The following is a 111550-nucleotide window of genomic DNA, read 5'->3' as shown; positions in this document are numbered from 1 at the left end:
CTGCCTTCAAGACATGGCAGACTAAATCCAGCTTGAAGAAGGAGATTTGCCCGCGTACCTGCCTGACAAATCTGCTCAATAGATGCTAAAGCCCAGTCTGCACAGGGGGAGGCTGTGGTCTTTGTGGGTCCATTCACACGTCCGTTGTTTCTTTCCTGATCTGTTCCGTTTTTTGCGGAACAGATCTGGACCAGATCTGTACCCATTCATTTTCAATGGGTCCTGAAATAAAATCTGACATTGTGCTGTCCGATTTTTTTTCAGGACCCATTGAAAATGAATGGGTACAGATCTGGTCCAGATCTGTTCCGCAAAAAATGGAACAGATCAGGAAAGAAACAACGGACGTGTGAATGGACCCTTAGAATGAGCTTTCAAGCCCTTCGTAGACTTGTCTCAAGCAAGAGGGGAAGGAGTAGGTATTCCCCTGGCCAGAGGAAATCCTGGTCTACAAAAGCTAAGTGGGGACAGGTGGGTAAGCCCAAGCTTGCCTTTCTCTAAAAGGCATATGGCAATAGGGCTGTTTCATCACGCTCCGTGTGAGCATGATCCTCCGTTCTGGACACGGCTTGTCTTGCAGGAGCGCACAGCATTACGCTGATTTATAATGCTATGTGTCTCTGCCTGACCTTCCTTCTACAGAATCGTAGTTACAGCTTTATGTCAGTATGAGTCTTTAGAAGGAAGGTCAGGCAGAGGCACATAGCATAGCAAGACGAGCAGTGTCCAGAACGGAGGATCACGCTCACACACGGGAAGTGATTACCGCACTGCACACGCTCGTGTGAAGGAGCCCTAGCAGTGAGAGTAATGATGCTGCAGCCCAGAGCCCCTGTTCTCTTCACTAGCCCTCTCAGTGGCAGCCAGGGAAGAGGAAAGGCTGGGTGGTGAAAAACTGCTTCCTTCTCCTCACTGGCAGGCATGGCTACCACACGTGCAGAAGGACATAAAAGGACTGTATCAGGTAAAGGTCACCAATATCAGATCGGTGGAAGCCGGACACCCAGCTCCCCACCTCCAGCGATCTTCTGTTCCTTGGCAGCTGACAACACAGCAGAAGGAGCTGGAAGCAAATGTTCTATCCACTGTGTAGTAGCCCCGCTTTCTGCTTCCACCTACGTCCATTGGGTTGTTTCAGGCGTTAGCAGCTGTAAAAAATAAAATCTGATCATTGGGGATGGTGTCTGACTGCCACTGATCTGATATTGAGGACCTAGGATAGGTCAATATCTAAAAAGTAAAAAGCCCCCCTGCAAGGAAGATAATTCCAATGAGGTTTGCTGTCCCCATCTCCAGATGATGAGTGACAGGTTTGTTTCCTATGCATAACAGGAAAGACACCTGCCAGTCATTGTGTGGAGGGTGGGACAGCGAGCCATGACGGAAGTGACAAAATGCTGAAATCAGCCGCCCGTCATTATGTTGCCGTCAGTGAGGGCAGTATCATACCCTTGAAAGGGCATCTGTCAGCAGATTTGTACCTATGACACTGGCTGACCTGTTACATGTGCGCTTGGCAGCTGAAGACATCTGTGTTGGTCCCATGTTCATATGTCCCCGCATTGCTGAGAAAAATCAAGTTTTAATATATGCAAGTGAGCCTCTAGGAGCAACGGGGGCGTTTCTGTTACTCCTAGAGGCTCTGCTCTCTCTGCAACTGCCACGCGATCTGCATTGTGCCAAGTTTGAGGAGTTGGATTTCGCCATAAACTCTGCAGCAAAATGTGGATTGTCTTGCAGATTTGCTGGGGATTTCATTCTATGTAAAATCTGCTGAGGAAATCCACAGAATTGACATACAGCAGGTTTAAAATATGCAGCACATAACAAGTTTTCCACAGTGTAAGGAAATGTCAGGGCGTCCAAACGTCATCCACTTTGATAGCAAATCCAGATGGAAATTGCAACATTTCCACCACTTTTTCGACATAGCCCAAAATGGGAATGAAGCATTGGACTGGGGGAAGCAGGCTATATAACGTGCAGGTCTCTAAAACCATTGTAAGTCAATGGGGATGGATCCGTTTTCTTTTGTGCCAGAGAAAACGGATTCGTCACCAATGACTTACGTTGTGAGTCATGATGGATCCGTCTTGCTCCGCATCCCAGGATGCAGTCAGAAATGCTGCTTGCTGAGCTTTTGTGTGCCTCATGGGAACGCATTGGAACGGAACGCATTCTGGTGACTCAGTTCCCTTCAGTTCTATTTTGTCCCCATTGACAATGAATAGGGATAAAATGGAAGCGTTAACTCCGCTATTGAGATCCTATGACGGATCTCAATAGTGGAAAGGGAAAGCGCAAGTGTGAAAGTAGCCTTACTTGTTTTCACTGTGTAAAAAAATTCCTCTGGTTTATTACATCCTGGAGGTAGCACATTTTGTTGCTGTATCCAACTAAACACATGATGCACTTCTCCTCTTTAACAGCTCCAGCACCTCCCCTAACAATACATAGTTCCTGGACTTCCGGTTCTGGCGCGCACATGGAAAGCTGTGAGTGAGGAGCGCTCCATGCCACACTGCCCAAACAACTAGGAGCCACCACACTACAAGTAGCGGTTCATCCCGCAAACATTCCTACAGTATCCCCAGGGACTTTATGGAGAGATTTCTCCTAAGTGGTGGCTCCAGTATACTTTTAGCACCGCTTCCACAGCAGAAAGAAAGGCAGCGGCAGCGAGGCAAGATGGCGGACGTCTAATAGACTGACTAGGTCAGCTTCCCAACCTCCCAAGCGCAACATAGAGCCTGATAAGGCTGCAGTAGGAGGTAGGGAGACACTTTCAAGCCGGGGCAGGACTTACCTTCCTCCTGTAAAGAGATGGCGATTGCGGTGGCACAATTACTAGCCCCAGACATAAAGGCCACGTTGGAAGTCACAGTCTCCACAGCGCTGCTGCAATTACACCGAGAGGTGTCACAACACGCCACCCAGATTGCGGATCTAGAGCAAAGAATCCTTCTGGTAGAGGAAGAGCAAGAAAAAGGCTGAAATACAAAACAGAGAAACGCTCCGCAACAATCAGACCTTAAAGGAGAAGATAGATGATCTAGAAAACCGCTGCAGAAGAAGTAATCTGCGGATAGTGGGGCTACCGGAATCAATCCCACCAAATCACCTGCCAAAGATATGTGCCATAGAGATACCTCAAGCCCTGGGTCTCCAAGGTTCGTTTACAGTTGAAAGAGCGCACAGACTGGGCCCTCAGAGAACCCAAGGTCAAGAGCTGGGTAATCCTAGACCGAGAAATACTATTGTAAAATACTTAAATTACGCAGCGAAAAAAGCGATCCTTAACAAATATGGTCGCAATACGCAGCAGCTAATTGTAAGGGGAAACAAGTTATTGCTGTTTGGTGATTATCCAGCGGAAGTAGCGAGACGCAGAAGAGCTTTCTCTGATGTTTGTTCCACATTAGTGAAGAAAAAGATCAAGTTTACACTACAGTAACCTGCAACGCTGAGGGTGTTTCAAGCAAATGGTTCAGTATCATCCTTCCTTACCCCCGAAAGAAGCTCAAGAAGGATTGGAAGAGACAGACGGCATCCTCACCTCTCAAACAACAGAGGAACCTTTTCTCTGGTAGAGGAAGAAGAGAAAGCAAGCAGTCAGGTCGCGGATCTCCAGGGTTGCCGGCCACACCAGAAAACCGGATGGCTCAACTACCTCAAAGCCAAAACTCAGCGTGGGGACGAAAAACACGGCATCCACTGAAGGGACATGTGAGATTCATGTTGGTTTTTCCCAGGAATCTCGTCAGGATGTTTATATTCATATAGTTGGAGCGAGGGAAGGAAGGGATGCTGTTCTTGTTGTATGGGGAGCAGTTATATATCTGGAATAAGTCCAGTTTGCAAAGTGTTATATTTTAGAAGGGCTAGTGGACGGGAAGGTTGAGAGAGACGAGAATGTGTCAGTATGAGTTAACTAGCAGCGGCGGCTATGCGTTAATATGTGCGAAAAAAAGAGAAGTCAAAATGTGGGTTGTTAACGCTGCCATTTGGGGATGGGTTTTGTTGTTTACGGGAAGGGCTGGGGGGGGGGGGGGAAGTGATTCTGACATTAAGGAGAGCTATAATTTCTGGGATTCGGGCTGGGATGTGTTCTTTATGTGGTACATTTCTAGATCCGGGCTGTGTTGTCTGGGTGTGCCCCCTGCAGACACCTTATTGTTCATAACATCACACGCTTAGTGACCTGGAATGTGAAGGGACTGAGATCCCAATCTAAACGCGCCACTATTCTACGGCATCTCAAAAAACTGGATGCTTGCTGCAGGAGACACACCTAGAGGAGCAAGACTTTTGGAGACTTCGTAAAGTATGGGTGGGTCAGGTGGTAGGTTCCTCCTCATTGGGGAGAAATCCGGGGTTATCATCCAATTGCATAAACGTTTACAATATACAGTAACAACAGTCACATCAGTCGAGGAGGGTAGAATACTGAAAGTGGTATTAGAATCACCAGCAGGGCCTTTCACTATTTATAATGTGTATGTTCCGAACTTATCCCAACAAAACTTCTACAAAGCATTGGAGGTTAATATCCTACAAGAGGGCAGAGGCCAGCTGGTGGTAGCAGGTGATTTCAATAGAGTCCATGACAAAACAGAAGACAGACCTCAGAGGAATCCACAAAAGGAACCCACGTCTAAGGGCGTGCATACTCTTTCTCCATTACTTCACTCCAAAGGATTGGTGGATGTATGGAGAAATCATCACCCAATGGAGAGTTTACACATTTTTCCCATTCTCATATGTCCTGGCCGAGATTAGATTATTTTCTAGCCTCTCCAAACATTCTGCTTAAAGCTCAAAATGTAAGGATATCTGATATGATCATATCGGATCATGTCCCGGTAGTAATGCGGATATTAGATGATGTGCCACATGGGTCAGATTTTATATGGAGACTCCCCCAGCACTTTATAGCTGATGAAGATTTTGCTGACAGACTTAAGGGATGGTGGTGGGAATTTTCTCAGGACAACAAAGAACATACTCCAAACTACGCCCTTTTCTGGGACACGGCAAAAGCTGTTTTAAGGGGCCGTATCATGGCTTACACTGTAGGGAAGAAAAAATACACAAGAAAGAAATTTAATGAAGCCACTAAGCGGCTCAGGGATACATACACTACCTTTCTAAACAATCCAACGGAGTCCAATAAAACAGGCAACCAAATGGTATGGGGACTGCAAGAGGGCAGACTTATTCCAGCATGGTAACAAGGCAGGAAAGCTATTGTCTAATCTTACCAAACCATATATTAAACAATCCCATTATCACCCCCTGAAAGACAAGCGGGGAACCCTTAACACCCACCCGGAGGAAATCGTGGGTCTATTTGGAGAATATTTTCAATCCCTTAACACCAAGGACCCCTTTGTGGTGGAAAGGTCAATAGACCTTTTGAATACAATAAACGTACCCAAATTGTCGGAAGAGTTGCAAGACACTATAAACAGAGAGAGATTACGGAAGACAATATAAAAACGACTATAAAATCTCTCTCGAACGGTAAGGCTCCGGGGCCAGATGGCTTCCTGTCCAAATTGTATAAAATATTGTTGGGGGAAATAGCCCCTACTCTCACTCCATTATACAATTCTGTCATAAAAGGCAGTAGATTGCCACCATCAGGCCAGATGGCATATACAAAAATGCTTCCTAAACCTGATAAAGACCTGACTCAGCCAGGATCTTACAGGCCCATATCACTCATTAATCAGGACGTCAAGCTTCTTTGAAAAATACTAGCCTCTCTGCTGCCGTCCATAATCGGAGATCATCAGGTAGGCTTCATGCCAGGTAGATCGGCAGTAACTAATATAAGGAAGATCCTTACGGTACAGGATGGGCTAAGAGGGAAACAGCACAGGGGCAATAAGGCTTTACTGGCTGTTGACGCCGAAAAAGCCTTTGACAACGTAAGTTGGAAATGGCTGGACCTGGTTCTAGACACCATAGGCTTTTTGGGGGAATTCTGCAACTGTTTAAAAGCTCTATATTCAAAACCCCAAGCAAAAAATATACATACCGTGTTCAATAACAGTAGAGAAAGGAACCAGACAGGGGTGTCCTTTATCCCCATTATTATTTAACATAGCTTTAGAACCACTTGTTCTATACCTACTGCAATCTGATCTGTTCACAGGAATTAAAGTAGGGCGTAGAGAGATCAAATTAGCCTGTTTTGCTGATAATATTTTACTTTATATAGATTCTCCGGACTCACATCTCAAACCGGTACTAGATGCCTTACTTTACTATGGCTCGGTAACGGGATATAAAATAAATGTTTCAAAAAGCCAGGTCCTTTTTCTCACTCATAATAAAAATGACACATGCAATATAGAAATGTAAAAGTTAGGAAAGATTACATGAAATATTTAGGGATAAAGATTGGGCGTTCCGCGGCATCGATATACTCCCTGACCTATCCTCCCTTGATCCAAAAGATAGGACATGATTTGATTAAATGGAAAGATTTGCCACTCTCATCAAGTGGAAGATCTCACCTTGTTAAAATGTCATGTTTCTCTAAACTTCTATATCCCTTGCAGACAATCCCTCTACTACTGAAACACAACGATGTCAGAAAACTCCAATCGGCATTTACTGCCTTTCTGTGGAAACAAAAAAGACCACGAATAGCTTATGAGAAACTTACAATGTTAAAATAAGAAGGTGGCCTTCAGTTGCCAAGTGTGAGGCACTATAACTTGGCTGCCTTGTTTCGGCATGTTAGAGATTGGGTATGGGGCACCTCCCTTTTCTCAGCTACTCCCATGGAGCAAGAATTAACCGATCCGTGACATCTGACGGCGATATTGCACACAAAATTACGGGACATTCCATCTCAGATCAAAAAAAACTATAGTCCTGAGAGATACAATTATGTCATGGAAAGACATCAGGAAGATTTACCGGCTCCCATTCTATGTGTCACCTCAGATGCCATTGTGGTCTTTGCCATCTTTTCCCCAGGGAAGGAAAAACTCCAGGTTTGGAGAGATAGGTGTATACATAAACTACATCATATCTTGGACTCTAGCGGCCAGGCCCTAATTCCCTGGGAAGAATTCAAAGTCAAACACCAATTGCCAGCTCCGCATTTCCTCCCTTACCAACAGATAAAATCTTACTGTAGATTACAGTCAGAAAAGTTGGGAGAGGTAGATAGACTGCTATGGTTCGACACGCTTTTAGGCAAGGATGCATCTATAGTCTCTCTGTCAGAAATATACCGCAAAATACACAGTACACAAATGTTGGGCCTGGTTGATAGGGCCTTCTATACCTGGGAAAGGGTGCTTGAAGATAGTGACATATCCCCAAAAATGAGGGATGGGCTTGAATATATCAGGAAAGCAATCCTAAATGAACAATGGAGGGAAACACAATTGCGAAGAATGCATAGGGCTACTTATGCGTTCGATTTGTCTTACAGAGATGCCCCAGCCCATTATCTGAGACACTGTCCTAAATGTGCATTGCCGAAGGCGGGTCTTTTACATAGTTTATTGTCTTGCCCGAAGCTGCAACCATTATGGTCCCGGACCGTTGATTATATTCAGAGTGTGGGGGGTGGAGGTGAAATTTAACCCTCAACAATGTATTTTCCAGTATATCTCGAGGGATCAATCAGATGAGCAAGGCCCAGGGGTAGCAGAGGGATGCATACATATTTTACTTATGTCGGTCAAAAAGACCATCTTGAGACGATGGTTACAACCGGAATGGGAAGAGGTCTTGGGTATGATGAAGCAAGTGCTATATATGGAAAGGTTGGAAATAGGAAGACACAAAGAAATGACAGTAGGAAGGTTCATGAAAGAATGTTAGAAATGTATTACTGACGCACAATCTTACACAGAGATACAGGAATTAATGTCCCCTTTTAGACAAACGAAATGGCACCTTGTTTCCCTATTAAGAGGTAATCTGGGAAGGTTAGCAACTTGAAATAACAAATTAATATAGTAATAGGGATTCATTTTGGGACCCTATTAGCCTGTCTCCACAGTGCAATCCTTGTGAAAAGGAAAAAAAAAGAGGTTGTCAGAATCAACTTTGGGATAAGGGGTTTTGGGGTAATAGGTGGTGGTGGGGGTTAATAAAAAAAAAGATGTTTTGGTTGGGTTTGAAGATATTTGAACTGACATATCTTTTATGTGATAAAATGGCAATGGTTCTTTCTTTTGTACAATCTATCTTGATTAATAAACTGAATAAAAAATAAATAAATACATAGCGCCTCCCACCAACGAGGCTCTCCTATCACTGCCCCTAACACCCAGCTAGTTTATAGCTCCTCCCACCCAGCTACTTACATAGACACTCCCCTATCTTTGACACGCCCATGGACATAACATCACAGGAAATAAGAAAGAGCTGCATGGACATGGTCATGTGACTACAGCCCAGAACAGAAAATAGAAGCAATAAAGATAAAATGATAAATTACAGCTACCTCCATAAATGATTATTTTAATGCAAATCAGCGGTCCCCAACCGCCGTGCCGCAGCTCAGGATCGTGCCCTGGAAGATTGTTTGCTGGGCTGCGGCGATCAGGGCTGTCTTTAATGCGGTACTAATGAAGCTATCGGCTGTGCAGGGCTGCGCACAGCGTGAGGTAGCTCTGTGACATCAGACTGTGCGCCGCGATACACAGCCGACAGCAGAATGAAGAGGATCGCGATGGTGACCAGGAGAGTTAAGTGTTTTTATTTTATTTTATTTGCACTGGGAGCTGACATAAGGACTGGGGGCTGACATGGGGGGCTTATGGCTGACATGGAGGGATGATGGCTGACATAAGGGGTTGATGGCTGACATAAGGGGCTGATGGATGACATGGGGGGCTGATATAAGGGCTGATGGCTGACATGGGGGGGCTGATGGCTGACATGGGGGCTGATAGATGGCTAAAGGTTGGAGGGTTGATCTGAGATCTGATTAACATTGGGGGTCCGATTGCTGGTCTGACCTGAGGTGTAATGAAAAATAGTTTTTTCTTATTGTTCTACTCTAAAACCTAGGTGCATCTTATATAGGGCGAAAATACGGTGCAGTGCAGCAGAGACCCTAGTCCAGTGATGGCTAACCTTGGCACTCCAGCAGTGGTAAAACTACAACTCCCAAGATGCCCCCCTTGCTTGGCTGCTCTCAGAACTATATAGAAATAAATGGAGCATGCTGGGAGTCGTAGTTTCACCACACCTGGAGTGCCAAGGTTAGCCATCACTGCCCTAGTCAGTTTATATAGTCGTTATATAGTGTTATATTTTAATATGCACCTTGTGTTTTGTTATGCGCGTGAATCAGTCAGCGCCGACTAGCACCCCCTAAGCCCTGCCCCAGAACACCCGATCCCTGGAAAAATTGTCTTGCATGAAACTGGTCCTTGGTGCAAAAAAGGTTGGGGACCACTGTTTTAAAGGATATCGATTCAAAAACGGAAAAGCCCTTTAGGGTCCATTCACAGGTCCGCAAAATGGGTCCGCATCCATTCTGCAATTTCGCGGAACAGGTGTGGACCAATTCATTTTCGATGGGGCCGGAATGTGCTGTCCACATCCGCATTTGCGGATCTGCACTTCCGGATCCGTGCTTCCGTTCCGCAAAAAAATCGAACATGTCCTATTTTTGTCCACAATTGCGGACAAGAACAGGCCTTTTCTATGAGAGTGCTGGTGATGTGCAAGTCTGTAAAATGTGGAACGCACATAGCCGGTCATACAGACGTGTGAATGGACCCTTACAGAGGGACTGCCTGTCATGTAGAGTTTAGAGCTGAACATCCTGAAAGTTAATTTTTTTTTAATAATAATTAGCATATTGATTCTGTGCTGTTCCCGCGACGCTTATCCTTCCGGTTTACAAGCCGATTGTAAAGACGTTACGTTAGTGCAACACCCAATTACTGCCATGTGACGTCAGGGTGGACCTTTGATTGGTGGCCAAGATCATGTGTCGTCACAACGTTCTTTGCGAAAAAGGGCCAGGATCCTTTTTTTTTCTTATATACATTTTATTTACTTCTCAAGTTGTAGTATTTTTAGCCCTAGTGGCGTAGCGAATGTATCTATTGGTGATTTAGGCTATGTTCACATGGAGTGGATACAGCAGGGGTCGAGTGGAGGGGGAACGCATGGGAACGGCGTTCCTGCACTTTTTTCATGGCAGGAACGCCGTTCCCTTTCAGCCTCAAGCCAGGAGAACACAGCTGAATCAGATTCACAGGGGGAGACGGAGCGCACTGTGCAGGGCAGGTTAAGGGAGGAGGGGCGGCTTCAGTTGAGAGGAAGCTGTCTGTGCGGTGCCGCTGCCTGCGACTCCTCTCATGGCGCCCCGCCCCCTAATGACATCATCTCCTTCACTACGAGATCATTTAGAATGTCTTTTAGAAAAGTTTGTCCTGGGATTCGAACTCACGACCTCTACACATCAGAGGAAGGCATTTACCCTCACAGCCATGAAAGCCGTCTAGGTAAATGCTTAAAAAAAAAAAAATATAAGACTTCTAATTATACCTAGTGTACTGATATCTAGTGTACAACCATACACATGACAGCTGCCCACTGTGTATGGATGTAGCAGAGCTGGGTGTGTTGGGGCAGCTGTCATGTGTATGGTTGTACACTAGGTATCAGTACACTAGGTATAAGTAGAAGTCTTAGTTTTTTTTTTTTAAGCAACTACCTCAACAGCTTTTATGGCTGTGAGGGTAAATGCCTTGCCTGTAATGTGTAGAGGTCATGAGTTCGAATCCCAGGACAAACTAAAAGTGTTTTTTTTTCTTTTTCTGATACTTCTACTGATACCTTGTGTACTGATACCTAGTGTACAACCATACACATGACAGCTGCCCCAACACACCCAGCTCTGCTACATCCATACACAGTGGGCAAAGTTACCTACAGTAGAAGTCTTATATATATTTTTTTTTAAGTAGCAAGCTAGACAGCTTTCATAGCTGTGAGGGCATATGCCTTGCTTCTGCTGTGTAGAGGTCATGAGATCGAATCCCAGGACAAACTTTTCTAAAAGTGCTATTTTTTTAATTTATTTTTTAGTCCGCAGCGACACAAATTACAGCATGCTAGATTTTCTGTGCTTTTTTATTTTTTGGAGGGGGGGGGGGGTTGCAGTGGATCTTGGGTGAGTTCCCACACTTTTTTTCCCAGGACTTGACCCCTGGGATACAGCATATGAAATTCACACACACAAACACCACACCAATTTGGGTTTTCTTCTACTGTGGATTTTTGAAATGCTGCAGGATTTCAATCAAGTGTGAACATACCCTTGACATTTCTGGAATCTCCATAAATACGTGCAGCCCGCTGCACACTGCAATATCCAAGATGAAGAAGCCTCTGGATTTACCTCCCTCATGTCTGAAGGCACCAGCACTGGCTATAGATGCAGAACGTCGCCGATGACCCAGGACCAGTGCATTTCAGCACCAGACAGCGCTTTGGACGTCCCTGTTGGTACTCCTCTACAGCGTGATAGTAAGAGTACCAACATGGCTACCGCTCCACTTCCTGTACGTCACTTCCGGAGTGTGGCAGCGGTAGTAAGGGACGACCGGAAGTAGTGGTATTTGTAGCTTGTTTTCCTGAGTGTTAGGTTTGTTGGTGTCGGTGGTTGAGACAACAGGAAAGATGGGGAAGAGACAGCATCAGAAGGATAAGATGTGAGTGAGGCGCGTCACAGAGCTGCCATTATTCTTCTGTAATGGGAATGCTGGGGCACCAATGGGCTGTGTGTGGTTGATGATGAACAGTCCTTATTTTTCAGCCTGCACTTATCTATTGTCTTTTATGTATAGCAGTTTATTATATACACACACGTGTCTGGATTGACTTGCAATTCTAGGAAAATTAGCACACACATTTGGCTAGTAGTAGTGCTGTGGGGATACACATTTGTTAAAGGGGTTATATGGTTTCATGATCCTGATAGACTATCCTCAGTGTAGGTCATCAGTATCAGATCGCAGCAGGCCCCTGCCAATTTGATAGTGATGACCTATCCTGAGGATAGACTATCAGTATCATGAAACCATATAACCCCTTTAACTCTTAGGATATCTGAGTTTTTTGCGATTTTCATTTTTCTTCCATCTTCCTGCAGCCATACCTTTTTTATTTTTTCGTTCACATATCCATACGAGGGCTGGTGTTTTTGTGGGACAAGTTGTACTTTCTAATGCCACCACAAAAACACAAGTCCTCCACAGTTTTAAGAGTTTGTTCCCTTTATGGCGAAACTGATCTGTGCTAGGATATGCCCCGACTGTCTGATAGGGACCTCTGGGACCCGCACCTACCTCTTAAACGCAGCCGAAAACAAGACTGGCAGAGTGGTGACTGGTAGTGCTGGGTCCAGCCACCGCCAAGTGTTCCTATTGGCCTGCTGAAAATAGCCGACCACCGCTTCTATTCACTTTTATGGGGCCAACAGAAATAACCGAGCAACTGCTCGGCTGTTTTCGGCGGCCCCGTAGTAATGAACGAAGGGCATGTGCAGTGCGCCCTCCTTCACTTTGCCGGCTGCGTTTGCGAGATAGGTGCAGGACTCTCATCTATCAGACAATGGGGGCATGTCCTAGTGATATGCTCCCATTGTCTGAGATGGGAAAACCCCTTTAAAGGGAACCTGTCACCTGGATTTTGGGCATAGAGCTGAGGACATGGGTTGCTAGATGGCCGCTAGCACATCTGCAATAATCAGTCCCCGTAGCTCTGTGTGCTTTTATTGTGTAAAAAAAAAACAGATTTTATAGATATGTAAATGAACCTTAGATGAGACGTGTCAGAGATGAGTCCAGCATTCTGACTCTGAGCCCAGCCACGCCCACTGTGAAGGAGCACAGCACCGCTCCGAATCTCCTCCTTGCTCCCCGACGTCACAAAGCTAGAGCGCTGTAATCTCGCAATGCGTGAGCTAGTGCATGCGCAGTTTGTTCCCTGAGGCTGATGCCAGCACAGGGAAGGAGCACTATGCTGACACTGCGCATACGCTAGCTCGCGTATCGCGAGATTGCGGCGCTCTAGCTTTGTGAAGTCTGGGAGCAAGGAGGAGATTTGGAGTATGCTGGGCAGTGCTGGGCTCCTTCACGGTGGGCGTGGTTGGGCTCCAGAAACGTTAGTACCCTCATTTACATATGTATCAAATTGTTTTTTTGACATAAGAAAAGCACACAGAGCTATGGGGACTGGATATTGCGGATGTGCTAGCTGTGACCTAGCAGCCCATGTCTTCAGCTCTATACCCCAAATCCAGGTGACAGGTTCCCTTTAAGGAGCTAGCACAGGAAGTAGATTACATGGAGTGACTTTATATAATATAAAAAAAAATTAAATACTTAGAATGTTCAAATATAAGCTGTTAATGTGAATAAAATAATTTTAATGGCAGTATCCCTTTAAGAGGTGCACGCCTCTTAAAGGGAGCCTGTCACCGGGATTTTGGGTATAGAGCTGAGGGCATGGATTGCTAGATGGCCACTAGCACATCCGCAATACCGTCCCCATAGCTCTGTGTGCTTTTATTGTGTAAAAAAAAAAAAAAAAAGATTTGATACATATGCAAATTAACCTGAGATGAGTCAGAGCTTGAAAATATGACTATTCTCTGTCACACAAGTAAGATATGACTCTTGTGTTAATTTGCATATGTATCAAATCTGTTTTTTTTACACAATAAAAGCACACAGAGCTATGGGGACTGGGTATTGCAGATGTGCTAGCGGCCATCTAGCAACCCATGTCCTCAGCTCTATACCCCAAATCCCGGTGACAGGTCCTTTAACCACCTCAGCTCCCCTAGCTAAAACCCCCTTCATGATCAGGCCACTTTTTACACTTCTGCACTACACTATTTCACCGTTTATTGCTCGGTCATGCAACTTACCACCCAAATGAATTTTACCTCCTTTTCTTCTCACTAATAGAGCTTTCATTTGGTGGTATTTCATTGCTGCTGACATTTTTACTTTTTTGTTATTAATCGAAATTTACTGAATTATTTGCAAAAAAATGACACTTTTCACTTTCAGTTGTAAAATTTTTCTAATAAAACTACATTTCTATATACATTTTTCTCTAAATTTATTGTTCTACATGTCTTTGATAAAAAAAATCCAATAAGTGTATATTTATTGGTTTGCGCAAAAGTTATAGCGTTTACAAACTATGGTACAAAAATGTGAATTTCCGCATTTTGAAGCAGCTCTGACTTTCTGAGCACCTGTCATGTTTCCTGAGGTTCTACAATGCCCAGACAGTAGAAACACCTCACAAATGACCCCATTTCGGAAAGTAGACACCCTAAGGTATTCGCTGATGCTGATGGGCATAGTGAGTTCATAGAACTTTTTATTTTTTGTCACAAGTTAGCGAAAAAGGAATTTTTTATTTTTTTTCTCACAAAGTCTCCCTTTCCGCTAACTTGGGACAAGAAGTTCAATCTTTCATGGACTCGATATGCCCCTCAGCGAATACCTTGGGGTGTCTTCTTTCCAAAATGGGGTCATTTGTGGGGTGTTTGTACTGCCCTGGCATTTGAGGGTCTCCGCAATCATTACATGTATGGCGAGCATTAGGAGTTTCTGCTATTCTCCTTATATTGAGCATACGGGTAATGAGATTTTTTTTTTTCCGTTCCGCCTCTGGGCTGAAAGAAAAAATGAACGGCACAGATTTCTTAATTCGCATCGATCAATGTGGATGAAAAAATCTCTGCCAAAAAAAAAAGAGGGGAAAGGCGTCTGCCAGGACATAGGAGCTCCGCCCAACATCCAAACCCACTCAGCTCGTATGCCCTGGCAAAGCCGATTTTCTCCATTCACATCAATTGATTCGGATGAATAAATCATTGCCGGGATTTTTTTTTTTTATATACAAAGTGTTTGCCAAAGCATATGAACACCGCCGCCTCCTCAGCTCATAAGCCTTGGAAAACGTATCTTTTTTACTGCAGGTAAGGAGAAATCTAGTCTTGCAGCGCCGCATACACCGACTTTTGTGTAATCTGACAATAGCGCAATGCTTCTGTCAGAATGCACATCAGTGCTGCAGCTGGTTCATCGGTTGGTCCACCTAGAAGGTTAAAAAAAAAAAACAGGCCGCAACGCAATAAATTTATTAACATTAACTTTATATAACATTTGAACAGAACATTAACTTTTATAAACTTTATTGAACTTTTGGAACAGAACATAAATTTTTTTGCTTACCGACTATTTTTTTGTTGTTGCTTTTTTTTACCTTTTTATAGGACAAACCTCTCCTTCCCCATGGGACAATGTGGAAAGCGCAAATCGCCCAGAGATGCGGCGAAGTACATTATGCACATTGTCCCAGGTGAAAGGAGAGGTTTGCAGCAGCTCTGTGTGAATGGGCCCTAATAGCCCTGTGTGCCTGTCCTGTGAGATGCAATCCCTATGCTAAGTGTACCTGTGTGTGGTACTTCCGGAAACACTCCCCTAAGCATAGGGCAGGGCAGTCAGGACAGAAATAAGCGGCTGTCACGCCTTATTCCACTCCTGCTACAGACACAACATCTTTTTCGGGGTGGCGCTTGGGTTGAGGTACCAGCAACGACATTGGGGAAATGTCGCACGTGTAGACAGCTCACTACACTGGTGGATAGGGCCACGGAACCTCCTGGATACAGGAGGTTCTCGATGATCTCTTCCTGAAATTTGAGGAAGGATCCTGTTCTCCCAGCCTTACTGTAGAGAACAAAACTATTGTACATAGCCAATTGAATTAAATATACAGGCACCTTCTTATACCAGCGTCTGGTTCTGCGGGACACTAAATAAGGAGCCAACATCTGGTCACTGAAGTCCACCCCTCCCATGAGCAAATTATAGTTGTGGACCGAGAGGGGCTTTTCATTGACACTGGTTGCTCGTTCAATTTGTATTGCCGTGTCTGCATGAATGGAGGAGAGCATGTAAACGTCACGCTTGTCTCTCCATTTCACCGCGAGCAGTTCTAGGTTACACGTGGCAGCCCTCTCTCCCCTTGCAAGACGGGTGGTAACGAGCCGTTGGGGGAAGCCCCGGGGACTAGGTCGCGCGGTGCCACAGCAGTCAATCTGTTCTATAAACAAATGCCTGAAGAGGGGCACACTTGTGTAGAAATTGTCCACATAAAGATGGTACCCCTTGCCAAATAAGGGTGACACCAAGTCCCAGACTGTCTTCCCACTGCTCCCCAGGTAGTCGGGGCAACCAACCGGCTCCAGGGTCTGATCTTTACCCTCATAGACTCTAAATATGTGCGTATAGCCTGTGGCCCTTTCGCAGAGCTTATACAAGCGCTTGCTTGGGATGTATTGTTTGAAGCCAAGGCGCCCTGTAAAATGGATCAGGGACTCGTCTATGCAGATGTTTTGCTCATGGGTATGCAAATCTGCAAATTTGGTGTTAAGTTGGTCTATGAGGGGCCAAATTTTGTGGAGCCGGTCAAAAGCTGGGTGGCCTCTGGGACGAGAGGTGCTGTTGTCACTAAAGTGCAGGAAATGCAGGATGGTCTCAAATCGTGTCCTGGACATGGCAGCAGAGAACATGGGCATGTGATGAATTGGGTTCGCGGACCAATATGACCGCAATTCATGCTTTTTTGTCAGGCCCATGTTGAGGAGAAGGCCCAGAAAAGTTTTAAATTCGGAAACTTGGATGGGTTTCCACCGGAAAGACTGGGCATAAAAGCTTCCCGGGTTGGCGGCTATAAATGGTGGTATCAACCTCATCGTCCGAACTTTGGGTCAGACTGCCACTGCTTTCTACAGGTTCGTATTCTGACCCACTGGATTCGTCAGATGAGGGTTCCCATTCCCTATCCGACTGGGTCAGAAGCCTGTAGGCCTCTTCAGAAGAATACCCCTTACTTGCCATTTGGTCAATAAAATTTAGGGTGTATTCCCTGAGACTACCCAAGAAAAAAAGCAAGCCTGTCTTACAAATGGGAGGCTAGCGAAGTACCGGAAGCTGCTGCGATTGATAAAAAAATATCAAAACTGATTTTTTTTTTTATCGCTGCAGCGCTTGTAAAGTGATTGTGCAGTGCTAAAAAAATAAAATACATTTTTGTCACTGCGGCGGGGCGGGCGTGGGTGAACGCACGTGTGGGCGACCGATCAGGCCTGATCGGGCAAACACTGCGTTTTGGGTGGAGGGCGAACTAAGGTGACACTAATACTATTATAGATCTGACTGTGATCAGTTCTGATCACTTACAGATACTATAAAAGTACCAATGCAGATTAGCTATACGCTAATCAGCGAATCAGTGACTGCGGTGGGCTGGGCGCTAACCAATGCTAACTACCTAACAAAGGGGCCTAAACTAACCTAAAACCTAACAGTCAATACTAGTGAAAAAAAAAAGTGACAGTTTACACTGATCACTTTTTTCCCTTCCACTAGTGATTGACAGGGGTGATCAATGGGTTAATTGGGGTGATGGGGGGGGGGGTGTTCTGGAGCTAAACGTCTGATGTTTGTGTACTTACAGTGATCTGTGCTCCTCTGCTGGGACCAACCGACGAAAAGGACCAGCAGAGGAGCACAGAAGCCATTTATCACATCATATTTATAAATATATATAAGTGTCAACTGGCTTGTGATTCGATTTTTTTGAAAATCACCAGCGACAAACTCCTCCTGCGACTTTTGCCGGCCCGCAATGCGCATGCGCGGGCCGGCTAAGCGTGTCGTCTCGCGAGATAACGCGCCCGAGCGTCAAGGAGGAATGAATCGACCGCCTCCGGACCGCAATCCTGCGTTAGGCGTTCTGGAGGCGGTTAAAGGTTATGTACACCGTTGGGGCATTTTTTTGGTCTTTATTACAAATATGAAACCCTTATCTCTGTACAGAGCTGATATGCTCTAATAGAGGGATCTGAATTTTCTCTATGCTCCATCTCCTTATCTCTGATCTCTGACATTATAAACACTCATTTTAGCTTAGTTCTTATCTTACTGATAAGAATGTTGCTTAGGGCTCTTTCACACTTGCGTTCTTGTCTTCCGGCATAGAGTTCCGTCGTCGGGGCTCTATGCCGGAAGAATCCTGATCAGTTTTATCCTAATGCATTCTGAATGGAGTGAAATCCGTTCAGGATGCATCAGGATGTCTTCAGTTCCGGAACGGAACGTTTTTTTGGCCGGAGAAAATACCGCAGCATGCTGCGCTTTTTGCTCCGGTCAAAAATACTGAAAACTTGCCGCAAGGCCGGATCCGGAATTAATGCCCATTGAAAGGCATTGATCCGGATCCGGCCTTAAGCTAAACGTCGTTTCGGCGCATTGCCGGATCCGACGTTTAGCTTTTTCTGAATGGTTACCATGGCTGCCGGGACGCTAAAGTCCTGGCAGCCATGGTAAAGTGTAGTGGGGAGCGGTATACTTACAGTCCATGCGGCTCCCGGGGCGCTCCAGAGTGACGTCAGGGCGCCCCACGCACATGGATGACGTGATCGCATGGCACGTCATCCATGCGCATGGGGCGCTCTGACGTCACTCTGGAGCGCCCTGGGAGCCGTGCGGACTGTAAGTATACCGATCCCCGCTCCTACTATGGCAACCAGGACTTTAATAGCGTCCTGGATGCCATAGTAACGCTGAACGCATTTTGAAGACGGATCCGTCTTCAAATGCTTTCAGTACACTTGCGTTTTTCCGGATCCGGCGTGTAATTCCGGCAAGTGGAGTACACGCCGGATCCTGACAACGCAAGTGTGAAAGAGGCCTTAGTTAACTGTTTATGACCTCTTAGGGAAAAAAAGTAATTTTGCACAAGCAAACGTGCACTAAACTTTGTGGGCCAGATTTATCATTAGCTCAAGTCAGAATAATGAAGTGAAAAAGCCGCAAATTTTTGCGCAATCGCTTAAACTGCGCAAAAATTTGCGACTTTTTTCTGCTCTGCACTATGCTCGCCAGTTTTCTGAAAGTGGGCGTGTTTTCTTATGTAAATAAATCTCTAGACAGATTTACTATTGGGACTATTTAAAAAGTCGCAATTTCACTCCAGTGAGGACCATGCTTATCTTATGAGACTTTTTCATAAAAATGTGCGACTTTTTCGTAAAGATGTGCGACTTCTGTAAAGCTGCTTACTGACGGATAAACTGCTACCGTCAAACCACATTTATTACAGTCTTAAAGGGCCGATCATAAATCTGACTTGGCTAAAACTGACGTTTAGCCATATGTTAAAGTGGAGTGAGCTGTCAGAGTAATGATGAATCTGGCCCAGTGACTTTTCTGATGCCAGTTTTCTGACGTACAGTGATTGATAAATATTCCAAATAGTTTGATTCTGGTGTGTTTGGGGAGAGTGCTTCCCCCTTGAATGGGGCTGAGCAGCAACTAGGTCATGTGACCGATGTATGGTGAGGTCACATGGCCTCTACGTGAGCTCCGCGGCCTCTTCTAACAGATCCCGGGAGTCGGACTCACGCTGATCTGATATTGATGACCTATCCTGAGGATAGGTCATCTATATTATTTCCCAGATGGCCCCCTTTTAAGTGATCCGCCCCACACAGAGTTATGCCTCCCAAACACAGTGATGCCCTCTCATAGATTATGCCCCCTTAGATGGCAAATTTGGGCCATCAAAAAATACAACACATCCCGCAAAAAAACAAGCTCTCATATGGTTATGTCGATGGGCAGATCCCGATTGGCATCACTGCACTTGGTTATGGATTACATTATCGTTCTCTCATTTTGCTAAGGTGTAATTGTGCTTTCTTTTTTTTTTTTTTTTTCCAGGTACATCACCTGTGCAGAGTACACCAACTTCTACGGAGGAAAGAAAGCGGGTATGATCTTTTGGGACGGGACCAATAAGTAGCCATAGTTTGTTATTGTGTTCTATATAGGGCAGAGTTTATTATATCCTGCACTCCAGAATTCTGACTTCAAAAAGTCTCTCAATAGGGTTTTGTCACTTTTTGGGTACACTTGTTCAAAAATTTGTGACCTTTTGCATTTTTTACACCACTCGAGTTTTGAAAAGCGGGTGGAAAATGGATACAGTTAAGGCAGCTCTGTCACTAGAATCAACCCTATTAAACAAGATATACTGCCTGGTAGGGCTCATCATGCTGATTAAAACAATTTTTTTGTCTGTATGCTAAACAGCTACGGAGAAATCGGCAATTTTATTCATATGCAAATTAGAGGTTCGAGCACCAGGAGGCGGGCCTGAATCCTTTGAGCACTGCTTTGTAACAGCCCCTGTGCTCTGCACCCCCCTTGCTAGACATGCTGAGGGCAGACCTGTGATTCAAACCTGGGATCTCTATACACACAACCAAGTACTTACTGCCAAGATGTAGGATTACCACACAGAAGCATTTTTTTTCTATGCTTATAAGCCAACATATATTACTAATGTCTGTATAATCATATATTGTGCCTGTGAATAAAGCAGTCATATGTACATCAGCTTTCTGTGCAGATCTCAGTTTGGTAAAGCTATAGTACATAGTGTATGATATGTAAATATGCTAGGACACAGCTCTTCCCTCAGCATGTCTAGCCCTGTCAATCAAGTGGAGGGGGAGTGTGCAGAGCACAGGGGGTGTTAAAAAGCAGTGCTCAAAGGATTCAGCTCCGTCTCCTAGTGCTCAAACGTCTCATTTGCGTATGAGTAAAAAACTTAGATATCTCTGCAGCTTTTTAGCAGACAGACAAAAGAAAGCATTATTTTAATCAGCATGATGAACCCTACCAGGCAGTATGTCTGGTTTAATAGGGTTGATCCTGGTCACAGACCTGCTTTTAACTGTTGCTGAGATTCACTCCGGATTTATCTTCTGAGACTTATTTTTTAAAAGTCGCAGAAAAGTTGCTACTCTAGTTTTCTACACCACCCAGAGTGACTTTGCATTTCTAGAAAGAAGTGTTAGGTTGATGCATCAAAGCAACTTGAGACGTTTGATAAAAGTACGCCAATGCCGACTCAAGCATAACTGATAGATATTACCATCATATTCTTTAGACTTGGACCTGTAGTGAAAGGTGTACACTTAACAGCATGTGATGGTTTTCGGGCAGTGGGATGCATATTACGTTCATGCAGACATTACAGATTATCTTTTTTGTTGCGCAGATATTCCGAAGTCAAACTTCAGACGCCTACCATTTGATCACTGCAGGTTTGTTATATCTGACTTCTGAAAACAGGAGAACTAGACATTGCACACTGATAAACCATATTACAGAGTTGCTTGTGGTCGCTTGTACTATTGATTTATGCAAAGTTGTGTGAAAAGTTAGTGACCATTTAAAGGGGTTCTGCAGGTTTTTTTTTAAGCTGATGATGTATTCTCTGGATAGATCATCAGCATCTGATACCAGGCCTTGATACTAGTCGTGACATCACTGGGCCTGCGGTAAACAGTGAGAAGGCCACGGCACTACTGCCAGCGCTGCTGCCTTCTCAAACAGCTGATTGGTAGGGGTCCTGGGTGTCGGACCCCTGCCGATCAGATGCTGATGATCTATCCAGAGGATAGATCTTCAGTTTAAAAAAACTGCAGAACCCCTTTAACCTTGGAAAGAAATAAAAATATTGACCAAGCTGTAATTGTATACAAATGCGAATTAATATTTTATTTTTGTATTAAAGGGATATTTTGGTTATATCAAGTTATCCCCTATCCACAGGGTGCGGCCTCCCTGTTTTCATGAAAAGTGGGGTCCAAACAGTTGCATAAGAGGGTAAATTGATGTAACCAGATAACCAGAATACCCCTTAAAGGGAACCTGTCATGTGGATATTTGATTATAATCTAATTATATACAATCATTAACTACTAAAAAGTGCCTTAGATGTGTTCACTTACTGGTGTGACAGATGGTTACCTCATAATATACACACAAAGATGGCGCATGCTAATGAGCTGATTTGAGTCCAGCGTGATGTCATTGAGTCCAGCGTTTTTATAATTCATAGCTATAGCCACTCCCCTGCCCACCTGCTGCTGATTGACAGTTTTTTTTTTTCCATATGAATCAGCAGCAGGTAGGTGGGAAAACTAAGTCAGGAGCTCATGAATATTCAGGTCTCATCATTATGAGCTGGAGCTTTTCAATACAAGATGTTGGCAGATTGACTGGGTAAATTAAAGAAAGTGACCCAGCATTTTGCTAAGAGAATCACGCACTTATTTATGTTGCCCTTAGTTAGGACACCATAAAACTGGTGACAGGTTTCCTTTAAGTAAGGTTTCATGAAACAGTGATTCTGAATTTGTCCAGATTTTTATTTATTTATTTTGTTAATGCATAAAATGAGGCAACTTTGCAAAAGGACTTAATTAAAGATGTTCTACTGTTTGGTTTCTGCAGCTCCTGTGCAGGCTATGTGTTTCCATGGTAACTGACATCAAGCAACCCCCTGTTCTCCAATACCAAATGTACGTTAACAGAATAGCTAGGAAAAAGTGTGAGACTGCAAAAATGTATTAGTTCCCTGTTACCATGGGGACTCTTGGTCTGCAGAGGAGGTGTAGAAGCTAAACAGTAGGACATTTTTAAGTAAGGTCTGTTGCAAAATTATTTCATTTTAATGTAAAATGATTATAAAGTGCCATGGAATATGTGGGTGCTATATGAATAAAGATGATCATTATTATTTTATACTTTTTGGGGCATTAATAAAAATGTTTGTGAACGCAAGGGTTTAATCATTATACAGGGTGGCCCATGATAAAGTAGCCGGCCTCCAGTGATAGTATGACACGATGAATGAGGAAGTGGATTTTTTATTTATTTTAAATTACCCACAAGTCACAAGATGCTGGATGTGGTCCCCGTTCACATCTATAAATCTTTGGGCAGGTGGGATTATGTCGGCAGATACTGCTTGTGATGCTGCGGATGGTGTTAGTGATCCTCTCCGTGAGATCATCCAGGGGATGTGGATTGTTAGTGGACACTTTCTGGTTTACATTTCCCCACAGATAAAAATGGCATGTGGCCAAGTCTGGAGAACGTGGCGGCCATAACCCCTTGCTCACAGTCTATGAACCCGGACCAGTGAGTTCCCTGAAGTGCGGCATGGTGCCCCATCTTGTCGGTAAAAGCAGGACATTTTTTCCAACCTCAAAGATGCCTAGATGTGATTGGGGGCCACTTTCAGTATGTTTTGCGAATTGTGGGCAATTAAAAAAACAATCCACTTGCTCGTTCATCTTGTCATACTATTGCTAGAGGCGGACCCCTTTTTCATGGGCTACCCTGTAGTAGTGATGATATTTTAAGATGTGCCAAAACTTACTGATTAGTGGGGTCAAGGCACATACTCCCCTTTCAATTTTTGTCTTTTATAAAACACTACTTCTTACCTCAGTCGCGTTCTGAGTGAGACTGTGGAGGAGTTCTCTGCTGACTACCAGGTCTGGAGTGTGGCTATGCAGAGCAATGCTGAAGGGGCCATAACGCTTCCGTTTAGGGATCTGCTCATGTCTGTGTTGTGTGAGCCCCTCCCCCATAGTATAGTCCTGCATTATGATGCTTTTATGAACCCCCATGCACCTCAGAAGCAACACCAAAAGGTGCAGATTTTTGAGTAAACGATTTGCGAAAAATTACGTGGTGGGCAGGGCTTAGACAGAGGAGCCCAAAAAGCTTACTTTAACTTGCACCGCAAGTCACACAAGACTTTGCGATGATAGACTACAATGCAAATCACTTGTGTGTGAGTTACCTGGAAATTTTCAGCATTTTGGTTGTGTTTTTACATCCAAATCACAGCTCTTAAAACACTTTCCAGGACGTCCTCCATGACAGCACCACATGGAGGATGTCTCCCCGCCCACTATTGGGACTGGAAACAGAGAGAGGTTAAAAGTTCCCCCCACCCCACATACACCAGTGTTTTTCCTGTCCCAATAACGGACGGGGCAGAGATGAGGTCTCTAGAATTTTTGGACCAGGGCAGAGGCTGGGATCGGGGGGCCTGTTCCTTTCCTTCCTTCTCTTTACACCCAGCTAAAACCTCCTAAACTGGGAGTCCCTTAGCTTCCCCAGCCCTTCCGGTACCTGATGGCAAAGTGTCTGATTTTAAGGTCTGAATATACGGCCGCGGGCGGGGGGATCGGTAGCCGCAACCCCGGTGAGGCTCTGGGCTCCAGGCTTAGTCCTCTTCATCTCGCTGCAATCGCTAAGGGCCGCACGAGTCAGGAGCACAACGCGTCTGACTTCACTTCAGTCAGGGTAAGGGCAGCCGGAAGTAAGATGGCGGTTGCTCCAGAGGCTGGAACGTAAGTGCGCTCCACACAAGGTGCTCGGAAACAAGATGACGGCGCCCTACATCATTTTTCATGGCGTGGGACTCTTGAGGCCTGCCTTACCGGCCTCGTGTTCTATCCGATTGACTTTTAGGATGAGGAGCATCGCGGCAACAGGAGGGCTCTATTAGGAGAGAGCAATCCCCAGAGCCTCCTGTCCATGGTCATGCGAGTAGAAAACCAGACTTGATAAAAAATAAATTGCTCGGCATGTTTCCTAGGGGGACAAAGAGACTACTCATAAGGTGGAGCCTAAAAGGAAGCCTAAAAAGTTTGCTACCTGCAACAAAAGGCTTCAAGATACATGCGCAAAAAAATAATGCGCGGATTGTATCAATAAAATAATGAAAACCTCATTCTCTCCTAACGGACCTTAAACCAATTAAAAGGGAAGAATTAAAAGCATCTGTGATATCCCTTGTGCCCCCTCCAAATATCGGTCATACCTCGAGAATTAAGAGACCTAGAGAGGTCTTAGATTCCGACTTATAGGATATGGATGTACAATATACTCAGTCAGACTAAGGAGATGAAGAAAGATTCTTTACCCTCCACGTCCTATGATGAGCAGCGGAAATACTACTGCTCATCAGATGATATGGACTCTCTTCTCACTGCCATTTGGGAAACTATGGACATAGAAGACGAAGATCCGTTCAGGACAAAGTGCAGGCTTGAAGGGGTTCTGCACTTTTATTTAACTGAAGATCTATCCTCTGGATAGATCATCAGCTTCTGATCGGCGGGGGTCTGACACCCGGGACCCCCGCCGATCAGCTGTTTGAGAAGGCAGCAGCGCCGCAGCCTTCTCACTGTTTACCGCCGGGCCGCCGGCCCACTGACGTCACGACTAGTATTAACTAGCGTGGGTGGGGCTAATCTCCATTCAAGTGAACAGAGCTTAGCCCCGCCCACGCTAGTTGATGCCTTCTCAAAGAGCTGATCGGCGGGGGTCCCGGGTATCAGAAGCTGATGATCTATCCAGAGGATAGATCATCAGTTAAATAAAAGTGCAGAACCCCTTTAAAGGGAATCTGTCACCTGGTTTGACCATATTAAGCTGTCACCATTGCCATGTTTAATCAAATACCTAATTTCCTGCAGTGGTCTTCTTTCTTCTCTTCATTGTTTCATTTTGTTAAAAAAGCAGTGGGACGATAGTTCATAACAAGGAGGTGTGCTTGGGCTCTAAATGAAGGCGGTCTAGGCACTGCAGGGAGGCGTTACTGGGCTCAAAGGGTGATGAATAACGCACCTTTGGGGTTAATTTGCATAATACCAAAATAGCTTTTTTTAACAAAATGAAACCATGAAGAGGAGAAAGACCACTGCAGGAAATAAGGTATTTTATTAAACATGGCAATGGTGACAGCTTAATATGGTCAAACCCGGTGACAGGCCCTTCAATAGCAAAAAAGAGAAACCATTTCCCTATAAATTATAGTCTATAACAGATGATTTTAGAAGAATGGGAAGATGTGAAAAAAACACTCTTTATTCCCAGGGAATTTAAGAATCGTCTAGCCTTTGATAAACAGGAGACACAATTGTGGGAAGAAATCCCGAAAATAGATATTCCTGTGGCTAGAAAAACGGCTGTTCCCTTTTGAAGATTCATCACAGCTAAAAGAACCAATGGATCAAAAGGCGGATGGTCTCCTGAGAAAAATATGGGAGACATCGGCAGTCTTAGTCTCGACTAACCTTGCCGCTACCTCGGTGGCAAGGTTCATGTTTTTGTGGTTGTCCCAGTTGGAAAACCACTTAAAAATGGGGACTCCCAGGGAGAATATACTGGAATCTATTCCTCTCCTAAAAATGGCGACTGTATTCGTAGCGGATTCATCGGCAGAGTCAGTCAGGTTTGCAGCAAAAAAACGGAGACCTTCTAAATACAGCAAAAAGAGCCTTATGGCTAAAAAATTGGTTGGGCGACCTGGCATAAAAAAAAAAAATTATGCACAATTCCCTTCTAAGGGGCTTATGTTTTTGGCCCGGTATTGGACAATATCCTTGAAAAGGCCTCAGACAAAAAGAAAGGCTTTCCGGAAGGAAAGCACAAAAACAGTTTGTTTTTTTTTGTTTTTTTCTTGTAGGAAGTTCCAACAATAAAATCAAACCTATAAAGAGAAGGGAAAATCGAGACGATGGTCCTATCCGAATGGAGGAAAAGGGAGGTTTTTTTTTTTTTTTTTTTTTTACTTAACCCCAACACCTCCCAAAACAAAAAATGACGCTGGGGGGGGAAGACTTAAATTCTTTCTCCCAGCATGGCACCAGATAACTCAAAACCCGTGGGCTCTCCAAATCATACAGAAAGTCTACAAAATAGAACTTTTGTCAATTCCTGAACAAAAATATTTGCTGACCTGGTATGGAGAAAATACAACTCAAAGAAATCTGATGGAAGACGTCACAAAATAAAAAAATCTTGGTGTGGTGATTCCAGTCTAGGGCTGCAGTAAACAAATATTTTTGTAATCGAGTATTCTATCGATTATATTTCTCGATTCATCGAGTAATCTAATAAGAAAAAGCTACTTAAAATAACGTACGTAATTAGGTATGTATAAAGTTATTGGTTTGAAGGGGTTAATAACTTTATACATGCCTAATGCCAAGGTGCTTCCATTAACCCCTCCAAACCAATAACTTTATACATGCCCATTGGGTTTGGAGGGGTTAATGGAAGCACCTTGGCATTAGGCATGTATAAAGTTATTGGTCTGAAGAGGTTAATCTGGCTCCCCCCCCCCTCCCAGCCTCTGATCTGGCTCCCCCCCCCCCCCAGCCTCTGATCTGGCTCCCCCCCCCCCCCCCAGCCTCTGATCTGGCTCCCCCCCCCCCCAGCCTCTGATCTGGCTCCCCCCCCCCCCCCAGCCTCTGATCTGGCTCCCCCCCCCCCCCCCAGCCTCTGATCTGGCTCCCCCCCCCCCCAGCCTCTGATCTGGCTCCCCCCCCCCCAGCCTCTGATCTGGCTCCCTCCCCCCCCCAGCCTCTGATCTGGCTCCCTCCCCCCCCAGCCTCTGATCTGGCTCCCCCCCTCCCCCCCCAGCCTCTGATCTTTCTCCCCCCCCCCCCCCCCCAGCCTCTGATCTGGCTCCCCCCCCCCCCCCCAGCCTCTGATCTGCCTCCCCCCCCCCAGCCTCTGATCTGGCTCCCCCCCCTCCCCCCAGCCTCTGATCTGGCTCCCCCCCTCCCCCCAGCCTCTGATCTGCCTCCCCCCCTCCCCCCAGCCTCTGATCTGCCTCCCCCCCCTCCCCCCAGCCTCTGATCTGCCTCCCCCCCCTCCCCCCAGCCTCTGATCTGCCTCCCCCCAGCCTCTGATCTGCCTCCCCCCCCCTCCCCCCAGCCTCTGATCTGCCTCCCCCCCCTCCCCCCAGCCTCTGATCTGCCTCCCCCCCCTCCCCCCAGCCTCTGATCTGCCTCCCCCCCCTCCCCCCAGCCTCTGATCTGCCCCCCCCCCCTCCCCCCAGCCTCTGATCTGCCTCCCCCCCCTCCCCCCAGCCTCTGATCTGCCTCCCCCCCCTCCCCCCAGCCTCTGATCTGCCTCCCCCCCCTCCCCCAGCCTCTGATCTGCCTCCCCCCCTCCCCCCAGCCTCTGATCTGCCTCCCCCCCCTCCCCCCAGCCTCTGATCTGCCTCCCCCCCCTCCCCCCAGCCTCTGATCTGCCTCCCCCCCCTCCCCCCAGCCTCTGATCTGCCTCTCCCCAGCCTCTGATCTGCCTCCCCCCCCCTCCCCCCAGCCTCTGATCTGCCTCCCCCCCCTCCCCCCAGCCTCTGATCTGCCTCCCCCCCCTCCCCCCAGCCTCTGATCTGCCTCCCCCCCCTCCCCCCAGCCTCTGATCTGCCTCTCCCCAGCCTCTGATCTGCCTCTCCCCAGCCTCTGATCTGCCTCTCCCCAGCCTCTGATCTGCCTCTCCCCAGCCTCTGATCTGCCTCTCCCCAGCCTCTGATCTGCCTCTCCCCAGCCTCTGATCTGCCTCTCCCCAGCCTCTGATCTGCCTCTCCCCAGCCTCTGATCTGCCTCTCCCCAGCCTCTGATCTGCCTCTCCCCAGCCTCTGATCTGCCTCTCCCCAGCCTCTGATCTGCCTCTCCCCAGCCTCTGATCTGCCTCTCCCCAGCCTCTGATCTGCCTCTCCCCAGCCTCTGATCTGCCTCTCCCCAGCCTCTGATCTGCCTCCTCCCCAGCCTCTGATCTGCCTCCTCCCCAGCCTCTGATCTGCCTCCTCCCCAGCCTCTGATCTGCCTCCCCCCCAGCCTCTGATATGCCCCCTCTGGTAACGCAACCCCCCCTCCCCAGTATTAATCATTGGTGGCAGTGGCCACAGGGTCCCCCCCCCCCCCCCCCCCATCATTGGTGGCAGTGTCAGTTCCGATCGGAGCCCCAGCAGTGTAATGCTGGGGCTCCGATCGGTTACCATGGCAGCCAGGAGTCACGCTACTGAAGCCCTGGCTGCCATGGTATGTTAGTGAGCAGAGAGCAGCGCATTATACTCGCGTGCGCTGTGGCCGCCGGTCGCTCCTTCTTCTGTCTGTGCGGCGGATTGCTAATGCTTACAGCATTAGCAATGCGCCGCACAGACCTATGAGAAGGAGCGACCGCCGGCCACAGCGCACGTGAGTATAATGCGCTGCTCTCTGCTCACTAACATACCATGGCAGCCAGGACTTAGGGTCCATTCACACGTCCGTTGTTTGTTTCCTGATCTGTTCCGTTTTTTGCTGAACAGATCTGGACCCATTCATTTTCAATGGGTCCTGAAAAAAAATCTGACATTGTGCTGTCCGTTTTTTTTCAGGACCCATTGAAAATGAATGGGTCCAGATCTGGTCCAGATCTGTTCAGCAAAAAACGGAACAGATCAGGAAAGAAACAACGGACGTGTGAATGGACCCTAAAGCAGCGTCCTGGCTGCCATGGTAACCGATCGGAGCCCCAGCATTACACTGCTGGGGCTCCGATCGGAACTGACACTGCCACCAATGATGGGGGGGAGGAGGGGGGACCCTGTGGGATATGGCCGGCACATTCATTGGTGGTGCAGTGGCCACAGTCCCTCCCCTCCTCTCCTCCCCTCCTCCTCCTACTTGGTCTTCAGCGGCAGCCGCGCACAGTGGGGAGGGAGAGACTCCCTCCTCCTCAGCTGTGCCGGCCGCTCAGTCCTGCCTCTCTGGCTCCGGAGGACACGGAAGCGGTGAGTGAGACGCTTAATTTCACTCCCGCTCCGTGATCATGTGATCTGAACGATTCCTCGATGCAGGGAAACTGCATCGATGAATTTTTTGACTCGATTTAATCGAGTTATTCGAATAATCGTTTCAGCCCTATTCAAGTCCCAAAACATCAGGAAGGCAAAGAGTATTACTCTAGACTGTTTCTTGTAAGAAAACCAGGACAATAATAAATCTGAAACCTCTGAACAAATAAATAAAATGTCGGCGCTTCAAGATGAGTCCATCAGGTATGGTAGATACCTCTAATTTCTCCAGGAGCAGTAATGTGCACCCTAGATGTAAAGGATGCATATTACCATGTGCCAATTCACCCAGATTACCAGAAATACTTAAGATTTGCAGTAAAGAAAAAGGCGAGGTGAGTCATTATCAATTCCAATGCCTTCCATTTGGAATATCATCGGCCCCTCGGGTATTCACAAAATTAATAATAGAGATTGTGGCTTTCCTCAAGGAGAAAGGAATAAAAATCTTACCATATCTAGACGACTTACTTCTAATTGCAGTCTCAGTACAGATGTTAGTCGATCATACTCAGTGGGGATCGACCGATGATAATTTTTTTATATATTATTTTTTTTTTGAGCCGATACCAATAATCTGTGAACTTTCAGGCCGATAATTTATACCGATATTTTATATCTCATAATATATATATATCATATTAGTTGATAGTCATGGAGGTGGTGGAAATTTGCATTTGGCACTAGTATATTATAAATGTAAATTATAAATTAATAAAGCCCTTATTTGGTAGTCAATTTATAATTTACTATTGCCAAATGACTTTATTAACCCCTATCAGACCATTATTACCCCTATCAGACCTCAGATCAGACCATTATTAACCCCTATCATACCTCAGGTGAATAAAATAAAAAACTCCTCCCCTATCCTGCGTCGCGGCTCCTCTTCATCTCCGGGTCTGGCGTCTCGCTCCCCTGTGTTCTCCGGCCCGCGATGCACTGTTACCTGATGCTGGACGGGGTCAGGGCAGTTCAGCGTGGGCCCCATCAATGAAGACCAGGGAGGGTGAGTATTGGAAGCGCTTGCTGTGCTTCTTCCCGACACCCGATGCACTAGTATTCGCTTTATACGCATTATCGGTATATCAGCAAGGTTAGATGCCGATACCAATAATGTACAACATCCTGAATATCATCCGATAATCTGTCTATCCCTAATACTCAGACTGTAATTTCTCTCCTACAAGACCTAGGTTGGATCCTAAATTGGGGAAAATCAGATCTAACACCTGATACCAGGAAAATTTTCTTAGGAACCGTACTAGATTCGACATTGCAAAAGTCCTTTCTTCCAGTGAAAAGACAGGAAAATCAGAAAAAAAATAATTTGAATTTTCAGAAGAAATCCGTTTGTACGATCAGAGAGGCAATGAGTGCCCTAGGCCTGGACAGCTTGTATCATGACAGTGCCATGGAGCCAGTTTCATACAAGATCACTTTAGAAGATGAACCTCTCTGTTTGGGATTGGAACCATCAATCCCTAAATCAAAAAATTCTCATAAAAGACGTTGCTCGGAAATCTTTGGAATGGTGGAAAAATACGGACAACCTGTCAAAAGGATTTCCCTGGAACCCAAGCCCCTATATTGTTGTAACAACGGTTGCCAGTCAGCAGGGATGGGTGCAAATATTGGAAATCATTGCTACCAAGGAATTTGGGATCAAGAGCTAAAAGGGAAATCCTCAAACTACCGAGAACTCGGTAGGTTTGGGAGACTCTGCAGCAGGGTCAGGATCTTCTGCTGGGTCAGCACATAAAATTTTTGTTTGACAACATGACGACTGTGGCGTTTATCAAACACCGGGGGGACAAGATACCCTCTACTTCAGAGTCTCTCCAGCGGGATTTTTTTATTGGGCAGAGGGAAAAATCCTATCAATTTCAGTGGTTCACCTAAATGGGTCAAAAAATCAGTCGGCAGATTTTCTCAGCAGGCATTACCTAGACCCAACCAAGTGGTCCCTAGACAAACGGGTTTTCCTGGATTTGACAACGACGTGGGGACATCCCGAAATAGACCTTTTTGCGCCTTGTCCCAGAGATGGGATATGAAGCTGGCCTATGCCTTTTTCCCCTTCCCTCTAATACAGGCTATTCTGAGGAAAATCAATGTAATTTTAATAACCCCGTTCTGGCTGAAACAAGCGTGGTTTCCTGTCCTAACCTCATTGGCCTTGGAAGATCCGATAACTCTTCCCCTGAGATCAGATTTGCTGACTCGGGGTCCAATTTGGAACCCAGAAATAGGCAGGCTAAAGTCAACAGCGTGGCTTCTGAAAGGGACTTATTACATTGTCCGAAACCCCTTGTAATTTTAATATCAACCCTTCAAAAAGGCCATAAACAAGTAACTGCTGCCATCTATAATAAAATTTGGAAAAATTGTTCATGGATAGCATTGAGAAACAGAAATCCTGAACTTTCTACAAGATGGCTTTGATAGGGGTCTTAGACCAAGCACCCTAAAAGTCCAGATAGCAGCCTTGAGCTGGTTTCTAAATTCTCTGGCAGAAAATAGACGGATAAGCAGGTTTATAAAGGCAACTACGCCAGCTCTGAAATCCTCAGTCCCACCTTGGGACCTAACTATAGTTCTCAATGGCTTAAAAAAAGGAACCCTTTGAACCTATGCAAGATAGCGCTTTGAAACATCTATCCCAAAAAACAGCCTTTCTAGTGGCGATACCATCGGCCCACAGGTTGGGTGAAATTCAAGCTCTAAAGGGAGTCTGTCACCACATTTGGACATTATAGACTGCTTACATAGCGTTACTGGCATAACTTTAGATGAATGGTACTTTTGTTGCATTCTTCTGCGGTTCACCTGCTGCAAAAACTGGCTTTTATTCATATGTAAATGAGGGCTTGCTAGACCCCAGGGGCGGCGTTAACTTCTTTGGAGCAGAGGCTGCTCAACCCGCGCCTAAGCTCTGCCTCGCTTGGCCGAGGCATTCGCACTGCGATGCCCACTGTAGGGACGGCTTGGCTGGAGCATGCGCAGTAGCTACCGCGATGCCATGCAGAGCGTAGGCACGGTATTTCGCTGGGAGAGGAGGAGGACGCAAGGGAAGAGAAGGGTGGGCAGAGGCTGGGCGGGGATATTAACAAAAGAGGATGATCAGCCTGGGCTCTAAAGAAGTTAACGCCGCCCCTGGGCTCTTGCGAGCCCTCATTTACATATGAATAAAAGGTCGTTTTTGCAGGTGACCCGCAGAAGAACAAAGCTACCGTTTGATTCATCTAAAGTTATACCAGAACGCTATGTAAGTAGTCTATAATGTCCAAATGTAGTGACAGACTCCTTTTAACCACCCGAGAACCTTACCTTAAAATTTTAAATGACAGGCTAGATCCAACCTTCTTACCAAAGGTAGTTTCTACGTTCCAGCTAAATCAGGAAATTATATTGCCTACCTTTTTGTGCGGATCCAAAAAATGACAGGGAAAAAAGCTTCCACTTGTTAGATGTCAGGCGTTCTCTTCTGATCTATTTAGAAGCTACCAGTGGATTTAGGCAGGACGCTAATCTGTCCATACAATTTGCCAGCCGAAACCAGATATCAGAGTCCATTTCACCAGAGCAGTTGCAGCTTCGTGGCCAGAACACGCAGAAGCCTTTATTAACCAAATTTGCAAGGCGGCTACGTGGTCAAATTCTCAAACCTTTTGCAAACACTATAGATTAGATATAGCGGGAAACCGTGACCAGAGGTTTGGACAGAAAGTTCTCCAAGCCGTAGTCCCTCCCTAAGTCTGTACAGGTCCTTCTCCATAAATTAGCATATTGTGATAAAGTTCATTATTTTCTGTAATGTACTGATAAACATTAGACTTTCATATATTTTAGATTCATTACACACCAACTGAAGTAGTTCAAGCCTTTTATTGTTTTAATATTGATGATTTTGGCATACAGCTCATGAAAACCCAAATTTCCAATATAAAAAAATTTGCATATTTCATCCGACCAATAAAAGAAAAGTGTTTTTAATACAAAAAAAAGTCAACCTTTAAATAATTATGTTCAGTTATGCACTCAATACTTCGGGAATCCTTTTGCAGAAATGACTGCTTCAATGCGGCGTGGCATGGAGGCAATCAGCCTGTGGCTCTGCTGAGGTGTTATGGAGGCCCAGGATGCTTCGATAGCGGCCTTAAGCTCATCCAGAGTGTTGGGTCTTGAGTCTCTCAACTTTCTATGCCCAATATCCCACAGATTCTCTATGGGGTTCAGGTCAGGAGAGTTGGCAGGCCAATTGAGCACAGTAATACCATGGTCAGTAAACCATTTACCAGTGGTTTTGGCACTGTGAGCAGGTGCCAGGTCGTGCTGAAAAATGAAATCTTCATCTCCATAAAGCTTTACAGCAGATGGAAGCATGAAGTGCTCCAAAATCTCCTGATAGCTAGCTGCATTGACCCTGCCCTTGATAAAACACAGTGGACCAACACCAGCAGCTGACCTGACACCCCAGACCATCACTGACTGTGGGTACTTGACACTGGACTTCAGGCATTTTGGCATTTCCCTCTCCCCAGTCTTCCTCCAGACTCTGGCACCTTGATTTTCGAATGACATGCAACAGTCCAGTGCTGCTTCTCTGTAGCCCAGGTCAGGCGCTTCTGCCGCTGTTTCTGGTTCAAAAGTGACTTGACCTGGGGAATGCGGCACCTGTAGCCCATTTCCTGTACACGGTGGCTCTGGATGTTTCTACTCCAGACTCAGTCCACTGCTTCCGCAGGTCCCCCAAGGTCTGGAATCGGTCCTTCTCCACAATCTTCCTCAGGGTCCGGTCACCTCTTCTCGTTGTGCAGCGTTTTCTGCCACACTTTTTCCTTCCCACAGACTTCCCACTGAGGTGCCTTGATGCAGCATTCTGGGAACATCCTATTCATTCAGAAATTTCTTTCTGTGTCTTACCCTCTTGCTTGAGGGTGTCAATGATGGCCTTCTGGACAGCAGTCAGGTCGGCAGTCTTACCCATGATTGCGGTTTTGAGTAATGAACCAGGCTGGGAGTTTTTAAAAGCCTCAGGAATCTTTTGCAGGTGTTTAGAGTTAATTAGTTGATTCAGATGATTAGGTTAATAGCTCGTTTAGAGAACCTTTTCATGATATGCTAATTTTTTTAGATAGGAATTTTGGGTTTTCATGAGCTGTATGCCAAAATCATCAATATTAAAACAATAAAAGGCTTGAACTACTTCAGCTGTGTGTAATGAATCTAAAATATATGAAAGTCTAATGTTTATCAGTACATTACAGAAAATAATGAACTTTATCACAATATGCAAATTTTTTTTAGAAGGACCTGTATATTAATCTGGTATTACTCTATGTGGTGCTGTCATGGAGGACGTCCTTGAAAGTAAGAATTAGTTTTACCGGTAATTGTATTTCCAAGAGTCCAACATGACAGCACCCAGAGTTCCCTCCCTAATTACCCTTTTTAAGGTTATTATTTCACTATTATTTGTTAAAGGGTTTCAGGAGATATCCAATATTGGGTGCTGATTTAAAAAACACTGGTATATGTGGGGTGAAGGGAACTTTTAACTTCTCTGTTTCCTGTCCCAATAGTGGGCGGGGAGACATCCTCGATGTGGTGCTGCCATGTCGGACTTCTGAAAATACTATTGCCAGTAAGACTAATTCTTACTTTTCTGAGACTTGCTGTTGTGTGACACATGTGACCGTGTAGCGTCGGCCTTAGTCACACTGTGGAAGATCTTGCACATAACTTGCCAAACCAAAGTCATGAAATGATTTTTGTTTCTTTGTGCAGGAGTTAGTAGTACATCTAAAAAGAGCTTTCTCGTTAATGTCATTGGGGGACACCGCACCATGGGTATATGCCTAGCTACCACTAGGAGGCAACACTAGATATCAAAAAGGTTGGCTCCGCCCAGGTGGGCCATACCCTCTCCACAGACACTAAGCTAATCAGTTTTAGTCTAGTGTCCGTAGGAGGCAGACATGACCTGCTTTTTGTTTTGCAGGTCTGTCTGCTGCAGAATGGGGTTCCATCGTGGATAACCACTTTAGTTGGACCCCCTGCTGGCGCGTACTTTGAGTACCTCGCGGTCACCCAGTCCCCCATTACTGCATCTGTCGTGGCATGCCGGTAATCCCACATAAGTGCGAGTTTGCCAAAGGGGTAAACCTGCGGCGCCTGAAGGGCCCGGACGGTAAGTATACCCCCTGCGGCGCCTGTCCCATGGGGTCTCGGGTTCCGTTCCTTTTGGCAAGGGGGTGGGTTTCACTTTATTCCGGGAGCCTGGGAAACCCTTCTCCTCCCTGGCCACCCATGCCCCTCCCCAGCCTTCGGTTCTACCTTAGTCCCTGGCTTCTGCTGGGACTAGGCCGCATCTTCTCTGGCCTGTCCTCGGGTCCCAGTTGCACGCCTTTTGACCCGTTCTTCCCCTCACTGAGCGTCGCTCCTCCGGCCCCTGGCTTCCCGCGGTTCTGTCCCGCTGATGGCTCACTTTTTCCAGCCGCTTCATTAATCAAGGCCCCGGACTTTACCTTGACTAGGCCGCATCCTCTCCCGCCCCCTTCTGGCTTACCAGGCTTTTTTTCTGGCTCCTACCTGATCCTCTTGGCTTTTGGGAGGGGTCTCTTTCCCCCCTCCCTCCTTATCTCATTCAAGCACAGGCTTTAGCCCCGTGGGCGGAGTTTTCACTTAACTCCGGCTTCAGGGCCTCCATCTTGCCACCATCGAGGATCATCCCATACAGCCTTCCTGCACGCTTCTGCGGCTGCTGCAGCATCCCTTCGGGGACACAGCACCTGGGGTCCGATAGGACAGCCTCCGGTTGACTGTATTTCTTTTTTTGCAATGCTGAGAAGTCCCCCATTCCCAGCCCACCTTCTGAGTCGCCACGTATTTTTCGTGTGCCCGTTGCTGTAGAAAGTTGACATGCGGTCAGCCTGACCCTGTTTGTGCGCTGCCCTCTCTTTCTGCATAGGCCCCTCCTGAATGCATCACTTCCCTGTCCCGGGCCATAGGGAATCTGTCCCTACCCTCCCAATCCATGGTGGAGTTATTGGACCGCTTGCCTGCCCAAATGCAGCCGCCACTTCCTCCCCAGGGACTCCCTCTGCTAACTGGGTACGCTCACGCTCAGACACCAGGTCCAGTAATTGACCTTGGGTTGTCTCAACTAGGTCCTGCTCCTCCTCTGTGTCCTCGGGTCACTTCCAGGACAGAAATCCCTGCCCAAAGGACTCTTCCCCCCCCCCCCCCCCCCCCCAGGACGGGTTTCCTCCCAGGACGGGACTAGCACTGAGGGAAACACTGAAGGTTTCTGCTGCCTCATCGGGGGACTCCTCTGAGTCTGACTCGGAACAGACAAATAAACTTAAATATGGATTATTCACATATAATCACTCGCATGAATCTTTAAAGTCGTATTTTAGTGATCTGGATAAATTAAAACTTAGCTTTTATTATAGCCCGTATAAGATAAATGAGATTTGGTTCCTCAAAATGAAAAATAAGGGCTAGGTTCCGGACGGGGGCCCAAATAGTGGGACACCCCGTGGCTAGTTTTGGAGGCTTATTGTAGGGCTGTGAGGGCCAATTAGGGATAGAAAGGAAAACCACCGTTTCTATTCCCTTCAACTATCCTCCAACTGCCGGAAAAGGACCACCCTGCCTGAAAAAGACATAAAGAACACAGGTGCCTGGAGTACATCAAACCTGTACGGTAGGACACCTGGTGGTGTGTCTTTCATACAAGCGGTGCCGCCGTGCACCTATATGCTGTGGATGTAATAGTGTACAATTTGTAACACGGAGATATATATATATATACATGTCATTTTTTGTGTTGTTTGTCGTTGTGCATAGGAATTTTTTGTTGTTTAAACACTTGTCATATGTCCACCTTGATGTGTCAGATATTGGCGCCTATGTGTGCCAAACCCGACCACCAGCAGGCTTGAATACTGATGTGCACCACCCTAACTGTCTAGACCTTGAAACATCACCTTTGGAATACATCAGTCATTTCACCTCTTGCCTCTGTGGACATTCTAGTATTGCCCTCAGTATAAGCCCCGTTGCATTGTGGGACACTGCGAGCAATCTATGAATACCTACCTCTTTATTTTTCATTTTGAGGAACCAAATCTCATTTATCTTATACGGGCTATAATAAAAGCTAAGTTTTAATTTATCCAGATCACTAAAATACGACTTTAATGACTCGGAACAGAGCATCAGGTGTTCTTCCAGCATACAGAATCTCTGGTTGGTCAAAGACAAATGTCCACTGAGGAACCTCTCCTCTCCAGGGTTGGTATCTCCTTTAGTGGATTTTCATATGGCACTCCCCTGGTTCCACAGGTAATTATCCACACAGGTAAGTCAGCTTCTCCGGTAGGTGGTGCTTTACCCGCCACTGCGTTTAGCACGCCGACACACCTATGTGGTGTCCCAGTTATGTACTCCTTCCCATTCACAGGGGGGTACTGCTGTATCCAGCAGACTTTCCTGGTTCCAATGTATCTCCTTTTCAGCTGGAGTAATTTTACTATTACCAGGGGCTATATTCAACAAGCCCTCCTAGTTGAGGAGTGTTCCAGGCCACCGTATTACTTCTTCAGCCGCTGTAGCCAATACACCATCCTGGTGCTAGTGCGTGCCATGCAACCATATTACTCCCTTATCAGGCGGAGTGCCTGTACCATCTTTAGATGCTATAGCCATTTCACCTGTTTGGTTCTAATGCGCTTCATGCACTATATTACTCCATTATTGGGTGGAGTACATGTACCATCTCCAGAGGCTGTAGCCATTGCACCTGTCTGGTTCTAGTGTGCACCATGCAGAGGTGGAGTACCTGTACCATCTCCAGATGCTGTAGCCATTACAGATGTCTGTCCTTAGTCTGCACTACACAGCCTTATTACTCCTTTATCAAGCAGAGTACCTATACCGGTTCCAGATGCTGTAATTCTGCTTTTTCAGAGTTACATGGCCCAGTCCTGGAAGAGTACCTGGATCACCACTGGATACTCTATCCTGCAGGGATACGCAGCATTGTGAGCACCAGCCGCTACTGCAGTTTTTGTGTCATCGCTGGACGTCCTCTCTGATATGACTGTGAAAGGACTAGTGAGCGCCACACACCTACTTGGTGGAATTCTCCGCTGCTCACTCTGGTATCGGACATGGTCCCGTAGTTCTTCCATGGTCCAGGCGTTCTTGGTACTCCCTTATGTTCTCTGATTAATGTGCTACATGACAGAAGTGCCGTTCGCTTGGGCCTTGCCGTTGTCTGCACCTGCTAGTTTCTCCCCCCTTACTTGGGGGTTTCATTGTGCTGTGCTGGTAGCTGGTTTCTACATGTGTTGTAGTAGTCTCACCTGGCTTCCCCTGGCAAATTCTGCATCCTTTTCTGACATATGGATGTCTGGTGATTCTTTTACAAATTCCAGGGTGCTGTACTTGCCCCTTTCCGGGGCAGTGTTATACTGTATGCTAGTCACTGCACTTGGGATGGTTGATTAACCAGGGCTGATGTTTTTTTCCCTACGGTTGCTACATTTCATTTTTCCTTTGATAATCTGGCTATTATTGTCCTCATGTGGTCCAGTTCTGTGGACCCTACTTGAGCCTCGGACTGGGTTATCCTGCTTGGAGTCCCTGCCCCAATGGTTCTTAGACCATCTAGCTACTCTGGCCTTCACTGGCCTGTTCCCTCTGGGGAAGCTACTCATGGCATCTCTGACCGCACATTCTCTGTATGACAGCTGCTTCTTTAGGCCTGGTTTGGTTCTTTTCCCTCCTGGGTCCCCATAGGCTTGTTTCCCTCTTGAGATTCTAACCTCTCTTCCCGTCTCCCCAGGTTCAGGTCCTGGTACCTTGGAGTTGTGGCTCCGGTTTGCAATTTACATTTGTTTTGGCCAGTTCTGGGATGGAGCTTGTCCACCATTTGAGAACATTTCCTCATTAGGCTGTTTGGAGTTCTCACTCTTCTACTTTAATATCTCCCAGACGAGTGTGTCTCCTCTTGTATTACCAGGGCCTGCAACTGGTTCCTTTTTTCCTGAGGCTTCATGTGACCATAGATTCTCTGGTCTTACATTTCACTGTGATGTTTTGTTCTAGTCTTTCTGAGGCTTGATTCTCGCCTCCTTTGTACGGGACGCATGTCTTTTGTTCCCTTCTCCTGGCTATTACCGAGGACCCCCTCCTCCCCAAGAGGTTGGTTGCTTTCTCTGGCAGAATGGGGTTTCAACCTTCTTTTCCTAGGGTGATTCTCTTTTCCCACCTGCCTTGCAGTGGAAGATGGCTTGCTCCCTTCCCATGGTGAGTCTTTGATATTCTTTCTGTTTAGCCTTCAGTGCTTCCCCTGGCCTTCACATGGTGTTTGCCACGGACAGGCCATGTTTTTGGTCTGAGATAATTTAGAGTTTTATTTTTATATATATATATTTTTTTTTTTTCCTTGCCGGATCCCCTTACTGGTTGGGTTCCCTTGCTTCCATGCCTTATGGTATCGCCTTCCTTTTACTGAGGGGTGGTCCACTAGGTCTTCTTTTAGCTTGTCTCCAGGAAGTTTTTTCCAGTTCAGGACTGCTCCTGTGCTTTTCCCAGGCATTTTCTCTCCTGCCTGGTCCCTTCATAGTCTAATTTTTCTTGTTGGCTCTGTCCTCTTATAGGTCCTCCTCCTGGAGCATCTTTCTATATGCAGAGCGCTAGGTCATTACCAACAGACGCCTTCTGGTTGTGCTGCTCTCCTGTTTCTTCAGGGGGAGCCCTGGCTCTTCCAGATCCTTCCTCGGGCTCTCTAGTGCACACTTGTTCAACTCTTGGTTCTTGCGCAGGACATCTAGCCCTGCTCCCTTTTCTCTAGCTTCTTATTTTTCCCACCTTGGGTGGAGCAGGGTGTTTCCCCTTGTTCCCTTCTTGCATATGGACTTTTTTCCCAGGCACTTGTCCTTGGGATCCTGGCGGTCTCCCATAATTTTTTTCTTTGGACTCTTCCTGGTCCTGGAGCCTCTCGGCTCACTTCCTTAGTTTTCTATCTACCATTTCGTGCTATGGCTTCTCCTGTTCCTGTTGGGTCACATGGTTCTCCCGCACCTGTGTGCCTAACTTTTTGCATGAGATTTTCTTCCTACCCTCAGGGACTGTTTTGTGACTTCCCATGGTGCTGTGTCCCCCAATGACATTAATGAGAAAATTTGACTTTTGTACTCACTGTAAAATCTGTTTCTTGTTCAATTCATTGGGGGACACAGATCCCATCCTTTGTTTTCATTTTCTTTCTTTCACCGGGCTGCTGTTCTTCTTTCCTTCCCTGGTCCAGGACACGTTGGTTCTTTGCTTTTGTTTCTCTCTCCTACTGCTAATGGTACAAACTGAATAGCCTAGTGCCTGTGGAGAGGGTATAGCCCACCTTGGTGGAGCCAACCTTTTTGATATCTAGTGTTGCTTCCTAGTGGTAGCTGTGCGTATACCCATGGTGCTGTGTCCCCCAATGAATTGAAGAATTCTGATTTTACGGTTAGTACAAAAATCTAATTTTTTGTTGTTACCTTCTTTACATGCAAAACATGCTTGATATTTGATATATTCCAGTCGTGTATTGATGTTTAGTTTGAACATTTGCCAGTACAGTTCTGCAGATATTTTAGTCGGATCACACCAAAGAGTTATTTGGTCTTCCTGTTACTGACTGAAAACTTGGCTTCAGTTTGTCTTTACAGCCCTTTGAGTATCCTGTGTGCACCCCGGATGGAATTGTGTTTGATTTGCTGTAAGTAAATGCATGTATTTGGAGGGTTTATTACATTCTCAATGCAAACTTAAAGGGTTATTCTGATTATAAACAATGAACTATCTAATGGATAGGGAATAACAATTAGATTAGTGGTGTCCAAATAGTGGGGCGGGCTTTGCGGGGGCTACTCTAAAATGAATGGAACGGCATGTACACAGGTGTTCAATTGATTTCCTGTGGAATGGCCGAGTACAGCGCTCTGCTGTCTCCATTAGTCCCATAGAGACTGAATGGAGATGAAGGGTGCATGCTAAACCAGCCTCTCCATCCATTTTGGGATATGATCCCCCTGCTCTCATCATCGGTGTGGGTCCCAACTGGTTGGACCCCCACTCATCTAATAGTAGAAATGTAAATTTTTTTTTTTTTTTGTAGAAGCATTGTTCCATGGATAAAGAAATTTGGCACTAACCCCAGCACAGGAGAGGTGAGTGTACTAGTCAGATGCTTGTTTTTCTTTTTTGCATTCTGTTATTAAAATCAGTTAAGTAATGAAAAGCAAGGGAACCAGCTATATAGGGGTATTTCAGTTGTAGATGTTTATGGCATATCCATAGGATTTACAATAAATGTTTAATAGACGGGAGTCCCATCTCTGAGACCTGCACCCATCTCCCCTGAACCCAGAGTGAGGTGAGGCTCCATGTGCATATCGCTCTCCATTTACCTCTATGGGAGTTGTGCTTGCTCAGCTGCTTCCGTGACGCCAATAAAAGTGAATAGAGAGAGCGGCACAGCCATTTTAATTCTCCTGGACGCTGGTGCACCCTTAACATGCGAAGGGGGGGGGGGGAGGGTCAAGAGAACCCCTATGCTGGAGATAGTTGTGGGACACCCAGTTATCACACATTTATTTGCAGTTTTTTGTTATATTTCCCTTTTAAACAAATCGTAGTGATGGTGAATTCATTTTTTGTTTCATCACACTACTTGAATCCGCTTTTGTGAACTGATCATACACCAGGTTTTCTCCTGATTTACTTTTGTATGCAGATTGTGTTGGTACAGGCATGGCAGTACTGTAGACCACTTGTCCCTTGGCAGCCAGATTCTCTTGAAGTCTATTGGTGACTAGTATATAAGTAGTTTAGGTCAGGGGCAAAGAAAAGTCTCCAATACAGTTCCCTAAAACAGCGCCTTGTATTGAACACCAGTGCCAAACTCAGCCCATGGACAAGTAAGTGTTTCTGGAAAGTTCCGATGACTAAGCAGAGGCAATAAGTTAGAGGAATCCTGATGAAAAAAATGTAGTGGTGGCATCACCTGTAGGATAGTTTACAGTGTGAGTAATGCAAAGAACTACATTCACAGTGTCACATGGAGGCAATTTATAAATGCTCCAGACTGTGTAAAAAATGTAGGTGGAATTCCTGTTTTGTACAAAAAATTGTGTCCCCCCTTACACTGTGCTTGCGGTTTTTCTTGGGGGAAAAAAGTGGGCAAGGTCTGTGCAGCCCAACAAATTTAACGATACTTGCACCAGGAACTCTTCCCAGTTCCATGCTGGCATAGGTTTCATGGACACCTACTTCATTTAAACCTGGGATCTGTACATACCATGCACTTGCCACAAGCTAGAACATTACCATATAGAGAAGCTTGTTTTTTTCCTATGCTTATAAGTCAACACATATATTACTGGTGTCTGTATAATCATACATTGTGCCTGTGAATAAAGCAGTCATATGTAGATTAGATTTCTGAGCAGATCTCAGTGTGGTGAAGCTATAGTACATAGTGTATGATATGTAGATGCTAGGACTCGGCTCTGCCCTCAGCCTGATGTCTAGCCCTGTCAATCAAGGGTAGGGGAGTGTGCAGAGCACAGGTTACAAAGCAATGCTCAGAATATTCAGCCCCGCCTCCTGGTGCTCAAACTTCTCATTTGCGCGTGAGTAAAAACGCAGATATCTCTAAGATATTGTTTTAAAGGGGTTATCCAGAGTATAAAGTGTCCTCCCCATGTGCCAGGCCCCCCACATGGAATATCCTTACCCAGCTCCCTGCTCCCCTCACCGCCGATGCTGCTTCTCCCCGTGCAGGATTGAAAACATCCGGTGGGGGGGGGACGAGCCTCCCTAGGGTCACCCGCGATGCTAGGGAGGCTCGGCCCCACCTGCCATTGGATGCTCCCCTCGACACCGGCTGTTTACATCAGTGTACGGGGAGAAGCAGCAGTGCGGGGACCAGGAGTGCCACGGAGTAAGTATATTCCATGTGGGGGGTCACTTTATACTCTTGGATAACCCCTTTAATTATCATGATGAGCAGTATGTCTGGTTTAATATTGTTAATCCTGGTGATTTGCCCCCGTAATCTGTAGTCACCAGAACTATAAGTTTTATTCACACATCTGTTTTAGTTCTTTGAGTGTTCATTGCCCTCCGTGTGTCTGTTTGTCCCATGCACTGCTAGACTGATGAGGTTATTTCCAGATCATCTGCTAGCAATGATTGGTCTAAAATAGACTGAACACGGATGCCATGTTTTAGATATCTGTGGATTCCACAGACCTGTACAGTTCAAGGCTACATTCACACAAATGGATTTTGTTTCCGTGTCTGTGCCATTTTTTTTTTTTTTTTTTTTGCGGATAGGATGCAGACCCATTAATTTCAATGGGTCTACAAAAAATGTGGTCGGGACACAGTGTGCTATCCGCATCCGTATATCCGTTCCGTAGCCCCTGGATAAAGGAACAAAGTAATGTAGGCCCCAAAGCTTTTCTGCCGGCCAATAGTCCACAGAAATAATTGATTGAATTCACTGGTTTTGTGTGCGGTCAGTGGAGGGCATGAAGAGCAAGCTGCGTACATGTGAATAAGGCCCTAATTTGAGATCCCTGAAAAACACTTGCTTATACTTGTATAACAAAGCAATGAAGCGGCACCCCAGTACCTGCCAGCCACGTATAGGATTTATACATAGTTTACAATGTGACATTTCAGCTTCTCAATGAAATCCAATTTCAAGGCTCCATTTTCCATTGCAGGTCTGCAAAGTTGCATTTGTAAATTATGGGCGAATAAATACTATGCTTGGCTGGAACTAGAGTGCTGCTCCTTTTAGTTGTGGTTGATTACTGACCTTGTAGTCTAGGGGCGGACTGGCAACTGAAAGAGTTTGGCAATACAATTCAGAAGGGCACCTGCCGCCGATGGTCCTACATTAATTAATTAATGCCGAAAGCATCAGATCTTTATGTACCTGGATGGCGGCCCTCTGGACATCGGCCCACTGGGAAATTTCCCTGTAGGGTCTATGGCTTGTCCGCCCATGTTGGCTCATTTGAAGCTCTGCACCCACTGTATCAAGTGGACAGCCACTTTTTGAAGGGCTAATCCCACGGAAAATAATATTGCAATGCAATTAACACATTACAAATTGTTCGGTGTTTTATGTTCATTTCAGGTTTTTTTTCTGGTAGCGTCCCCTGCTTTCTGGTCCACCTTCTGCATTCGGTGGTAGACTAAAATGCTCAGTAGCTTCCCTGCTCCCTTTCCCTCCCCTCAATGCCAGCATAGTGATCTCATAGAGAAGCAGGTCAAGCGGCCCAGACACCATTCATTCATTCATTCATTCATTCATCCATCCATCCATCCCTGCATTTTTATTTTACTTGCGGTATATAGCACTGACATATTCCACAGTGCTTTACAGACATTATCACTGCTTGCTGTCTCCCATGGGGCTCACAATCTAAGGTCCCTGTCAGTATGTTTTTTGGGGTGTTTGAGGAAGCCAGAGTAACCTGGAGGAAATCCATGCAAACACGGGGAAAACATACAAACTGCATTCTGATGTTATCCTTTGGCAGATTTGAACCTACTTCAAAATTCATAGAAATATCTATAGTCTAGACAGTGGAGAAGTAAATTGCATTGCATCTTTAGAGCCCTATTTGAGGGGCTATTTTGTATGCAGTGGAAGAAGGGGTTAACGAGCAGTCTATACTACTTGATTGTCTTAAGTGAGTCTTCCAAATAATTTGAGTAAAAAGGTCAAAATTTTACTGGAAAGCAGCATTTTTTATTTTTTTTTGCTTGATCTTCGTTTAAAAATAATGTTAATTACTCTACTTTTTTTTATTTTTTTTTATTGAATATGTGGCATAACCCTGTCAATATACCTCAAAGGTACTGGCGATTTTACTCTACTTTTGGTAGCAGGCGTTAAAGAGCAAAAATTAAAGGTGCAATATAACCTAAAAATGACATGAAATTGGCTCATCTGCTGCTGCATTCATCATAGAATGGTTGTCAGCTACATTGCTGGCGAGAAGACTGGGGCTCTTGGCTGTGTAGCTGAGCAGACATTCACCTAAATGAGGTTGCTACTCTCAAGTTGCCTCGACCCTCAGAATTGCAATAAATCCAGTAATGCTGGATTTATTTTATTTTATTTATTTTGAGGTCAAAATTCTCAGCAACTTTAGTCGCTCTACACCCGCATTGAGTTCAATGGCTGTGCTGCTACATAGCAAAACATGATGGGTGTTGCAGGCAAGATCTCTGTAGCTTTCACACAAGCGTATTCAAATCCATCTTTAGGGCTCATGCACACGGCCGTTGATCGACCACTCCATGCATTGGGAACCGCAATTTGCGGTCCCCAATACACGGGCAACATCCGTGCCAATTCCGCAGATGGATACCGACCCATTCAACTTATATCGGTCCACGGTCCGTCTGCACTGCAAAAAAAGTTGTGTATGCACTACTTTTTTGCAGTGCGGAGGCATGGACAGAAACCCCACTGAAGCACTTGCATGGGGTTCTGTGCCTCTGTTCTGCTCCGGACCTTCCGGATTGTGGGGTGCACACAGTTGGTGCCTGCATATTGTGGACCCTCTGTTTGTCGGCTGCAATACAGGCATGGCCGTGTGCATGAGCCTTTATTCTCTCTCCTATAATATGCACGGATTCCAGATGATAAACCCATCAGTATTGCTTGAGTATTTCATCAGGATTTACATGCGTATTTCTTCCTTCCTGCATTTTTCATGCACTCCCATAGACTATAATGGGCATATACAGAATCAAATGCACACAAAACCAGGACATGCTGCAGGGTTTAACCGCCTCCGGACCGCCTAACGCAGATGTGCGGTCCGGAGGCGGCAGCCCTGCGCAGAGTGATGCATATACGCGTCATCTCGCGAGGGCCGAGATTTCCTGTGAACGCGCGCACACAGGAACGGAAGGTAAGCAAGTGGATCTCCAGCCTGCCAGCGGCGATCGTTCGCTGGCAGGCTGGAGATGTGATTTTGTTTAACCCCTAACAGGTATATTAGACGCTGTTTTGATAACAGCGTCTAATATACCTGCTACCTGGTCCTCTGGTGGTCCCTTTTGTTTGGATCGACCACCAGAGGACACAGGTAGCTGTGTAAAGTACCACAAAACACTACACTACACTACACCCCCCCCCTCCCCCGTCACTTATTAACCCCTTATGAACCCCTGATCACCCCCCTGTCATTGATCACCCCCCTGTAAGGCTCCATTCAGACGTCCGTATGATTTTTACGGATCCACGGATACATGGATCGGATCCGCAAAACGCATACGGACGTCTGAATGCAGCCTTACAGGGGGGTGATCAATGACAGGGGGTGATCAGGGAGTCTATATGGGGTGATCACCCCCTGTCATTGATCACCCCCCTGTAAGGCTCCATTCAGACATCTTTTTTTGGCCCAAGTTAGCGGAATTTTTTTTATTTTTTCTTACTAAGTCTCATATTCCACTAACTTGTGTCAAAAAATAAAATCTCACATGAACTCGCCATACCCCTCACGGAATCCAAATGCGTAAATTTTTTTTGACATTTATATTCCAGACTTCTTCTCACGCTTTAGGGCCCCTAAAATGCCAGGGCAGTATAAATACCCCACATGTGACCCCATTTCGGAAAGAAGACACCCCAAGGTATTCCGTGAGGGGCATATTGAGTCCATGAAAGATTGAAATTTTTGTCCCAAGTTAGCGGAAAGGGAGACTTTGTGAGAAAATACAAAAAAAAAATAATTTCCGCTAACTTGTGCCAAAAAAAAATAATTCTATGAACTCGCAATGCCCCTCATTGAATATCTGGGGTGTCTTCTTTCCAAAATGGGGTCACATGTGGGGTTTTTATACTGCCCTGGCTTTTTAGGGGCCCGAAAGTGTGAGAAGTCTGGGATCCAAATGTCTAAAAATGCCCTCCTAAAAGGAATTTGCGCATCTAGGCTGCAAAAAAGTGTCACACATCTGGTATTGCTGTACTCAGGAGAAGTTGGGGAATGTGTTTTGGGGTGTCATTTTACATATACCCATGCTGGGTGAGAGAAATATCTTGGTCAAATGCCAACTTTGTATAATTTTTTTTTTTTAAAGTTGTCTTTTGCCAAGATATTTCTCTCACCCAGCATGGGTATATGTAAAATGACACCCCAAAACACATTCCCCAACTTCTCCTGAGTACGGCGATACCACATGTGTGACACTTTTTTGCAGCCAAGGTGGGCAAAGGGGCACACATTCCAAAGAGCACCTTTCGGATTTCACAGGCCATTTCTTTTACACATTTTGATTGCAAACTACTTCTCACACATCTGGGCCCCTAAATTGCCAGGGCAGTATAACTACGCCACAAGTGACCCCATTTTGGAAAGAAGACACCCCAAGGTATTCCGTGAGGGGCATGGCAAGTTCCTAGAATTTTTTATTTTTTGTCGCAAGTTAGTGGAATATGAGACTTTGTAAGAAAAAAAAATAAAAATCATCATTTTCCGCTAACTTGTGACAAAAAATAAAAAGTTCTATGAACTCACTATGCCCATCAGCGAATACCTTAGGGTGTCTACTTTCCGAAATGGGGTCATTTGTGGGGGTTTTCTACTGTCTGGGCATTGTAGAACCTCAGGAAACATGACAGGTGCTCAGAAAGTCAGAGCTGCTTCAAAAAGCGGAAATTCACATTTTTGTACCATAGTGTGTAAACGCTATAACTTTTACCCAAACCATTTTTTTTATTTTTTTTTGCCCAAACATTTTTTTTTTTTAATCAAAGACATGTAGAACAATACATTTAGTGAAAATTTATATATGGATGTCGTTTTTTTTGCAAAATTTTACAGCTGAAAGTGAAAAATTTCATTTTTTTGCAAAAAAATCGTTAAATTTCGATTAATAGCAAAAAAAGTAAAAATGTCAGCAGCAATGAAATACCACCAAATGAAAGCTCTATTAGTGAGAAGAAAAGGAGGTAAAATTCAAGTTGCATGACCGAGCAATAAACAGTGAAAGTAGTGTAGTGCAGAAGTGTAAAAAGTGGCCTGGTCATTAAGGGGGTTTCAGCTAGCGGGGTTGAAGTGGTTAAATACTGACTGAAATTAAATGCCCTGGTCGATAGCTCTATTCATTAACATTAGCAGCGGATTCCTGTACACAATATGTACCATATGTGGATTGCAAATACGTGAAAGAGGCCTTAAGGGGTTGTGCAAGAATGGGACAGTTTATGAGAAACACCTCTGCCCCACACTTGGCAGGACCCGTAAAGAGAAGATTACTCGCATGCTTCCTGGCACTGGCTACCCGCTTCTTCACCTCCAGAAATGAGATGCTCCTCTGCGCTCCCTTGCTGTAAACATTCCCGAGCTTCTCTGGCCTTAAGGAGGAGTGGGGAGCCAGCATCGAGAAGCAGGTAAGTCATCGTCCCTGTATGTGTCCTGCCAAGTGGGGAGGGGTTTACCCACCATTCTTGCGCAACCCGTTTAAGTTTAATTCAGGTACTGACTAATACATATAGCATTTCCATATAGCTATCCCATTGTAAAGACCACAACATACTTTCCAACATTTGTAAGTTGAAAGGAGGGACACACGAGCCAGTTGTTTTTTTTTTTTGGCATGCCGCACGACCAATCTGTGGATGCTTGTAGTAATGAAGAATGGAGAAACCTGTACATGTGACAGATCTCTTCTACTGAGACAGACAGAAGAGGGCCATTCAAGGACAGAGTGTGTGTCAGCAGAGCAGATCTGTCTTGGTGAATACTAGATGCTTGGGATGTGCTATATTGGATTGAAATGAGCTAGCCTGTAAATCATGTAACCTATGTACTCTTTGTAATATAAACGGCCAACATTCTGTATGCAGTTCCAAATTTCAACACTAGATGGTGATAGATGGCTGTGAAGTGCAGCTTAGGATCTGTTTCGAGAGCTACTTTTAGCACTTCACATGTTAATTCACTGACAGATCATAATGGTGGTGAAAGGGTGAATCAGCTGACATCGAACAGAAGTAATATGTTTATAAGGGACTTGTTTTCGTCTAGAGTTGAAGGAAGTTGTGGAGAGGCAGTATCTGGATCAGTAGGTTAATGATTGCACTTTATCTCCAGGAATGTTGTTTACAACCATGCAGTGGCCGTCATGGTTCATTTCATTCTTCCTTTTCACTTTCTTCATCATGAGATGGGAAACAGTTAAGTCTGTTTCCCATCTCAGTTATTTGAGGGGTTTTTACAAGTTTATTTCACTTAATAGAGAATAGTTTACTGTTGCAAATTGCTAAATCACTTCATTTAAAAACATGCCTGCCTCCACCTGAAAAAAAAGCTGTAAAGTCATGGCCACTAAGGGTCTCGCCTCCACCTAAGTTGCAGTCCACTGCCTGTTGTCAGGCAAGATCCATCCCTTGTAACAGAGACTCTCTAGACGGCAGAGAGTAAGTGGTGGCTTGTCAGAGCTACCATAGCTGAGATCCTGAACTTGATAAAAGAACTGCCTATACACTGCTTTTGAACATCACATGATCCTATTGCCTTTCTGTAATTGGGATTTCCCCCTCCTTATCTGCTTTGTGAGCTCTGGAGCTGCAAACGAACATAGTGGGAAGTAAAGAAAAGTATGTCATAGCAGTACAGTGCTGGCAGAAGGGAGACTGCTTCTGAGTGAAATGTATCTAGCTGTGCTGCTGAAAAGTGAAATAATATGGCTGAAAAAACATTAGGGAAGCCCAAACATAATTGCTCCTTTACAGTTGTTATTGTACAAAGAAGCATAGCAATTATGCAAACTTTTTTGGTAAGCTTTAATGGGGATTAATAGTAAGTAGCAGGCTTTTGAGGTGTCTCGCAATAAAAGGCACACAATAACAGATCATCTTAATAGATGTCAAAAGGTTTGATGGTAAAATCCCCGAAATAAATGTTACTAACCCCTATTGATTTCCACTGTATTACATTATATACTGTCCTGTGTATGACACTTCCACTTTATTTGTTTAATCTGGATTCCTATGTGGTTTCCTCCTATTCAGTCATCCCAGATTCTGGTTTTTCAAGCAGTATTTGGCATATTGTATTAAAGGTATATTAATATGCACCCATATAATTATGCGTTCCACCCTGACCATCTGCATGCTTTGGATATCTGGCATTCTATTAGCGTGCATAAGCATGTGTGCACAAGTCAGACTTCATAAAGAAGAGGCATTAAATGCTTCATTCATGCCCCACAGGTATGTGGCCCATGTCACAACCTCCTGGTCTGAGCTATGTAGAAATGTGACTTAAGCCATGGTTACGCCAGGTGTGTCCTTAGTTGAATGATATTCGACAAGGTATCTATTACTGTACGGCGTCACATTTCAGGCATGAGCATTCCCTTTTCTAAATTCTGACGGTACAGTATATTTAGTATCTATTTTGGCCTGCTGTGTGTACTTAAAAGGAACATGTCATGCATACCCTCTACAGGTAATTGTCACCAACCCTTTCTTAGAAAGTAGGTCACAGACTCTCCACCCTACCATTAGTTAACCTGCCTCCTGCCAGATGGGCAGCAATAAAACCAAACTCATGAGAAATACTGTTATTGTTAATATTAGTTAACCTATTACAGCTTCTCGTGCCAGACCTGGCTGTGTTCCATAGCTGGTTATGGATGATAGCACTGGGGAATGTAAAAGGAGCGGTGTTGTAATACAAGAGAAAACAGGTTCTAGGTAGACATTAGATAGCTGGCTGCTGAATAATAGTTTGGCTGACTGCTATCTGCCCAGGATTCCCCTATAGTACGCATCAATATGATCTTATTGTCTCGATGCCTCTAAAATGAAAAATGAAGCAACTTTGGTTAGGTCACTTCAGATTTTGTTTCTGAAGCTGCTGCGCAAATTATGTCTCCATGGTAACAGACAACAAATCTGTGTAGTCTAATCTTGACGTTTATATTTCCTTCAATATGTCCCCCACATCATGATAAAGTACATTTGGTAGGTTAAAGATAGCAGAGATAATGACCGCAGGATCAGACTACACATAGTTTGTTGTCTGTTACCAAGGAGACACATGGGTCTGTATAGGAGCTGTAGAAAAAAAAATGGAAGCGTGTTTTTTTTTTATTTTTTTTTATTTTTTTTTATTACAACCTATTGAAGAGTTGCCTTAATTCTCATTTTAGATGCATTGGGGCAATAAAAAAATAAAAAAAAGTTAAAGGTGGATATTATAGACCATTGATTTTTGCACTGAACTAGGCCACAGTCATTCCTTATTACTATTATTTTATGCAGAAACTGGAAGCCAAAGCCCTTATTAAGCTGAACTTTGCCAAGAATCAGGATGGTAAGTTGTCTTTAATGTGCCTGTTTCAGCAGGGCATACCTTGGTATAATGGTGCATGTATGAATACAGTGTTTGGCCATATTTATAAACTTTGGACTCTTCATATGACTTTATTCTTTTTAGGGCTTGTTCACACGCCCGTGTGCCTTCTGCAATTTGCCGAACGGAACAGGAGGCCCATTATAGAAATTCCTATTTTTGTCCGCAAAATGGACAAGAATAGGACGAGACTAATTTTAGCGGGGCCACGGAACTGAGCAACAGATGCGAACAGCATACAGAGTGCTGTCTGCATCTTTTGTGGACCCATTGAAATCAACGGTTCCATATACGGAACGCAAAATACATTCGTGTGAACGAGCCCTTAGTCACATATTTATCTCAAGGGTTAACATAGATGATGGTTTTACCTGTCTGCAGTTGATTTGCATATGCTCAGACTACCAGACAGAGTCCATGGCTTATACATATAACAACTGCGCTTGTTTTGTTTCCTACCTCTTTGATGTAATTATTAACATTTTAATTCTTAAATGGGTTGTCTCACTTCAGCAAATAGCATGTATTATGTAGAGAAAGTTATTACAAGGCACTTACTAATGTATTGTGATTGTCCATATTGCTTCCGTTGCTGGCTGGATTCATTTTTCCATCACATTATACACTGCTCATTTCCATGGTTACGACCACCCTGTATTCCATCAGTGATGATCATGCTTGCACACTATAGGAAAAAGCATCGGCCACCAGGGCACAAATCAGAATTGGAATACTGTAAGATATATATCCTCCTGAGACATATGTGATTGGGTGCAGATATATACAATACTGCTATGTTTTGTATCTAGGAACCTGGTGTCCACCACCAGTGCTGTTCTGTCAGTCCTGCTGAGGGGAAAAGTATGCTGTGACAATAAGTTCTCCAACACTGAAAAAAATGTAAATATGGTGTGGACACCTTTTTAAAGAGGGAGGGCTCTCACCTTTTCGTCGTCCCGTGCTGTGGCTCCCTTCCCTGCTGGACCAGAAGTGGTGATGTGCTGTATAGATCAACATGACTGATGCCAGTCAATAGCCTTAGCGTTGACGTCAGCACGTGATGTCCACAGACACATCGTTGTTTAGGCCATGTCCGTGCTGGCAGTGGTCACACATGGCTATGCCGCTCCCCACCACTTCCACTGTGGACATGAGCAAAGTTCTGGAACCTGGATGCTGTAAAAAGCTGAGTGTCTGCATTTTTTCAGTATTGAACAACCCTTTTAAGACTTGAAGGGGTTGCTCAAGATTTAAGTTCATGTTGAAAAAATTATTTTAATGCACTGAATGTAAGAAAAGAAGCTTCTTCGAAATATTCTTTTAGTGTTGAAAAGCCTGCTCCCACTATTACATCTTGCAGCTTCATCTACCAGGGACCTACAGGTGGTTACCTCAAATCCATTGAGATGTTAGTTCAGACTACTCTGCGGCTGGGTTAAGCTGTGTGTAGCCCCTCACTGGGCTTTCAGTGGAGGATATATGTTTGAATTCCCCAAAACTGTATTAAAACCTGCTTACTGTGCTGTCTGATTTGCTGGACAGGATAGCGCAGTCTGCCACTCATTCGGCACAGCAAGCGGGTTAAACAGGGCCCAGAGGTGAGGTTTGTCTCACTGAAGTGAATGTACCTGTTGCTGTCATACGTTTGAATGCAGTTTTTTGGGAATTCAAACATATATACAGAAGTCCCTCAAGTTACAATATTAATTGGTTCCAGGACGACCATTGTATGTTGAAACCATTGTAAGTTGAGTAATCGGTTCCAAAGCCCCAAAATGTCATCCAAGATAAGAGAAAATGATGATTTAAGAAAAATAAGCTTTTTATCTGTCTTAGTTATCTAAGTCCTTACATATAACAGTCGGGAATAGCTGATAACTAGCAATAATACAGCGTTTTACCAGAGAAGTGGCCTTGATTGGTTGGATCTGGGTCTTAGGCATTGTATGTGGAGTCTGGTTTCAACTTACGGTGGGCCAAATAAGACCATTGTATGCTCAAAATATTGTATCCTGAGGGATCACTGTACTGCCAATGGAAAGCCCAGAGGAGGGCTGAACCACAGCGTGAATCCAGCCTAACTCCATCATCGTTTCTGTAAAGTGACATGTTTTGTGTTATACTAATGTAATACATATTATTATTACTGTAGCCATTAAGTGCAGACGTGGTAGGGTAATCATTTTTCCTTCTTACATTCAGGGGCAGGGATAGTGTATGTCCCCCCTCCCCTCGTTTTTCTTCCCTTCCCCCTTTTTTTTTTTTTTTTTTTCTTTCCCCCCCCCCCCCCCACCTATGTTTTTTTTCCCCCCCCACCTATGTCATTAAGCCAATGTCAACAGCAGTGGGTTGGTGGCTGTGTTTTTAATATCCTATATACTTTTCTGTTTCAATGGTCGGTACCATTGCATTCTATGCTCCTATTCAGGTTTTAATGTATATCGAATAAAAGTGATATATTAATTTGACTTGGGCCAAGATAGGTTTCTTTGCCTACTTAGGCATCTGTAAATAAAGTGTATAATTAACCTTGCCCTAGTCTGGCCCTATAGTTATTTAACATATTATTATTCTAATATCTTTTCTATTATAGGGAAGTATCACTGCCCAGTGCTATTCTCTGTATTTACCAATAATTCCCACATTGTGGCCATTAGCAAGACAGGAAATGTCTTCTGCTATGAGGTAAGTAACTGCAGACACCTACCCGGTATGGTAGGTAATGTACAACTTCTGCACTGAGATCAAGGTGTCTCTTTGCACAGTGCAATATTACACGCTTGTAAAATTAGACTTCAGACAATTTGCTTTAATAGACCCATGGGTTTGTTTATGTGTTCAACCCTTGCAATAAAATTAAATACGACATTTTCCCACCCAGGCTGTAGAACAATTAAATATTAAAGCGAAGAGTTACAAAGACCTACTGACTGATGAACCTTTCACCCGCCAAGACATTATAACTCTACAGGTAGGAACTTGCATCATCCAGTTCTCTAGGGGCTTGGAGCTGTACAAAGTGTGCAAGCTGCAAGTAAAAAGTAATGCAGGTCGCTCCCCTAGAAGCAGGGTAAATTCTTCCATGATGGGGAGTGTGTGTGTATAATGATGCACAGCAGCTGACATGTATTGGTGTCATTTATTGATTTTATTCATTGTTTGCACTTTATCATCATCAACTTTTGTAATTCACATGTAATCATGCATTTTATTATTATTGCTATAAACTGTTTCATATTATGAATAAATCACGGTTTTCTATTGGAAGTTCTGTCATATATATACAGTGACATGCATGCCCCAGTTATCATTTGTGGCAACCGTATGAGATTCATTCTAATCCTAGAGCCTCATGCACACGTGTGCATATTTTGATCTGCCTAATCCGGATACCGTCCATGTGCATTCCACATTTTTCCCACTCTCATCGACAGAATGGACTATTCTCGCCTAAAATACAGACTAGAATCGGACATGATTTGCATGCCCATGAAGCCTAAAGCCTATATCTTTGGTTATAATGTCTGTACTGCACAAACAGAATTTAACTAATTGACTTCATATTGGAAATAAGTGGCATTTTTCATAACCTTTAAATTCACAGTCATATTTTGGGAGTTTCCTATGATCCTACTTAGCTTTACTGTAAAATCACATGGGAGCGAGGCCTTTTTTTCTCATTCACAAGGAGCTTTGTATTAAAGGGTTGTCCTACCTGTAAAAAATAAATAAAAAGCTGTCAGGCTGGCATAAGACAAAAAACTAAGAATTGATACTCACCAACTTACCCCCCTATCCAATATTCAACGCTTGCCGATTTTCTCTTCCTGGCCTCTCTCGACACGTGTGACTGCTCAGCCAGTCACTTTTTGCTTAGGGTACGCCGAAACTGCCTGCCGGATCCGGCAATCAGGATGCAAACTGATGGCATTTGTCAGACAGATCTGGATGCGGATCCGTCTGACAAATGCATTGAAATACCGGATCCGTCCCTCCGGTGTCATCCGGAAAAACGGATCCGGTATTCATTTTATTTTATTTTTGCATTTTTAAAGGTCTGCACATGCACAGACCGGAAAGCCGGATCCATTTTGCCAGAACACGTGATGCCGGAACTGGCACTAATACACTTCAATGTAAATTAATGCCGAATCCGGTTGTAAATTAATGCCGAATCCGGCATTCCGGCAAATATTCAGTATTTTTGGCCGGAGAGAAAGCTGCAGCATGATGCAGTATTTTCTCCATCCAAAATCGTAAGAGGGACTGAACTGAAGCATCCTGAACATAATGCTCTCCGTTCAGAATGCATTAGGGTAAAACTGATCATTTTTTTTCCGTTATTGAGCTCCTGTGACGGAACTCGATAAAGATTAGGCCACTTACTAGATCTGTATATTTGTATGATCGTCATAACGCTTATGCTTTCTGCCTATATAGCTCTATGACTAACACATTGGAAGTTTAGAAAGCAACACTGGCCTATACTGAGAAGCAGTTCTCTTTTTTTATGTAGCACCTTCCATCACTTCTGGAGAGATGATGAAAGATTAGGTGGGCAGATAGAAAAGGCCAATACAGTGACACAGCTTAGGGGAGGTCCGATGACAATTGAAGACCAATTGAAGCTTGGTTAAAACCTCATTTCCGGAGGCACCTGGAGCCCCTGGTAGCTGCGGTCATATAACATGGGGCATTAGGAATAGAAGGAGAAGGATGGTGCAACTGAAGTTAAAGGATCTACCTGGCATGGCTTGGACACTGTATGGAACAGAGCCAAACCTCTTTGGTTACGTTCCTAGATGATGTCTTGACAAAGAGAGTGGAGCTGTTTTCCACCTGTGTCAAGCGGTGAAAAGCTACTGGACGTCCTGTCAAGGGGGACGGATTGAAGTAGATGGGGAATGCTTGTGAATGTCAAAGGTATCTCTAAATGTATATCTTGCTAAGATCTTGCAAATGCAACATGGTTTTGTCTTCCTGGAATACCCCTTTAATGTCTTATGGTCCATGCTCCATGGATAATACTTATACATTGGCCCCTTTTAGGGTATATTTATGCAAACTGTAAAGAAACTTCTAGCACAGACCAGGAAATTAAAGCACTGATGTGATTAATTAGTATGGTGGTCATGTTATTGTTACCTGAACCCAATAGGGTCTTGATTATGTCACCAGGATCAGAGCCTTTTCAATTAACTTTTGGTGATTATGGTACTGGTATGGGGGACCTCAATCACCACATGAAGAACAAAGTCCAATGGTAGTGTGAGTAGACATTGACCTCTTTATAACCGCAGTCTTTGTGATCTGGTCTAAAGCTGTCTGCCGGATGAGCTGTTTCTTGACTCTGCTTAGTGGAGCAGCATGTTTATTCCAGTGGGAAGAGGTTAAAAGCCTCTGCCAGACTCCTATTGAGTTTTAAAAACAAGGACCAATTAAGTGGCTAAGTCTAAGTGATTGACTGTCGACTGACTTATCATCTACTTTGGTCTCACTAGATTGTGGATTGACCGACTGGCACAAGCTGTTACGGTGGATTTACAGTGCCCGATTTTTCAGGCAGATTATCGGGAATGACTGTTTCTGCAAACGCTCGTTCCCGACAATGTAAATGCAGCAGTCTCCTTCACTAAACGAGTAGCCAACTGTGCTCTAATATAGTGCCATGTAAACCTGCCTTTACTGTAGACTGTGGACTACACTAGACTGTAGACTGACTGGCAACAGCTTTTATACCAGACTGTGGACTGACTGGTGTCTGCTGTTACCCTGGACTGTGGACTGACTGGTGTCGGCTGTTACCCTGGACTGTGGACTGACTGGTGTCTGCTGTTACCCTGGACTGTGGACTGACTGGTGTCTGCTGTTACCCTGAACTGTGGACTGACTGGTGTCTGCTGTTACCCTGGACTGTGGACTGACTGGTGTCTGCTGTTACCCTGGACTGTGGACTGATTGGTGTCGGCTGTTACCCTGGACTGTGGACTGATTGGTGTCGGCTGTTACCCTGGACTGTGGACTGATTGGTGTCGGCTGTTACCCTGGACTGTGGACTGACTGGTGTCGGCTGTTACCCTGGACTGTGGACTGACTGGTGTCGGCTGTTACCCTGAACTGTGGACTGACTGGTGTCGGCTGTTACCCTGGACTGTGGACTGACTGGTGTCGGCTGTTACCCTGGACTGTGGACTGACTGGTGTCGGCTGTTACCCTGGACTGTGGACTGACTGGTGTCGGCTGTTACCCTGGACTGTGGACTGACTGGTGTCGGCTGTTACCCTGGACTGTGGACTGACTGGTGTCGGCTGTTACCCTGGACTGTGGACTGACTGGTGTCGGCTGTTACCCTGGACTGTGGACTGACTGGTGTCGGCTGTTACCCTGGACTGTGGACTGACTGGTGTCGGCTGTTACCCTGGACTGTGGACTGACTGGTGTCGGCTGTTACCCTGGACTGTGGACTGACTGGTGTCGGCTGTTACCCTGGACTGTGGACTGACTGGTGTCGGCTGTTACCCTGGACTGTGGACTGACTGGTGTTAGAGTTTAATTGCAATAAATGAAACAGAAATGAAGATAAAGGAAGCAGGCATTTGATAAGATGGGAACCCCTTCAGCAACGTGATGCAGTTCTAGGCCCGTGCATATACAGTGAATGTGTAGTCTAGGGAGTAACTCTTTGTAATCATGAAGGACATTTTTTTTTTATAATTTTTTTTTACTTTATAAAATTTCTCAGAATCGACACAATATGCAAATCAGTACAAAAGAAAGGAGGAGAATAATACATATACAAATTTATCTTCAAATGTGAGATCTTCATAATATGAAGGACATTTGATTTCAAATTCTTTTAAATTAAAATGAACTAAAATCTGGTGAGAAATGAGTCAGTTTGATAAAAGTTGCTTGCTTCCAAGTAGGTACATCTGATGGTCTATAAATGATTATTATGAACTCTGCTACCCAAATCCTCCAAAGGCCATAAGTAGTACTCCAAGGGTAAAGGCGGCTTTACACCGCACGATGTTACAGATGATTGTCCGCAAGAAAGCATTCTTTCCCAACAGTCAGCTGCTCGTGCAGTTACCTACAGCAATCGCCTCCACAGTATGAGAATGAGAGATTGCTGTTGCGATTCCCTTGTCCCCATACAGAATCATTGTTTTTGGGCAGTGGGTCACTGTTTAGACAGCACGATCTGCTACCCAGAAGCGATGATTGGTGGTGCCTGCACGAATGACAGGCACCACCAAGCGTTTCGCTCATTCATCAGGTGATCAGTTGCATGTTTACATGGGCAAATTTGTAGGAATGGTCGTTCCCTATAATCTGCCTAAAATAGGGCCTTAAGATCATATCCTTTTAGGGGATAAGATCATGACATGGTTCCACAACTCGCCCTTCAGATTAAATATAAATAGAGACCCTGATAATGCATCTATTTCCTAATAAAAATTCCCTTTTTATTAGTATTCGCTATTAAATTACCTAAAAAAAAAATACATTTAAATTCAGTTACAGATTTGATATTTTTTTGTGCTTTTTTTTCCACCAGGATCCTTCAAAGCTGGAAAAATTTAATGTGTCAGATTTCTTTCATGTCAAAAACAACCTGAAAGTCATAGACCCCGGTGAGTTTGGTTATCTGTTATATCTGACTATGGACTGGAAAACATATTGTTCCAACCCTTTTTTGACTTTTATCACTTGGCAAACAGGTTAGGCTACTTTCACACTAGCATTTTAGTTTTCCGGTATTGAGATCTGTCATAGGACGCTTTAGTTTTGTCCCCATTCATTGTCAATTGGGACAAAACTGAACTGAACAGAATGCTACAAAATGCATTCCGTTTAGTTGCGTTCCCATACCGAAGAGCAAACCGCAACATGTTGTACTTTTCTTTCCGTCCTGGGATGCGGAGCAAGACTGATACGGCATGACCCCCAATGCAAGTCAATGAGGACGGGTCCATTTTCTCTGATACAATAGAAAAGGGATCCGTCCTCCATTGACTTTCAATGGAGTTCATGACTGGTCCGTCTTGGCAATGTTAAAGATAACCGTTCATAACAGATGCAGATGGTTGTGTTTTCAGTAACGGAAGCGTTTTTGCTGAACCCTGCTGGATCCAGTAAAAACGCTAGTGTGAAAGTATCTTAAGTTGGTTGATGGTTGAACAAGCAATCATCTTGTGAATGATCTTTTTGCAGACAGTCATTTTAGTCCTATTTGGCTCTTCTAGTCCTTCAAACTGGCCATGTTCAATAACACAGAGTAATGGACAAAATATCTTTCTGGGAACATTCTCTCAGAAAAATCTTTAATCCATTAATGATCTTTCTTTGAATGAAAAATCTTTCATGACAAATTTCAACCACCACTAACTTTTTATAAGCTGATGATCGGTCGGCTAAGGCTACTTTCACATTAGCGTTTTTTTGCGAATCTGTCATGGATCTGCAAAAACACTTCCGTTACAATAATACAACCGCATGCATCCGTCATGAACGGATCCGGTTGTATTATGTCTTCTATAGCCATGACGGATCCGTCTTGAACACCATTGAAAGTCAATGGAGGTCGAATCCGTTTTCTATTGTGTCAGAGAATCGGCTTCGGCAGACTGACAGCAAAACGAGCGGAATGGAGACTGAACGGAGGCAAACTGATGCATTCTGAGCTGATACTTTTCCATTCAGAATGCATTAGTTCAAAACTGATCCATTTTGAACCGCTTTTGAGAGCCCTGAACTGATCTCAGAAACGGTAAGGCAAAACGCTAATGTGAAAGTAGCCTAAGGCTAGTTTCAAACTAGTGCCAAAATTTTCTGGCAGAGGAACAGCTTTCTGGAGTACATCGCATCCGGCATATCCAGAAACTTCTGGAGCATCACCATGCCCCATTGACCCGTTGGGGATTTTGCCTGTTTCGTTAGAGCCAAGATTCTGCTTGCAGCAGTTTTTGTCCGGCTGAATCGCAACACTAATACCAGAAACAGGCCCGTTCCCGCCATGTCCGATTTATAGTCAATGGGCTCCAGCGGGGGAAAGGTAGTTTCTGGCTATGCCAGATACAATGAACACCGGAACAGCCTCCCGCAACAGTTTAGTGCTAGTGTAAAACGAGCGATCACTTTGGTTTTAAATTGTCTATATTCATCAACCTTAGACTAATGTGTATGGTACCTTTTTATTTAGGCGTTTGATATTCACAAAACCTTATTCTCAACTTAAAAGCAGAAACCCTAACCAAAAGGATTTTGGGCCCCTTCATCGTCAGCATTTGGGCTCATGAACACGACCGTATGTATTTTGCGGTCCGCAAAAAATACGGCTGACGTCCGCGTGAATTCCATATTTTGTGGAACGGAACAGCTGGCCCCTAATAGAACAGTCCTATCCTTGTGCGTAATGCGGACAATAATGGGATAAGTTCTATTTTTTTTTTGCGGAACGGACATCAGGAAACGGAATGCACATGGAGTAACTTAAGTTTTTTTTTTTTTTTTTTTTGCCAAACCATTGAAACGAATGGTCCCGCATGTGGTCCACAACAAAAAACGGAACGGACACGGAAAGAAAATACGTTTGTGTGCATAAACCCTAAATGTGAGAAAAAGATTGTATTGGGAAAATACTTCACTCATCCAATTTAAAGCCTTGCACAGATCAGGCTTTTCTTTTTTTCTAGGATTTAGAGACAGACCCTCAATCCTTTTTTTTACTCGTTTTATTGAAGTTTAACAAATAAGGCATGTTACATTAGGATAAATCAGGGATACATTGAAACATAATGCAGCTCAGAAAAAGAACACGCGACTGGTCTGTAAGACATGTAATCTCGAACAGGAATCGGTAGAGTTAATGAAGCATTAGTCCAGGACTCAAACCCTCAATCCTTTTCAGACCTCAGATCAAACCCCCTAATCTTCATTAGACCCCATATCAAACCCCATTCCTTAATGGACCTCAAATTAGACCCTCATTCCACATTCATTAGACCTCAGATAAGACACACTCATATCAGATCAAAGCCCCATTAATTATAGGACATCAGATCAGACCCCCAAATCAGTCAGCCATTCATTAGATTTCTCATTGGACCTCAGATAAGACCCCCATCAGACATAAAATAAATAAATGAACTAACCTCTCCTGCCCCGGATGGGCTCACCACCTCCTCAGATCCAGCAGTTCTTCCTGCACTCACTATACATTTCTGAGTTGGGAATAACCCTAAGGGTCTATTCACACGTCCGTTTTTTCTTTCCTGATCTGTTCCGTTTTTTGCTGAACAGATCTGGACCAGATCTGGACCCATTCATTTTCAATGGGTCCTGAAAAAAAATCAGACATTGTGCTGTCCGTTTTTTTTCAGGACCCATTGAAAATGAATGGGTCCAGATCTGGTCCAGATCTGTTCAGCAAAAAACGGAACAGATCAGGAAAGAAAAAACGGACGTGTGAATAGACCCTTAGAAGAATGAATGCACTAAATAGCCTGCTATGAATCTTCGGAGCCCCAGCTTTATGTACTGCCTGCACAAGTTGGTACAATGTCCGATCTCCTTCAGTGCAGTCCCTGTCGGGTGGGCAGCTGTTTGTGAAGTATATCTGACAGTACTGCGGTCCATTAATGAAATACAGATGGCGTCATTCTTTTATATTGAAATGAATATTCTAGAGGAAGAGAAGGCTCGCCGGGACCCATCCTACCACCTGAAAAATGCCAACATGGAAACAAAGGAGACCCTTAGTGAACTGTACAAGGAATTCAAAGGAGATGAAATGCTGGCGGCCACCATGAAACGTCCAGAGAAAAAAGCAACCGATAAATTGAATGCGGTGAGAGACCATTAACGTTTGCAGCTTTCTCAGTTTAATGTGTAAAATATAAATTACTGTACATCAGGTAGTTTTTCCTAGTGTGTGGCAGTGATTGTTTTTTGTTTTTTTACTGCAGGCGCATTACTCTACGGGGGCGGTGAGTGCATCGTTTACCTCCACTGCAATGACTCCAGAGACCACCCATGAGGCTGGTAAGTCTCCGCGGCAGGCCACCTTCCCTGCCACATTGTATCCAATCACATTGTTACTGGGGATATATTGTCACTTCATATAGTGTTTTGTTGGGACCTTCTGTCTCCGATAACGGATCTTTCATTTTTCTTTCTCGCCACATCCCGCAGCCGCCATTGCAGAGGATACAGTCCGTTATCAATATGTAAAAAAGAAGGGCTATGTTCGTCTCCACACCAACAAGGGTGACCTCAATCTGGAGCTTTACTGTGACAAAGTGAGTGGCTAAATACATAGATTAGGTGTTTGGAATGATTTCTAATAAAGTGACCTGCGCTGGTTTAAAGCACTGAGGCAGAGCATGGGGATACATGCAATGTAATTGTTAATCACTTGGTATGATTCATAGTGTGGGCGGATGTGTCTAGTCTGAGATAACTATCAATATGCTGCTTTTCACATTTCACATTTTTATAAATGATGTGCCGTTTGCCGAAATGTTAGAGAAAAACGCAACATAATTAAAATGATAAACCCTAACAAGACGTCTTCGAGGCTTGACTGCCGAATGATAACTGAATGTTTCGTCAGCTCTGCCTAATATAAGGCTCTGTAGCTACCATAGCAACACCTTATCGGCTTCTAGATTTATACCCCCCCTCTGTTACTATGGCAACAGGGATCCGGGTGTGTCCAACAAGTTACTAACTGTGGGGGTGGTGAATGAGAGAAACATAAAGTGTTAAATATTTAAAGAAGTTGTGACCCATTTTATGTGACCTGAAAACCATGGGGATATCATCTGCCTTATGCTCCGTACTAAACCAGGGAATTGTAATATGACCATGTAGCAGAAAAAGTGATGGCACGGGCTCAAAAATTCTGTATAGTAAGGCCCCTTTCACACGAGCGTGACGGATTAGGTCCGGATGCGTTCAGTGAAACTCGCACAATTATGCAAGAAAGTTCAGTCAGTTTTGGCTGCGATTGCGTTCAGTTGTTCAGTTTTTTCCACGCAGGTGCAACGCGTTTTGATTCTTTTTTTCACTCACGTGATAAAAAAACTGAAGGTTTACAAACAACATCTCCTAGCAACCATCAGTGAAAAACGCATTGCATCGGCACTTGCTTTGAGATGAAATGCGTTTTTCACTGAAGCCCTATTCACTTCTATGGGGCCAGGGCTTCGTGAAAAATGCAGAATATAGAACATGCTGCTTTTTCACAGAACGCAGAACTGATGCGTGAAAAAAAAAAAAACGCTCATGTACACAGACCCATTGAAATGAATGGGTCCGTATTCAGTGCGGGTGCTATGCGTTCACGTCACCCGTTGCACCCGCTCGGAAAACTGGCTCATGTGAAACGGGCCTAAGAGCAACCAAATCAGGCCTTAAAGTTTGACAGTCTTTTTCCTGCAAGGCATTGCACAGATTTTTTGGTGTTCTAAGAAATACTGTAGTTATTCCAGACAGTGAACTGAGTGGCAGTGCACTTGCTCGACCTGCCACTCCACAGATATGGGCACGCAGGACCCCCTTTCTTGTGGTTGGACCCCACTGATCAGATGCTTTTTGCCTACTATGTCGGCAGAGGATACGTTGATAGCGTGACACAACAGTAGTTCTTTAGCTACATGTTGTTCCAGAGTGACAACGTATTGCCTGCTACAGGATTGTCTGGAGAGTTGGGGTCTGACCGCTCGGACCTCCAGCAATCACAAGCATAGGGCTCCTGTATCGTGCATTGGTTGAGTATGCGCAGTGATGCAAGTCTACAGGACTGCCGAAGATAGCTGTACACTTCTAATTTCAGTAGTCTGCATGGAACAGCACTGAGCATGCTCGACCACCGCTCCGTTCTGTGTGTTAGTTTCATGAAGCCACTTTTGTGAGTGTGGTTTACCACTTGCTTATAGCACCTATCTCACAGGCCTGCAGGTTGAATGTGGCATTGCATCGTGGCCATGAATATGAATGGCCGTCCATATAATGCACTGATGACTCAGGTCTACATAGTGGGATCCACTTGTACAGAGCAGCTTTATGTTCTGATTCATGATCCATGCGTGTTGTGAGAACCATACACATAATGTAAATCCATTGAATATTGATTTATTCGGTTGCTCATTTATTGTTCCTCATATATATATATATATATATATATATATATATATATATATATACTCTTTTAGACCCCAAAGACTTGCGAGAATTTTGTCAAGCTGTGCAAGAAAAATTACTATGATGGCACTATCTTCCACCGCTCCATTAGGAACTTTGTGGTATGTATACCTCTAGCAAATTTATTATCTAAAGACACCTAACAAAATGTGTCTGTGTTCCCCAAAACAAGCCTATACCAGAGATTATTACATCTGAGGAACGCCTTCTTAGAATGAAGGTACCACAACGATCAACTATTCTAATGAGTAAACCCCCCCCCACACCTCTTCTAAAAGGACATATGGTATGGGGTAGTTCAGGGTACAACCCGTTTGTCTGTTATAGGACAAACTGACACATTGGGGCAGATTTACTTATGAAACTTATCCAGAATCTTGGTCTGGATGGCATGCACCAATTTCATGAAGTGCATTAGACACTCTACTTCTCATTTTGCCAGGAAGAATGGCTTAGGGGTGTAACTTTGCAGAAACTTTAATGGCTTAATATGCACCAACATGCGCCAAATGTTTGGTGCCTAATTGTGGTGCAAAGTAAAGTCAGACAAAAGTGTCCAGTGCACCAGGTTTATCATCCAGCATCAGCCACTGTGATAAGTTTGGTGCATTTTCCACATTGTCTAGTCTAGTCTAAATTTTCTGTCTAAATTAGGATTACTAAATCTGCCCCATCACGGTACAATGTATGTTTTTTATGTTTTGGTATGTGTGAGCCCCTTAGGCTCTCTAATCAATGAAGGACTTCTTACAGAAACCTACATTTTCTTTATATTTACAGATCCAAGGAGGAGACCCTACAGGCACAGGAACAGGTTTGAGGCATCCACTGTGTTTTCTCCCCATTCCTCCCCTTACTCTGTGACTATGAGATCAAGTCCTCTCTTTCTTAACAGGTGGTGAATCCTGCTGGGGAAAGCCTTTTAAAGATGAGATTAAGCCAAACTTAAGTCACACAGGTCGTGGAGTTCTTAGCATGGCAAATACTGGACCTAACACCAACAAGTCCCAATTGTAAGAGACTGGTCTGTAGCAAATTTGTAGGATCACTGGCATTTTATTTATCACCTTCTATCTTATTCCTTTATCCTACAGCTTTATAACGTTCCGCTCCTGTACATATCTAGACAAAAAACACACAGTGTTTGGACGGTAAGTCAACAGGAAAGCTTTTATCACAATAGTATTTTTCTCCCGTTATGTGGTGGTATCATGGATTCGGCTCAATTCTTTCTTTAGAGTTGTTGGAGGATTCGATACCATTACTGCCATGGAAAACGTGGACACGGACACGAAGACAGACAGGCCAAAGGTGATATCATATGTTTAAACATTTCAACTGGTCCTGTTTATAATCAGTTCCGGAATAGGGATATTTTTATTTTCAGTTGTCACACATACATTAAAGGGGTTATCTCATGAGTATTATAAAAAAAAAATGATTATCAGACATCATATAGTACATGACAATCTATTTCTAAGAAAGCTAGAACCAGCCCTGTACCTCACATGGATCCAGAGATCTCCACATTCATTGCTCAAGGGGAGTGTCTTCTGCAGCTCAGTGGGCGTGTCGATTCTGCTGGAGCTCTCTCCCTATCGCAGCTCAGGAGGCAGTTGAAGGAGGAAACTGAGCATGTGCGGCCATCTCAGTGAGCAGGACAAAGAAATAAGAAAAAGAACAAAGAGCAGGTGGCGCTATACAGATACATTTTCTAAATGACATGCAATTTAAAAAAGTTTTCAGATTCAGGTGCTGGATTAAAAACTGTAGAATATTTTTCATGGGACAACCCCTTTAAGTACAAACTGACTAATTCATCAGAGGATATATGGTTTTCTAGGTACCAGATTAAAAGAAAAGTGATTTCCACTTTTATACCTAACTTTGAAAAATTTGTGCTGTAGTAATTAGGGACCCTGTACCTCCAATTCATTAGAACAGAAGACCATACCATTCTGGGTAGTTTTTCTGCATTACAATAATAACCTTACTGCACCTGTTGGCTTTTTCAGGAGGACATCCGAATAGAAAGCACAGTGGTTTTTGTGGACCCATACGAGGAGGCAGATGCTCAGGTGAGTGGCATCATTCCAGTATCTTACATTACATTTTAAAAGGCCGTCATAACCATTTAAAAAGAGCTGAAAATATACATAAGGTCTCAGGCACACTGTTGTATCTGATTTTCGGTCCGCAAAGAAAAAGATCCTTCAAAAACTGATACTTTTTATGGGCATTCATTTATTTTATTTTTATTTTTTTCACCCCCTTAAATAAAAAAAGCTGTTCTCATCCACAATTCAAGAATAGGACCTGACCTGTGGTTAAATTCCTAGTCTGGATACATCTGCTGTATCTGTGAAAAAAAAATCAGATGTTTGAATAGCTCGATTGACTTGTATGGGTCAGTGTGCTATCTGATATAAAAACGGATAGCGTGCTGACAAGAAATATAGTTGTGTGAATGAGACCTAAGTATGGAGGTAAATATTTCTGGGAGGTTGAGCTGGACATGTCTATTCAAGTAGTGATCACGGGGGTTGTCATAGATGCTTCTTGTCCTTGTCGTCACCTCTATAACCCCTTGAACTATTGCGCCTGAAGTACTGGTTCATCCTGTCACAGTCAAGCAAACCACCCTATAACCCAAGGCTGACATTTGTCAATTAACTTAGCAGTACTGTGATTGTACTGCCTTATGTACGTCTCAACATATTTCTGATATTGTTGACAGTCCTTTTCAATTTTTTACGTCAACCTGCAATGCTCTGGGATGAACAAGCTGCTTTTAAATACATATAGTATATTTTCTCTTAGGCATAATGCACACGACTGTGGAGCCGCCATTCCCATGTTGCAGACCACAAACCGGATGTCTTCAAAATCACAGGCATCAGCCGTGTGCACTCTGCATGGCGGTGCAGATCCATTGACTTCAATGGGTCTGCGATCCGCAAAATGCAGTCATATATAGGACATGTCCGATCTTCTGTAACGTGGAGACATGGACCTGGAAACCCATGGAAGCCCCTTATGTGTGCTTCTGCACTGCAAAAGATAGGTTGGATATTGCAGATTGCAGACACATCAAAATCAATGGGTCTGCACTGCGATGTGGAGTGCACACAGCCAGTGCCCACAGTTTGCGGTCCACAACATAGGCCCGGTGGCCCCATGGCCTTATACTGAGAGGCAGTCTGATCTGCAAGCGCCAGCTTTGCAAAGACCTGTCTGGGGAGGACTAGTACTGTATTAGTAAATAATCTTTCATACCTTTTCAGGTCGCTTTAGAGAGAGAGAAGGCTCAGAAAGAGAAGGAAGAACAAGAAATGAAGGAACGGCCGGTGCTGCCTAAAAAAGAGCAAGTAAAAGAGCCCAAAACCTACAGGACAGGGGTCGGAAAGTATATCAACATGACTGCAGCGTAAGTTAGAGCTGCTTGTAGAAAGACAAAATTACCCATGCTAACGTGTGCTTTTTATTGTCCGCATTTTCTGATATAAAAAGTACCATGAATAAATCAAGTAAGTGAAAGTTAAAGAATTGAATCGCCTGTGGACAACCTGATGTGAGGACATATGATAATACCATCTGATTGCTGGCGTAATCAGCAGATTGGGTGCCATCGCAGCACTTTGTATCCTTTGTGTTTTCAGTGAGTAGTTTATTTCATTTTCACGGTCCTCCTTACAAGGATGAGTTCCCCAGGGAATACCTAAGGTGCTTTCTTTCTGCCCTTAACAGCTGCTTATACCAGATGATCAGGAGTCACATGAGAGCGCGCAGCGACGGTGTTTTTATGCTCTGCTGCACCTGGACAGTGTAACATTTATTTTTCCTGTTTCAAGACCTGGCAGTGACTGCGGCAGCTTTATGCCAGCGTCATGCCAGAGGTGTGTATATGTTGCTCATCTCTGGTAAACCCGGCCTTTTAGAATCCCTAAAATAAGTATTGATTCAAAGGAAACTCTCCTTTCGTCTTGTGTTTTCACATTAGAATTACCGTATGAGGTTTGTTGTCTAAGCCTTGTGCAGCCAATTATTCACACTATTCTACACGTGGTAAAAAAAAAAATCCATGTGGATAGGATCTGTAAAATCGAAGTGTCTGCTACTGTATTCGGCTTTTACATGTAGAGATCTGCAGCCTTTTCATCCTGTGTGGATCCACTCCTTGATTCCAAGCATACGTTTTCCTTAGCTTCCAAGGAAATAACATTTCAGCTGGTTTAAAATGAACTCAAGTTCTCTCCAGACACACAATATTGGTCGGTGAGGATCTACTGACAAATAAGTGGATATAATGTGTGGGACCTGCTTAAAGGGAATGTGTCACCCTGAACATGGTGTCTGATCTGCAGACAACATGGTAGAGCAGGAGAAGCTGAGTAGATTGATATATAGTTTCATGCTAAATTATTGAATATAACTTTTATTTTTTCATTTAAAGGGGTTATGCCATGATCAATGTAAAAAATGAAAATCATGTAGATGACAATACCTTTCTAACAAAGCTAGAACCAGCCCTGTACCTCGCATGGAACCAGAGATCTCCCCACTCATTGCTCTCAATTGTTCTGCTAGATTTATTTCAGGCTGGCTACTCAGTAGGCATGCCCTTTCTCAGGAGATGTATCCTTTCTCTGGGGCATGTCCTTTCTGCCGAAGCTTTTTCCCTGTAACTGCCACAGCTTATAACAGAAGATATGTCTAGTGACAGTTGAAGATTTAAACTGAGCGTGTGTGACCACCTCCGTGAGGTGGACACGAAATAAGGAACAGAACAAACAGGTGCCGCCTACAGATATAATTTATTGAATAGCACAGTGGCTATGCTACATTTTTAATTTACATGCTGTTGCAAAAGTATTCAGATCCAGATGCTGGTTTGAAAAATGTAGAATATTGTTTGTGGCGCAACCCCTTTAAGTCTCTATTTCTGTGCCTAGAAGTCCAGTGGACGGTCCTAATCAGATGACGGACAGCCTTCCCTGTATGACTGAGCATATCAAAAAATCTGTAAATCACTGACTGAGCAGTCTGAATAAAATATAAGTTATACCAATATCAATCTGCTCATTCGTCTTGCTGTATAACATGCTGCCTGTCGTATCAGTCTGATGCACAGCATGACAAGTTCTCTTTAAGATAGAAATCTGACTAGACAGACGTGTTATTATCAATGCTGCTAATAATCTATGATTTGCTCCCCACCCATAGGAAACGTGCTGCTGAGGAGGATGGCAGTGGAGCCTCTACCAGCAAAAAAGAGAGAGTGACTCGTGGCTTTGGAGATTTCAGCTCTTGGTAGAAACTTTAGGGCAGCACCGCCATGAACTGAGGATCACATGTTCCCTCTTCTGTGACACATTTGACAGGCAGGCGCTTCTATGACGTCCAGAGCTGTATTTTCTCAGTCTGTAGCTGGGATTTATTCACTTGTGTTTTGTTAAGGGACCACTAACCAAGAGCTGTTTATTTCCTCCCTATCCAAGAAAACATTGATGAGAAGAGAACATACTGCACGAGCCATTAAGAAGAAGAACTTGTCATTGTACCCTTCAACCAATTTTTTTATTGGTCCTCTTAAATGGATTATGAATTTTTAGCCTTTTTTGTCATTTGCAGTTTAAAGGGTATGTGTGAGATAAAAAGGCAGCAGTAAAGGTCATAAACTAACCCCAAAAAAGTAAGTCGCCCCTTTTTTCCTCTGCTTCTTCCAGCATATCGCTCTGGTTCTTCCTACCGGTGATTTAAACCACATCTCTGCTGCAGCCAATAAATGGCTTCAGCAGTGACATCCCATTTATACTGCTGAGGCCAGTGAGTAGCTGCAGGGTGTCCTGGTGTGTACGGGACATCTACGCTGCAGCCAGGAAGATTACGTCAGCGCTGCAGGACCAGAGCGCAATGCTGGAATCAGCTTTTTCTGTTATTTTATTTATTTGCTATAAAAAAAAATCTCAGACAACCCCCTAGCTGTTTTGTATTGGTGCATGGGAGCAGCCATATTATGCTGGGGTGAGGTAGACTATATTGTTCCTCGATGATATTGGTTACAGGTAGTCCATACAAATGCCTGCCTCATCCCTCCTTTCTCCAGTGCTGAGAACAGAATTATTCTATATCCTGTGTAAATGATGATTATATAAGATGCTAATTGTATATATAGCATTCCTTTAAAATAATTTTGTGGCAGAATATTTTAAAGGGAATCTGTTGCCACAATTTTGGACTATTATCTGCTCTAGTATGCAAGTAGTTTTGAAGAAGAGTCCAGATCACCATTTTATATTTTCCTATTGCCCCCCTGCTCCCCCTTTTAGAGCAGCTCTGAAATAGATTGTCAGGACTGCTGTGCACGCGGACAGACTTCTCTCCATTATGCTAGCACAGCAGTCCAGACTGTGTTTTAACTGAGGGAGGATAGGTAACTAAAAAATGGAGAGCTGGACTCCTTTTGTGCAGTACTGCTCACGTATTACTGCAGATTATAGTCCAGAATCATGGTGAGAGATTCCCTTTAAAGAATGCACGGTTCTCCTGACTTGTCTTTTTAAGTAAATACTTGAATTCCCCTTGTAATATTTCTGGAATATGTTTTCTCATAATCCTGTATTGTACCATTCCTCTGTTATTCCTCATAAGGTGTATTGATAAATTGACTATGGGTCCTTGACATTAGCCTTGTGAAAGGGGTGTTTCTCTATACATTCTGACACGGAGCACTGTTTACAGTGTCTGACTGAGACACACAAGTGGTAAAACCTAGTTGTCAGAATAACAGAGGAAAAGCGCAACACAGAGTTCTAAGGAAAGACGCTCCAGAATTGTTATTTCATGGATAATATAAGTGTCAGGAGACTGACAGAGCCTTGTTTTAGGTTGCTGAAGCCTACTGAATGTTTCTGAAAACCTGCTTGGAATCTCCTATCTAGGTTTTACTCTCCCTTTTCTGTCTTTCATTTTATTAGTCTTTAACTTGGTTTCTGTATAAAAAAAAATATATAAATATTTTCTTGATTAAACATATTTTTGTTCATTAGTTTCTCATAAAACACTTCAAATCACTGACATTATTTATATATTTATTAAAAAGACCCTTAAAGGGAACCTGTCACCTCCCAAAACCATCCCAAGCCGCCAGCAGTACCTGCGTGTAGCGAGCAGCCTGTTTCTGATGATGCCCTTCTTCCTGAAGGCAGATGCAGCAAAAGTCCTGAAAACTGTGTTTTATCCCCTGCCCGGCGCGCTTCTCCATACATGCTTGAAGTCATGGAGGCAGCGGCCTCCTTGCTTCAAGTCATGGTAACCACGCTCCCTTCTCTGCCCCTTCGCTGTGACTGACAGCTCTTATGCAGAGAGTTCGGCAAAGCCAGCCGAACTGCCAGCTGTCAGTCACAGTGTAGGGGCAGGGAAGGGGTTACCGTGACTTGAAGAAAGGAGGCCGCTGCCTCCATGACTTCAAGCATGTATGGAGAAGAGTGCCGGGCAGGGGATAAAACACCGGGCAGGAAGAAAGGCATCATCAGAAACACACTGCGGGCTACATGCAGGTACTGCTGGCGGCTAGGGATGGTTTTGGGAGGTGACAAGTTCCCTTTAAAGTGGTATTCTGGTTAGGTCAAGTTATCCCAGGATAGGGGTTAACTATTTGGTCATTGGTGGCGGTTGAGCAGTCGGACCCCACAATCAAGAGAGTAGGGCCCCGTACTCCCGAAAAGAATGGCGCTGCCGCTCAGCCGAGTACAGCACAGTTATATAAAGGTGAATGGAGCAGCAGCATGCATGCTCGACCTTCTGCTCCATTCATTTTGGGGGTAGAGGGACCACTGTTCCATTGATTGGTGCGGGTCCCAGCAGTCAGACCGCACTGATCTAATAGTCATCCCCTATCCTGTGGATATGAGTGATCTTCACCTAACTGAAATACCGCATTAATTGTTGCACTAATACATATAAGGTTGAAGGAGTTTTAAATACCAGAATACTCACTTTATAGCTCTCTGGTCTGGAGTAACCAATGCTGCCCTGCACACAGCAGTGGTAGAATACAAACCTCCTTTACCACAGCCTGCATTATGTGAAAGTCTAAGACCAGTGTATTACAGTCCATATTTCAGATGTGTGACCTGGCCCGATGGCAGGTTTAACTGACCTGAACTCACAACATCATAAATCCCTATGATGCTGTGAGTTGGACCTGTAAATCTGCGGTCAGGCTGGGCCATTTGCTGAGACTAGATTGTTAGTCATGGACTGATGATTATACTTCTGAACAATTTGCAATTGGCAAACTTCTAAATGCAGCTTTGGTTTGATAATTAATCAGTTTCACCACTGTTCATGTACCTTCAGTTCAATTTGTATTTTTTTATTCTATTCTATGTATCCTGAGTGTTTGTTACACATTTCTGACATTGTAATTTTTTATTTATACGGTTTTTATACTTAGCCATTCTACTTGCTTTAAATTTCTAAAATACTGTTTGGTTAGAAAATATTCTGTGACATCTAAACATGTAGCAGAAGAATCAGTAAGCATTGTCGGATAGAAACACAGCATAATATACTCGTTTTATAGCTGCTCTGTGTGTAGTGCTGTATTTCATAATGTAAAGCTCCTGCAGGTGGCGCTATAGGCAGCACTGTCACTCTTTTAGCCTCAGTTTAAAATAGACCATCTAGCCAGACTTGTCTGTGCTTTGAGTGTAGCCTTTCCAATGTAAGTTTGGCTTGCTGTTCTTCAGATTTCTTTCTTACTGTTTGGGTAGATTTTCACTATACATTATATCTTTATTTTTATTTTTTATATGGTTATCCTCTCTGCAAACTTTTTTTTCTAAGACTTACTCCTACCTGGGCCTGAAGTCTTGCGGCAGTGTGTTTAGCTCATGCGCTGTACAATAATGGAGACTGCCAGGTGCACTATCCCTGTACAGCTCGTGCACCGAACTTACTGCCGCGAGACTTCAGGGCCAGACGTGTTTTCGTCTTTACTGCCTGGCCCTGTCAGTCAAAGTGGTGGGGGCAAGGCAGGGAATGGAAAGGAGCGAAGCCTCGGGTGCAACAGGCTTCATCGGCGCTGCCCTCTTTGTGCACCCAGGGGCTAAATAGCATAAAATTAAAAAGCTGATATCTACATAATGGGTCCATGTATTGAAATAGGACCTAGACTGTTACAAAGTACTGACAAGCGTGCATCTTGCATGCAAGTTGTTTTCATAAGGATGTATCTGGTGACAGATTCCCTTTAAATGCACCTGTACTGTTGATTAGCGATGAGCGAAACGAGCTTCGGATGTTGCATCCAAAGTCGCTTCGTTCAAAACTTCAGATTAATACTGTGCGGAGATCCGTCTCCGTACAGTAATAGAATATATGGGCTGTGATGAGCCGTAGCTAGTTATTTGTGAAGTCGTGCGTGACTTTGTTACTTAACTTCGGTGGTTGATTTTCAAAGCGGAAAACCACTTAAAAACTTGAACCAGAACATCCAAAGCTCGCCTCACTCATCACTACTGTTGATGTATGCAAAGTTCTGTGAAACGATTATTTAAGAAACAAGGTATCTGCCCTCAGCTATTCCAGTTCTTATACTGATGAGGTCTCAGTGAGCCAGGAAGCCTACGGGTCTGTATCATTATACAAAGCCTTTCCCTCTACCAGCTCTTCCTGAAACATTAGATTAATAGCCAGTCCCACAAAAAGACGGGTATGGCTGACAATACTCTGTGTATGTGTCTTAAAGGGGTTCTCCAGGAATTATTTCTTTTCTTTTCAATTATCTTTTTATAAATTTTTATAATAAAGATGTTAACAGATGAGGTAGGTCATCAAACAGTAGTAAGCATACATGGTATTTGGCTCGTTCTTGTTAGAAGTGGGGACTTGCAGAATCCCTTCCAAAGTAAGTTGTTTATACCAATAAGCGCATCATACAATGGTTGACCAATCTAAGGTTAACTGAGGTTATAATACCTGTAACTGGTGTACATAACAGCATGGTGAGCATATTTTGACTTGCTTTAGTGTCTAGTTGTATTGATAATAGAATTATTTAAAACTGCCTCCAGCAATGTGTCCTAGGATGTGAGTAGGTCTGTTTGCCTTCCCTTGTAGAGCTGCCAAGAGACAGTGTGGGGACGGGGCTTCACTACACTCTGGCACTTGCAAATACTACGTACGGGTGAGTTTTCCTGTCAGGCTACTCAGCCATGATGGCATATTGTAGGCAGGATCACATCATTATCATCTATTGTAGAGAGGTGTAGTTCATCCCTCACACCCTAGGCAGTTCTGCAAGTTTAGGAGGCACCCTCTCCTGTTCACATTGTAGGACAGGTTGCTGGTGGCCATTGTAAGGCCTTCCAAGAGAATCCAATTAAGTTTTTGATAATCACAGACATAGATGAACCTGCACATTTTCTTTTCTTTAGTAAAGCCTTATTCACACGTCAGTGATTGTGAGCCAAAACCAGGATTGGAGCCTGCACAGACATAAGGTATAAGGGAAAGATCTGCACCTGGTTTTGGCTCAAAATTAGGGATGAGCGAATCGACCTCGGTTGAAACATCCAAAGTCGTTTCGCATAAAACTTTGTTCTAATACTGTACAGAGCAGAATGTATTGGCTCTGATGAGCCGAAGTTATTACCATAATAATTTCAGAAATTATTTTATACTGTAAAAAAAACATTTCCCGAACTCTGGTTCGGCTCCAAGTGGTACCTTGGAACCGAACCCGAGTTCAAGAAATGGTTTCTTACAGTATAGATCAATTTCTGAAGTAGTTATGCGAAGTCTCGTGACACTTCGCGAAGTAATAACTTCAGCTCCTCAGAGCCAATACATTCTAATACTGTACAGAGCTCCTGCTCCGTGAAGTATTTGAACGAAGTTTTATGCAAATCTATTTTGGATGTTTCATTCGAAGTCGATTCGCTCATCCCTACTGACAATCACTGACTGTGGGAATAAGGCTAAAAACACAAAGATGTGTCATAATAAACATGCTATCAATAAAAGAAGTGCACCTGTCTGTACAAGAATCTATAAAGTCAAGTTATAAATGAGTAAAATCAAGGCATGTAACCAACACGTATGTGTACTGAAATAACACGTTATATGGACAGGCACTCGCCAGTAATGTACTTGGCAGTAAGGCCTTGTGCCTCTGTTCCTTAGGGGAGGTAGTAATAGCATGGGGGCTGCAAGTTGCATTCCTGAGAGCACATACCCACTGACTGCTGTCACGATCTTGTTTTTAGGCGTCAGGTACCCGTGCTGCCCCCTGTGACCTAGTACTCCTTACATGGAGGAGGATGTTGTCACACAAGCTCCATGTGCTGCAGTCTGATATATTCATAGAGCTGTGTTTTGGATGTGGCGATAACCTGCATCCACCACATAATCTGTTTTCCACTAGGCTTTGCCCGTTTTTAGTATATAATGTGGAGCTTTCCTGGTACCTCTTAGCATCCCCATGTTTGGAGACCCTGGGGTGATGTTTTATGCAACATAGTTTTCCTTCTAGAACTGCAGATAGCCAATGTGAACTGTGGCATATATAAAGGTACATAGTCACCCACGTGCTCAGTCTCATTTGTGTACGTTTCTTAGGAATATTCCATTTATGTAGGGAAATAAAATGGTGGTTTTCTGGCGCTGGCCCTTTACTTAGAATTGTATTACAGCATTAATAAAATCCTAGCAGCCAGCGACAGTGCCATTTGTTCTCCTTGTAAGCTGCCGTTTACTGTAAGTACGACTGGCATCTCTGCACGTCATCCCATGAGTCATAGGTTGTAATTGCAAGTGTTTTTAGCGAGTCTGACATCTCTGCTTTGTGAGATGAGACACACTGACATTTAATCATATCACAGGTTATATTATTTTTATTGTAAACATACAGACTATGGACAGAAGTACCGGGACACCTGCACATTTACCACATCCTGTTCTAATTCCATAGGCATTAATGCGGCATTAGTCTATCCATTCCCCCGCCCCACACGATTTTGCAATTAAATCAGCTTCCTGCCCTTTGGGAAGGCTTTCTACAAGATTTTGGAGTGTCTAGGAATTCATCCAGTAGAGCAGGGATGGCCAACCTGAGGCTCTCCAGCTGTTGCAAAACTACAACTCCCAGCATTCCCAGTCTGCCTACAGGTATCAGCCTACAGCAGGGCATGGTGGGAATTGTAGTTTTACAACAGCTGGAGAGCCGCAGGTTGGCCATGCCTGCAGTAGAGTATTTGTGAGGTCAGACACTGATAGTGGACTCAAGGGTCTGGCTCTCAGTCTCCATTGTAGTCCATCCTAAGGCTAGGTCTACACGGCGACATTTTGTTGCACGACAATATATTTTTTTTTTTAACAAATCTCTTTTTATTGAGTTTTGTGATAATAAAAAATGAGCTTACACTTACAGTATACAAATGCAATCAGATACGATCAAAAGACAATTGACGTTGCATTGACACAAGACAATGATCCATTTCCTATGCATATTATGCAAAATCTTCAGAGGCTGAGTACCTGACAACACATGAGACATGGAATACACTGCAACTTTATCAATACAATGAGCTAATTGCTGATCATCTAAGTACACAATCCCTGTAAGGGCAAGAGATGGATTTTTCTGCGACTGTCGAGTCGCAATCGCAGCATGTTGCCTTGTGACACCATAGATTACCATTATAAATATTGTCGTGCGACATCAATGTCGCAGTGTAGTTGTGCCCTATGTGTCGTGTAGACCTAGCCTAAAGGTTTTTTAATGGGGTTTCGGTGAGTGCTATGTAAGGGGCAGTCAAAGTCTTCCACACTGAACTTGTGTAACCAAGCAGTTATGGACCTTTCTTTGCGCACACATGTTGGAGAAGAAAGGGGCCTTCCCCAAACTCTTCCTACAAACTTGGAGCAATACAACTGTCCAAAATATTTTGCTATGGTGAAGTTCGAACATTTCCATTCACTGGAACTAAGGGACTTAAACAACCTTTGAAAAACAACGGCACAGCATTATCCCTCCTCCACCAAACTTTACATATGACGCAATGCAGTCAGGTAGGTAACGTTCTCCTTGTCCATCAGACTGCCAAATATAGAACTGATTCATCAACCCAGAATCCAGTGTTGGCATGTTTTACACCACTCCATCCATCTAAGACTTGGCGCTGAAAGGCTTGTGTGCAGCTGCTCGGCCATGGCAACTCACTCCATGAAGCTCCTGGCTCATAGTTTTTGTGCGGATGTTAATACCCGAAGAGGTTTGGAGTATTGGTGAATTTTCTGCCACTTAGTGATTGAGCTCCTGTGGTTCCTAAACACTTTGGGGGAGATCTATCAAACTGGTGTAAAGTAGAACTGACTTGGTTGCTATGAGCGACTTTAACCACTTCCCACATTACCGTACTTTAACCACTTCCCAACAGCAACCGTACATGTATGACAGATGGGTCTTTAAAGATGGCACCCCCCCCCCCCCCAGGAGCATGGGAGTAAAGGGGTGAGTATTATTTTGGTTATTTTATTACATTTACTGCTGGTGCACACATTTGTATGTATCTCCGATAACCACTTTGCATATATCTTAGCCCTTGTAGACTTTTGCTGCATCTTTAAGCTTGTTATGGTCACAGCGCATTTGCACTATACCAGTTTATTTCATGTTAGCAGGCGCTGATTCACTATGTTCTTCGCATTATGTATAGAAAAGTAACACGCTCTTTGTAAGGCCTTCTGCACACATTATGCTTTTTGCAGTCCGCAAATCACAGATCTGCAAATTACTGTTGCCGTCTATGTGCATCCCACAATGTTTGTGGGACCCACTGTAAAAAGCCTTTTTGTTTCCGCAAAACAGACAAGAATAGGACAGGTTCTATAATTTGCGGTACAGATGCGGACAAAGCACAGATGACAACCATGTGCCGTAGTTTTTATTTTATTTTAATTTTTTCTAGACCCATACAAATGAATGGGTCCATGTGCAATCTGAAAAAAATGCGGATAAGACAGGGCCAAAAATGTGATTGTGTGCCTTCACTTTATAGTTGTGCATTGCATTATCCTACCAGTTTTATTGTTTCAGATAATCAACTGAAATCCTTCTCTCCAAGTTGGTCAGAGTGATAGGTCATATCACTGCTCCTAGAATGGTGCCATTTGGTTTCTGTCCACAACCCTAATAAGGGCTCATGCTCAAACAGCGGGTATGCAATACACAGGCACTGGCCGTGTGCTCCCTGCATCATGGATGCGGACCCATTCACTTGAATGGGTCTGCAATCTGGGAGTTACAGTGCGGACAGTTGGACGCAGATCGCGGACCCCATTCAAGTAAATGGGTTTGCGATCCGCAAGCGGCGGCCCCACGGTCGGTGCCCGTGCATTGCGGACCGCAATTTGCTGTCCGCAGCACGGGCCCAGCTGTCACACCTTCATGAGGCCTGAGTCTAAGTTTCAGAACTTTAAAGTCTTCTCACCCCCTTTTTCTGGCAGCAGCTCAATGCCAGTTTGGGCTTCAAACTGCCCTTATACATTAGGTACAAGACTACCATAGATACCGATTTTGGTGGGAAATGCTGACTATCCGATGTGTCGTAGGTATGTTGGATTGTAATTGTTAGGCAATATTCTCGAATGACAGAACTGTAGAGCTCATAGCTAGATTGTAGCCAAGGAAAGGCACTTGGTCACAGTTAAGCCATGCCTTGTCCATTTCAGAATTCATTATTTGTTATCAGATTATTTGCTAAAAATACATTCAGGTAGAGAACCTCTATCAACTACAATGATGAATTCTCAAAATGCCAGCGCTCTGCCCTCTCAAGCTGCTAAAGCTTAATTATACCATTTATTCATCGTCATACTGATCCGTCATTCCAATGCATTTCTGTAACCTCTTTATAGTTTGGGACACAGATGTGACCTAACAAACTGTATAAAACATATACACTCGAATATTCTAGTGTTTGATGACAGTGCAGCCTGTACAAAAGGGATTCTGGAGTTCTCTACGCCGGCATTGAACTTTACTGGACAGAACCCAAGCCAATCCAACATGCATAGTGCTTTTAGTGTTTCATTACGTGACACAGTTGTAAAGTCTACTTCAATGTAAGGCAGCTAGAAAACCATCCTAAAAGTTTGTCACTAATAGAATATCAGGATGTTCTTAGCAAATCTAAATACCATAGGATGGATCTAAGTTTTTGACAGAAAACTCAATAAACCTTTAATGTGATGGTTAAATTGCCAATGACAAGAAAACTTGTTCGTAGTATGAAACCTCTTTGGGACCACCACCTAGAATTTCATTGAAAAGTGGTCTTCTAAGTGGAGTGGTCCTCTAAAAGAAATGGCCAGTATAGATCATATATGATTGAACTGGAAATCGATCACAGGAAATCTGGTATGGATAATGGAAGTGGCTTCAACATTTGCTATTTTTCCTGCGCCAGGAGACTGGTATACAACAATGGCTGTGGAGAAACTGGAAATAGCATCATGGGGCACTAAGGCTAAAGGCAATGTAGAAGTCATCTTGTAGCTGTGTGGCCATAAGCCCTCTGGTAGGTTTGCACTGTTGCAATTATTGATAGCATTATGGGGTACTGTGACATTGACAACTACTGCTCCTTTGTGGGCACTATGGCTGGTACAATATAGTAACTTGTTTTTGTGTTATATCCTAGGTCAGTGATGGTGAACCTTTTAGAGACCGAGTGCCCAAACTGCAACCCAAAAACCACTTATTTAACGCAAAGTGCCAACACGGCAATGTAACCTGAATACTACAGTCCAGTATAGTATATCCTCCATGTACTTTATCGTTAGCTATGATAGCCTGCCTACATTCAGTGCGCTGCCTGTGCTGTTCATAGTGCGCCCTGCGCTGATGAATGGCAGGAAAAATCTAAGGCATATTGGTACACCATAGATTTTTCCAGGGTGCGGGTGCCCACGGAGAGGGCTCTGAGTGCCACCTCTGGCACCAGTGCCATAGGTTCGCCATCACTGTCCTAGGTGATATTAAAGGGTTTTTTTTCTGGATTTTTTTTTTTTATTGATGGCCTATCCTCATGATAGGTCATCAATATGAGTCCTGGCACAACTTGTCGATTTAACTGTTTGAGGAAGCAAAAGCACTCACTGGAGTTCTGGTGAGCTGCACGGCCGCCTTACAGCTTACCATTAGATAGCGGCTGTATTAGGTTTTGCAGCTCGGCCCCATTCACCTGAAAGAGACTGAGCTGCGGCTCGACCATGTGACCAATTCATGTGAAGACAAAAAATAAATAATGTCAATGTGCTCCATTACGGCCCAGACATTCAACCGGAATTATAAAAATTCCTCATGTTTTCAAGGCCGAAGCAGAGCAAATAGAGGTGTGTGCGCTAAAAATGTGAGAACGAAAAGTGCTTGGGCAAATGTGCCTTCACTCTGTGGGCCAAAAAGAACCCAGTGAGTTAAGGCACCCCCGGGACACCACCCCTGGGGCACTTACACTTTAGGCTTTCAACACAACCCAAACTCATGGCTTCGATCCAGCAGAGCTCAAAGGTCACATCACATAGGTGCTCGGTCCAACACCCATGCTCCGTTACCCAGGGTTGCTGTGTGGTTCTCCGTTCCGCTCAACAACCATGACAAAAGCCACGGTTGGAGTACAGCCGGGAGCGTAGCTCTACCGGAACGGAAGAACAGATACTACACTTGATCTTAGCCAAAAGGCCGAGAAGCGGCACATAGAAGACTTGAAGGAGGGGGATGCAGATGCAGTTTCTTTCTGTTTTAGTGAAGCATTACAAACAGCAGCAACAGAAGCTGACAACTAATTTAAAGATGAGCAAATAGATTCTAATGAATTAGTTTGTCTCATCAGCAGGGCTTCTTCACTTGTGAGGGGCTGTCCGCAGAGAATAGGTCATCAGTATTTAAATCTCAGAAAACTCTTTTAAGGGGACATCATACTGTGTGAGAGTGCACTTAGAGGACATCACTTTGTTCTGGGGGCATATAGGAGGGCTTCATTTTTCAACAGGACAATGACCCCAAACACACCTCCAGGCTGTGTAAGGGCTATTTGACCATGAAGGAGAGTGATGGGGTGCTGCGCCAGATGACCTGGCCTCCACAGTCACCGGACCTGAACCCAATCAAGATGGTTTGGGGTGAGCTGTACCGCAGAGTGAAGGCAAAAGGGCCAACAAGTGCTAAGCATCTCTGGGAACTCCTTACTGTTGGAAGACCATTTCAGGTGACTACCTCTTGAAGCTCAACAAGAGAATGCCAAGAGTGTGCAAAGCAGTAATCAAAGCAAAAGGTGGCTACTTTGACGAACCTAGAATATGACATATTTTCAGTTGTTTCACACTTTTTTGTTATGTATATAATTCCACATGTGTTAATTCATAGTTTTGAGGCCTTCAGTGTGAATCTACAATTGTCAGTCATGAAAATAAAGAAAACTCTTTGAATGAGAAGGTGTATCCAAACTTTTGGTCTGTACTGTATATGCCATTGGCCTACTGACTCAAAATACATACATGCATTCTAAAGCCAGCTGCCAGACACATCCCCCATGGGGAACTCGCTGTTTGCTGAGAAGTAGTATCAAGCTCCCTGGACAGCTGCATCTCGGGGCCCGACATCTTCCTCCTGGCACCAGCTCAAGAGACCTGTAGAACAGATCTCACCCTGGGCCGCCGGGCCCCGGAATTAAAACCACTTCCGGGCATGCGCACGTGGCCTGAACCCGGCACTTGCGTCAATGCTTGCTAGTCTCACTAGGAGATAGGAGGCAGATGGCAGCATCAGGGTAGGCTCCTGATTAACATGTATAGTTAATATACAGTTATGTATATAATTTCACATGTGTTAATTCATAGTTTTGATGCCTTCAGTGTGAATCTACAATTTTCATAGTCGTGAAAATAAAGAAAACTCTTTGAATGAGAAGGTGTGTCCAAACTTTTGGTCTGTACTGTACATGTAGATATATTTAAGATATTCTGCACTGATGGTCTCTCTATTCTTACTACAGGTCTCTAAAGTGGCTTTGATAAAGCCCAAAAGAAGTAATAAATGCATTCAATGCTATACTAAACTTCCCGAATAATAAAAGAAAAACAAAAAAAACAAAAAAACCTCTGTAAGGAGTGTATAGCGGGAGTTGTAATAGAGGAACAACAATCTGAATTAGGCAGTGGCTGAGGGACAGACAACAGAGGGTTGTAGTCAATGGAGTATATTCAGACCATGGTCTTGTTACCAGTGGGGTACCTCAGGGATCTGTTCTGGGACCCATATTGTTTAATATCTTTATCAGCGAAATTGCAGAAGGCCTTGATGGTAAGGTGTGACACAAAGATATGTAACAGGGTTGATGTTCCTGGAGGGATACACCAAATGGAAAAGGATTTAGGAAAACTAGAGGAATGGTCAAAAATCTGGCAACTAAAATTTAATGTTGATAAGTGCAAGATAATGGGGGTTTTTACACCTGGGGCGTAAAAACCCAAGAGCAGAATATAAAATCTGTGATACAGTCCTAACCTCAGTATCTGAGGAAAGGGATTTAGGGGTCATTATTTCAGAAGACTTAAAGGGGTTCTCTGGATAGATCATCAGCTTCTGATCGGCGGGGTCCGACACCCGGGACCCCCACCGATCAGCTGTTTGAGAAGGCAGCGGCGCTCCAGTGAACAGAGCGTATCCGCGCCCACGCTAGTTGATACTAGTCGAGACATCAGTGGGCCAGCGGTAAACAGCGAGAAGGCCGCGGCGCTGCTGGAGCGCCGCTGCCTTCTCAAACAGCTGATCAGTGGGGGTCCCGGGTGTTGGACCCCTGCTGATCAGAAGCTGATGATCTATCTAGAGCAGTGTTTCCCAACCAGCGTGCCTCCAGGTGTTGCAAAACTACAACTCCCAAGATGCCTGCACAGCCAAAGGCTGTCCGGGCATGCTGGGAGTTGTAGTTTTGCAACAGCTGGAGGCACGCTGGTTGGGAAACACTGATCTAGAGGATAGATCATCAGTTAATCGAAAGTGCAGAACCCCTTTAAAGGTAGGCAGACAATGTCATAAAGCAGCAGGAAATGCTAGCAGAATGCTTGGGTGTATAGGGAGAGGCATTACCAGTAGAAAGAGGGAGGTGCTCATGCTGCTCTACAGAGCACTAGTGAGACCTCATTTGGAGTATTGTGCGCAGTACTGGAGACCATATCTCCAGAAGGATATTGATACTTTGGAGAGAGTTCAGAGAAGAGCTACTAAACTAGTACATGGATTGCAGGATAAAACTTACCAAGAAGAAAGACGAGGCAGAGGGGATATGATAGAAACTTTTAAATACATAAGAGGAATCAACAAGGTAAAAGAGGAGAGAATATTTAAAAGAAGAAAAACTGCTACAAGAGGACACAGTTTTAAATTAGAGGGGCAAAGGTTTAAAAGTAATATCAGGAAGTATTACTTTACTGAGAGAGTAGTGGATGCATGGAATAGCCTTCCTGCAGAAGTGGTAGCTGCAAATACAGTGGAGGAGTTTAATCATGCATGGGATAGGCATAAGCCCATCCTTCATATAAGATAGGACCAGGGGCTATTCATAGTATTCAGTATATTGGGCAGACTAGATGGTCCAAATGGTTCTTATCTGCCGACACACTCAATGTTTCTATCTATTATGCAGGAATTCAGATCAATGATCCACGAGGAAGTTAAATCTTCTCTTGCATCATTCTGTGAGCAGACTCACCATTGGACCTCAGCCTCCCAAACACCAGAAATTAGCGAAGGGTTCCTCCTCAGAATCTGACTGGTTGGAAGATGAAGCTTCCTCGTACAAAATATGGGATGATGAAAATCCCTTATCAGAAGGAGAGGTGGTAGAGGAATCTAAAAAATTCTATTTTTGCACCGAAGAAATTAATGACCTTTTAAAAGCAGTCAGAAATACGATGGGTATAGAAGATATTCAAAAACCCCATTCGGTACAAGAGGAAATGTTTGGTGGACTTAAGGCCAAAAGATCTTGAGTCTTCCCCATTAATGAAAACATCAAAGAGATGGTAATTGATGAATTGGCAAACCCAGAAAAGAGACTTTGAATCTTTAAAGAGTTCAGGAATAGTCTCTCATTTGATCCCACTGAGTCAGAGGTTTTTAATGAAATGCCAAAAATTGATATACAGGTGGCAAAAGTTAATAAAAAAAAATGTCACTACCCTTTGAGGACTCCACTCAGTTAAAAGACCCCATGGAGAGAAAAACTGATAGCCTCTTGCAAAAATCCTGGGAGGCAGCCATGTATAGTGTAAAAACTAATATCGCAGCTACATCAGTGTCCAGGTCAATATACCTCTGGCTAAATGAACTAGAGAAACATTTAGCTAATAAAACTCCAAGGGAGTAAATAATAGAGTCTATTCCCTTACTACGGTCAGCTACAGGATTTTTAGCAGACGCTTCCGCGGAAACAGTCAGGTTTTCGGCAAAAGAAGCAGCATTATCAAACGCCACTAGGGGAGCACTCTGGATGAAGTCCTGGACAGGAGATAAAATGTCTAAAATGAAATTATGTTCAATTCCCTTCTCCGGAGAGTATGTGTTTGGGCCAGTCCGGGACAAGATACTAGAAAAGGCCACAGATAAGAAAAAAGGGTTCCCTGAAGAGAGTCCCCCTAGGAGAAAATTGCCTTTTTCGTCCCCAAAATCAGGAAAGGTCTTATCGTGGGAAGGGAAAAACAAGACGATGGAGTTACCAGAAAGGGGGAGCGGTATAGGTTATCTCCTCAATCCCCAAAATAAGAATACAGACAGACAATGACGCCAGGATAGGGGGGAGACTAAAAGGGTTTGTTCCTCAATGGTAGTCAATAACTTCAAACCACTGGTCCATAAACATAATAAAAGAGGGTTACAAAATAGAATTTTCCTCTCCCCCTCCAACAAGGTTCCACGCTACTTACTATTCCTCAAATATACATGGGCAGGTGTACAGGAACTCAGAAAATTTAGGAGTAGTTGTTCAGGTACCTCAGTCTCAACGGGGACAAGGATAATACTCAAACCTGTTCCTTGTAAGAAAATCCAGTGGTTCCTACAGAACCATAATAAACTTAAAGGACCTAAACAGGCATATAATATACAGAAAATTCAAGATGGAATCACCGAGCAGTGCCATCCCAACAGATGGGGAAGACCGCACTAATGTGCATGATTGATTTTAAAGGATGCGTACTATCAGGTCCCGATCAAAGCTCAGTCTCAAAAAGACCTAAGATTTGCCATAAAAGACCCTACATGGAACATAGTACATTTTCAATTTGTCGCCCTCCCCTATGGAATCTTCTCTGCACCAAGAGTCTTCACCAATCTGATAGTGGAAATGGTGGTTTTTCTGAGGAAAGAAGGACTAACTATAGTACCTTATCTGGACGATTTTTTAATAATATCTGATTCAAAACATCAAATGGAAGCAGATCTAAACAGATTTTGCCATCTGTTAAACGATCTAGGATGGGTAATAAATCAAGAAAAGTCGGTCCTGTTACCAGACACGAGTATGAAATTCCTAGGCATACTCCTAGATTCTACAAGACAGGCATCCTTTCTTACACCAGAAAGAATAAAAACATTACAGGAAGCGACAAGAAAATGTCTGGGAAAAAGATCATATTCCATCAGAGGAGCTATGAGTCTCTCAAGATTAATGACAGCATGCGTTCCTTGGTGTCAGATCCACTACAGACCTCTACAGGCCTGGTTACTGAGGAAATGAGACAAATGCCAAACGTCACTAGACCACAAATTTCCGATCCCGGGACATGTAAAAAATTCCATCCTATGGTGGCTAAAATCAAAAAGATTGTAAAAGGGAGTAGTCTGGCAAAAAGTGTACCATCATTAGCAATCCAGACTGATGCAAGCAGTACAGGATGGGGAGCAAAGGTCAGAAGAGATCTCTATCAAGGGATCTGGTCTCCAGAGATAGTTTGATGACTGAGCAGCTATCGCGAACTCAGAGCAGTTTGGGAAACCTTAAAAGGTAGCCAAGTAGGAATGGAAGGGCCAGCACTTAAAAATATTGTCCGACAATGTGAGAACTGTATCTTACCTAAGACATCAGGGAGGTACAAGGTCAGTAAAGCTAGGGAATCTGTCGGGAAAAATATTCTCCTGGGCGGAAAATACAGTGAAGTCCATATCAGCTATACATCTAAAGGGAAGCAAAAATTGTGTAGCACAGGCATGCTTAACCTGTGACCCTCCAGCTGTTGCAAAACTACAACTCCCATCATGCCCGAACAGCCTACAGCTATCAGCCTACAGCAGGGCATTGTGGGAGTTGTAGTTTTACAACAGCTGGAGGGCCGCAGGTTGAGCATGGCTTGCCTAGAAGATTTGCTAAGCAGGGAAAAGATAGACCACGAAGAATGGTTGTTAAACACACAGGTTTTCAACTTGATTGTGAAAAAATGGGGTCGTCCATTCATAAACCTATTTGCATCAGGGGACAACTAAAAGACTCCAATGTTCTACTCTCTAAATCCCAGGGACCAGCCCAAGGCAATAGATGCATTCTCCCAGACCTGGGATTGGGATCTCGCTTACGCTTTTCCTCCGCGTTCCAGCTAATTCCCAGAGTTATACAGAAGGCCATTCAGGAGAAGGCAAATCTGATCCTAATAACGCCATTCTGGCCCAAAAGTAGTTGGTTCTCCCTATTGAAGATACTATCACAACAACCATAGATCCTTCCTCCCACGAAAGACATTCTGACGCAGTGCCCAGTAACGTATCCTCGCCCAGAATTCTTCAAATTAACTGCAAAAATCCTGAATCCGACATTTTGAAATGCAAAGGTCTATCAGAGGAGGTTATATCTACTCTGAAGGCGAGCAGGAAGAAGGTGACATCATCCATATATCTGAGAATATGGAAAAGGTTCTGTTCCTGGGCAGGAAAAGTCACACCCAATCACTCAGAACTTAATATTCAGCAGATTATTCAGTTTCTTCAAAAGGGCCTAGAATTGGGCCTTAGACCCTCTACACTGAAGGTCCATATATCAGCCATAAGCGCTTTCTTTGATTCTGATTTGGCCAGCCATAGATGGGTTAAAAGATTCATCAAAGCTGCATCTACAGTAGGTTAAAACCTACAATTAGACACGAGTCCCTTCTTGGACTCTAAATACTGTTCTCAAAGGCCTAACAAGACAACCTTTCGAACCCTTAGGTTCGGCCAGGAGACTGGGGGAAATACAGGCCCCTATCCGGGAACCCTATCTTACCATATGGGATGACAGGATAGTCATGAGGCTAGACCCAGGTTTTCTACCCAAAGTAGTATCCGATTTCCATAAAGACCAGGAGATAGTACTACCTTCTTTTTGCACAAATCCAAGAAACTCTAAAGAGGAAGAATTTAATTCACTGGATGTCAGGAGAACTGTCTTAAAATATCTAGAAGTCACAAAAGACTTCAGATTAGCAGATAATATTTTCGGGTACAAATAAGGGAAAGATGGTATCGAAGGCATCCATTGCCAGATGGATTAAACAGACCATTTTAGATTGCTACAGGATTCAGGGACTAAATTGGCCAATCAATATAAAAGCTCATTCCACTAGAGCAGTGATGGCGAACCTATGGCACGGGTGCCAGAGGCGGCACTCAGAGCCCTCTCTGTGGGCATCCACACCCTGGAAAAAGTCTATGGTGTACCAATATGCCTTAGACTTTTCCTGCCATTCAGCAGCGTAGGGCGCACTATGCACAGCACAGGCAGCGCACTGAATGTAGGCAGGCTATTGTAGATAAATGATAAAGTACAGTGAAAATATACTATATTGGACTATAGTATTCAAGGTAAATTGCTGTGTTGGCACTTTGCGATAAATAAGTGGGTTTATGTTGCAGTTTGGGCACTCTGTCTGTAAAAGGTTCGCCATCACTGCACTAGAGCCATGTCGTCTTCTTATGCAGAAAAAGCCAGGGCTTCAATAGAACAGATTTGCAGGGCCGCAACATGGTCCGGTATGAACACGTTCGTGAAACATTACAGATTAGACTTATCAGGGTCCTCTGACTTATCAATTGGACCGAAGGTCCTTCAGGCCATAGCCCCCCCCCCCTTAATTCAAGTTAGGTCTCTAAATCTGTTAGGTCTCTAATTGGTTGCCGTCATGGTGGTGAAATGGAAAACCGGAATTAGACTTACCGGTAATTCAGTTTCCATAAATCCACCATGACTGCACAATAACCCCCCCACACACACACAAAGTATGAAGGAATAAAAAAAAAAATATATATATAAACATATATATATATATATATACCGTATATATATTTATACATATATCCTAAATTGGGTTATGGAGCACTGTAATCTAGTAACACACTGGTGAACGGTGGTGGGAGGGGGAGGTTTAACCTTTCTCTGTTCCTGCCCCTATAGAGGTCAGGGTTCAATCTCTAATTGGTTGCCATCTTGGTGGATTCATGTAAACTGAATTACCGGTAAGTCTAATTCTGTTTTTTTGCGGGGCCACGGAACGGATCAACGTTGAAATGAATGGGTCTGCACCCGAGCTGCAATTTTTGCGGATGCGGAACCAAACCACGGTCGTGTGCAAGAGGCCTTATAGTATGTGATCCGTGTCCTGTGAATTTGTGTACTCCCCGTGTCTTGTATGTATCACAGTGCAGTTGACACTGTGTTGCCGTGTAGGCTGGCTGCTACTCTCATTCCCTTCTATGCTGGTTGCTTGTGTGGCGCATGCTGGCTGCAGACTTCTGTAGTGTGAATGGTACCCTGTGAATTGTGTGTTCCCTGTGTTTGTGTCTGATTATCAGGTGCCTTACTTGACCTGGCTATATAGACCAGTGTGCTGCATCCCTGGTGTTCAGTCTGTCTCCAGAAATCCTGTGTGCTTGGTGCATTCTACTGACCAGAGTGTTTGTGATTCTACCCTGAGTTGTGTGGTCCGTCTGAGATTTCATTAAAGGGGTTATCCAATATCATAAACAGCCCCCCATGTGCCTAGCACCTCACAGGGAGTATACTTACCCGCTCCCTGCGCTGCTCCTGGTCCCCGCACCGCCGCTGCTGCTTCACCCTGTGAGAAGAAACAGCGGCGGTGCGGGGACCTGAAGCGGCGCAGGCAGTGGGGTAAGTATATTCCCTGTGAGGGGCCCGGCACATGGGGGGCTGTTTATGATATTGGATAACCCCTTTAATGTCACCATGTCTTACACTGTCTGTGAGTTTCTACTGTGTTACTTTTGTCTCAGTATTTTGTATGTCGGTCTGTGATCGCCATGGTCCCAGTTCTGCATGGGGTCCAGACATGTTACTATATCTCCATGTTTTCTATGTTCATCTGTGACCGCCATACACCCAGTCCGCATGGGGTCTAGGCATGTTTCTATGTTGTCTGCACGTACTGGTCTCTCAGAAAGTGCCATGCTCCTTGTATCCAGTTCCACCTGAAATCTTAATGTTTTGAGCTAGTCTTTTTTCTGTTTCCTAGTCCGTTCCTTGAAAATTATGTATCCTTGGTACAGTTCCACCCTATCTCTCCACTTTTGTGTGGGCTGGTTGCCGACTAGCAATGTTCGTGTGTACTGGCTGCGGTTTTGGGCGAGTCTGAACTGGTACCTGATCCTGACCCCGAAACATGACAGTAAGGCCTCATGCAAAGAAACAGAGAGGCCGGATTTGGCGACCAGACCTATTTACTCCCAAAATTAGTATAGCATATGTACTGATCCCCTAGGGGACAGAGGGGTAAAACTTAGCATTTAATAAGGATAATTTCTAAAATAAGTGGACACTAGAGGATGAGCCTCTATAACAAACAACATGAAAGACAGCCCTGAAGGCATAGACTGTACATATATACACAGTATGGCAAAGATGGTATAAAGGAAACAAGAACGTTCTCACCCAAATGTAGACCAAGGGTTCTCTCAGAGGTTGTTGAGGATGGAGACGGACCTGTGGTAGTTGGTAGCCATAATGGGAGGAGATAGGCCTGTATGCCCTTTCACGTGGATGGGTGACAGGGTAAATTAACCCTAGACAGCCCTAAGAAAGGGGCAGGGGCTAGTACGCCCTACCTATCTACACGAGGAACTTGCCCCGCAAGGAGCGTCCCCGTCCGGATACCTGACCCTGTGGGGGCAGAATCCCTAATAAACCCTAAGAAAAGGTTGCTCCCTACGTGTCACGTTTCAATTCGTGAAAGAAAATCATCAGGGGAGAAAAATGGTGGTCACAGGACTATGGATGGGGCCTGTGCGACCAAAAAAGGGAAGATGGTAGATGAGGGGATTGTGTGGGTCAAATGTCAACAAATTCAAAAAGAGTGTGTGTATAGCCAGTCAGGCTAAATCACACAGGACATGACCGCATCAGCAAACTCCCGTCAAAAATATATAGGTGCATCAGTGGGTGCCGTCTATAATGGACAGAAAAGGAGCCTCAGGATAATCAATCCAAGGGGGGGCTGTCAGCCTTGTGGATGTGGAACCATTCATTTCAATGGGTCCGCCAAAAAAAATGTGCATTCAGTTTCCGTATTTCCATTCCGCAAAAAAATAGAACATGACCTCACTTCACATTTATATATTTATTTTATCTTTTTTTTTTGTTGGTTTTCAAATATTTGAAATAAGATTATACATATACCTAGCTTATCTCTAACAATGGGCTGCTCATTTCTCCAATTTGAGTCCTTGCATAACATCCATGCGTACTCACTTACTAATTTATTTTTATTCCATATTTGAAGTTTGCCACTTTTTGTCTACCACTTCTTATCCCCCTATATCTTCACTGGCGTTGCCCTTAGTGGGCTTATTTTGTAGCTTTAAACCGCAGGTGAGAGACCTGTCCCTGTCTAAGGCTACTTTCATATCTGCGCTTTCCCTTTTCACTATTGAGATCCGGCATAGGATTTCAATAGCGGGGGAAAACGCTTCTGTTTTGTCCCCATTCATTGTCAATGGAGACAAAACTGAACGAAACGGAATGCACCAAAATGTATTCCGTTCTGTTTGGTTGCATCCCCATCGCGGACAGAATAACGCTGCAAGTAGCGTTTTTCTGTCCGCGATGTGCTGAGCAAGACGGATCTGTTTTCTCTGAACACAATAGAAAAAGGATCCATCCCCCCATTGACTTTCGATGGTGTTCATGATGGATCCGTCATTGCTTTGTTAAAGATAATACAACCAGATCCGTTCATAACGGATGCAGACAGTTGTATTATCGTGACAGAAGCATTTTTGCTGATCCATTTTTTTTTCCCCATTCCTGACTACTAAACCTCACTTCATGACTGCATAGTAAAAGGAACTAGGGGAGACCTTCACGACAGAGGGCTTGGAGAAGGCACCATTTTGGGCGGTTGAGGGGGGGGGGGTCTCACCTAGCTACTCACCATTTTGCTGGGAACAGCAGCGCATATGTGGTATTGCCCTTTTATTGCCCCATTGTGGACGCAATTATAATTATATAATTAAATGTATAGTAAGATGGACTGATATGTTCATCATTGCATTATAGTCTTGATACTAGACCCTTAACATGTAGAATTTCAGTGCATGAATGGTTTTCTTTCGTATGTTACTGTTTTATTATGAAAAATCCAATAACCATTTGAAGTGCAAAAATAAAAAATGAAATCAGAACAAATAATACTAATAAGACCATGTGCTGGCGTTCTTACATATTAGAAATTATTATCAAATTAAAGACATAAAACGGTGAGCAAAGGGATAAGATGATCTGCTGCTCTGTCCCAAACTAATACGATGCTTGATCTACTTAGTTTACAGGCGCTAAGGAGGGATCCTGTCAGGTCAAGTCTGGGACATAAGGTAGAATGAGGCCAGCTCTTATATGTTACCTGTGACCTAGTATTTGTGAGCATCTTCAACACCACTCCTGTATCCATGCTGCTTTGCGTGGGCCTAGAGCTAGCAATCTATAAGCAACATGGTAGGAGAATGTTTATATAGGTATAAATGTCACCATATTTTTGAAAACGCATCAGTCTGTAGTGCTCAGATCCTTTAAGTACTTACTAATGCACATAACAACAAGATATTTTTTTCATTTATAGATATAAAATGTCCATACACATTAGATGTATATTGACAAGAATCTGCTGATTTGGGAGGGACTAGCCAACCATCTAATGTGTATGGAAGCCTCTCAACACAGCAGATGTTGGGATACATTTTTTTACATTTATTTTATTCCTTTATATATTGCTGACATATTCCGCAGCATTTAACAGAAATTATCTTCACTTGCTGTCTCCAGTGGAGCTCAGATTTTAGATTCCCTATCAATATGTAGGAAGCCGGAGGAAACTCATGCATACACGGGGAGAACCTACAAACTCCATGCAGATGTTGTCCTTGGTCGGATTCAAACCCAGGACCCCAGCGCTGCAAGGCACCAGTACTAACCACTGAGCCACTGTGATAAGTATCATGGTAGGGGTTTGAACATACCCAGACCTTTTGTTCTCATGGGATAATCTTCCACCATAGGTGTCTGAACAAAACATTAGGCTAACCATGCGGGTTAAATAATATGATAACTTTATAGCTCAGGTTGTTACTGATGTAGCAATAACAATTTTATATATACATTTTTTTGTGTTTTTTTATTTTTTATTTTTATAATAAAGCCTCTGTTGTTGTTAACCTCCGGCAATCCAGCAATGGTGAAACTACGACTTCCAGCATCCTTCATTCATTTTTATGGAGTTATGAGAACTGCCAAGCAAGTGTGAATCTTGGGAGTTGTAGTTTTACCACAGCTGGAGTACCAGAGGTTAGCCATCACAGAATTAGATTTTTTTTCCCTGGGCGAACCGTACATCCTTTGAACACTGGCATATTACATTGCACCAGTGGTGGGGTTGCCCTAAGTGCCAAACTGCCAGAGGGCGCTCAGTAGCCTGATGATACAAACCCTGCCTTCTGAGACTTTGATCCCTGCATCGGGAGCCTTTGAAAGCTAAAGGACCTGTGATTACATCATCACAGGTCCTGATCTGTATAAGAATAAAGGAACTGCACTGCCAATAGTGTAGTTCCTAGGTTTGAAGGGTGCATCTGTAATGACATCATCAACAGTCCTTCACCCCCTGAAAATAGAAGAACTGCATGGTTAAGACTATAAGGGCTCATGCACACGACCGTATGTATTTTTTAGGTCCGCAAAAAAAAGAGGTTGACATGCGTGTTGGATCAGTTTTTTTTTTTTGTTTTTTCGCGGACGCATTGTAATAATGCCTGTCCTTGTCCGCAAAATGGACAAGAATAGGACATGTTCTATTATTTATTTTTTTGCGGAACGGACATGCGGACATACGGAAACGGAATGCACATGGAGTCATTTCAGGTTTTTTTTTTTGCGGACCCATTGAAATGAATGATTCCGCATATGGACCTGTAAAAAAGCTGAACGGAAAAAAAATAAGTTTGTGTGCATTAACCCTAATAGAGTGGGTAAAAGCAGGTCCTCCTCTGCAGTCAGTAAATGTCTCTCTCTCCATGTGCGCTGACCCTAAGGCCAGGCTGAGACAAGAGAGTTCAATGCAAGAAACAAGCTGCGTGTGTAGGCATGAATTCCTGTTCTGACCGCTGTTCTTTTTACTGGATCACACCTCATTATAATGATTTATAATGCTGTGTGTCTCTGCTAGACCTGTATCTACTAAAATACACTGACAGTATTACGTCAGTAGAATTCAGTAGATTTGAGGTCTGGCTGAGACACGCAGGCTTATAAATCATTATAATGCAATCCTGTCAGATGAGAGGAGCAGAGGTCAGAACGGGAAATCACACAGCGTGTTTCTCTAATTGAACTCTCTTATAGTAACCCCTGATCCAAATACTAATCCTAATAGCAACCTACCTTAACCCTAGCTACAACCCCCAATGTAGTTTAATGATGCATGAGGTACAAGGTATAGTAGATGCAGTGTGTACAGATATAGTATATACAGCAGTGAACTGATATATCTGTACCCACTGCACCTATTATACCTTGTACCTCACATATCAGTACACTACTGTTATATACTATATAATAGATGCAGTGTGTATAAATGTATGGTATATACAGCAGTGTACTGATATGAGGTGTAATTTAGACCCCATACCATGTGACCGTCGGCAACATGTGACCTGTGATGTCAAACCTGCTTTCCACTCCATTTTAGCTTTAACCATACTGGAATGGAGTGGTTAAAAGGAGGTCCTCCCTTTGGAGTCAGTAATCTACGCTGAACCCTATCCCACTAACTCTACTAATCCCTAAGCCTAGACCCTAACCTACACAGCCACATTCAAGCTAAAGCAAGCGCTTATTCTCTTTACTTATGTGTATGGGATGTGCCACTTCATTTTGTTGGTAACATTCTTTTGCACCTGGCAGCTTCTGTGTCACATGGTCTGTTGTGGGTGCGGCTTCTGTGTCACATGGTCTGTTGTGGGTGCGGCTCACAGCTTTATTCTACCTCACAGTGCATTGGTGATACCACTATGGAGGCATGTGAGAGCCTGGCTGTGAGGTAATTTCTAGCATTGTTCAGACCCAGTTCACACACCACAGGCGGTTTAGTGGTAGGACCCCATGCGTGCTGAGACTCCGTGACGTGGTGCATGAGGGGCTCCGATATGTTCCTGACTGGAAGATATTGGCAAAGTTCTCAGCTTTTAACATCGGCCTGAGGAATTAGCTAGTATTGTCAGTTGCGTATCATTTTGGTGCATTTTCTGCAGTGATTTGTGTGTGTAATCCTAATAGTAACCTTAACCCTAGCTACAACCCCCAATGTAGTTTAATGATGCATGAGGTACAAGGTATAGTAGATGCAGTGTGTACAGATATATAGTATATACAGCAGTGAACTGATATATCTGTACCCACTGCACCTATTATACCTTGTACCTCACATATCAGTACACTACTGTTATATACTATATAATAGATGCAGTGGGTATAAATATACGGTATATACAGCAGTGTACTGATATGAGGTGTAATTTAGACCCCATACCATGTGACCGTCGGCAACATGTGACCTGTGATGTCAAACCTGCTTTTCACTCCATTTTAGCTTTAACCATACTGGAATGGAGTGGTTAAAAGGATGTCCTCCCTTTGGAATCAGTAATCTCCGCTGAACCCTATCCCACTAACTCTAACTCTACTAATCCCTAAGCCTAGACCCTAACCCACACAGCAACATTCAAGATAAAGCAAGCGCTTACGCTCTTTACTTATATAGCCTAGAGCCACATGGCCATCAACAACATGTCAACCATACCTCCCAACTTTTGAAAAGAAGGAAGAGGGACACTATGTGTGGCGCACAAAGTGCGCCACGGCAATTTTTTTTTGCACTAGGCCATGCCTCTAACTCCGCCCAAAACATAACTACACACCTAATGCCACCCAGTCCCCTAAATGCCCCTCCATTGTAATTATTACCCCTTTATGCCACCACACAGTATTTATGTGAGCATTGTGCTCCCTTCACAGATTATGCCCAGCTGTGCCCACCTCAGAAATAGACCCAGCTGTGCCCACCTCAGAAATAGACCCAGCTGTGCCCACCTCAGAAATAGACCCAGCTGTGCCCCCCTCAGAAATAGGCCCAGGACTGTGGCCCCTCAGAAATAGGCCCAGGACTGTGGCCCCTCAGAAATATGCCCAGGACTGTGGCCCCTCAGAAATATGCCCAAGACTGTGGCCCCTCAGAAATATGCCCAGGACTGTGCCCCCTTCACAGAAAGTAAAAAACAAACAAAAAAACACCTCCTTCAGCAGCAGGATCCACATCGGCTGCACTGGTCTGTGAAGGAGGAGGAGCAGAGGCTGACTGCCATCAGGCCCCGACCCTCGCACATAGACCAGAGGTGTGGAGCGCCTGGGCAGGAATGATAAAGCAGGGTGCCAATGGCTTTCTGCTTCATCATTACAGGCAACTGTTGCTGCTTTCTATGGAAGCAGGGACTGCTGCCAGAAAGAGGGACATACCGGGACCGCGGGACAGCCACTGAAATCCGGGAGTGTCCTGCAGGATCTGGGATGGTTGGGAGGTATTTGTAAACAGTGACTCCATGACTATTTCTAGCTTCTACCAGAACTGCAGGACAACCCCTTTCCCTCCAACTCCAGCCTCAGTGCTCCTGTCTGCTGCCAGGGGATCCTAGTAGATTGGGTTTCCAGCAGACAGGGATTGAGTGGAAGAAAAAAGTGATTTATTTCTGCTTCTGCCTTCTTTGCTCTGTGCAAAAGCTGCTATGTTGCTTACTCCAGTTGACCTGATGATCATGTGTCAGGTTGGAGAGGGGGAGGGGGGTGCAATCCTTTGCTTGCTCCGGGCATTAATGCTAGACCACTGCATTGCTCTGTTTATGTGCAGTATATTATCCCTGCCTGTCAGTATTTTCTAGATAGGCTGGCAGTCTGTTAAACCCGAGCCTCTGTCTCTAATAGCAACATTATTGATAGCATTAACTAAGAGGTTAAAGGGGTTTTCCGGGAAGTAAGAAAATAAAATTACAAAAAATACTTAAATATTACTTCATTATAATTATATTCCCAAATCCCAATGGCAGGCGAACCTGAAAAACCTAACGGTCATATTTGCAGCCAGCAAACATTTACTAGAAGTACACAAATAGTCCCACAACATGGACAGTGATATACCAGAGGGGGATCATTGGCAAAAATTCCCACAAAAAATATGTATTTTAATCAGGGGCCATTTTTATGCGTCTTAAAGGGAAACTCTCAAAAATGTGCCCTGCTGGAGCCTATCGGTTTGATGTATACAAATGTGCAGCACTCCATGTTTTTGTATCCTGCAGAGTCCATAAAAAAAATGCATACATTAACATAAATTTGTTTTCTACCATGGAACTGTATGGTGAACGGACGCCACTGTACGGCATCAGTCTGAGGCATCTGTTAACGCATACATTATGGCAAAAATAGGATTTGAACCCAGCCCTAGTGTCAGAATAAGCACCAGTACACAGCGGAGCAGCGTGGTGGAGAGGGGAGGCTGCTATGTATATTGACAGAGAGCTACCTGGTCCTGGTGGTCAGGGATGAGGAGTGTGTTTCCCAAGGATCATTTTCTATGGGGAAATACAGGGCACAGTATAATACACTAGAATCTATATAATATAAAGATATTAGCCCTACCCCCCAATGATAATACAATTAGGCGGTCATTTATTATATAGAAATATGTCAATGTTAGGCATATTTCTGACACAGATTGTTCCGCAAAGGTCCTTAGCACCACAATCTGCATATTTTTCCCGCTCATGCCAGGTCTAAAAAAGGATGGCGTGGGCAGGGAAAGCGATACAGTAATGGCCATCCAGTTATTGGATACCACCGCCATACATTGACTGGATGACACCGCCATTCCGTGACCGGATAAAAGGGTTCAAGAGGGCACAGTACAGGGAATGACTAGGGGCACTGGCACAGGGTATGGTTAGAGGACACAATGCAGGGTATAAGGGGGCACAGTATGGGGTGGGGGGGTACAGTCACATGACCCTGTGACATTAGAAGGTCCTTATGGTGAATGCAGTTCAGAGAGACAGAGGAGTGAGACCGGGGTGTGATTATGTGGCTAGAGATAAAAAATTTAACTGTCTGCCAGTACAGGCCCCAAAAATTAGGCAATAGGCATTCACCTGACAGAAAAGAACTTTGTATTCTGTGGCTGGAGGTATATTAGGCGGTCACAGGATAAAAATGTAACTGTCGGCCAGTGCAGGCCCCAAAAATTAGGCATTCACCTGACATAAAAGGCATTTTATGCCGCTGTATATACATAAGGCAAGGGCCATTTTTTGTTCTGGGTTGTGGCGGATATGTGTGGGCTGGCATGAGGAAATTCAATTACACGTGGTCATCACAGGTGTTGAATTCCTCCGAGATCCATGCTTAAAAATGTGAGGTAGTCCACACTGTTGTGAGCTAGGTGAGTGCGCTTATCGGTCATGATCTCCCCTGCTGCGCTGAACGTATTTTCAGATGGGACACTCGACAAGGGGCAAGCCAAGAGTTCCATGGCAAATTGTGCTACAGGTCTAGCCTGCACACCCAGTAGTTAAGGAGTTCCTCAGAGAGTTCACCTGGGCCGTTATCCCAATGTAGTCGGACACCTGTCGGTCTAGGCCAGGCATCCTCAAACTGCGGCCCTCCAGCTGTTGCAAAACTTCAACTTCCAGCATGCCCGAATAGCCTACAGGTATCAGCTTACAGCAGGGCATTGTGGGAGTTGCAGTTTTACAACAGCTGGAGGGCCGCAGTTTGAGGATGCCTGGTCTAGGCATTCCCTGAGGCTGGATCCATAGGGCGGCTGTCGATGGGTTGGCTGCAAGAATTATCTCAGATTCGAAGTGACCAACACATCTTCAAACGACCCTTGCAGTAGGATTGGTACCTGCACCTGTTTAGCTGTGGGTGGAAATTCCTCTGCCAGTGCCTGCAACAGCAGAATGCAGCATCTTTCACAGCAAGGCCTGGAAATGCTGCATTCTGACAGCCCTCTGTGATGCTGGTAACATGCCCGCCATTTTGTGTTTGTACCGCGGGTCTAAGTATGTTGCCATCCAATACAGGTCTTTGACCTTTATGCTTTTTATACGGGGGAGCATGAAGGCTGCCATTTACACAAAATTGGAAGCGGTGTAGCACCCTGGCTCCTGCTCATTGCCCAGGAGAATATCGTCCCCGGTCTCCTCCCCCTACCCATGAACACCAGGGATCCCTGAAAAGTTTAAAGCCTGCTCTTCTTGCTCCTCCTCCCCCCAGCCACCATCCTCCTCTGACTCCTGACTCCTGCTGATTTGTCTCAGATGGAGTAGCCCCCCCCCCCCCCCCCCCCCGGGAATTCATTCAGCATTGCAACTTCCTCATCTTCCAGCTCCTGCTCCACGACGGCTTGATCAATGACACGACGCAATGCACGCTCCAGAAAGAAGGCGTATAGTACAATGTCACTGATGGAGCCCTGGCTGCGACTGACCAGCTTGGTGATCTCATCAAATGGCCGCAGAAGTCTGCATGCATCGCGCATGAGCAGCCACCTGTGCAGTGAAAATAAACCGAGTTCCCCAGAATCTGTCATGCCGCAGGATTCGTACAGGTAGTCGTTAACGGCATGTTTCTGCTGGAGCAGCCTATGAAGAATATACAAGGTGGAGTTCCAGCGCGTCGGGCAGTCACAAATCAGATGACTGACGGGCAAGTGGTGTCGACCGCTGAACGTCAGCAAGGCGAGTCATGGTCGTGTAAGATCTTCTAAAAAGGCCAGAGATTTTCCTGGCCTGCCGCAAGACGTCCTGGAGCCCAGGGTATTTGGCAACGAATCGCTGCATGACTAAGTTCAGGATGTGTGATGCACGGCACGTGTATAATTTTGCCCTGTTTCAGCGCGCTCAGCAGATTGGCACTGTTATCGCACACCACTTTACCAACTGTCAAATTGAGCGATGTCAGTGTAATGACCGGCAACACGCACAGGGAAGAAAACAGGGAAAGCCCTGCCCAAGGGAGAGGGAAAGGTGGTGACCCCTAACTCACCTTGCAGCTGGCACCTGACTGGCCTGACGTCCCTAGACGGGTTCCTCACCCGTGCGGCGATCACGTGCCTAAACCCTGGCTTTCCCTGAAATGAGCCCTAGATAATGAACGGGCCGGTGGGATCGCTAGTCCGCACCTCTGCACTAAGAGGGAAACACCAGGGAGAGGACAGACAAACACAGACAAACACAAACACCCAGCTGGACGGCAACAATTGTCCACAAAGGTCCAACAGGGATCCGGAGGGTAGCGTTCTAAGGCAACACGCAGAGAACGCAGCAACACAGCTCCAGTGGGTCAGAATAGATGTCCAGGCAGGAAGCTCTATATCTGGCAACCAGAGAAGTGTGAGAGGGGAATATAAGGAGGATTGGGAGTGCTGGACAAGGAAAAGCTGAGAGAAGGAGCTACGGATCCCTGAGTGAGCCAAAAGGGTTTGTAAAGCAAACCCAGAAAGCTACAATAAGGAAACTTCCCTATCTGACATAGAGCGTGCAGCCAACCGCTGCGACCTCCTGACCCCGGGTACAACGGAGTCAGGCGTGGCTCTTGACACCCTCGTGACAGTCAGCCACTGATCGGCCTGTGACCGCAGAGCTAAAAGGAGTGCAGGACCGGTGTGGCTCTTGGCTTCCAGGCACAACAGCCGCAGCACAGCATGGCAACCTCTCACTTGGCACGTCGAATAGGTTCTGGGGAGCTTGGGGGGGTGAAGCAGAAGAAGCAGTAGCAGTGGAAAAGGAGGAGTCAGCCGAGGCGGAGACGGAGGATCGAGTAGGAGGAGGAGGAGGAGGAAAAGAAAAGGCAGGCATGCATGCAATCCGTGGCGGTAACACCAAATCCACACGAGTGCCACAGGTTACATGCTTGACGGCCGTCAGAAGGTTCACCAAGTGGGCAGTATAAGTTATATACCTTCCCTGCCCGTGTTTGCTAGACCTACGCTCAAACATTTGGGCCACGGAAGCCTGCCTTGTGCCAGATAAACGCAACAACGGCACTGTGGAAGGTGGAGTGAAGGACAAATGGGAGGAGAGATGAGAAGGAGAAGAGGCAAGATGTGGAGCGCCGGGAGTGTGGCTTTGTGGGTTCTGACGGCGTTGCTCCCACTGGCTCAGTGAGGGGAGGCTAAGTGCCTTCTTAAGGCGATCGTCCCTAGGTGAGTGTTCGGCTTACCGCGACTTATGCGTTGACAGCACAGGCTGCAGATAGCAACACTATTATCAGCAGTTGACACGTTGACAAAAGCCCACACTGCGGAGCCATGTGCCAGCATCCTTGGAGGGCAAGATGTGATCGTGCATGGTGGATGGACCGCTCCATATACATTTGCAGTCTGCTTTTTGCCTCCTGTGCACTGCGAGTTCTGCCTGCTTCTCCTCCCTATCTGCTGCTTCGTTTCTCCCTCTGAACTGCCCTCCTCTTGCTCTCTTGTGGACACCCACGTAACATCCATCGACACGTCATCATCACTTTCACCACCACTGACATTAGAGATCTCAGAGTAGGCAGCAACAGCGGGGACCACCCTCCTTGAGCTGGTCTGGGTACTGTCGTCAGACCGCTGGGTGGCGGCCGCTGCTACCTCCTCTTCCTCATCCGATGCAGAGAATGGCTGCGCATCAGTAAGGTCTGGGAATGGATGGGAAAATAATTCATCTGACTCGAGTGGAGGGGCTATAGTGGTGGTGGTGGTGTCTTTGGGGGTGCACACAGCAGAGAGTGAGGAGGGTGCAGATACAGAGGATGAGGAGGGTGCAGAAGCGGAAGGCTGAGTGAGCCACTCCACCAACTCTGGTGCACCCCTTTTGAAGTTATCGCACGCGACTTCTCCAACTTCCCACTTAGGCTCCAGCCTGGTGCACCTGGCCGACCCCTATTATCCCTGCGAAACAGTCTGCCTCTTCCTCTGCCGGTCATTTTCTAAATGACCCTCTGCCTAAGTCCATAGAGAAGAGCAGTATTTGTGTAAGAAGGTATATCGCAGCCCTCAATCAGTATTTGGAGGAAGAAGGTATATAGAAATAGCACCCCTCAATCAGTATTTTGTGGAAGAAGGTATATGGCACCCCACAATCCATATTTGGCGGAAACAGGTATCTAGTACCCCTCAATCAGTATTTGGCAGAAACAGGTATATAGCACCCCTCAATCAGTATTTGGCGGAAACAGGTATATGGCACTCCTCAATCAGTATTTTTTTGAAGCAGGTGTATCTCGGCCCTCAATCAGTATTTGGTGGAAGAAGGTATATAGCAATAGCACCCCTCAATCAGTATTTAGTGAAGGAAGGTATATGGCACCCCTCAATCAGTATTTGGCAGAAACAGGTATATGGCACCCCTCAATCAGGATTTTGTGGAAGCAGGTGTATCGTAGCCCTCAATCAATATTTGGTGGAAGAAGGTATATAGCAATAGCACCCCTTAATTAGTATTTTGTGGAAGAAGGTATATAGCACCCCTCAATCAGTATTTGGCAGAAACAGGTATATAGCACCCTTCAATCAGGATTTAGTGGAAGAAGGTATATCGCAGCCCTCAAGCTGTTTTTTGGGGGCAACAGGTATATCACACCCGTTGCAATTAGTTTCTCCAATAGCGTTTGTCCCTCTATCTAGCTGTGGTATTGCAGCAGAACTGCACACAACTGCTGCACAATACAAATACACTATAATATAATTTTTATGTTAGAAAGTATATTATACGTATATCACACCCCTCTATATCACACCTAGCGTTTGGTGTTCCTAACTGTCCCTGTTCCAAAATGCAACCTCTCCCTACACTGGCAAAACACATAATGTAAAATAGCTACCAGATCGGGGTTTGTTATAGGGTTGGGGGGGTGTCCATGTGCTGAAACGTCTCAATTGGTTGTCCTTTCCCACTGGATGAATGTGTCATGGGTCAAAGCTATGTAAAAAAAATATGGCGCGTGCGAATATCGCCATATGTTCGTCAAATCGCGAACAAGCAAAGTTCGCCGCGAAACGACCACCGGGCGAACCGCAAGGCCATCTCTATTCCCAAATGCCTTAATTAGTTATAATGGCTGATTTTATCCAGGGAGCAATCATCAGGGGTAATAAAATGGCCACCATCCTATTAGTACACATAAAACCTCTCCTAATCACACAAGAGGCGAAGAGCTGACTCATCCTCCTCTCTGCTCTACTTGATGAGCAGCATCACTTGTATGCAGTCTCCATTACCACAGTCTGTCCTGTCCATCCTCTCTGTACTTCATGTCTCCTCATGAACCATATTCCTACAGAGATTCAGCTCAAGATCATATTAAACTGTATTCGGGATCATAATCCCTGACAAGTAGAACAGATGAGGAGGATGAGGCAGCTCTTTACCTCAGAGTTGTGAAGTAACTTGTCCTCCTGTGTGATAAGGACAGGTTTGGTGTGAACTAATAGGACAGGTGCCATTTTATATCTCCTAATGATTGCTCACTGGACAAAACGAGCCATTATAACTAGGGATGAGTGAATCGACTTTGAATGCTTTGTTGTAATACTGTACAGAGCGGGAGCTCTGTACTGTATTAGAATGTATTGGCTCCGATGAGCCAAAATTATTACTTTGCGAAGTCTCAAGGTTTTTTACAGTAATAATTAATTCACCAAGTTATTACATGAAGTCTCGCGAGACTTTTCAAAGTAATAACTTTGGCGAATCGGAGCCAATACATTCTAATACTGTATGGAGAGATTGCTCCATACAGTATTACAACAAAGTTTTATGCGGATCGACTTCAGATGAAGCATCTGAAGTTGATTTGCTCTTCCCTAATTATAACTAATGAAAGGTATTTGGGAATATGTTTATAATAAAGTAATATTGAATTATTTGTATTTTCTTAGTTCCTAGAGAACTCTTTTAAACCACTAGGATCAGTGGTTTCAATGGGAGCTTGGCTGCCGATTATCCCTGGGCTACCACATTAATTGCATGGGCACAGCTTCTAAACCAGTGCAATCACAGTAACATACACATGGATCGCCAATTAAAGGTATTCCATAATGTACATGTACACCATTTTGCACTAAGAGGTTAAAGGGAACCTATTGTTTGCTTTGGGGCTTCTAAACCACTACAGTGGTGTTATGCAGCTGGGATTTAGGATTCCAAACATGGCCATTGCAAACCATCCCGTCCCTGCAAAAGGAAGTAAATGGAGTTCAAACTTACCGGAAGAATATTCTGGGACTTTTCTCCAGCAGCATCAGGGACATGCAATGTGTGCAATGAAGCCAAAGAAGAGACTTCTCACTTCACTGTGCATGTAAGCACACCAGGCACATGCACAGTGAAATGTTTCATCCAGCTTAATTGGCTCAGTCAAGGGCTCTCATGCTACTAAGTTTGAATATAATTTTCTTTGTTTTGCGTGAATGGAAGGATGTTCTCTAGACAGATACCCCAGCTACACTTTATTTCATTCCTGGTTTTGGCTTCAAAAACAGCATCTACAAACCTGAAAGTGTAGTACACCTTCAGGGTCCTTTTACATGGACCAATGATCAGGCAAATTATCGGAAATGAAGCAGACTTTCTGAATAATTGCCGGATCTTCAGAGGAGATGAGAGTTGCATTTACGTGCAGCAAGCACTACCACGGTATGGGGATTAGCAATTGCTTGTTCCTCACTGTCCCATGGCAGTAGATCGTTGTTTAGACAGTACGATCTGCTGCATAGGACAGATTTTTGGTGCCGGCAGAACGACACAATCACCCAATGAACAAGCAAACGCTCGTCCATCAGGTGATCGTGTCGTTCTGCTGGCAACTGCAACTTTTACACAGGCCATATATAAGAAACAAGCATTTATACAAACCCTCATCCCTTATAATCTGCCAGATCATCAGTCCGTGTAAAGGGACCTTTACACTGTCACTTCTACAAACATATGTAGGAGGATATCAATCCAATCAATTTGTTTACATCACCTCCCCCCATGAAACCCTGTCCTCTCCTGTCAGTTCAGGGACACTCAGCACTTCCAGCCTCCAGCAGTTTCTCCCATTTGTTATGTCAGGTCACGGGATTGCCTTGTTTAGGGGTTTGTGCTCATTCTCCATGAAGCTTTATTTCTGTAAACTGTCCACTCATACAGACTGCTGATTTACTGGATTAACTAGTAGCATATAACATGCTTTTATAAAAACCACTGATGATAAAAAAAAAGTTTATATACCATTACTAATTAACCAGAAAAAGGAAATATTCATGGTTTACAGTCAATTAATAAATGTTAGAACCTAGATTTATACATTCAAATATAATATATATATTCCTCAGGACAGACCCCAGAGGAGCATAGGAGGACTTCTCTGGACAAATGGTGTGAGATCAGAGTAAACCCAGCACCATTCGCAGATCTCCTATGTGTTGGCAATACATTTTCATCTGACTTTTTTTTTTTTTTTTTTAACTAAACGGTAGGAAATATGCAAGAGGCAGGTCCTTACTATGAAAAAAAATTGAAATGAAAAACTGCATAAAGACACAATTTTGTGAAATTTGAAGATCCGATGTAAATGAAAACATAAAGCATCTTGTGAGAAGGTGACTGATGCTGAGGATAGGACCTGGTTTCCAAACATTTATAGTCAATGTGAGCAGCTAGTTTGTACATAAGCCTGCTAAGTGGCTCTCTGCTTGTCATGTAGCTGGCAGTCAGCCCCTGTAACATAAGATAACAAGCTCCGTTACAGAGTGACATATCTACTGTATGACCCCATTACTGAGAAAGCTATTTGCAATGATGACAACGTTGGAGTGGTACGCTTGATTTTAACTTTTGGATGGGAAATGTAGGAGTTGTTGCTGTAAGATTGACACCCCCTCCCTGTCCCCATCTCCCCCTTTCCTATGACTCTGTATTAGCACCCCAGCAGCTCTCCTGTTTTGCAGCCGGTCTCTTTCCAGCAGCTGAATCAATTGCACTGACTCACACGCTGCTGACATCTTCCTCAGGCTGAGCTATGACATCAACTTCTTAAAATAGAGCCTGCTGCTGGAATTGCTCCCAGCCTCCCTCTATAGGCCCTCTGTGGTTAGCTGGTCTATAGGTCCCTTATCTACCCTGTGCCTCATACATAAAGCTCAAATGGAAAAACTAGTGTCTCAGCTTTCATTCTGCTCAATAACAATTTATGCTTTCTATCTTCATGTTCATGATTGTTGCTGTATTCATGCTCCACCCACAGAATCCAGTTCCCAGATACATATTCACTCACAATTCCCTGAAATTATGAACAATTAGATGACCAATTTTGCCTATATTCTATGAACACATAGATGTGATCAGCATGAAGTCATCCCTTGTCCCACAACTAAGGCTACTTTCACACTTGTGTTCAGAGCGGATCTGTCTGGGGTCTGCCCAGACAGATCCGCTCCTATAATGCAGACGATGGGATCCGTTCAGAACGGATCCGTCTGCATTATGTTGTAGAAAAAATTCTAAGTGTGACAGTAGCTTCAGACGGATCCGTCCAGACTTTACATTGAAAGTCAATGGGGGACGGATCCGTTTGAAAATTGAGCCATATAGTGTCATCTTCAAATGGATCCGTCCCCATTGACTTACATTGTAAGTCTGAAGAAAAAGGAAATTCAGCAGCTCTCACCTGCCCCTCCTTCAGCTGTGAGCACGGAAGGCCCGTGTCAGGTAACGGGCAGCAAATGCGAAAAGAGGTTGAAAGAAATCCAGCTCCACTTGAATAAAGGAATGTAGATTTATTTTGCTTGCGGTAAAAACTCATCCATGAATTACAAAAATAGCATTCTTGTCTTGACAAGACTGCTATTTTTGTAAGTCATGGATGAGTTTTTACCGCAAGCAAAATAAATCTACATTCCTTTATTCAAGTGGAGCTGGATTTCTTTCAACCTCTTTTCGCATACATTGTAAGTCTGGACGGATCCGTTTGCCTCCGTACGGCCAGGCGGACACCCGAACACTGCAAGCAGCATTCAGGTGTCCGCCTGCTGAGCGGAGCGGATCCCAAACGCTGCCAGACTGATGCATTCTGAGCGGATCCGCATCCACTCAGAATGCATTAGGGCTGGACGGATGCGTTCGGGGCCGCTTGTGAGAGCCTTCAAACGGAGCTCACAAGCGGAGCCCCGAACACTAGTGTGAAAGTAGCCTTATCTGGACGCATTTGAATACAGGAAAAACCTTCCAAACCATTGTACTGCCCTGTCAATTTCTTCCTTTATGGTTTTCTGACAAATAAAGTTAAATGTTGGCTGTTCTTAAGAAGAAGCCCATTTTAGGACTGTTTTAGGCAGTTAGATTCCCAAAAATTTGGGAATTATAATTGTATCCGAGTGAAAACTGAAACTGTTTACTTTTGGGGTGCTGATTGTCAATGTGAAATAGATTATATATCTAAAAGGTATTAGGTAAAGTGAGGGGGCACACACACCAGGGAAAAAATTGATGGATGAATAATTAATATTTATTACTCTAAAAACACTCCCCTAAAAATATATATATAAAACATACATAAAGATGTATTGATAGGAACCTATAATTCATGTGCATATAAACCCACTGATATGGATAATAATGTCCACTGTTCAGCTGCAGTGCTCTGGATACTACTGTGGGTGCGATAAAATAAAGTTCATCCAAATAATGTCCCAATTCGTACGGTGCTATGTAGATGTATGATAGCACAAAATAGTACGGAGTATCCAGAAGATGGCACCAACGGGTGTGTTAAATTCAAATGCGATGGAACAGTACTGATGACTATATAGCAATGTCCAGTATTAAGAATTGCATATGTGAATACTTGCACAGATCCTCAGATTACTCACAGTGTCCAGCCGCTTGCAGTCTCCCGGTCTCACCCGGTCTCACCCCTCCTTGTTGCACGGCTGTAGCGCTGATTTTCCAGGTAGCCGAACACGGCCGTCTGTGGCGTCCCACGTGACCTGATGCTCTGGGGTTCCAGGCGGACGCTTGGATGACGTCACTGCTATGCGGCGGTAATTTCAAATCTCAAATATGATTGCGGATCTCTTGTACTGGCGACTTGATATTCAGTTTCTTTATTCTTTATTCTTTTGCTTTCCTTGAATCCACGCTCACTCCACAATGCCAGACGCGTTTCGGGGTCTTGCGCCCCTTCCTCAGTGGCCACTACCCATACGTGATAGGGGTGAGCCGCTGTATTCTATTTAGATTATATATCTGCAAAGATTATTTTTCTGTTATTGCAAATAGGGATGAGCGAATCGATTTAGTTGTAAGGAGCTCCGTACAGTATTAGAATGTATTGGCTCCAATGAGATGAAGCTATTACTTCGCGAGGTCTCGAGAGACTTTGTGTAATAACGTTATGAATTAATCATTACTGTAAAAAAAACTTGATACTGAACTCTGGTTCGGTTCCAAGGTTTTTTACAGTAATAATTAATTCACAAAGTTAATACACAAAGTCTAGTGAGACTTCGCCAAGTAACTTCGGCTCATCGGAGCCAATACATTCTAATACTGTACTGTATGTAATCCAGCTCCGTACAGTATTACAACAAAGTTTTATGCGAATCAACTTTGGATGAAGCAGCCGAAGTCTATTCGCTCATCCCTAATTGTAAACATTGTCCAGAGGTTTTTTTTTCTGGAGTATCTCTGGCCCTTTCAATAGTTTTGACAGCAAAAATAGGAATACCTGTAGCTCCATTCTTGACATTGCAAATACGAGAACCTTAGTGAGCCATACAAAAATCAATGGTGCACATTTAGATCCATTTGGGGAAGGATCCATCACAGCATCATGTCTCCTGTTATAAACAGAAGCTATGACATTAGTGTGAACAGAATCGTACATGTATTTTTTTCGACTGATGACGAGATGGTACATTTAACAGAGAGTGTTTCACAGGATTGGCACTTAGTAAATGTGGTGCTAATATTCCAAAGGGGTCAGAAACTGCGCCCGGAAAATATAGGCTGGTAAGTTTAACATCTGTCGTCTGTAAACTGTTTGAAGGCTTTCTAAGGGTACTTTCACACTTGCGGCAGTGTGATCTGGTGGGCAGTTCCATCGTCGGAACTGCCCGCCGGATCCACCGATCTGCCGCTGACTGAAAGCATTTGTGAGACGGATCCGGATGCAGATCCGTCTCACAAATGCATTGCAAGGACGGATCGGTCTCTCCACTTGTCATGCGGACCGACGGATCCGTCTTGTACATTTTTACCGATCTGCGCATGCGCATGCCGGACCAACGGATCCGGCATTCCGGTACTCTGAATGCCGGATCCGGCGCTAATACATTCCTATGGGATAAAAATGCCGGATCCGGCATTCAGGCAAGTCTTCAGTTTTTTTTCGCCGGAGAGAAAACCGTAGCATGCTGCGGTTTTCTCTTTTGCCTGATCAGTCAAAATGACTGAACTGAAGACATCCGGATGCATCCTGGACGGATTACTCTCCATTCAGAATGCATGGGGATATACCTGATCAGTTCTATTCCGGTATAGAGCCCCTGTGAGGGAACTCAATGCCGGAAAAGAAAAACGCAAGTGTGAAAGTACCTCAATGAAAAGTGAATAACGCCATATCAGCATGGCTTCATGAGGGATCGGTCATCTCAAGCTAATTAAATCAGTTTCTATGAGGAGGTAAGTTCGAGACTTGACAGCGTATGTGGGTAAGTAACTGGCTCAGTGATATAAAACAGAGGGTGGTTATTAACGGTACACACTCAGATTGGGTCACTGTCACTAGTGGGGTACCTCAGGGGTCAGTACTGGGCCCTATTCTCTTCAATATATTTATTAATGATCTTGTAGAAGGCTTGCACAGTAAAATATGAATTTTTGCAGATGACACTAAACTGTGTAAAAAGTAATGAACATGGAAGAGGACAATATACTGCTACAGAGAGATCTGGATAAATTGAAGGCTTGGGCAGAGAAGTGGCAGATGGGGTTTAACACTGATAAATGTAAGGTTATGCACATGGGAAGGAATAATGCAAGTCACCAGTACACACTAAATGGTAAAACACTGAGCAACACTGACATGGAAAAGGACTTAGGAATTTTAGTGAATAGCAAACTAAGCTGTAGAGACCAGTGTCAGGCAGCTGCTGGAAAGGTCAATAAAATAATGGGTTGCATAGAAGGGGCATAGATGCCCATAATGAGAAAATAATCCTGCCATTTTACAAATCACTAGTCAGACCACACATGGAGTATGTGTACAGTTCTGGGCTCTTGTGAACAAGGCAGACATAGCAGAGCTGGAGAGGGTTCAGAGGAGGGCAACTAAGGTAATAACTGGAATGGGTAGACTACAGTACCCTGAAAGACTATCAAAATTAGGGTTGTTAAGTTTATAAAAAAAAGACAACTGAGGGAAGATCTCATAACCATGTATAAATATATCAGGGGTCAGTATGTAACACCCCAGAGTGGTATTACCACTTCTGCACCCCGCTACTGTCTTTACTGGTTAACCTCATGTCATCATGTGTATTTATTTCAGGTCCAAACACTATGCATTTCCTATTTTGTTACTGTTTATATTCACGTGTAATGTGCCTGGTTCACC

At 44.3% G+C, this 111550-nt stretch overlaps 1 protein-coding gene and 1 pseudogene across 1 annotated transcript; one reads left to right on the top strand and one right to left on the bottom strand.

The window, feature by feature from the left end:
- The first annotated feature begins 11579 nt into the window (after positions 1-11579).
- PPIL2 (peptidylprolyl isomerase like 2) lies at positions 11580-72304 on the top strand. The gene is made up of 20 exons (XM_044275556.1): positions 11580-11711; positions 19815-19864; positions 21160-21205; positions 41318-41380; positions 41780-41831; positions 51974-52025; positions 54658-54749; positions 54946-55035; positions 59626-59701; positions 62756-62916; positions 63035-63110; positions 63261-63367; positions 65285-65374; positions 66054-66087; positions 66169-66286; positions 66368-66424; positions 66512-66584; positions 67289-67351; positions 68558-68700; positions 70497-72304. Exons 1-20 carry the CDS (start codon positions 11680-11682, stop codon positions 70585-70587), a joined length of 1566 nt encoding a protein of 521 aa, XP_044131491.1. The 5' UTR covers positions 11580-11679; the 3' UTR covers positions 70588-72304.
- Positions 72305-81908: 9604 nt separating this feature from the next.
- On the bottom strand, positions 81909-82035 carry LOC122925221 (annotated as a pseudogene).
- Between the last annotated feature and the right edge of the window lie 29515 nt (positions 82036-111550).

The sequence above is a fragment of the Bufo gargarizans genome, chromosome 1 (assembly GCF_014858855.1).
Source record: "Bufo gargarizans isolate SCDJY-AF-19 chromosome 1, ASM1485885v1, whole genome shotgun sequence".
Lineage (NCBI taxonomy): Eukaryota > Metazoa > Chordata > Amphibia > Anura > Bufonidae > Bufo > Bufo gargarizans.
Note: the sequence above shows the minus strand (reverse complement) of the source record. Positions and strands in the feature narration are given on the sequence as shown.

What these genes read in the sequence shown, in the direction of transcription:
- PPIL2 (XM_044275556.1), top strand. Translation starts at nt 11,680, where the DNA reads ATGGGGAAGAGACAGCATCAGAAGGATAAGAT. An exon ending in CCTGAAAGTCATAGACCCCG is followed by an intron (nt 59,702 to 62,755) that starts GTGAGTTTGGTT and finishes TGAATATTCTAG; the next exon opens with AGGAAGAGAAGGCTCGCCGG. An exon ending in CGAAGACAGACAGGCCAAAG is followed by an intron (nt 66,585 to 67,288) that starts GTGATATCATAT and finishes TGGCTTTTTCAG; the next exon opens with GAGGACATCCGAATAGAAAG.